We start from the raw sequence: 143,000 nt of genomic DNA, 5'->3' as shown, positions 1-143,000 counted from the left end.
AGAAGCAAACAGACGCACACAGATAGACACACTCACAGACGCACAATCGCTCACAGATACAGATACATAACCAGAGACCCAGAGGCAAACAGGGACAGGTGTGACAGCCAAGTGACTGCTGGCAGGCAGCTGCACAACAATTAGCAAATCAGGGCGCTTCTGTGTCCAGTGTTAACACAGGATTGCTGGTGTTTTTGCAGTGCACAGTACAATGTCTTTACAGAAAGTTTATGGGGGCTTACAGTTGTCATTACAAAATGTGCCAACATGTGTGGCAATAAGGGGCCCCTTTCCCCAATTTCCCCCAAACAGTTGCCTCATAATTCAAAACAATCATCTTTCCATTTCCATTTTCATTTTTTAGATTAGATTAAAGCAGTCAGGTCACACTCACTACTTTGGGTTAGAATTTTATTGTCTCTGCTCCTGTGTTAAATATCATGTTTCCTGTGAAGTGTCTGTGCAGCAGCAGCTGTGAAAGTACTGACCTGCTGTGTGTCTCAGAGGGGGAGCTGCTTGGAGACACTGCTGAGTCCAAACCGTTCTTCATTTCAGTTGGTTTCTCAGAGTCTGTGGGAGCGTTTGTGGGAGAGGGACGGATCGCATATCAGCAAATCAATCAGTTCATTGATATATTTATTGCACGAACAACTGCTCAGTAAATCATGTCTCAAAATCAAATACCTAGCAGTCTTTTCCAGTCTTTAATGAGAACTTTTGCCAAGGCAATGACTTCCTCGTCTGTGCAATGCTTCCTGATACCGTTTACAGACATGCCGATCCTCGTTTCCTAAGACAGAAACACATTAATGTGCATTGTGAGCTTTAATAATCAGGCAGTTATCTCATTTGTCATGTTTGTGAACAACTAAGAATTAGTTAATTGATTGTAAAGCAATGGTAAAACTGTTCTTTACGCTGGACAATACAGTGCAGCATACCTGGAGCAGTTTGAGTGTCATATTGAAACCTTTCAGTTCCCTCAGCAGGTCCATGGCACCCTCCTGCAAACAAAACAAGTCAACAGACAGCTTCACTTAGAGGTTTGATATTAAATGTGTTCACTTAGACGTATTTAATGAAATTAAGATGCAGAATTGATTAACTGCAAAAATAAGCATTAAAAAGGAAACCAGAAACTGATAAGTAAGCACTAACGGTTTCACTTCTGTATTTTTTTTCTTTTTTCAAGTTTTCATGTCGTGTGTTTCCACAATTCAAATAATACTACAACAGGCATTAGATACACATTTCTGTGACTGCTTTAGTCTAGACATTATAGTTTTCATACGGGGCTCTAACTGTGCAAGAGCGCCATTAAACAAGTCTGCAGTCTGTCACAAAACACACACACACACACACACGACCTTGCCCTTATGCCGCGCTGTTTACTTTCTGTTGCATGAGTCACTATTCAATACGACAGCAGGCAAAGAGTTTGCAAAAGCTAACAGACTAGTTGACAACACTGGCCCGTTTAGCGCCACACACTCAGCAACGCGTCCTGCGAAGGAAATGTCTGCAAAGCAGCGCCAAACACCTGTTGATCATTTCTTACAGTACAGTCAGGCTCACATTACAACTGTGCACACTTTCTAAAATACACCAATTCAGACGAAATCAAACTAGTCGTCAACGTAAATCTAGAAAAATCCATTTCCAGAGGAGATATTCACGGGCCTTCTGCACAGCACGAGGTGGCAGGACAACGCGCCACCTGTGGGTGTCAAAATACGGTCTCACCGTGTTATTTCGAGACACCATCTTGTCCAGTTTTTTTGCAATCCGAATGAGATCCTCCTCCCGCGTCATCGCTGCATTTACTCGACTAAAAACGACTCAATAATGTCGATTGGATACTTTAAAAAAAACGTGAAATTAGGTCAGAAAGAGTTTGACGTTTGCAGGTCGGACTTTACGCACGGCGCGTGCTCCATTCAGCCCAGAGGCGTGTCCTGCTGCGGCATCCCAGCTGACCTGCTGCACGACACATGACAACAACTAAATATAGGCGCTGAAGTAGACACAGGACACAACACAAATATCTCATTCTCAAGGTGATTCGTTTGAGTTTTTTTTCAAAGAGTCAAACTTTTACTGTTCAGGCTGCCAATCGGCGATCGTTAATCTTTCTGGCTCTATGTTGTGTCTCATGTACTTCACTGTGTTTTGGCTGCATCATGTATCACCAGTTCTTTGCGCGGCAGTGCCAGCTGCTGTTTAAGTGCCAAAGTTCAGCCTGACACTAGATCACAGTTTACTACATGTTTATTACCTCACCCATAAATTCAGCACAAGACAACAACGATTGTCAAATATTTTTAACCCACGGGAGCTTGTGCCTTGTGTGCAGATGTGTAATGAGCATCTGGCAAAAATTTCACTTTCGTTTATATCGTAAAAAAATGCTCATACTGGAACTGTTATTTGTTTATACGTCTTTGCCACCAGAGGGCACTGTAATGTAAGTGTATAACCTCACACAACTTCACAGGCCAAATCTTTTCATTAGAATTAACCTTTGAGATTTCCTGTTAACCCCTTAAAACCTGAGGAAATTTGTTTAATTTCTCTACAAAGCATGGAAAGAAGGAAATGAGCAACTTGACAAAAAATGACCCAAAAATGAGCAAGAAATGAGTTAAAAGTTGCGAGACAATTACCTTTAAAAAAAAGGAAAAATAGAACAAAAATATATATATATATATATATATATATATATATATATATATATATATATATAATCATTATTAATAAAAATTAACAATGAAATGTATATTCTTTCTGTAATGTCATAATACCTTTCCCGTTGTGTGCCATTGTTGTTAATTTTAATGATTTTCTCTCCCTCTTCCTCTTTTGTAGGACATTTCTTTCCAAATTGCTAAAAGCCTTTTCCCCCATGTTTTTAAAAAAAAAAAAAAAAATCAAACCAATTTGCTCAAGTTCCCAGTTTTCAAATGCTTGTAAAAGACATCTGAATGCAGCACAGCAAAACTATTGCCGATCCAGATTCCAGAGGGTTAATACAGGTGTAGATTTCAATGCACTGCAAGGCACAGGTCCTTCGCAATATTTAGAACGTGAGTTTGTTCCCACCAGTAAATGCATTAAGTAGCAGACTTCTATTTCAACCAAATTAAAGAAATTTACACCATAAATTGATACAGAAAAGCCACAAATCAATGCATAAAAATCACCAGAATGCAGGAAATATTGAAACAAAACCTACATCCTTTCTAGTTCAAATGAAAACACGGACCTTGCGTTCGCTACTATTTGCTTCCATTTACTTCAACATTTTGCAGCAAAGGTTTTCTGAACTCACACTGAGACTGTATAAAGACTGAGCTGCTTCAATCTTTTTGTGTGTGACTGTTAGACCGTAGTTGATGTTTGATGACACCTGGCGTTTGAAGAGGCACTAAATGATCCTTATATTGAGCTGGAATTTATTTAAAATGACTTGAGCCTGTAATTGCACAAGTCTGCACGGCTCACAATCTCCCTTTGAGTCCCGTGGTGTGCACAGTGAGTTAGCTGAGGTCAGTTAAATAAACATTCACAGAATGAAATTACTCAAGATTACTCGAGCAAGTGCTTTCTGCAAGCTCCTTTGTATCCTTGTAAAAAAAAAAAAAAAAAATGTGTTTATATATCGTCTCTGACAACTTCTTGGAAGCAATCACTTACAGACTGTTTTCATAGCAAATCTCCTCCAGGGGAAACACGCTCCCAGTACTGCGAGGCATGAAGGCTTACTCCCACAGTCTACTGGGAACGCAGCCCCGTTACAGTTCAGATCTTAGAGACGTCCCTGCTGCTGGATGTCTCTTCAATGGTGGGAAGCGAGGACATGAGAGCTGCAAGTCGCAACAGTTTGTTTTTGAAGTCGGATCAAATATCAGTGGGATGAATGTTTTGAGTTTTTAATTGGTTTCTCTGTCTAGAACATACCCAACAGTTTATATGGACAGCTTATGTAGACAGCAATGCTCCCCGACATAATTGTATATCATTACAGAGCAGTATTGGCTGGAAAACTTAAATGCCTGCCCTACAGGTAAAGTAGACATGTTTTATTTTTAAATAAAACAGCGTGTTTAAATTAAAAGCTCTAAAATATGAAGCGTTAATTAATCTATGAGCAAACTGTGATGCTGTTGTTTGTGTTGCAGGGATTTGCAGATAACTGTTAATGACTGCAGGTGAGAGTACAGTCTGAAAGCTCATCTTGAGCAAAGAGTATTATCTCTTTACAACGCTCTTACACAACAGGCTGAGCGTATAACTCCATCCTCTGCCTCCATCCGAAGAAAGCACGGTGTCTGGCAGGTAGAGGTAGCGCCAGGCCAAGCAGAGAAGTGGGACAGCTCCCCGTGAGGTAAGAGAGGAAGCAGGCCAAGAGGAAGAACCAGTGATCAAGATCAACATCCTCTCAACTCCATGTACTAAACCCTTCGGCTTGGGGCTGTGGAAAGAAGAGGCAGAGGATGAAGAAAAAGAGCTGCTCCCAGTTCTGCAACCTGTGACCTCTTTCCCAGACGCTCTGTCTAAATAAACTGTCTAATCTCTTTATTTTTAAGAAAAGTACTCTGTGTACCTTCAGCCGCAAACCCTTTTCTCGAACATCAAATTAGGCTTATGTACAAAGCATTAAAAATCATTAAAAAAATGTCCCCATCAATACAAGTCACAGATTAGAAGAGCGTGTACTCAAGCACTGCACTGAAGTACAATTTGAGCTATTTAACTTGAGAGTTCACATCTCAACACTGCAGTTTCACTACATTTCAGAGGCAAATATTGTATTTTTCAGATAACAAAGTTACAAACAAAAGATTTTATCATCTTTTCAAATATTTGGTATAGGTTTAATACCCAACAGTAAGTAAAATTAGCATCATCCCAAACAAGAGTAGAACACTACCTTCAATTGTATTCATCAGTAAGCCCTATTCTGCATCATGCATAGGGTCATTTTTTCTGCATAATAGGTGTGCTTATTTAGTACTTTAAAGAGGAACACCCCCTAAATTAAGAATTCCATGTTATGTTATGTTACTTCCATGGCCTATAGAGTTCGATCAGTATTTGTGAACAAGAGCTACTCTCTTTGCCTGGGTCCAGACCTCGGCTTAGACCATAGAGATGACAGATCCATCTGGCATTGTAAGATGAAACAGCGGTTTCTTACTTAAATTTAAAAATGAGCCCTAGGGGAGAAGAACATTTAGACAGTCAACACCATGGGCGGGACTAACACAGTTGTTAAGTGTTGTTAAGTGGTTCACCAAAACCAGTGAGGCGTCATAACAACAATGGCTACGGGGGGTGGGGGGTGGGGGGTTGATTAGTTCAGGGAAAAATGAATCCCCTCCCACCAGGGAAAGCCTTTAGAAGAGACACAATGTCAGACTGAAGATGGAAACAGAGTGTAAGTTGGTGAATATTCAGTGTTTCTCTAAGCCAGAAATCAGAGAGGTAACTGTCAAATCTGTGATGCCATCAAGTATTAAGTCTGCAGCTGCTCAACAGACTATGAATAGGAGACTGATTTTGTGGATTTGAGAGTTGTTGGTGTTCACTAATATTTTTGGACTGTCTTAGACCATAGGAATAACCATGTATGTTCCAGTTTAAACCAGCAAAACAGCAGTGGAAACAAGCTGCAATCACAATATTGACATACACTTAAGTATTTATTTACGTGATACTTTTCGAAGTGGATATTGAATTTGTTAGCAAACAGTTGCTTATTTACACACTCAGCAGTTGCAGAGCAACATTAGCTTTCATTTGGAGTGGTGTCTGAGTCGACCTGATGAATGCAAGTCCAATATTCACTATCTCCTAGCTCTGTTCAGCTGCTAAATGCTCCACTATGTCCATAAGCTGGTCACTCACGGTGGCTGCTGACTGCTGTTTGGTGCAGAGCAGGTGGTGTACGGTGTGTGGGTACATTGGAGCCAAAACAAGGAGCTGAGAGAAACTGAAACGCTCTGTAAAGCTGAGGGGAACAACAGTTGCAGATGTGAGTTTATCACATCACAGGTAGACATTTATTCATTGCTGTTATTAAAATAGGCTATGGATTATCTTAGCTGTAATTACATTGTCCTACTAGTTAGACTGGTCCTTTATATATTGAGATTGTGAGTGCAGGACTTTTGGCTGTAGCCTATTATTTTGGCATTGTCATACTGCAACTTCTACTGGAGTACAAAGATCTGAATACTTATATATTCAAGAGGGCAGCATAAGGCATTGTTGCATTAATAAATTAACACAAGAAGAAAAATATAACTGTCACACAACACAATGGAAATAATCAGGCATAGAATCCAGTCAAAATGAAACCATTTGAATACATAAACATGTGCAACTGCCTAACACAATTTCAGTGATTATCTGAATAGCCCATTGACCAAGAGTGCTATTTTCTCGATCCTTTAAAATTGATTCAAATTTCCCATTAGTTATCAGCTCAGACATTTCCAGGTCCTTCTGTAAATGATTCCAAGAGAAAGGGGCAGCCTATTTAAAGCTTTTTTGCCAAGTTCTGTTCGAACCTTTGGGATCAACATTTGTAGAATACTGTGAGAGCGCAGGCCATGTTGGTTTTGGTTTTTACATGTTCCACCATGTCAAGGCAGATGTACATATAGAAAACCCTACACATAAAAGAGATTTTTATTCCATTAGACAGCTGAAAGGATTGTTCCCTGATATTCTGTGCAGTCAGTGAATCTCCCCTCACTCTGTGGATTCTTGGTGGCTCGACATGGTTACATAACTGCATCTGTGTGCATTCCCATACACTGCACTGAAGTACCCTAAGCCTCTGCTGCTGGGTTTCAGAGTCTATCATTAGCCTCTGGGGTCTGACCACATCAAGTCATATCTAGTCTTTGCTTTGAGCGCTGAAGAAAGTTACTGCTGTGTTGGTCAAGCTTTCCAAGCAGAGAGAAGAAAGTGGTCTCGCACCCCCTTACTGCAATACATACCACATGCTTTTACAGACAAAGAGTTAACACAGATCCAACTGGGAAGATCCACCAGTCTACTTTCCTCTCCGTGCACCTCGCCCAATGCTGGTGTCTCTGCCAGTCACAGACCAGAGACGCCAGGCCTGGGCAATTATGGCAATTTTTGGATGACATCAGACCAGAAAATGAATGATTTCATTTAGCTGTCAATTTTTTTCTGGATCTGGTGCAGGATGCAGAACCTGTAATAGAGCATGTCAAAACAGAGTGGGAGAATTGTTTAGACATTCACATCTGCAGTTGGCTGGAAGGTAATCCCAGCCTGGTGGGGTTGGTTTGTCTGCTAATAATGACCACTGTTTGCCGCTGGTACTCGCAAAAAGTAGGCTGAATCTCCCGGAGAGGTTGGACCACCCAAAGACTTTAAGAACATCCTTGTGTCTTCAGCTGTCTCTTAAGTCTCTATTTACTGCCACACACGTGCACACACACACACACACACACACACACACACACACCAGATCTGCCATATCCAAAACTGTTTTGGTGGTGCCACTATTTTTGGCTACCTTTGACCAAAATAAATGGTGGTGCCACCGTTAGACACAATCCAACCAAAATAACTAAATGACTAACCAAACTAAATCTGAATTATGCCCTGAGCAAGAGATGTTTAACCCAATTCCTGACTCCAAAAAACTACCTTTACTGTACCTGAACTGCATACTATGAAGAAATGAGAAAACAATTTACCCTATAGCTGCACAGTTAAGAGCACAAAGATGCATTTAAAGGCAAAAAAAAAAAAAAAAGCTGGAGAGGGATATGTAAAATATGTACTATAACTTATCCACAACCGTCAATTACACATTGGCACACTGAACAGACACTGACTCATTTGTATAGTGTGTCTGCAAAAAGATCCTGTGGTTCTTCCCAAGGCTACGATTTGATCTCTGAGCTCTCTTGTGCCTGAGCTCCGGCTTTATGCTGACAAACAAGTGCATAACCCCTCTGGAAACAATCAGTCAAAATAAAGAATCAAATGAGTCTGCTGTGGAAGAGCAGCTCGAAAGAATACCATGATACCGTGGAGTCGAAAAACTGATCAAAAACTGTAAATAGGATTCAATAATTGCACTCGTTGTTATCTAATCTAGGTGTTTACAAACATCACTTCACATCAAGCTGTGCTAATTGATAAAGCTGAGTTCCTACTCCAACAACCCAGATTGTGTTAGTGTGTAAATCTCGTCTTACTCTCGTTTCCTTTTCAACTTCCCACTAATCCTATTAGAGCAACATAGTTCAAAACCTGCGGCATCTACCTTTCCTCTCTGTATTATCAGCTTTTGCACTGCTTTCTGCTGGCACTGGATCCTGCGCTGGTTACATGTTTATATACAGGAACTGCAGTGATTTAAGAGAAGCAGGGATTGGACTCAATGCTAAATGACCCAGTTAGTTGATGATGCTGTGCAAAAACATCACTCCATAACTCCACTCACATTTGCAAGCTTAGTTTTAAGTAAAATTAAGACTTTTTTTGGGCTCTGTTGGTCCCTGAATACTATAGAACTCTGAAATGTCACTAACCAGCATGGTTCTTGTTATATAAAGACAACAAGGTGGTCAAAATGGTAAAGTACATACAGCCAAACTGAGAAATTGACCTAACAAAAATGAAAATATGAATAGTGCCTTTTCCTTCTATAGGTTTCCAACATCCAGCTCTACAAACTGATCCACGTGAGAAGACAAAAGTATTTTAGCAATAACCTGGGTGGATTCGCTGCTGTCAGAACATTTATTCTAACCTTAAATGTTAGACTGATAATCTAAAACGGTTGGTTAACAGAACTGTGAGAAGACAATATGACATCCCATCTCAATCAGCTCCGTTAAAAGTTTGCTGTGAATTATAAAAATCCGTATAGATTTATGACTTATCGGGTACTGTTAATTAATGCATATATGTTCCATATAAAAGAACTTTTTTGTAAAAGGAAACCACTTTTGTTTTTAGGATCGTTTTATGAGGTCTATTGCTCACATACTCACTCCCAACTCATTAAATACAAATGCTTGGATAGCGGACTTCATGTCAAACGATTTATATGCTTTGGACGCTCAGGGACAAAGTGTTAATTTGGGCTTGTTACATGCATTATCCATACATTAATTATCCAAAACTGCTTATCCTGTAAAAAGCCGTGGGGGGGGGGGGTGGAGGCCAACCCCCCCGAAAATTTGGGGAAAGGCGGGGTACACCCTGGACAGATCGCCATCTGGGATGGAAATGAATTTTTTTGTCCACCTGCCACTGTGGCTGGTTCATAAAACTCTTCAATTTTAGGATTACTTCTTTGGGTTTAGGTAACAAAAGCACAAGGTGAGTTTTAGGAAAAACATCATAGTTTGGCTTAAAATAAGTATGTCTGTAACTATCTAAATATAACTTCATGTGATATACATCACATATGTCATGTGATATACATCACTAGCACAGTATGATACACACAGCTGCAGCAACAGTGGCTCAAAAGGTAGAGCGGATCGTTAGATTGGAAGTTTGATCCCGGGCTCCCTCAGTCAACATGTCTCAGTTTCTTTGGGCTAGATGCTGAACCCCAAATTGCACAGCCATCTGTAGGTGATTTTGTATGAATGTTTAAAAATTGAGTAGCAGGTGGCACCTTGTACGGTAGCTTTAGTCACCAGTGTAAGAATGGATGTGTGAATAGGTGAATGTGACTCGTAGTGTGAAAGCACTTTGAGTGGTAGAACGACTAGAAAAGGGCTATACATTTACATACATTACGATTTACATACTAGCACACTAAGCTGTTATTAAAATAACTCGATTGACTTTTGATCTAACACATGACACAAACAGCAGTCTTCCAGGTGAAAGTCCAGAGTTTCCCGCCAAACCCTATGTGGACTTTCTCAAGTTACTGAGACTGTCGAGGGCCAAGCGTCTGTATTTGAGGAGTTGGGAGTTAGACTGGTTTGTCAAAACAGCTGTGTGATCTCTTCTCTGGGGGAGCTTTGTCAAATTGGAGTAAATAAATAACCCTGGTAATGTCATCCAGGTCAGCTCTCATGGGCCTTAACAAGCCAAAGAATATCTGTCAAAATAACATGAGCCAAGCTGCATTATGGGAATTGTAGTATCCAAGACTATATTTAGTGTGTCTTGGCCTTTGCTGCATCAATTTTGACCGTTTGTAAATCTGTCTCTCACAACTCTCACCACTTTATGGAAGTACAATATTTATTTAATGGATTACTCTTTTTAGTTCCAGTGGCCAACATTTTACCCTTTTTTCTTGCAAAGACTCTGCTATTCAACATACCACCCAAACAGGACATCAATATGGACTGAAAACATATCTAAGAGATTTTAAAAATGTATTTTGACACAGGTGGTACATTTTGAAAATATATATATTGAGAGGAAAATAGCACACATAAAGTTTTTTTTTAATCTGCAGTCATGCCCCTAAGAATGACTGAAATATGTGTTTTCTCTGGCAGAATATAAAAAAGTTGACAAAGTATTGTGTTTGAGGATCAACTTTTCAATAGAAAATAAAAAGGCCTATTCTTGTAAAAGACGTTCTCTGAATCTGCCCCCAGATGTAGCTTTGAGTTATAGCTTTGTTATGTGCATTATGCTGAAGACTAGACAGCTTATGTGTAGCTCTGGGCATTGCATTTTTTCAGGGTTTGTCTGACAGACATATTGCTTTGTGTTTTGCTCCAGGTGTCACTTGTGATCCCATTTTATACTGAAAATACATGGTTTCCTCAAGCTTCTGCCAATGGCTTTTACTGTATGTCGGATCACAGTTACAGATGTCATCTTTTTGAGAAAAGTTTCTGTTTTGTTTTGTTTTCTGCCTGATGATACATTTGTTCTGTAGTCAAATAACTTTTTGCCTTTATTGCTTTGATCTTTGCCAAAAAAAAAGATCACAGTACATAATCTCAACTTTGTGCATTTGCTGTACATTTCTTGCCCTGACTGGATCCATGTGGGAGGAAGTGATAATACTGACATCAGGCACAAAACAAAAAAAAAGCTCCCAAAAGAAAGAAAATCAGTTTATGGGAAGAAAGAATCTAAAAAAGAAACTTGATTGGCTATCCAAACATCTTTCTGCAGTGTTCGTTTCAAGTTTGTGGAGGATTTATTACTACCACATGAGACTGCAACAGCGCAAAGGAAATGGGGAATTCTGTCCAAGAGCTGCAGTAAAAAAAAAAACCTCCTGATGGCCTTGGAGGTCACCCCAAGGTCGACACAAGCAGACTTGTTAATGCGTGGGTGATGTCATGACCAAGAGCACTCCACTGATGATGTCAAGATACATATTAATGCATGCATGTGAGTGTGTGTGAGTGTGTGTGTAGGGGAGCTTAAATGCATGCTGTGAGTTTGTTTTGTGTGTCTAGTGAGGGAGGTGGGGAAAAGGATGATGTGTGTATTTGTTTCTGGTTCAGCTCGCTGACAGCACACAGATACTCTCTGTCCTATGTGGGGTCCAGGAAGTTAAAAAAGTCTCAGAGCAGTGGAGGTGTTTCAGCTGCGGGATGCCTGATTTCATTTGCTCCAACTTCCTGCGAGCACATCACATGACAACAATGTATGCTTTACATTTTTAATTTCAGCTGTTTAACATTAAAGAAATACTTTATTTATTTCATTTTATATTTGCTGATTTTTAACTTGCTGTGTTCTGCATTGAAGAGAGGATATTCGACCTGAAAAAAACAGACATTCAGGATATCTCAGTAAGAAACAGGCAACCAGAAGTGAAACAAAAAGATTATGAAGGTGAGGAAAAGCAATGTTATCCAATCAAATCATTGATGTCTCTGTGCTCAAAGAGCTGTGGAAATGAGGTTATTGGGTTACATCATTTGGGTGAATCCCAAAGGTTACTGTTGGCTGCCACAGTACACTTCAGCAGGGCCATATTACTCCTTTGTAACTCTGTCAGTTTTAGGTGTAAATCTCAAGAACAAGTAAAGGTGCTTCCTCTTGTAACAGATTTCTGTTTTTAACTCACAGTGAGAGGATGTTTTTGAACCAGTCAAGTCAAGTTGGAAAGATGATCAGTAGATATTCAAAAAGCTTAATTTTGTTTTATTTACATTATCCACCTAATGTGGAAAAAACTCCTTAATGGAGAGCTGGAGAGAATTGTTGGCCTTCCAGCATTTTACATCCTCAACACTTACAACAGACTGAAGGATAAGTATAGCTACATAGCAATGGTAAGGGAAACTATATTTTCAAAACAAAACAAAAATAGAGAAAGACAGACAAAAAGAAAGAAGAGGCCACTGGAAGCATATATTTAAAAAAAAAAAATAGGTCCTAGGATGGAGCCTTGGGGAACACCATAGGAGACAGCAGGAGCTGTCAGACAGGTTGCTTCTCTTTGAGAGTGACTGGCAGACAAAAATCTACTTCATGCTTATTCGCTTTTTTTTCATTCATATCAGGTCAACTATTGATGAAAATATTGCAGGAAAAAAAATATAGTGCTCAGTGTAAAATAGGCTGGGGCACACTGAAGTGCACTGTGTTCTTACTGTAAGATGTCCAGATTTGATCATTATATCATCTGGGAAAGTAGAGGCTTGTATCGGATGTTGAGGTCGACACAAATGGACCAAGATGGCTGTTCCAAATCCGCACATTCTGGTGCTATGCTTCTAGTCAGTCAGGATAAAACCAATGACAAGGAAATATAGAGCCCAAAGTATACAACAGACTGACCAAAGTCAACAAACCATGCTAAGAAACTGAGATATATCATTGTTTTATTGATACGAAAATATTGCCTCAGCTGGGTATTTAAAATAACAGTTAATGATAAGTTACTGGGCCTATCACGAGAAGGAAAATAGTTTATTATTATTCCTGGGGTCGTCCTACCTATCCCACGTCCTTTAACAATAAATTTTAGACGGACAAAATGATTTCATGAGAAAAGGAAACTGCTCCATTTTATATCTCACTATTAAAGCTGACTGACAGTGCAAGATATAAAATTATCAACAAACTGGAACACACCAAGGAAACAACATACTCATAATTTACTCCCGCTGACTGTTTAACAAGCATGCTTGGAAAAGTATTCAAGTAATTAATAGGAAAATCCATAGTGTTCGTGCTAGGGACCAGGAATGGTTTTTATCCTGCGAGTTATTGTTTAATGCCATCAGAGATATATTTCTCAAAGTTAAACATTTGGTTTGGTTCAATTATCTTATTATTAAATTTGATTCAAGTGAATAATGTGATTCTTGAAATGCACCTGGAATCAATTCTTCTCATGAGTTCACTGCCAGTCATGATATTTATTGCCTGTAGTGAACATGGATTTTATTCTCTAATTAAAAATATGCTGCTAAATTCACACACAAAAGTCAGTCATGTGAACAATAAATTTCAAATTCTGATGACCATGTAACTTTGAAGTTAATAACAGATGTTTTGTTTACAGTTTAGATCTGAAATTGACCAGGGAAAAAAATCAAGTGAAAAGTTTTGTTGGGGCTGCCATGATCTTTTTTGACAGTTCCCTGATAGTTGATGTCCAGGACATGGTTTGGAGCAAAGATTATATGATTCAAAAGTGAAAAGTATATTGGCAAAACGAATCACTGATTTATGTGTTTTGATGAGGCCTCATTTTCCATCTGATCTCAGCTGCAGGCACAGAAGAAATGCCATTTGACAGAAGTTGTTGGTTTTGAGTGGGGAAATTGCCATCCTCAAAAGTTCTCCAATGACCTTGGAGCAACATCAAGACATGGAGCATTTAATGACTTAGCTCGGATTAATATCAACACGCCATGAAGTTATTATTACCAGATTGAGCTGATGTGCTCAGTGACTTGGTAGCCAATAACCCCAGTCATTCACAGCAGGAGGTAGACTGAGGGGGGTTGAACAGTCAGATGGTGGTTGAGGCAAAGAGCAGCTCTGAGACATGTGGAAAGCTCAGAATGTGGAACAGTGACTTTTAGTGAGCCCTGAGTAAACAAACCCACATAAGACTGGACCCAAGTCCTCCAGTATGAGTCACCACCATCATCCTTCTCTTGAAAACCCCACATGGAGATCTTAAACAATCCTCTCTCAACCAATGTTAATGAAGAGCACAACCATGCCCTTCTCTCAACATTACACTTCCTGTCCTGTTCCAGGAATGCAGGAAGGAAATGAAAAGGGCCTTGGTGATGGGATCCACATGACGTCGTACTGATGAGGAATGATCCAGTGGAGGATTTCACACGGCAACCATGATTTCAACCTACCTCTGAAAGGCAGATCATTTTTCAGCAGATATCGTGGAAGGTAAACACCGGGCTACGCTTGACAACAACGTCACCACAAGGTCCATTTAGTGGCATGGAGAAATATTTACTTGTCATATAAATCATTCTTGGTCTTAAAAACAGAAGATCAACAATAAGCTTTCAATCTTAGCTTTTAAGTTGCACGAGAAGTCCTTAAAAAGCTAAGAAAAATGTTATTTGGACTGTTAGCTAAACCTCAATCCCCCAAATTAGCCTGCTCTAGTTATGTCTGTCAAACTTTACCACAGCAAAATCTCAGAAATTCTTGAAACAACAAGTCTTAAATTTCACACATAAGTAAACAAATGCAGTGTTGTCATTTTTAGGAATCACTGACCATGGACTTTCCAGGCCCACATGAAGTGAGCAGAAACATATTTTTCGTAGTACCCAAAACTGTGGAATTACAACTTCCATATCTGTCACGTGATGCCTTTGGACCAAAGAAACTAAGCATCACAAGCTCCATGAACTGACCTTTTTACTATCATAATTTGATCAATGCGGTCCGATAACAAGTGAAAAGTCTAAAAGAGCAGGACGTTTCTAGTGCACCTGCTGTCAGTCCAATTATGCAGATGCAGTGCTGATCATCCAGGCAATTTTATGCATAAAAGTTGAACGTTTTTGGCGTCATGCTCCACTAATAAATTTAACAGGGATGAACAGGGTCCCGTCTCCAACAGTGTATGCAATCCTCTCTATACATCCATAGGATCAGCTATAGCTAGCTAGCATAAGGCAAAGCAACACAGTTTTTCGATTCATAAGGAATTAATGAAGAGTTGGGAAAATGCAGCACTACCTATAAGGCAAGTTTGGCTGGTACCTCTAATATCACCCATAACCCCACAAAATAATCAATTTAGCTAACAACATGGCTGTCGCCATTAGAAATAGGGCGTTTCTGCATCTGTGGGCTGTAAGCTAATTAGTCAAACACACTAACAGTTGCAGCTTTTGTTAAAGCAAACACTATTTAAACACTGTTCATACACTTATACTGGTGGTTTTGAAAAAGTGAAAATATGCCACCCTCTAAACTGTAAATGTTTGGTATCTATCAATTTGGATACTTCCATTAGTGCACTTCATTTAGTGCACTGTGTAGGCTACACAATGCACTGTAATTTGCATAGTGCATGAATTTTTTGTTGTCTCAAATCAAACATGGCTGTTGTGCACTTAATGAAAATAACAACCATTTGGCTGCTTCTCCTTCTTTTTTACTTTTTTTTTATGGCAAATTGTACCTAGACAGACCTTTACTTTACTATCACCTTTACTATCACTGCCACAGTTGTTGCCAACCAAAGTTGCTCGTTTTTCGCACAAGAGGGTAAAAAAGTTTGACTTCCTGCCTATAAAACTATCTGGATCTTCACTGTTGGGCCCATAGAGCAGGCTCACTAGAGGTTTTTCATAGCAAAGAAGATAACTTCTGGATTAGCCTCTGCTAAGATCAAATAATGTAATTGTGCTGCATTTCCAGACTTTCAAAATGTTTTCGGACAGAATGGATCAAATCCCAACAGTGAAACTAGTCATTTTGTGGGTATTGTGGTGCTAAAAAAAAAAAAAAAAAAAGTACCCTCTGATTAGGCCAACAGATGTCTCTTTCCCGCTGTAAATCTGTGGGGGGAAATCTTTTTAGGCCCAATGCAATCACATGACAGACCTGGAAGTTGTAGTTACACAGCTTGGCCACTGTTTCAAGTTGGCTTCAAAGTGCAGTGCGCTTTCTGGAGGCCTGGTGTCCTTCCTTTCCCTCTGCATAGCCAAGACAGTGACCACTGCTGGTCGAAGTGTCCGGCGTTCCACACTCAATTTTTGACCATTGTGCGTACACCATCCAAGTACATCCAAGAGCACTGTATTTTGCCATTAGGCTACCTGTCAGTGTGAACACACTTATGTTATGTTATGGTATGAAAGAGTGCAAATTGAAGTTAAAGGTTGCGAAGTGATGGTTGGACAGTCATTCAGGGCAGGGTGTAGCAAACTGTCAACTGCCTGACAACGGGCAACTTCAGGATCATGTGGAAAGCTCCAGGACAGTAACGGACCTTATGGTGCAATTGTTTTTGTCAGGAAAAACTTTTAATCTCCAGTACATTACTTGCGTCCTTACATTTTACAACAATATGAATCATAAGGCATGGCGGTAATGTAAAGTTTAGACATATGTGTCTGTGTGGGCATATGATAGTAAAATAGCAGGCAATAGTTTGATCTTTGCTACAGAGCGGAGGGTGTTGAGCTGTTTTGTTCTCATAAAATGTCTTTTATAGTCGAAAGAGGCGGATGTTATTTTTTGCTTTCGACTTTTTTCATTTATAGACGCAGACATGTGTGCAGAATTTATGAACATGTTTTGGTGCATAAACGTTCGGACCGAGAGGAGGCCATCTGGTACTTAAATAATGAGAAAAACAATCAAGTGAAAAATACAAAAAGAATTACTTGTGCACTTGCATACACTACAGATTATAAGACAGCCAACACTGAGTTGACAGTTGCACCTCAGACATTACAGCGTTTGGATGGGGACGGAGTGGAGGATCGGGCCGGGCACTGCCCCCCTCGGTGGGTAAACTCTACACACTGCAGCCATTCAGTTGGCCCAGCTCACTGGATAAAGTTAGGATTGTTTGTCAGCGGGCTGTAACGCCAGGAATGCTCAGTGCTGGCTCCCTGTGTGTGTGTGTGTGTGTGTGTGTGTGTGTGTGTGTGTGTGTGTGAGAGAGAGAGAGAGCGAGAGAGAGAGAGAGAGAGAGAGAGAGAGACACTTTATCCCGCTTCTCCAGCAGCAGTTTGGATCTGCGGTAACGCCCCCATGCTCCCTGAACTCTGAAGTATAATAACAGATTCTATTTCTCTCCTGCTGACTATTTTGGTACCAAGACCCACACACACACACATCCACCACCTCAAATTACACACACCCTCTGCCTCCCACCGACCCAGTAGAGACCGTCCTGTCTGTATTCTGCATTGGCATTTTCTAGCATGTTCCATCCAGCCATCATGACATCACTTTCTAAATGAGCAGACACATGGATGCAAGCACACACAAACACACAAACACACACACACACACACACACACACACACACACACACACACGATGGTCTGGTGATTCACAGCTTGACTCAAACCAGTGTCCAGCTGCATCTGAGTCTTGTTCAACTGTTCTACTTTCACATCCAAGTCTGCTGTTAAGAGTTTTAAGAGAGATTAATGACACTTGATCTTTCTTCAAAGAGTGAAAAAACATCTTTGTTATTTCATAATTTTTTTCTTTTACTCAGGCATACATTTTATAATTTGTTATTAATGGCTTTAATAGTGGTTAATTCATGGTTCCTTACCAGTAATTAGTAATTATTCTCAAGCATAAGTTTAAATGATACAAACTTGTGTGGGTTGCCAGGTGAACATAAATTTAAAGGAACAGTACAACTTTTTGGGAAAATTGCTTATTTAATTTTTGCTGTTATCGTTTGTTTTTTATTTTTGCCAAGAGTAGGATGGAACCATTGATATCCATTTCATGTCTGAGAGCTAAATATGAAGCTCTGGCCAGATGTCAATTATCTTAGCTTAGCGTAAAGGCTGGATGCAAGGGGAAAAAAGCTAGCCTAGTTCTTTCTAACATACTAAAATATTTCCACCAGCTTATCTAAAGCTCTAAAAGTTGTTTAAGTTGTTCTACGTTAGAAGAAGTATGATTTACTTAATTTAATGCAGCATTACCACAATACACCAAGTTAATCTCGTATAAGTAAAAGTCATACATTTCAATTTTAGGGCAGTACCTGACTCAGACATATGCCAGTCAAATGGGATTCTGCTGTTCAATACGCAATGATTCATTTTGATTTCTATACAACAATGAAAAGTCTGAACAGGCTTCACAGGACTTTCAGTGTGACAGCGGCATTCATGTGATATAGTAAACAAGCTTACAGTGCTAACCACGGATCACAAATGCGCATTTTTTGCCAACACTAGATATCAAACAAAAGCCAGAGACTGTATCCTATAACTTGCTATGAGCTGTACCACTTCTTCACCTTTTCTTCACCACTTCTTCACCTGCGGTCTCTCTCGCCCCCTGTGCCACTGCCTGCATATACACAGTTGCTAATAGCGTGAAAGTCAAAAACACTCACTCCACAGCAAAGTCTGGGGACCAAAACATTCCCAGAAGTACACTGCACAGAAAAAAATGACTGCTGGCACTTTCAGTCGACAGAAGGTCTCCAACTGATGATTCGAGTCTCCAAATGTCAAGGGGCAGCCCTATTAAATTTGTGAATTTATTCATTTATTTAGAAACGGCATGTATGTATTATTTGAAAAATGCAGACTACTTTAAGTCAAAAGTAAAAGTACTCCTATTGATGCAGACTGAACCCTATCTAATATTTTCAGCTATACTGCTGATTAAGACTAAAGGTGAATATGCTTTTTCCATTAGGGTGCTGAACACTGAGGAAGTTAGACAAGAGATATCGGCTTTATCTTTTAAATCTCTTCCAAAAACACACTTTTATAAACAGGCGTTTTTTGTGAATCACTCCCTATTGAATAACTGAGGGGTCTTTGTTTCTCTTACTCCTGCATTTATCTTGTATTACCCTTCACTTTTCACTCATCATTTTTGGCACACATTTGCATTTTAAGTTTTGCTCTGTTCTTAATCATATCCCTGTTTTGTTTTGTTTGTTTGTTTGTTTGTTTTTTGTTTGTTGCTGCTGCTGCTTTTGGGTTTTATTGTATGTAAAGCACCCTGTACATGCTGATTTTAGAAAAGTGCTATGCAATTAAGGTTATTCTCATTGCCTTGTCCAGCCAGAGTGATTAAAAACAACTGCGAACCTGTGCAGGACATTTGATTTGCAAAGTAATAGGTGTCTTACATATGAAGAACAGTAAAAAGTACAATCTATGACATGTACTGAAGTACAGGGATAAAGTTGCACAACAAGTACCTTAAAATAGCAGTTCTTGAGTAGATGTGCTTCATTCCAACACTGGTTGATGTGCATGTTTAAAGGGTATATTGTTTTTTTTAACCAACCAAAAACTCTTTGATGGACTGTATGACCCCTTACGCGATGGAAGAAAGCTTTAGTGTATAAAAGCCAAAAGGCATTTGTTACTCTGTTTCTGTCCAGATTTTCATGTTTTCATCACTGTCCAGGGAAAAGCTTTGGTCTCAAAGTTTTCAGACATGTTTCCATGTTTTCAGAAATGTTTTCATGTTCCATATTTTCAGGTAAGAATTTAATGCTTTTCTGTGGGATAAGAAATGTATCCAACCTCTTGTCTTGACAACCTTTTCAAACCTCACTGAATTCAGTCAAAAATGTCTAACAGATAAAATGTTGGAGGTACAAAGTGTTTAACATGACAATAGCAGCTTATGATTTACAGCACTGTTATTTATGACTGCATGCTTCATGGCTCATTGTAAAGTGTGGGTTTCCTCTTTATAACACAGCCATGCCACAGTTGTTTGGAGTCTCTCTCCTCATGAAGAACTTGTAATGAACTTGAAGACATTTCTCAGTGCCGTACCCCCGGCAACACAGCAACACACAGACGACGACACACACACATCTCCTCCAGCTGAAGCTGCAATGTCAGCTTGCTCCAATCATTCAGTTCAGCTAAGACATGTGTTTCCCCTTTGCACCCTCAGGATGATGTCACATCCACAGAGTCATGTGCTCCCCAAGTATAGCTTAATTTAAAACATCTCCTTTTACTGACTCAGGTCAGTGTGATCCAGTTTGAGTTTTAAAACGTTGTCTTGCATCGGCGGAGACAATATAGAAAGTATGCACCAAACAGAGCAACAAAGTGAGAAGCTCCTTGTGGATAATGGGTGAGTGGGACATTATAATCGCTCCCTTGGGTGAATAAACCCTTTTTCAGGAGAGGTAATAGCACAGATACCGGGGCCAGGGTGAGTTTGATTTGTGTTGTGGCAAGAAATTGTGAAATCTCTGTCATTACTGCGTCTCGGTCCTGTCATCACCCTCCTTTCACACAGACATGTGCACAGAACCTCAGCCCACACACATACTCTCCAAATTAAAGCCCAAATTAAATGTCTGAGAAATCTGTCGTCCCTGGGATAATATTCTCTCTGCCCTCTAGACATGCCAGTTGACAAAAATCATTTTGATCAACTGCATCAGTTAAATAGCTACTAGTTGAAGATAAACTATGCAGGATTTTCCTTGAAGACACGACATATTGACTCATACAAAAGTAATCCCTCTCAGTCATCACTTAGGACCTTCTATAAGTGTGTGGCAGAGTAGTTTTCTGCAGATACTTCCCCCTTTGCCGGTATTTTTCTTTTTTTTTCTATGTTCGGGACATTTATGGGCATGTAATTCCACAGTCCTCAGGTGAGGTCAGAGCTTTATAAAAAGGTGCGAGCAGGTGCCAGACCGTAAGCAGTAGGATTCCAAGGATGCAGCCCAAAAAATTGAAATACAGTGAGGTGAGATGCCAAACAAGGGTGAATCTGGGGTTGACTTTTAATTTCAGTTTGACTGATGAGACCACAAAGAGATCCAAAAAGACCACAGAAAGATGCAAAGGAACAGCTAAGAGACACAAAACAGCCAAAATAATTCAGGTGAGGCTTTTTAAGAAGGTAAGACCAAATGCCAGACCAAAAGCAGCAGGCATTCAAGAGACACAGCACTGAACAGAGGTTGGGTTTTGCTTTCAGTTTCACTGGTGAGTGCATGGGTTGATTTCTGAGCGGGCCTACCTGGCACAGGCACAGGGGCCCAAAATGTTAGGGCCCCCCTTGCATTCATTGAAATTAATATCTTCTAATAAAAAAAAGACTCAAAATGAAAACAAAAACATAAAAAGACCATAAAAAGATGCAAAGGAACTATACAGAGACAGACAAAAACCACAAGGAGACACAAAATGGCCTCAAAGACACACAAAGTGACGACTACCAAAAGAAACAACACAAATGCACACAAACAGATAAAGACAAAATGACACAAAATGACTTCAAAGAGACACAAAATTACACAAAATGACTTCCAAAGAGATACAAAACAATCAAAAAAGACTCAAACTGACCCCAAAGAGAGACAAAAAAATGCACAGAATGACCACAAGTAACAAAAGAACTACAAAGACACACAAAACAACCAAAATAAGACACCTAATAATTTCAAAGAGACACAAAATGATTTCAAAGATACACAAAACAACCCCAAAGAGACAGAAAACAACGAAAAATGACAAATAACTTCAAAATCACTACAAAGAGACACAAAATACCAACAAAAAAAAGACACTAGATTACTTTAAAGAGTCTTTCTGTCTTACTAGTTTTAAACAGAGGTGGCGGGACCTTTTGCATATGCTATCTATACCCAGGGTCACATTGTCTCATAATCCACCCATGGCCGAGCTTGTTTCAACACAGTAACCGACAGTCCTGCAAAAAAAAATATCCTACCACTGAATCAGCCAGCAACGAAGTGCAACATAGGCCTATCTTCATTCATACTGGTGTTTATGGGGTTGCAACTAGAAGTGACACGCACAAAATAGTCCGGTTTTAGTAGGACATCTTGTCCTACTATGATGTTTACATGGCTAATGAAAATGAATATTGCACTAACACTTCCGTTTACATACAACTCTGCACACTCTGATCAACGAGCCCTCACATGTCGTTTATCACATCAACGTAAGGAAATTTAAAACAGCTGGAGCAACATGTCATTTTGCTTCTTGCGTAAAAAAACAGGATTTTATCACATTTTCTTACCGGTGTTGGACCATGCGAGCTCAGTCTTCCTGTTTCATTTCTTCAACTTCTTCAAAAGTCGGCGCTGCGGTATTTGTGCATATCAGATAACCAGCTGATAACCATGTCTATACTCTTTCAAAATAGCTTTGTTTGTTCTTCCGGCCACACACGAGGGCTTTTCTGCATGCATCTCTACCTGAGCCTTGCAAAGGGTTGGCGGGTTAGTTTGTGTACAATTTATCCATGACAACGCACGGGGCCGTAAACAGACAACAGGCTGTGTGTCGCAAACTGCAGTAAAACAAACAAACACTTGATGCTCCTAATACCCAAATGCAAGTGTTGTGTTGAAGACTGTTTCCCCGTCGATATGTGTTTTCAACTACCTGAGCCTGACACAAACCCTGTGAGGGACTGTATTGTATTTATATAAATATCTTTTTCTTATACTTTTTTGGTATTCACTCAGAATGTAGTTTGTTGGTGTGATTTTATAGATTGGTGTGCATGTAACCTCAGCCACTGAAGTAACATCTCTCATATGCACCAAATATTGACTTTATGACCATAAAACATATGCTTCAGATCAACCTATTTGCAAAGAAAATAAGAAACCAACAAGAACACACCCTGAGATGCTAAACAGGAACAACATAACATTTGGACATTGTGCAAAACAAGTAGAGCCAGTGATCATGACAGACTACCAGGATGTTAGATTCAAAAGTTAGGCCTCAAACCAGCAAGAAATTATTCCCAGTGTGTTTACTGCTGTGTTGTGCCCTTCAGCAAATAACATTTCAGTGTTTATTCGTTGTTGAAGCAACATGCTGTCATTGGAGAGGATAATCATGTTTAGGGATAACTACAGATGAAGACAAATGAATAACAGGTAATAGATAACAGTCGCTGTAAGTTTCCATAAACTATCAGTGGAGGAGGGTAAAGTGGAAAGTCCATAACAGCACATATATTTGAACACTTATGGAGCATCATGTAGTTTATCTGCAATGCTTTCATGTGTTTAGACCTGGCATCAACGTACATCTCAGGTGATATGATCACAACTTCAGCACACGTGAATGGCAATGTGTCTCAGCTGTCCACTAGCATTCAGATCACCAAAACATATGTTAATACCAGGTCTAAACAGGCTCATACAAATATAGAGGACAGCATCATCTCCACTCGAGACTCCCCTGAGCCATGAGAGCACTTATAATGTTGTTTTTCTTAATAAGTCAAAATCTTGATGTACTGAGTACTGTACATTATAAAGTTGTTCCAATGTGTGACAGTTTACAGGGTGTGTAAACTGAGGTTGCTACAAAAGCCCTCTGTTCACTGTGCAACAGGTGAATGCGAAAATGTGGTGCAGAAATAAGGTCTGCAGGAGTAGCACCCAGTGGTCCAATTACCAAATTCTGCCAAATTATATGCCCATGTGTTTTTGATTGTTTAAAACAAGCATGCTATATGCATATTGGTAACATGACATCTTCATCACATCCCAGATAAGGCAAAAACCACACTGATAAGCCATTTATCATCGGCAGCAAGCTAGCTATGACCTAGAGGTATGTCATCAGTTAGGACAAAGGATTTCATTGGTCTTATATATCTGCTGCAGGTGGATATCCACTAAAATCAAGGGCTATCCAAACCCCCAAAAACAGCACTGGGCTTTGAAGCCAATTTTACATTGCGGTCAGAAGTGGAACTACACTGTCTGGGTCATTCCCATGATGCCTTGGGGCCCAAAAAGAATTTTCCGATTAACTTCTACTGGGGAACAACCTTTTGTAAATCAGTGGATGCATTTTTTTTTAGTGTCACAACCCCTGCAAAATTACTCTTTTCACTATTGGGAGATCAGGCGTTAATCCATTTGGTTGGATCATATTTCTTAAGTCTTGAAGAGTTGCACAGTTGATTCATTCTATCCTCAATTCAAATTTGTGAAGCACGAAACCTAAAGTTAGCCGCTCGGCCACAATAAGTCTCTTGTGTGCCTGCTCTACGGGCCCCACACAATGTAGAAGAGCAAGGTGATTTCATACAGCAGACAAAAAGAGCTTTTTTGGCCTCATGCACCACTCAGGCGTGTGCTGGGTTTTGAATCCAAATTTCATAGTGATCAAACAGTGGAATTACAAATCCTCCATTCAATCCAATAACATTTAGAAAGAGCCGCACAACTAAATGTTCAAGTTAGCATAGCGCTAAACCAGTAGAAGCAGCCTTGGCAGATGGAAGTCTAGTACGCGTTCTATGAGCCCAATGATGTGGAAGCAGTGTCAATCATCTGGCTAATTTTATACCACCAAAATCAAGCTTTTTTGACATATGAATGAACAGGATCCTGAACTCAACACTGTATCAAGTTTTCATAATACATTCATGGGGCCGTCGGAATATTTTCCGCTGCACAAACATTGGGATGTGCTAGCATTCATAGGAACCCACAAAGCCAGTTTTATTCGTTTTTGTGGATTTTTTTCCGAAGAAAATCCATGCTTGGTGTGAAACAGCTTTTATTACTGTACTTTCCTGAAGTTGGGGACAAATAATGATGAATCAAACTCCAGTCCTCAGTTTGTAACACAGGCTTTTTGTTATTAAGAATTTGTAATCTCCAAGGCTGAGCCAAGATAAAAATAAATACATTCTCTCAGACTTTAGTAAGCTCCCTCAGAGCCACAGAGGACATCACACAGCTGTTTTCATGAGCTGAGTAGCACTCCCTAAACTCCCTGAACTCATCTTTGTATGTACAGTAAGAGTGGCCCTTTAATTGCCAACTTTGCAACAGTACAACACAACATTGACTAATGCTGTAGAGAGACATAAAATATAGCTGTTTATTATAATTAATTTATGTTGTGTTTATGTCATGTATACTCCCAATCAAGCTGTGTTTAATTACATCACCACAAACTAACTCAACGTAAGTATTATTCCAGCATTGGAGCAGTGGTTGCACCAGACTTAATGCTAAGATAGAAGCTACAGAGTGCACACACGTTACATAGGGGGCAGATGTGGAGCTCCAACAGTAAATCTTTGTCCTGCAGGTTAATCTGTCCATGTGTGCAAGATAATAAAACATAAAGCGAAAGAATTTTCATATGAGAAACACTGACTGTCCCACATTACTTTATATTGGCTCGAGCACTGACTGTTCCCCGTAACCCTGTATTTAACAGATTTAAACAAAAGATATGCCAGTGTATATATAGGCTTCTATAACACCACATTTCTGATTCTGTCTTTCAACACCCAACTTAAAAATCTAATTAGAGTTCAATGTGAAGAGAGAATGAATGGGTGTGACTCAAGTATGGCAAAATAAACTATTCTGTGTTTTTACTTCACATAGTGGATGCAAACTTTGGTTCAAATGTGACTAGCAAGGGCTTGTGAGCAGGAGGAGAACCAGACACTGTGAACATTTAGGGCTCATGTTAAACGAGTCAGTCAAGGAGTCAGTGGGCATTCACCCCCGAGGAGATTTTGTCACCGTTAACACCAACTATATGCACGATTTTTCAAGCCGTTTGACATAACAGAATGCCTAAAAATCTGTCTGTCATTTGAGAAAATCAAGAAAAAAATCATGCTGTAAAGCCCACAATCTATTTTGTATCTATTTTTTCTCCAACTGTCATTCTGACACCATAACACAACAAATGTTAAAGATGACTTGGGCTTAGTCTACACGTGCACAGGTATTTTTGAAAACCCGTTTTTTTCTATTTCCTTCTCAAAAAAAAAATCCTATACAAATGAAAATGCTAAAACACAAGTGAAGTACTGTCAAGAGCGTGCAAAACTAATAGGCAGTTATATAATCCATGATCCTAAAGACACGCAAAGAAGAATAAAATGTCGGCCATTAGCATGCCTTAAAACAAGGAAATAGCAGAAGGCTGGAGTAGTGCCCTCCATGGTACAATCTGACACCTCTGCTCTTCAGTATAGTAGAAGAATAACTGCACTTTTATTTATGTGTTAACATGTAAAACCTGTTAGCAAGGGTAGAAACAGCATTATTTTGTTTACATCTGCCATTACACAAAATGATGCCTCTTTTATGACGCTGCACAAAAGAAATAATAGCGCACCCTCTTTACAAGCCAAAAACTCAGTATTCCCTGTCTGCACATCAACACTGAATTTCTGAAATCTTCACCCTGGATGAGGTTTTACAAAAGGTCATTTTTCAGAGACCTTAAAAGACAATTTCCATGTGGACAAAGACCAAAACACAAAGAAAGAGCTTCATTTTCTAATATATCCATGCCATGCGTGTGTGGACTACACCTAGTTTTCATTCCTAAAAAGAGGCAAATATGGTCTGATTCTACTTTTTCAGTTAAATTAACTCATAATAGTGTCTTGAAACCTACCTTTGTTACAGAGTTTACAGAATGAATGTTCATCTAACAAATCTGCTACATCTGAATCCACGCCACAGTAATCTGACTGAAAATCAAGGATCTACAGCGACGCCAAGTAAATGCGGTCTTCAATACTCAGTTGAAGTGAATATTAGGCCAACAGAAGAACATTTAATCAATTAGTTTCTAGCTCTGACTGTAAAGATTTTTGATTTTGACTCAGACAAAATGACATGGATATGGAATCGGCCAAGCAGGGCTTCCAGTGGTAACATGGGTGGGAGAACAGGCCAGTCTTTGTTAAAAAGCTTTAGTATCAGAGAGGAGAGAGAAGCCATTGTGCTTTTAGAAAAGCCTCCTTATGGTTCATGTCCTCAGATTGTAATGGATCCTCAGCCCCGGTTTAACAAATGCAACTCACTCCAGCCGACAGTATATGCATTTCAATGGGCCTGCTTACTGGAAATGAGCTGCCTTGTTGTCATCAGCTTATCAAGTATAGGATAAACTACCTCCAATTCATCCCATGAATCCAGAGCAAGACAGGACAAAAGTGTGAGTCAAAGTGACTCCCAATTTCAATGAAAAGCCTCTGTTTACGATGGCCATGTGAGGAATATACAACTGGACTGTGTGAATGGCGAAGCAGTTCACATAATGAGCAGTTTAAACTAACTGCCGCCCTTCGAACCGAGGATTAAAATGTCACCGATCATTACAGGCCAAGGTTAAATTAAAATAACCACGATACAAAAAAAACTGTAGTTTTTCCCTTTTTTTAATCTCACAAAAATGAATGCTTCTGTTCCTGAAAAGAGAGACAGAGTAATCTAGAAAACACTGAATGCACAGTTCTCACTTTACAGATGTTTTTTTAGTTTTCTTTTTTTTTTTTTTTTTTGAACAGTTCATTTTAGGCACTTGGAATCATAACAACATTCCCTTTCTGAACAGCAAATACATCTTTGGTCCAGTATGTAATTAAAAAAATTAAAGCCAGAGTATGAAAATAATACCAGCTTCAATGTTGGTTTCCTCAAAAATGTATTTTGACATATATAAAGCTTCATAAAGACTTTAATACATAACAATATTTCATCGCTACATCTCAGAAATGACCAGCAATCTTACAGATGTTTTGCAAGAAAGTACAAGTGAGAAAAATTAATATGTCGGCTCAATCAGATGTACAGCAGTACAGGATTGTTTTAGTCAAGTCACATTTGGCAAAAACAGGTTTCTTTTTTTGTTTATTTTCAGTCCACTTCCTTTGAAAGATAAAGAGCAACAGTCCCAGTTCAGCTACAGGGCAGCCACGTCTGATATGAATTACTGCACGGCGAAACCTGTGGCGGCTGCACATGTGCAATGTAGTAATTACTGAAGTTAATGTCCTGCACGTACGGAGCTGGCTGGTAGTAACACGTAACATTTGTTACCGTGGGGATGGCGTTCTGCTCAGCCAGCACCTTAAGCGCGAGCATGGAGATGAGGCTGAGCGTCTGGCGCCGCTCGTGGCCCATCAGACACACGGTGCTTTCGTTCACCACTTGGTGAAGAGTCATCAGGCACTCATACCGTTTGTGCTCCATGCCGGCAAAGTGGTTTTGCAGGTAGGCCTCCAGTTTCCTCTGCTGCTCTCCCAAGTCAGAGAAGTCAATGAAGAAGCGTGAGCACATGTAGCGCTGCATCTGCTTCATGTCCGCTTCCGAGGAGGGTGTGAACCCTCGCACCAGTAGGTGGCAGTACTTTAATAAGCCACCCCCTCTGATCTCTTCGGGGCTGCGTGTAGCTATGGTCCTCTGACACAGGTGCTCCATGGCCTCCTTGAAGTCCCCATACACACTCTCCCCGATCACAGTGGGGTGAAAGCTCTCAGACATGGGCGTCTCCGAGCAGCGGTCAAATAAGAGCAGAGAGTCGAGGCAAATCTGGAAGGAGTCCACGCTAAATTCAAACTGCCGCCGTAAAGAGTCCACAAATTTTAGCTCCACATTCTTGCCCGTGTTGTTGGACAGCGAGATGAGGCTCCAGCGATCTGTGTCATTACAGACTTTAACCAGTTTCTGTACGTAGGCCTCTTTGAGGGTCAGTGCCGTGATGCGCTCCTTAGAGACCCCAGCTGGCAAGAAGTCAAACAGGCAGTCCAGCACCACGTCCTTCACCAAGCGGAAGGCCTGATCATCTTTCAGCGACACACCAAAGATCAGGTCCAGGTCCTTATAGCCCAGTCCAGTGTCCTGATGGAGAACATGGCTGGCGGCTGAGCCGTTCAGCCTCACATCTTTAACACACACGCCTCTCTCCTCCAGCCTTGCCCGCACCACCTAAACAGGGACAAGACAGATATGCAGCATGTTATAAATTATATACATAAATTTATACTGGTTTTCTTTTTTTCTTTAAATAGACAAATATCAGAAAAAAATGCCGTTATAATTGCATAAATTATGGAAGCAATGAATCTATAAGACTCTTGAAATGTGTCCAATAAAGCTCCACACAAGCGTATTGGAAATCAGTACTCTGTGAGGCAAGATCAATACTGCTGCTCACAAAAGTCCATTTCATCACCATCAGCCTCTGTCTGAATAAAACCTGAAAAGCCTAAACAAAGAGCAGCAGAGCTGGTGAGTCTCCAGGTCCAACTCCCGCTGGGTCAGATTGTCTTATTTTATCACAAACACGGGGATACCATTTAATCCTGAACTAAGAGAGAGTGAACACAGTGTGCAGGACCAGTGGTGTCCGACAACAAAAAAAACCTTGCTTACAGCTAAACGTCTCAACCCCAGGTCATTAAGGGTCAGCGGCTTTTCCCTTCCTGTGTCCCAGTGACCTGTGAGATGTTTAAACTGTCTCGCCTCAGTGCGGCCACATTGGGAGAGGATGATGTACAGCTGGACAGGGTGTGCCAACATCAATACAAGCATGCACAAAGAGGCCTCATGTCTGAAATAAGACATTAAACACAGATTCAGCTTTGAGACAATCCACCATAAAAACCTATTGTTGTAAAAACATTTGGAGTCGATTAAAGTGTTCAGTGGAAACTTCGATCTGAATGATATGACGAATCAACAGCTAGTCGCAGTTTCCTTTTTTTGCATCTGGCGAGCTATTTGAGAAGTTTTTCATGTTTATTCAGTGTATGCACACATGTGCTGACACATAGCAGGCAGGGACGAAAACAAATACAAGCCTGACAGACTGTACATGTAAGCTGCACCTCTCCACAAACATTTCCCCGAGCAAATAATAACTGCCCACAATTCAAACAGTAAAAAACCTGCAGTTTCAAATGAGTTGCCACACACTCACACACAGTCCTAAATCTCCCTACTGGCAATGACCTGTCAGATTAGCGTCTGTTAACTCTCTCTCCCATGATGATCAGATAACAAGCTGGCTCTATTTATACATACTGGGTCAGGCTATGGACAGACAAACATTTGAAGGCAAGTCAAGCCTTGAAGCAGGAGCGTGTGAAGGAACAAAATCATAATCGCATAACTTGGCAGAGACATCACGGTCATCATTGTTCGGTCATAAAGTGGTGCCAATTGGGTTCAAATTCCAATCACAAGCAATAATATTGTGATGTGTTTGGACTGATATGTTGGCACAGGGTCGGGCCTACATTAACACCTTTCCTCCCTCTGTCCTCTGACCACAGGTTTGCATACATACTTGAATGCAATAAAGCATGGATGTAGATTTTGGGGTGGGATGCAGGAGACACGTCCACCTCAACTTTCATGAACATTTAAACCTCTGAAACCTGAGAAAATCGGTTTGATTTCTCTTGAGGTGATAGGAAAACGGATCATAAGTAACTTAGCAAGAAATGCCCTGCATATTGCAAAAGATTAATAAAGGGTGACAAGACAGTGTTTATAATTCTTATAATTATAATTTTAAAGATTTATTACAGAAAAAGCATTTTTCAAGGTTTTTTTGTTTTTTACTTTCTTTTTTTGGAACTTTATTTCAGGCCATTTCTTGTTAAGGTGGTTAAAGATTAAAGACATTTACACTATAAATTGGTGCAGAAAAAGGCACAACATATTGCATTACATTTAATCAGAATGCAAGAAATGAGGTGTTTTATGCTAAAATTTTTCTGGACAAAAATCCCCTAACCCCCTTGTTCTTTATATGTCCCCTCCAATGTTGTCAAAGCCCCCGCCCGCCTGTCACAGCACAGGTACGCCCCTGCTAACTTTACAAATCATGTCATATCTGTCTCAGTTCTTGAGGAAAAATACATTAATAAATATCTTTTTTAAGGTGCACGCAGTTGTGTGGGGCAGAGTGTCTCACTCATGAGCAGGTAAGCAGTAAAAAACAGATCTTAGATCTTATCTTAGATCTACAGTTACAGCCTGTAACTCCTTGGACTCTGGAGCTTCATGATGCCGCAGTGGATGTTAGTGGCCTGTTTGTTTCTCTAAACCTGCAGCAGGACAAAGGCCCACACTCTCAGTCACACCTCACTTGATTCATAACATCATCAAAACTCATAAAATATACATTTAGGCTAAACAGCTTCATTTTGGAGTTTTGACAACAGGGAATTCACTGTTGATCAGCGCTCAGTCAGCCACTCAATAAATCTATGTGGCAGATGGTAGATTCGAAATAAAATTATATGGGGTTTCCACAAATCCAGGGGAAACAGAGTCCCCATATTTAGGGCTAAAACCTGCATTTAAGCCTCCTGCACGCTCAATGGAGCATTCATCTTTCCACAACCACAAGCATGAAGTTCTGGGCTTCACAGACTTGATGACATCATCTTGAATATGTCAATGTGTAAATAAAATTGGGAGAAAATGATTCTGCAATGCATTACCTGACCTGATGTAGGAATCTGCTACATTATGTCCATTTTGAAATTCTATCATGGCATTTAAGTTGCACTTTAACAGACAGCCAACTATCTCGAGACACTGCAGGAGAAGTGAAATGTGATCCAGCCACAATGTATGAGTGGCTGGAAACGTGGAGGAACCTTGGCACGAGTCGGTTTCATACATTTTAAGTCAGACCAGGAGAGTTGTAACAGCAATATATTCCTCGCTGTGTTTTGATCATTCTTTTCATTATGCTGTCTGTTAAAAAAATGTGTAAGAAATACTTGAATGTCGTCAAGAGTCATAGTTTGCCTGCAGATATTTTCAGAGAATAAACACTGACGGAATACACAGCACTTCCTGGAAAGAATTTAGGAGTCAAAAAATCAAGCTTGCCCAAAAAAGAGGAACCTGAACCAACGAAATGATGATGTAATGTGTCAGGGAAATACAATTTTAGCAAGGAAGGATACAAATTACTGACATTTTACCCTGGGTTTGTCAGTGTTTCTCAAATTGGAGTTTGGAGACCACCAAGGGCCCAGACTGATAAAGTACAGTGTAATTTCAATATTCAACCATTTTAAACCTGAGCATTAAAAAAAAAACATGGAAAGAAGGCAATGAGCAACTAAAGAAGAAATTGCTGAAAAATTAGCAAGAAATTAGTAAAAGTACCAAAAAATGCCTGAAATTAAGTTTTTTCAAAAGGGGAAATAAAAGTAAATTTAAAAAACAACAAGGAAACGGTCTTTAAATTCATTTCTATTTATAAATTATTTCTTGCACTTTATGAAAAAAGTTACCAAGTTGTTCATATCCTTTATTCCCATGTTGAAAGAAATCTTACCAATTTGCTCAGGGTTCAAAGGTTCAATACTTGCATCTGACAGCTGCAAAAGAAGTGATGTTGCTCCAGGTTTCAAAGGGTCAATTGCCCTGGTGTTATCATAGTGAGATAATATCTAAAAGTAACTATTGGATCCACAGGTTTCACCCAGTTTAGGAATAATCAGCTGTAGTAGGCAGTTTCAGTTTTATGTATAGAAATAGCCTATGTGGTTCTAACTCGGCCTGTAAAAAATAAAGGGGATCCCCATGCTCTAGGTTAGTTCTGCAGCTAATAAATAAGTGAATATAGTGGAATACACAAGCACATGTGTGGGTTAATACCTGGACAATCTGGCGTGGCTGCACGGACAGAGTGGGGAAGTTTCCTCGGCCGTGGATGGGGACAGCCTCCCCCAGGATCGAGTCCAAGCGCTGCACCTGATCCCAAGACAAGACACAGAACCGCCGAGTCTGATCCGACGCATCACCGCAAGACATGGCGATGTTAACTTGCAAAAAGAAAAAAAAAGAAAAATAAAAAACGAGCAGAATGTGAATCAGCGTTTCCCTTCAGCCAAGCTCCTCAGTGAGATCGGTATTCCTGTGGATGTCAGCGGGGAGCGCGTCCGGTTAGTGTTGTTGAAGTGAGGAGTTAGAACAAGAAAAAGTTAGTCAGAGGTCTCGGAGGTGAGCGTGAGATGAGCCGTCTCACCCTGTGTGTGCTGCTAAAATCCGGTCAGTCTGCAAAGACCCGATTCATCAGAGGGTTTAAAGCCTCCTCATTAGCATGCGCGCTGTGATTGGCTGCTGCGTTTGGTCATTGATTATGGACGCCCTGTCTGCAGGGAACACCCTTCATGTGACGCACTTGACAGCCTCCTCCCCTCTGCCGTGCTCACCCTGCATGCTGACAGGGTTTTCCCTCAAACCAGCCATCTGATCTAGTGATATTTAATTCTAAAGCTGTAGCAATATTAAAAATGAGCACTAATTAATGTACTATTTGGTCATTTATGTCATAAATATTATCAAAAGTGACCAGAGATCAGATTACAGCTGTGCAAACACAACCTATACTTTTCCTCCTATGATGCATTTCTGTATTTGCGCAGGGAATGTTTGCAGAGTATGCAGGATGTTTTTCCAGCAACGCCCTGCTTGACGATCATACACTGCATGATCATACAGACCTATAGAAAGACAGAGAAGACTGAAAGCACTCCAAAGTAGAGGAAAGGCCTTGCTGGAGGGCACTGCAGCAGCTACAAGTTACTTTGTCCAATCGGGATAATCCAGAAAAGTCAACCTGGTAATTTAACGGTCACAAACCAAGTTTTCTAACCTGTAACTATGTTTTTTTCTTGGTTAGTTGTGATAACTTGAAACAAATCATTTTTGCTACCAGTTGGGCTACAGGCCTACATCTACCAGATGTGACCATGTTGAATAAAAAAGTGTTTGTGTATTTTCCTGTTATAGGCCTGTTTGAATCATTTATAGAGATCTGGACAAATAAAAATAAGCTCAAATAAAATAAGCCCAAGTCAGAAAGTAATTTTGTGTAGTAGATCTTATGTTTTTTTTGCATTTCCCATCTGATTTCTTCTCCAATTAGCATCAACCTAACTTACTTTTCTTTACATTTTTTCCTTTTTCCCTTAAGACTAAATAATATAGCCTACACCATCATAAACAGAGCAAAACTAGGCCATAGGCTATGGTCCTTTTATTTACAGTTCTTGTCAATACTTTCTTTGTCAGGCTGTAGGGAAAGAGTTTAAAGGCTCTCCACTTAACTGTTTTACCCACATGTTCTCAGTCCAAACTCATCACATGGTGCGGCTCTACCTACAACATTTTAGGTATCCTTCTGCATCACCTGTGTATGCTCTGGGATGCCGTTACAGTGATGTCAACATATGCACAAGGTGAGATGACATCATTTAATGCATATTTGTACATAATACTGTATAGCTGTAGCCATCTTGCTTTTGATAAATATAACAATATAGGCTATAATAAAAAATAAATATGCTAAAATATGTTCAAACCCAGACCCTCAGCAGATTTGGTCCCCCTGTTGATTCCATGGCTTGGCCTAGTATCTTACAAACATTATTTGAAAAAAACAAGGTAATACAAATGCATGTGATTTTCTGGCTCCGCTGTTATATTCATGATGTCAAAGAACTCATGGTCAGCCTCTTACAGTATCTGATAAGTAAAACAGACTCCATATAACTCTGGAAATCCAGTATCTATGTCACTGAAATCCAGAAGCTGTTTGTCAACTGCATGGCATTTAAACACTGATAGCAGGCTATTAAACCTTTAAAATGTTGCTTGCTGATCACACATTTTTATAGTTCCTTATCATTTTTAGTAGATGGCTTTGTTTAAAGTGGAGAGACCTTACCTTTGAGTTATTTGTTTATTCAGGCAATGGAAAATTAAAGGCTTCAACCACACGAACAAGCCTTCCTTTCGGTTCGCTCTTGATTGTGCAGGGGATTTATGAAAAGGCTCCGATAACCTGTGATGACCTTAAAGGTTTCCATTTACGTTTTCAGATACCTCTCTGCCACGTCTTTCCACTCTGCTTCCTTATCTGTGATGCAGAGTAGTTTTTTTTATTTGTTTTGGTGCAGATAGAGTAATTCCTCTGCTCTGAGCAGAACGTGTCAGCTTTTTATGCATAACACTGTCCGCAATGGTCCATCTGGGGCATAAAAAATAATTACAGTGACAGGAGACCTCAGCTAAATAATGCGCACATATTAGATTCCTTTATATAGCTGCTGTCAGATGCATTCAGTGTCCTCAGTTTCTCTTCTTCACTACAGGGGTGGACTGTGTTCACAACACTGTGTTTATACCTCATCCTGTCCTGCATGCAGTCTATTATGTGTTTAAATGCACTAAATATCCCCTAATGATGGACTTCACACAACGGCAGACATTACTCACAATAGCAGACATGACTCCGGCAGTGGTGAGAAGATTATGCCAGTATGTACTTTGCTAGTGGACAATACAGGTGAAAACTTTAGTAATTTCCTCTTTTAAAATGACCCAAATATACGTCATCATTGATAAAATCCCTGACAACTCGTACATGTCCAGGCAGCATATTTGTGCACCTGTAAAATGTTTACAAGAGAGTAAAGTTCATTTTATGATTGATCTGTGTGGGGTTTTTAGTGATGCAGCAATAAAACCAGCGGACACACACTCTTACGCATTCAGGCATCGTCTTCCCTAAACAGATGCGTGTGTATTTAGTTCACGCTGTTGTCCACAACACACAGCAGGCGGTTAACAATAATACTCACAAGCTTTCAAGAGGTGGGGTCGTGGGCGTACCATGGATTTGGTCTCCACGGAAGATCACTTTGAATCCTGTGATGTCAACATAATCCTGTCTCCCATGGCAACAGCATCTGTGGTTGTTGGGCAGCTGGGCAGAAGCGTCTCCAGCTGAGGGTCCTGCCAGGTGCCGATGTGAGACATCTGCGTCATCTGACTATAAATAACCCTCCATGTGGCAGCTGTGCATCCTGAGAGCAGAACCAGCATTTACCTGAATGTGAAACACTTGGGGAGGAGAGAACAATGACGGGCGGTAAATGTCAGGCCACTTGACATTCTCAGGTTCACTCACAGCTTCATGTCAGAGGGAGTCAGTCAGATTTGAAGTCAATTCATTAATACCATGGAACAAAAACAGTTAACACAGAGGAACTCCTGAAATGTGTTTCACTGTTTGTGAAAGGGACAATTTGCTTTCTTTTGTGTGGATGTCCAATCTGTGTTGATGGTGATTGCAGTCAGTTGAAATGATAATATCGTCTGTGCTGTACTGACAAAGTAAACTGAGTTCTGCTTCCCATGACACTGTGCTAGCAGTGCCTATGTGTACCAGGATGCAACAGGTGCAAGCTTCAAAACACTGCATTAGGTGACAAAAACACTCACTCAGTGGTCATCTGTCCTCTGCAACCTGGTCATGTTCTGGACTAACCTGGTCTTGACGATCACTAATCTCCATCTAGTCTAATCGCCAACATAAATGTTGGCAGTATACATGTTTGCAAAGCATGGGTATGTAACATTTGTACATTGTTATGTAGCAGATACCTTGAAACCATATATTCGACGGAAAGTGCGTTTCCACCTACTCCGAGTGTGTTAAAATGAAGCCAAAATATCCCAGATACAGCCATTGCCATCTTGTGCTGGGGACATCTTTAGGAGCCAGACTCTAGTAGAAATCTTTGCAACATCAGGTTCCTGCCCACAAATCTGTCAGACCAATCAAAAGCAATGCCACTGAATGCAAGCACACAGATTGGTACACACAGCTGCCAATCATGATGTCACACCCTTCAATGCCAAATTCAGCTCAAAAACGTATAATCAGAAGTATGTCACTTTAGAACCGTTGATATGATACGTGTGACGTACATAGATAACATATCCCTTTTTTTGCAGAATTGAAAAATGCTACCGTTTTCTTCTGGAGACCGGGCTGCAGCACAACTCTGTCTAAGTGAGGAGTAAAACTTGGCCAGTTTGTGTTTGCTCTCTACAGCTCAGGTTCTGAGGTACCTGCTGAACATGTCATTTTGCACAGCTAATGCAGCCTCACCATCAGCCTCTTTCTGCTGCATTTCTTTTGCCGTATCGTCTGCCTCGAATAAACACGTCTGAATATCTTTCAACCAAAACCCTGTAAAATTTTATAACATTCTCTGCCAATTTTGCTGTTAGGAACAAAGCTAGTTTGTTATATAAGCAAAGAGGACAAGAAAGTTGTAGAGCACAGTCATGGCCTCTCTGAGGCTAAATCCAGCACTGTCTCGTCAAACGCAGGCACTGGATGCATGAAGAACAGATTTTGAAGCTGCAATCTCAGTATAGCACACATTAATAATTTGTTGTTTCAATTAACTAAATTAACCTCAACACTGATTTGAAATAAAAGAGAGCTGATTTTCCCTTTCATTTTGTGTCAGTGACCCTCAATCCACTTATTATTCCTGAGTTGACATCCTGCTGGAGCAATGACAACTTCAACTGTGAGTCTAATAGGTGCGGTGAGATAGCCAGTATTTAAACACACCTTTAACAAATGATGCATTAGACAGGCGTGTGTTCCAGTCCGAGCCATTATCAAACATTTAACAATCTCGTAGTCTTGTGAACATAATATTGAAGACCATCAGTATAATCTGTTTCTGACTTCTTTTTTTTATGTGCAGATAAAATAAATCAGACTATTTTTTTGTTGTTGTCAAATATCTCTATCTGTCTTTGCCTGAGCAACATGAAGAGGAACTATGCAGGGGAACGGGCTTTTCTCTCAAGTGCGGGGACATGATTGGACGTCACAGCACATTGTAAAAGCTTGGCTGAAAATCGATGTTACCAAACAACAAGCAGCAAAGTGTCACAATGATCAATTGTGCGGAGACAGATAATGCGGCGTCTGTCGCACTGGATGAGTTGTGAAGCTCTTTTCTTACCAGTCTGTCAGGGCCCTTTACAATTTAAGTGAATTATTTCCAGCAGAAGACTTCCCTCATCTGTCACTGAGGACATGTTATACTAGAAGACCAAGTGTTTGCTATTATTAGAGCGTGCATCATGTGTAACTGTGCACAGTGTTGCCATAGCTAAAATAGCTATGCAGCTGCTAATATTACATTGCATGGCTGACATTACGCTGCATGTTTAATTTTGAAAATCGTCCTTATGAATGAAAAAAAAGTCTGACTGTCAGAGTTGGCTCAGTTTGCCAGAGCGGCAGATAACCTGCATACAACCAGGTTAAGCTGACCAGTCAGGCTGGACCCCAGGGGCCTGTATGGTGCAATAGAGAGAGAGTGTGATAAGAAAGGTTGAGTTTACTTTTCTCGAGATTGCTCCAGATGACAAATCTATGGGACAGTGGAGCAAGGTTACGCAAGCAGCCGCGCTTCTGACGTCAGGCTCCCTCCACTGCCTGCTTGATTGATTACAGTATAATGCTTGGCAGCGCACACCAGCATGCTGGAAAAAAAACACACCAAAATACACTAAAGATTCAAGTGGCATTATACATCAGCTCTCTCCTCTGTCCACACCTGCACACTGAAATGGAAAAATACTCAGCTGTGAAAAAGCAATCACGCTATTTGGTGTTGTAGCATTTATCTAATTGTTGGACTGAAATCAAATCATAACTTTTTTTGCATTGTAATTACCTAAACCTGGTTTTAGATGTGTGAGTATTCCAAAGATGTTAAAGGGATAGTTCACTCATATATCAAAACTTCATATTTTTTCCTCTTACCTGTAGTGCTGTTTATCAATCTAGATGGTTTTGGTGTGAGTTGCTGAGTGTTGGAGATATCAGCCATAGAGATTTCAACCATCTTCCCAGTATAATAGAACTACATGATACTCAGCTTATCCATCGGCACTGTCTCTTTGCAAAAACAAATAAATGATTTAATCAGTTACTTGAGATAATCCACAAACCTTGTCATGAGCAGTTTGATGTAGGAACAATTTTTTTCCTAACCTGCCAACTGTATTACCGCACAGAGAGAGGCTTGCATCTACTGTTACATATCCTCACACAACATATAATATTTAACAAATTAGTGCTCTATGAATGATGTGACATACTCAACATAAATGTACATATTCACATGAAGTACAAGGTTAGGTTTAGTAAAAAGAAACATGGCAACAACGTACCTTAAAATGACTCAAAGTTCAATTCGTCTTACATGGTCTTGTGTTGGAAGGTCCTGTGTTTTGTGACACAGTTCATGGGTGTAGTTTGGCAGAGAAAAATAGTTCCTAGACAAAACTGCTCACAACAAGGTCTATAAACTATCTTTTAACCTGGTCATGATTTCTGGAAAGAGACGTCACTGTTATGTCAAATGTATTTTTTGTTGCTTCAAGCACAATAAGCCAAGTGTCATCTAGATCCATTATATTGGAGAGAATGCAGACATTTCTACAGCTGATATCTCCAACACTCTGCTGCTTACACCAAAACTATCTAGATTGATAAATAGCGCTACAGGTAAGAGAACAAATATGTATTTTTGATTTTGGGGTGAACTGTCCCTTTAAAATGAAAACAGGCTCAAATTACTCATTTTGTAAATGGTTTAATGTTATAGGACAAGTTTTGTTTTCTCTTGTCTTAATTGACTCACTGACACTGACAGCTGTTGCATTATTTTCTACAGTTATGTCAGAACTTTGGCCGTATCTTTGCATGAGAGAAGTTATTGCATAGCTGAAATGCTCTGAAGCTCAACGGTCAAATATAGTGTTGGCTATATGGCCTGTTATGTAACGCCCGGCTCACTTTACTCTCTGCAGCGTTTAGGGTTTAGTTGTGTGGAATGTCAAGAGCATTATAGAAAAAGGAAAAATGTAAGTCATTAGTGTCAGAGTGTTTAGAAAAATGGATCTCACAGAGGAGCACATGCAGAAGAGAGAAAAGTATGGCCCTGGAAATAAAACACCCTCACCTCCCAAAAAGTCTGTAATGTCCTAACTTGGAGGAACTTCCTTAACTGGAGCTTAAATCATGTTGCGCAACTGCCCCACACCTATCCCTAAGGGACATTATTAAGGGTCCCTACTGCATATTATCATGTCAAATACTGCACAAAAAGAAAACAACCTCCCAGTTTGCTTCACTTTCCAGCTTTGGTGTTGGTAGATGAGTGGTTCCCTGTTGGGCTCTCACTCTAGTGTTATTCTCCCCTGATCAAATACTACCAACTACACTACAGAGATGTAGAGCAGCAAGCTGACAGCTGCGTACAATGTGTAGATACCGCTGAGTCAACAAAATGTGACCATAAAAGCTTATGAAATAAACGTGTTCTGTAATTTTCTCAACACATGTGCCTGGTGTGGACATTGCATATTAAAAGCTACCAAAGAAGAGAACTGGCTCTATCCTCCTCTCTAGAGCATTTACCAGAAGTGAGAGGGAACCCCTATTTAGCAGCGAGCTCTGATTTCATTCCCAGAAATCCTCCTCTGCACCCCCCCATCCAGTAGCTAAGAGAATAACTCCGCCTGAGGGGCGATAAAGAGTGGAAAATGTTGGTGAGCAATTGTATCAATTCACTGGACACCTTCAGGGCTGAGCGCAGCGGAGCTATGGAGCAGCTCCCTCAGAGACGACGTCTGTTAAGGTCATGATCATACCAGCACAGCTTGACTCACGTAACTGATACTGCTCTGAAAACAGCAGTCAGGTCAAAACCTCAGCCCAAAAAAGCCACTGATAAAAAACATGTCAGCAGCACGTTTCTCAGATCACCATCCAGATTTCTGAAATCATCCTCCTGCAAGGATTACGGGATCGGTCAAAAGTGTATCCCATCATGCAGTGGGTCAGCGAGAAGCCAGCTGCATGTTCCAAGAGCAGTAAAAAAAAAAACAACAACAAAAAAACAACTTAATGATACCAAAGGAACAAAGTTCCCTTATTAGATTAATACATTTATGATCAGATTAGCGGGCATTTCCTAATTCATGGCAGGTGTTTGTAAATGTTAAATACGAAACAAGCTGTTGAACAAAAACAAACGTGGCTTGATTTCCATAAGTTTGAAAGATTTACGCGAGGTTTTCTGGTGAAGGATTCAGATTTATGTCGTGCTGTAACTGAAAGCAGGCACGAGGCAGGGATGTTGCACACATGGCCCAAAGCTGCTCCGAGTTACACGCTGAAGGGCTGTTGGCAGCAACGGGGCTCAGCAGACAGAATAGACATGCACCCCACAGTCTAAAACATTTTACTGTACAGTTAAAACCTTGTTTTACAGATACATCTCTCTGTGCGCCTTTTTTTTTTTTTAACCTTTCTCCTCTTTACATAACATCCATTAGGTAAACGTGATAAGCAATATTAGCATTTAACCCTTCCTTGAAAAGCTGCACTGTGGCCTTCGCTATAGGTCCAACATGTTGGGAATATGTCTGGTCTTGCCCTCTAAGTGACTCAGCATCCACTCTCTTTCTGTCTGTCACCTTGCTCCACCTCTTTTTTCCTCTCACTTTACTGCCCTTGCTTCATAAAGCTGGGCTGTGACCAGAGGCATAAAGTTCACTGGCTCTTTATAGCTGATTGCACAACTGTCGTCTGTACATAACCACATTTCTACTACGAATGTATGCATTTCTACAGTATGGCAGATCAAAACACTAATATGATACCTAATACGATTGAAGCCAGGGGTGGAAGAAGTATTCTGATCTTTTACTAAAGTAAGAGTGGTTATACTACACTGTAAAAAAATACTCAATTTCAAGTAACAGCTTCAGCAAAAGTATATAGGTATTATCTGCAAAATATAGATGTACTAGCCACAATAAAATTACGTATTAACCATTTTTATATGCTTTGGGGTGGTTTAATTTTTTTTTATTTTATGACCTCATTGTAGGTTATCATCATCTGAAAAGTAAGCTGTCAGGTGAATGTGGTAGAGTAAAACATATCCCTCTGAAATGTAATAAAGTAAGAGCACCATAATAACATACTCCAAAAAAGTACAAGTAACCTATGTCCGAACTTTGCTTAAATACAGTACTAAAGTAATTGTATTTTGTTACTTTCCATTATTGATTAAAGGTCCAAGATTTAGGGGCATCTACTGACATATATGGTATATTGTTATGTTTTCATTTGTGTAAAATCACCTGAAAATAATAATCATTCTGTTTTTGTTACCTTAAAAGAAGCCATTTATATCTACATGCAGAGCGGGTCCTCTTCCACAGAGTCTGTCTTGTTGTTCTACAAAACTCCAGAACAGACTAATCAAACTCTGGCTTTTGATAGGGTCATTTGTGATTTTGCATTTTTCATGTCAGCCACCCTAGTTTTCCTACACACTTTGCACACAGGAGAAGTTCACTCAGGTGCGCACCAGGCTTTAAAGCCAATTTTCGTAGTGGCCAAACAGTGAAATTACAACTTCAGGTAAGTCACGTGATTCCATTAGGCCCCAAATACTTTTACATTGGAAACACATCAGGAAAGAGAAGTTTGTAAATCAGTGGGTACATTTTTATGAGTGTCACAAGCCACAAAAAATGTGTTATTTCAGTATCCGTATTTGATCGCTACAATAATATTTTAAAAGTATAGTGGAGTCCCAAAGTTAAATCATTTTATCCCCATTTAAGCTAGCAGACCAGAATTTAGCCACTTGACTGGCAAAAGTCTTGAGTGTGCTTGCTCTGTGGAGCCAATGATGTGAAGGATCTGAATAATTTTACACCCAGGATTTTGAACTTTTGATGGCAGGCATGACTGAGTACCTTTCATAGGAATAAACACTCCAACACTGTATCCAGGTCTTTTTGTACATTCAGTTCTATAATCCTATAACTACTACTGGACCTTCACGCAAAAATGAACACTGAATCTGAATGCAAAAACCTAAGTTGCTTAGCCAGTAAATATGCACATCTGAATAAATCATCAAACACATGAACATACTGTATTAATATGATTATATAATTTACAATATTTCTTTATTTCGAGTAAGTGAGTCGTACCCTCAAAAAGCAAAAAAGGAAATATATTAAGACATTTAAATAAAATGTTAATTACTGATTCTTACTTTCTACTGACTCTTGTGTTCTTTTCCTCCATCAGTCTATTATAGAGCACACTTTTTTCATTATTAACAATGTTAAAATCGTGATTCCTATACTATCAGAAACTGTCATGATGTGAGTGTGAGTGATAGATGCTCACTGGTTTTATGTTAACACAATTTGTCTTTTTGAGAAATGCGCGCATTGATGCATTTATGTCTGTTGCATAAGTCAACACATTTTTCTTTCATGTGCTACATTATAAAGACATGAAAACAGATGATTGGATTATTTATTTTCAAACTCAGTGTGGCATCAAAACACTGCTGCTTTAACACAAATAAACAGTGATGAGATATCTTTTTGCAGACAAGCCTTCATATTATAAAAAATGACACATCAGCAACCAAAGCATTTTTTTAGCAGATTGATTGAGGCCTTATCAAACAGTCTGCATGATAGTGGCTGCTGTGATAAAGTCTGACCCTGTGGTACCCTGGTACGCTAATCCAGCCCCATGGCACATATTCAGGTTTCCATGGGGAGCTCTTTTCCACTTCACAACACACAGCCGACATTTTTCCACTGCAAGAAGCGAGGATATCTCACGTCTTTTCACTTCTTCACTTATCTAATCTGCACAATGAAGAAAAACTCAAATACAAAATGTTGATGATATGGGATCTTGGAAAAGTGGAAATTGTTTTTGTGATTATTTGAGAGATATGAGGTCATAATTGAGACCTACGTATATATATATATATATATATATATATATAATGATTGAATGATTAATGATTTTTCTTTACTGCAAAATTCCATAAATCCACAACAAATTGTACAGAAGTTCACAACTTTAATTTCCACTTCATTTTTAACATCGTCTTAAAGTTTTTTTTGGTTCCAAATAATTTTAAGTGAGATTTTTTTGTCTAGATGAGTTGCATATGAACTGTTAAGGATAAATAAATAAAATAAAGCTACACTTGTGTAACAGGGATATTAAGGCAGGTTGTCTTAATTTTATTTCATACATTATCTGAATGCTGAATTATTTGAAGCTGCATCTACAGCAATTCCACAATTTGCCACAAGACACTGGCCAGAGGATGAGAAGACTTCTACTTCTGAGCGAGCAGTTTGTTTAAACAGAGAGACAATTAAGAACTGCAGTTCATTTTAAAAAATGAAGATGACGAAGGTAGTCCTTTTGTCAGTTTTGTGATTCTATAAGTCTATGGTTTAGCATTTAGCGACATTTTTGTGACAATATACATCAATTTCTTTGGATAAAAAGTACTCCAGTACTCTAACTCAAGTAATAATTTGACTTAGCAAATTTCACTTGTATTGGAGTAATATACTTTGAGTCAAGTAATAGAGTTGTGTAATCGTCCACCACTGCAGATCTGTAACCCTGCACTGACTCTTCTGTAATCGCTCAACAAACTGCATCAGTCAACAAACCTTGTACACAAACCAACCAATGAATAACTGAAATGACCTATCATGAGCTCTGTGTGCCAAAGGGCTTTTAGGTGTTCACACATATGCTGCCACAAGCCACTCGTGTTACACCCAGACACATCCCACGGAAAGCAGTACACAAACATATGTGGTTAAATACTGACCAAACTCCACACACAGGCGTGCTCATGTTACCATGGATATACTATGAAGAAATCTTTATTGCATGAAGTGTCATCTACCCAGTTGTGGAATGTAACTAAGTAAATTTACTAAAGTATTGTACTGAAATATGAATTTACATTCATTTGAGTTTGAGGTGTTTTTCTATTACTTTATAATTTGATCTTTTGGATATTTTTTGAGTTTTGAGTTTTTGCATGTCTTTTCTCTCTTTATTCTAATAAATTGGGTTTCTTAAAAGTTTATTTTGCATTGGGTACTTTTATTTTTAATACTTTAATTACATTTTCCTGATTATACTTACTTTTGCTTGGGTACTATTTACAATGCAGGACTTGGTGGTAGTTTTACTTAAGTAAAGAATGGGATTACTTCTTCCACTACTGCAGCTAGGATTTATGAGCTGCAAACAGTGGATCAAACAAGACTAGTTTTGATGCATGCATCCACTTTTAGGAAAACACAAGTTTGCAAGAATAACTGTGTTACAATTCAACGTCCAGGATTTAGAAATTTTAACCACCATGTGCGTGTTGCCCACAGGGTTCACTAGTTTTATGTTTCACTGGCAGTGGCAACAAACTGTGCCTGCTGGCAGCTGTAGCCTCCTGGCAGCCGGTTGGTTCTCTGCTCAGTACAGGGTTAATTATATCCAGCTTCACTGGCAAGAACAGACACACACTTTTAGCTCTTGAAATCACAGCAGCGAGTGATGTTGACAGCAGCCCCTGACTGTGAGTCACCTGTTTTGTTCACTGAGGTGCTTCGCTTCTGCTCTGGTCAGGCAGCGAGCGATGAGGAAAAGACTTGTGAGAGTGTGACACATGGACACACATGACAGCAGCGCCAAACGTGGCTCGCTGAAGAGGAACAAGCACGATGAATCACAGAGCGGATGGTGGTCAATTGGAAGTGGATTATTTCTTGGAAGAGATGGAATTTATTAGTTTTAAGTGAAAGAGGTTCAGTTACTGAGAGTTGCTCATGCGTTTCAAGAAAAGTAAAGGAATCAACTGAGTAAAAGTGTTATATTAGAGGGAAACATTTTGTCTGGGCAGTCAGTGAGGAGATTAGAGCTCAGCCCTTATCTATCCAGTCCACTGATGTTAAAGAGTCTGTCTGATATAAATATATATATATATATATATATATTTTAAGCTGCCAAGAGGGCAGCTTAAAACAAGGTTACAACAATAAATACAGGCAGACAAATACAACTATCACACAATACAGAGAGCGAGCACAATCTCACCTTAAAATCCGAAAAGTGCAATTAATGATCTAGCCCCTTTTGTAAAGTAAACTTAAGGTCAACCTTTTTGAACAAAACACATCCTCTTATTCTGAAATCCAGTAGTCAAGCACTCCAGCCAGCCTTGCTGACTGGGTGGCCTTCTCTGTCTCTGTGCCACACCAGTTGGGGTTTAGGAGCAAGTGAACAGGAACAAGTGAGGACTCAAATAATCCGCAAACTACACACTGATGAGCCGGTACCTTTACTGCTGTTGTTCATTTAGAGGAGCAGTAAAAGAAATATTTCCTTTATATAAAGAAGGTCCTCACAGAAAACTAGGCTGTCGCTGCAGTAGAAAGATGGAGGCACCTTTGAAATTGGTGCTACATGACCAGAGAAAACAGTAAAAAAGGGTCTGATATCTGTTTTATCAGCTTGGATTTCACTGTGCAGGAAGAAGTGTGACACCCACCCATTCACTAACTCTTGCCTTTACGACAAAAAGGGGCATTAAAATACATTTCTGAAAACATTTTAGGCGAGAAACAGGCAGCACTGTACCATAACCTAGATTTATATAAACCCATCCGCAGTAACACTTGATGCTGCAAGCAAGTGACGTAGTTTTAGAAAGGGTGGGTTGGGGAGCGGGTCAAAGAAAACCAGACTTTCAGCCAGGAGACCATAGCTGATGTCCAGTGTGAAAACAAAAGTAACTTTTGTTTTAATATAATGTTACAGGTAATTTGCACACGGTCATTATGCACTGACATCACTCACATGCCTTATTTACATCATGTTATGTACATTTAACCCAAAACATGATCATTTTTCTGAAATTAACCTAGTAGTTTCTTTGCCTAAATCTAACTGCGACGGTTTCACATTAACCACATAGTAGCAGTAGATGCAGGCTTCCTTCTGCACAGTGATACAGTTGGCTGGTATAGTTTGGTGGGAAGAAAACAGTTCCTAAAAGAAACTTGTCACAACATGGTCTGTGGATTGTCTTGAGTAACCAGGTCATGATTTCTGGAGACATTGCTGTTGACTTATTCAAATGTATTTTCTTTTTGGCTCTTGAAACACCACAAGCTATGTGCCATTTAATTCCATTACAATCCAGAGAAAGCAGACATCTCTACGGCCGATATCTCCAACACTTCGCAACTCACACCAAAACAATCTAGACTCATAATGGCACTGTAGGTAAAGGGAAAAATGTGTTACTGTGATTTTATTGTGAACTGTCCCTTAACACTCACCCTCAGATTTTTCTTTCCCTGCAAACAATTTTCAAGTCTTCCAGGCGATGGAGGGCTGTGGTCGAAATGCAACACAGCTGCTGAGGCAGTGATGCTTTGGCTTTTTCCTCCTGCGAGATGCTCAGCCAAAAGTCTGACCATCTGTTTTATGTTAGCTTAAGATATACAGGTTGCTATACTGACATGCCTCTGCAAGCAGTCTTTTGAAGCCAATGAGGTGACAGATACATAAAAATCTTAAGAAATCCATTAAGGATATCTATTTCACGAACGTTGTTGTTATGCAAAGTCTGTGCAGTCCAGCCGGAGCTTTAGCACGAGTTTCAAACATCTTTTTCTTCCTGTATTTCTCACATGTCTCCTCTGCTAACCCTTCTACAACCAGTCAGAATTGTATTAAGATTATTTTTAGTGTTGTAAAGTAAACAACACCATTCAAATGTGTCTAAAAAAATGTTTTTCAATGTAGTTTCTCCATAAGATGTTAGACAATGCATACAGTTGTACATTCAAAGCATCCTCAAACATCAGCATACAGGAGACACCAGCTGCCATATGCAGACAACCCTTTAAAAAAAGTGACTCTGGAAGACCTTAAAGCAACATTCTCACTTTTCTGAACACAGAAGTGACAGTCGAGTGTAGTCAAGAGTCCAACCTCAGCTGCAACGGTCCATCTATTGTGATCACTGGCCTTTAGGCTGTTTTTCTTCAGTTTTCAATTTCAATAATTACAGGCAAACTGGCTTTTTTTTAAAAAAAGTATAACCCTGGGCACAGAATAAACACAGTCAGTGCCAAGGAAACGATTCAACACACTGTGATGATACTCGATTTTGTGTGGCTATTTCACCTAAAAGGGGGGAAAAAATCACAAAGCCACAGTCTAAAAGACTTAATCTTATTAGGCAGGATCTCAGCGCATTATTTATTTTCCTTTTGGTGAACAATATATCCTCCATGACCTGAGTTTTTTTTAACCCCTGTTGTGACCCCATCAGAGTCAAATTTACAAATATTCCTCTCCTCTCCTACAGGTTTGTGTCAGCTGTTGTCCACACTGCCGACCATTTTCATTGCTGGATCTTTGCCTGTCTGAACACATGTGGTCAACATGCATCTCTTCACTGTTACCAGGAGGGAGTAGTCAGAATGAATGATCCCAAATATTGCAAATTTATTGTATGTTCTACATTATGATTTGATATTGGTCTACTTAAAGTCAGTTTAGTTCAAATAAAGCTAACATAAGGTTTTGTTTTCCAATTCCTAAGACTTTACGTGGTAAATAAATTTCGAATGAAAATTTGAAAAGAATAAACCCGCAAGAAACAAAAAAAGTTCAAACAAAACTGATCATTTTATTAACCAAATGTTACAGTTCCACTGTTACATCCTACAAAATACAAACAAGTTTGTTCATACAAGCACTGCTTGTAAATGTCTACACAACCTACGGGTCTCAATGCAGATTGCTAAATGAACGACCCCCTGACTATGGCAACATGGTTCCTCAAAAACTCACAACCTATGTACAGCTTCAACGCTCAATAACAAAAAAATAAATAAAACATCAAAAGGCCTTTCATCTAATGGTTTTTCATGCTGCTAAACCGTCTCTGACACGGCTGCAATCCTTAGTCACGTGCTGCCCCCTAGTGGCACAAACTAACTCCTGCTATTTACTGTTAATGTACTCCATCACAGGTTTAAGTCTTATGACAAAAGAGAAGGAAAAGTTCACAGCCATGAAAATCAGAATGTAAAGAGGCCTCATCAACATTCCTTAAACATTAAGTCTGCTTGAAAAAGTCCATACATTGAGCCTGGAACCACCAACACACTCAATAACAGGCAATATACGATTGATGTGCCCCGAGGCAAAGAAAAACAGATGCTCGCACATACTGAAAGCATCCCATTAGATCACGTTAACAGGAAACAGTGTGTCAGAGATAAATACTGCATCCAAGCAGCACATTTGATTCAAATTAAATACGTGCTTTTGACAGCCAACAAATTAGATAAAATCAACGACGTGGACATAAATTATGTGTAGGAACTATTTGATCCAATAGTAATGTGAAAAGTATTTGAACAAAATGACTCAATTTATCTGTTTTAAAGTTTCCTCCTCTCCAAAAGTGATACACCTCACAAAAATAAAATATTTACCAATTAGCCTTAGCGCATGTGATATACAAGACATGCAGAATTGATTACAAAATACAGCAAAAAGACTTTGATATGCAAACATTAGCGATGAAATTAAAACTTGTGCTCCTTCTTTAAACTGATTGCTCATTCATTTAAATACTGTCAAGCTGGATCCACCTGATGACACTGCGATGATCTAGATCAAGATGACTGGAAATGGCAGGACATCGAGTAAGGCCAACTCTTTAGTTGATAATCCTGAAGTAACTCGCTATCCAGTTCAGTAAATCCAAACATTTGTGTCTGTACTTTTTGCATCCACACTCACACTGTATATATTCCCAGACTTATATACCTGTTTGCATAATATATTAGCAAGAACATAAACACTGCCGAGGTGACGTATAAGCTTGAGGTTCTGTGGAAGGTGTGGAGGCATGTTCTGGGTGTCTCAATAAAAAGGTGTTAAAAATATATCTCTATATTGTGCTTCAGAGTATTACTAAGATTTACCTTCATCTTGAAGGACACATGTAGTAGGACATTGGGTGATAAAACTCACATAACATAAAAACCCTCCATGTAATCAGCTCATCAGAACATCTTGAGATACCAAACACACAACATGACCACCACCACTGTGAAAAAGTTCGTTGTAGCCACAGATAGAAAGCGGCACTGAGTATGCTACTTCTGTTCTCTTACTTGGCGCCCTCAGGGTAGCGGGATGAAGCCAATGTCAGGTGCATCGCCCAGAATCAAGGTGGTGCGGCTCAGCGACGGGGAGGGCGAAGCCAGGCGGAAGGCTGGGTTGATTGAGTGCAGCGAGTCCCTCCTCTTGCTGCTTCTGCTGAAAGGCGGGCAAGGAGCGGACATGGGCTGGCGGGAGTGCTGTCGTGAGCAGCCAGCAGAGAGTGAAGGCTCTGTGGAAGGTTCCACCGTGCTGGAAATCTCCAGGTCCAGAGGGGTGGTCTTTGGGGTGCCAGGGGGGCACAGGCCGTGAGAGTCGTAGGAGTGGACCATCCTCTCCAGCATGTCCTTGGTGCTCTGAGTGCACTGTGTGGAGATAAGGGAGAAACGGAGATGTCAAGAAAAATCAAACATCACTGGTTTGTGTTATGAAAGGCGAAGCTGCAATGACGGTAAAAACCAGCACAGACATGTATAGAAGTATCTGCAGTGTGATGAAAACGATTAGTTGAGAACTCATAAATCACAGTGGAAGCAACGATAGCACTAATGGCAGTGAGATTTAAATGGAGAAGCACGGAAGAAGTGTGTTAGACAGTGCAACATTGACTGAAACATGTGCGGGGAAGCTGCTTCTTACTGTCTTTCACTAGGCTCTGATAAAAGTAGAAAGGAAAATAGACTTTTACAGACTTGCATTCCCTTGTACCACCTTACATGCACAATAACGGCCCAGATACATGAGAAAAAAACATCTCATGTAACTACAGAGTAAAAGAGTAAGTTTAGGCCTCAAACACGAGCTCCATCCCACACTGAGTGAGCGATTGTTATTGAGTCGGGACTGAATGGTAGTGAAGCATGCACATTCACAGGTGAAGCAGCGCACCCATCCATCAACACCATCACCAATCACAAGATCTGCCCCCAACTGCGATTATGCAGAAAATATCTTAGAAAAGAAATAGCTGGTTAGTGATTACAAACCTGAACACAAACTATGTTATGAAAAAAAAAAGACACAGCAAATGGCAAGTGAAGAGATGTTGTGATTGGTTTAATGTTCAACCCTACTCTTACCATCAACCGTCTACATGCAGCAGTGCCCTTCAGGCTGTGCAGGACAAAGCAAAATCCTGACAGTTCTCCTCCTAGCGGGGTGGAATGGATACAGTACAACACTGAGAGTCAGATCTTGCATTTTGAAAGTATGTTACAGGCATACAAAAGCAAATGTTTGTAATAAATAAACCCGTATGGTCACTAACTTATACCTACTGAAAAAAAAGGGAGACATCAGAAAAAACAACTTTTCCAAAACATGTTAAAATTTGCAGTCAGGCATGTGAAGACTTGAAAAAATAAAGAGCCAAAGTAGATTCAAAACACAGACCAAGATCTCAAAATACAAAAATAATGTTTATTTAGGACAAAAAAGAACACTTTTTTAGGCAAATAAAATTATGTAAAATAGAAGTAAAAGTAGATTAAAAAAATTAAGAAAAATAGCGAATAATATATGTAAGACATTTGATATGACGACTATATTGAATGACAAATGTATTCAAGGCATGTGACACATGATCTGTGATAAAGTGCTGATAAATCGAATACAAAATACGATCTGAAACCATTCACATGACCGTCGAAAAAGGAGTAATTAAGTCCCTTCACCACAACATACAAGCAAACCCAGTAATACAGTGACGAGGTAGATACAACAACACGTTGAATTGTAAGTGTAAGCAAACACAAATACCAGTGAAATATCAAAAAGGTGCAACAATGAATGAGTTTACTGTCCCACAGCACAAACGGACCAGAGTATATCTGCATCAGTCTTGACAGTGTGACTCAGCAACGCAACAGTAACCTGAACAAATGGTTAAATTTCTGGCTGTTGAGACTTAAAACTCTCTGCCCGCTTTTCTGCATTTTTAACTACTCAATGATGCCCAACAGTGTCACATCTGGTTTCCAAGACATTTTGTTCTAAAGCTGAAACGAATGGCACGGCAGTGTTATTTCAGCACGCTGCGTGCTGATGAATTACCTCTTCAGTAGTCATAATTAGCTAACTCCATCATGTCTGCTGTGGATACTTGCTTTAATATTACATGTCAGTTCCAAGTCGTTGTTGGCTGAGCCTGAAAAATGTTGTTCCAGTGCAGTCAGAGACTATCTGACAGGCCATTAACAACTGAAAACCGATGCTCTCCTTTCTTTTCCATGAACAATATGTATAATATGCACAGCTTTCATAACATTTGGCAGAGATTTAAAGCACCGCGTGTCTACTTGAGGGACTGAAGCTGGAAGTCTGGAGGATGAAGGAGTGGACACACAGAGTGGAGAAGGCACACAGGGGTCAGCCTAACAACAACACAGGAGCTATGGGACAGTTAACACTTGGGAGGGGACCACAAGCTGGTTCATCCTACCATGTGTGCGTCATTCTTGGCCCCGAAGGGAGGCAGCTCTATCTCCGAGGCTGAAGCAGTGGGGGTCGCCTCATCAAAAGGCAGGAAACCTCTTCTGTCAATCAAACTAGAGAACAAAACAGAAGATTACGGACTGTTCATCTGGCTTTTTTAACCAATATTGAAAAATGTGTCGGGGGTACAAATGTCACTTTACTCACCTCGGGGGCATGGGGCCACATAAGGTCGCACAGCAATTTGTTATAATACTGTTGTAACTGTACGGGTTCCCAGAATCCTCTGCACACCTTTTACTTGACCAGGAGCCCTTTATCTGCACAGTGAATAAATGAAGTCAGTTAATGGATAAAGTGAATTTTAGCATGATGAGCTAAGCTGTATTGTTGTATTGAGGGGCAGGAGGACTTACGTCTTCATTTGTTGTGAGGTTGGAGGCTACTAAGTATGTATGGAAGCCTGAGAGGCCCAGAATAGACCAGATGGAGAAGAAACAAATCACCAACTCCACCACAGTGCACGAGGAAGAGTCAAGGCATAATATCAACATTATCAAGGGTTATTTAAGACAGATGGATATTTAGGCTAATGATTAAAATCTCAGACAAGACTGACTGTGTGTGTGTGTGTGTGTGTGTGTGTGTGTGTGTGTGTGTATCTCAATGTCATGACATACTGAAATAAAACTATTTATGTAATGATGTCATTAATTTAGGTGGGTAATTTTAAAATAAACAGACCATTTTCCAATACTAGATGTATTGAAACCTCAATTACTAAGTAAAATACAAGTACCTCCTAACTGTACTAAGGGCAGAACTTCAGTAAATATGCATTACACTCGACTACAGCAAATATGCAACGACATGTAAACAACAGAATCACTCCCAGCATCATATTATTGCTACACAGACTAATCAGTCTTTCTTTCTGACCTTACAGGCAGCTTCTTGCTGGTTTACCTTGTTTTGAGATACTGTGCAAATCATAAGGGCTTTGGAAATTGGCTAAATTTAGCTTTACTGAATAGTGAATTGTTTGAAACTCCAATCAAGATGTCCCATTATTAAAAACAAATGTTTCAGAGTGAAAGTTATGCCAAGGTCTACAAAATGACTGAGCCATCAGATGGAAGCCCTGGAAACGTGGCATTAACATGACAGGCCCGTTCAGTTTAAGGGGATGTACAAAGTGTGTATTCTGCGGCGTTATACATCCTAAAAGCTAAAAATAGTAAGTCAACTAAGTCTAAAAACAATCACCTAATTTTAACTCACACAGGATAAAAGTCACACGGTAAAAGTCTTGTGTTTGACCCATTCGTCCACCAGGCCTTCCTACCTACGTGGACTTTTTCATCTGACTTTCTGACAGAAAGAACCTTAACATTAACCTTAAACTAACCTGCATGTCTTTGGACTGTGGGAGAAAGCCAGAGAAAAATAGGAACAACATGCAATCACCTCACAGTTGGGCCTAAGGGCGAGCCTGGAAGCCTCTTGCTGTGAGGCGACATGAACAGCTAAGCATTACACCACCGTGCCACCATATCTCATGAGAACATGAGGCAGCAAACCTTCTACTGAACAGCCATCTGCCTAAAAGCACTGCTTTGCTGGTTGCTAACTCTCTGATCCTATTAAACATGGGTTTAGGCTGACAAATGCCTTGTCAACAGTGTGACATGTGTTATTATTTGGCACAAAAGAGCAGCAAATTTTTAAAGATCTCATCTATCTCATAAACAGACTGGTTATGTGAAAATTTGACATTTTTTAAGGATATCTGGCAGGGCTCTCCTGAATGGCTTGAACAAGGCTTTTACCCGCCTGAGAACCTGGAGAGAAAATAACGAATTAGAAAGAAAACAATCCTTAAGTGGCTCTCGATGACATGACAGAACATCATACAATTACTGAGTGCATTTTTGTCTTTATACTTTGTGAGAATACTTACGCAGGGTAATGTGTGTGACGACACAGCCGAAAATGAAAGATGTCAGAAAAGACAGAGAGATGATAAAGCTGTAGAAAAAGCGGTAATTGCGTTTGCCCACGCAGTTTCCCACCCACGGGCAGTGGTGATCAAATCGTTCTGAGGATAAGAAAAAGTAGAAATGGAGATCAGAGGCACACATAAAGTATATATGAAGTATTTTAGTAGTAAGCCTTTACACGTTCCATATTGTGCATTAAATTATTATAACTCGCATTTATTCCTTTCCTGGAATTACACTGGCATTTTCATCAAAAAATCCAGCTAAAGCACAGACACTAAACTTGCTTTGACTGGGGGCTGCTTTTGTAAACTGGCATGAGGCCAGGGGCCAGTATATTAACAAACATTAATTTTTCATATATAATTAACTAGACCAGACCTCTGATGGGGTCCTCCCCCGGCACATTTTTTTGATATACAATCTCTATTTCAATGCATTTTCCTGCACTCTTGCACCTTATTTACATTTCATTTATTCCATATTTTTATTGTGAATTAGAAAATGGTTGGCAGTTCATCTGCACTCTTTCATGGGCCAGATTTGGTCAGCAGGCCGTAAGCTGAGGATCACTGAGTTAACCCTTTGACACCTGAGCAAATTTGCTTGATTTCTTCAAAAACATGGGATGCCGGCAACAAGTAACATAATAAGGTATGGCCCAAAAATAGCAAGAAATTAGTAAATATTTTCATGCAATAGTTCTTTACTTATGTTAACATACAATTTTGTGAACTCTATGTGCAATATTTAATTTTCATTTTTAAACATTATTATTGGACACTTTGTATTTCATTTTCACTTATTTGATGTTCTGTTGTTGTTTTCTTTTTGCTACTGTATTTTTGGAGCAATGTGGCACAAGAATTTCCTTCTGGATTAATAAAGTTCCATCTTATCTTATCTTATCTTAAAGTTACAAGAAAACTACCTGAAAAAAAAACAAAAAATAGAGAAAAGTTTATAAAATGACCTCAAGAATGTGATAAAGAAATCTTTTTCTGTAACATAATTTTGTTCATATAAATAGGAGTATCGTAGACACTGTTTTTTGGAAAACATTCCCTTGTTTTTGACAATATCTAATAATTCTGCGTGTGTGTGTGTGTGTGGGTACATCAGCTATTCTGTATCTCAATGTTATGACTTGCTGAAATAAGGGAGGGAATAATGTAGTTTTATAGCTGTACCTTTTGAATTTGCTACAGTTCAATAAATAGTAAAGACACAGATCAGTGGAGGAAGGTGTGCTGCATAAGGCAAACTCATGGAAACCTGCCAGCAAAACTGCACGGTAAGTTCCTCTTGGTAATTACATCAAGTTGTTAAGTGTAATCAGTGCAGTTAGTATAAGTGGTAATTTCCCACCACATCCTTACCCACACAGTTGTCACACAGGCTGCAGTGGGAGGTCCGAGGAGGGCGGAACATTTTACAAGTGAAGCAGTATTTGAGCTTTACCACCTGCTGGTTGATGAGGATCTCCTTAGTTCGCGGAGGGGGGCGATATGTAGAGGATCCTGAGGTATCTTAAAATAGAGAAGTACAAGGGGAGAGACTCACTGAGACTTGCACATTTAATCAAAACAGCTCCACTGATACAATAAGTAATGAATAAACACAAATAAAGCTATGTCTGTTTTTTGTGATCTTCAGCCATGATACAGAGTAAGCTTCTTAAGTCTTGGTAGGCAGTTCAACATCAAACCAGCCCCCATATGGCAAAGCTCTTTTACCCCATCTGTCCTATAGTAAGCGTGCAATTCCTGGTAGTGTCTTACCTATCTGCTTCTCTATGTCTGCTGCTTCATCTGGTGTGGCCCTAGGCAAGATGCCTGGGTCTGTAAAGCTGGTTCTCAGCAGGGAGATGACCACAAACACAAAGAGCACCCCACCAATCACAGGTATGAAGATGGTGAGGTGCTTCACCAGGAATGGGCAACTGGAAAAGGAAAAAGATGAATTTGTTTCACTCTGCCTCAGGCAAAAATAACTTTAATTCCTGAATATATTATCATGAAAGATCCTACAACACAAGAAATGAAGGATACAGATTTGACAACACACATGCACATTGGAAAGGCCATACACCTTCTGTAACAATATGGTAGCAACATTAGAACTTTTCTTTATTCAATGTGTACATGTGACTATGTTCTGGACTGATTTTCGTTTGGATCTCCAAAGACATGTTAGCAAGAACATTCCACTCAAAGAACCTGATTGATTAACAATATTTTTTTAAATCCCATTTTTTTCCCCCAATTTATAATACATTTTAATAAATAAAATATTTTTTAAAGAAACTTCCCTCATGCACCACTTTCATAAAACCAGATCAAATGTGTATTTTATACTACATTTAACTAAAGAGTATGTAATAAAAAATAACTAAAACGATTCATTTGTACAAATCTTGTAGCATTGTACTATAATTAATTAGGAAAACCCCCGTGTATATTCATATTTGTGTCTACTTTTATTTCATTTTATTTTTGTCGGTCTGGTTTGTACCTATTTGTGTCATCATTTTCAAGTGTAAATTTTAGTATTGACCACTGAAAAATACCTCTTATGATGCATTCAAGGCTCACTGGAAAGAAACGTACAAATGGACATTTCTGGTTACTCACTCAAATGCAAAGAAAAGGCCACACGTGACAACAATAAGGCCCAGTGTCAGAGGAAGGACACCGCTCTGTCTAGCCAGGATGATCCGTCCATCGCAGAAAAACCTGTTCTTCCCCGGGAACACCTCCCATTTCCTCAGCGACCGCTGCACCTTCTTCTCGGTATGATTCAGTGCGGACGCGGGGGACACCGACAGCGCCCGTGGGTCGATCTGTTGATACTCGCAGTTCTTCATCTTGTAAACTGTATCGACACGGTTCGGAGGTAGCTAAAGGCACACACAAAACTATTGTTTCTCCGTCGCGTTTTCAAGAGACTGTACTCTCAAGGTTCAGTCATTGTACGGTGATATGTCGCCTGCTCGGTTAGCGTTCAGTTGCCCATCCTGAAAGCTAACGCTAACTTAGCTAGCTAGAGAAACAGCAACGGCATTCTTCTCCGTGGCAGTTTCACAAGCTGAATCTGTCCCCGAGTTGATTCAAGGTTAACTACCATTGTTGGCAGTCAAGTTAAAGCGTTTCATAAATATCAGTGCTCATTTTGGTTATGGTAAGTCGCCTTTTACAAAAAAAAAATTCAACACAAACAGACGGGCTTCGGCTCAGGCTTCTTGCGGCAGTTAACGTTTCCTTTTTTACCGTCAGCCGATGTACGTCACGAGGAGGATGTTGACGTACTCACTGCTGATATGTAAACGCACACACATGTCAGGTGTGCACAGCGATGATTTGTAGATCAGTGGCAAACATGAGCGCCCGCAGAATGATTAGCGTTATCTGTGTGGATTGGCAGAGGCGGCTCAAGGTGCTGTTTTCCCCACATGGATGAATTAAATCCCACATAGAAAATATTTTTTAAAAATGGCAGTTAAGCAAAACAATTTATAACCTTGTTGCTGTTTTTGTTTTTTTTTTTTGTTTTTGCACTACTCAAGGCCACAGTAGTTTATAGTTTAGTAGTTTAGTTTATAATTTAGGAGTGACACTGGTACTTCTCAGGGGCATAGCATATGTGTGTGTGTGTGTGTGTGTGTGTGTGTGTGTGTGTGTGTGTGTGTGTGTGTGTCAGATTATAATGATTATAAATTACATTTATAATCATTATAATTATATATTTAAATTAGGTTACACAAACATACACATACATATATATGTATAAAATATATATATATATATACATATATACACACATACACATATATATATATTTGAAAAAATCAAGCCACTTTGCCTAGGTTTCAAAGTGTTAAGCTTTAGACAGCTTTCTGCTATTTTTTTAAAATTTTTTTTGGTAATTTCAAAGTTCAGCCTTTCAACTGATTTATTCAGCCTTTTTTTAGTTATGGCGCTAGATAGTTGGAAATAAAAATTTGCAAACAAAACCAAACTTTTCTTAACAGCCTTCTAGAGGGATTGTTTTAACAGCAGCCTCTAGTGGTTTTAATGATGTCTGCAAGCATCAGGGATAACTAGGGGATTGACATTATTTGCAGCACAAATAAACCATAAAGACAGACAAAAACAGTTTTAACATACATAAATTCATTTTGTTCACCATTTAGTTTAATATTAAATTCAAGGCTAAACTTCAAAGGCAGCCATTGTTCTTTACAACAAAATACAATAAAGCAGTTTTCCATTAATGCATCGAGAAAAAGAAAAAATTGAGGATCCCTTTACAGCAACAAAAACTTTATTATTATTTTTTATTCATATCCCAAACCATAACTTGGAATAATTCTTCTTCCAAACATGCAGTGCAATATTAAACTACAAAGTAAATAAAATGCTTTGTTTCAGCAAGAAATTTAGAGAAAAAAATTTTTTTTTTTTTCAATTAGAACCATAGTCTTTCCAATATTTACAACTGAACAGTGTTCACTAATTTTTCAGGAATATTTTACATTTGACTTTCTTCTCAAACTGTCACAAACATATTTAATTGAGATGTTCAAAACCAGATTTGTTGACTATTGCGTGAATAAATCAGCATCAAAGATGTAATCACTTCAGTTCTATGTTGGACTGAGCCACATATTAATACATATTTAACTTTTATTTACATCATATATATTTACTCAAAAACAAATGAATGATTACATATTTTTAATTAATGTGGCATGGACAAAATGTTGCATTCATGTATATGTTTATTTTCTTTTAATTGAACAATTACTGGAATAACAAAAATGAACTTCTGATAATATACACCTGTGTGTTCATATGGTTAAAATATGGTATACAGCTCAGTCCTACATAGAAATATTGCATTTAAAGCTCAGAGTTATGTCTCAAGTCATGTCCATGGCAAGAAGTTACAGTGCAGTGCAAGGCCCAGCACCCAGTAAGAGAGGAAGTATCCCAGGACACTCTGTGTGGTCTGAGAGCAGGCTTTAAAGTGTGGCAGCAGTGCAGTGATGGGGTTTTGAGGTGTGTGCTTGCATCCATTTCTGGAATATGTATGTAGCTGCACGTTGGGATTTGACGTCTTCCTCCGATGGAGAAGTGGCTCATTGAGAAGGAGCAGGTGAGCGCTTATCCAGAAGGGCACGGGAGACGAGGAGGCCATGAATCTGGTTAGGACCTGGAAATGTAGATTTAAAAATGGGAATGAGTGGAAATCAGTAGTTGTTCCTCACACCCAGACAGATTATAACCTTGCACAAGAAGGTAATTATATCATTTCCTTACCTGCACATGCATGCACAGTGTCCCAAACACCAGAAGTACTGTTGAATGCACAATGTATACAAACACTCTGGGGTTGAACATTCCAGGTATGGGTTTTGTCTAGTCCTTTATTTGCACCTGTCTCCCAAAGTCCCAGTCTCAGACACAGTTCTGGATTGGCTTGAAAAATATGCATATGCTGCAATTATGCCGAGAGTAGCCATAGGTAAAGCCAGAATGAAGTTTGGTATCTGCTTTAACTCAAAGTAGCGGAGGAAGCCCACATCCCAGTAAACATCCTGGATATGAGAATAAAGCACAGGGAGAGGTCTCATGCACCAGAGCGGCGGTGGACCATTTTCATCTGGAACCCGGTAGCCCTTCAGCTCACCCAGCGTCAGAAGAGCAGGGGGGATACGTTCCAAGGAAACAGATGGTGTGCAAAATGTCCTATACCCATAGTACTGGAACGCACAGAAGGGAAGGGCGATGATTGCAGTTCCCAAGAGAGAGGTGAGCAGGAGACGGATGATGGCCCAAATATAGTGGAGGACTTTACTGTGGCCTTTTGTCGTTGTTCGATATACGCGAATCTGGGAAATAGCATGCAGCGAAGGAAGATATAGCAGAAATCCTATGTTAACCAGTCCATTAGATCGTGCTGCAGTGGCTATACTGAGAGCCAGGCAGGCTCGGAAGGTGAACCCCTTTCTCCAGGAGGAAGAGACCGCCGAATGTGAGCGCAGCAAACAGGCTCTCTGAGTACGCAGCGGTCATGAAAACATTGGCAGGTGTGATGCAGTAGAGCAGGCTGGAGAGCAGAGCAAGACGTCTGTCCTGAAGAACTATCCTACTGAGCGCATACAGGGCGACCACACTCAACAGGAAGAGGGCGCTGTTCCCCAGAGCCACAGCCACCAGCAAACGCCCACGCACGCTCAGCCAGCTGCTCAGGGGCCACAGCAGCGTCTCTGCCAGGCCCCGGGAGGACGACGGGGAAGAGGGGGAAGAAAGCAAAGTTATGCTCATAGAGGTATCCTCTCTCAGCGATGAAGAGGAAGTGCTCGGCATCCCAGTGAGAGAGGCCACCCAGCAACCACTCCACTGCAGAGTCCAGGTACAGAGGCTCCTCTGTCCGTGGCGGCCTGAATGCATCAGCATCGTGGTCAGGGATTACAGCATTGAAAACAGCCTGAGGAGAAATATTTAACAGTATTAAAAATCGTTAAACAAATTTTGTCGTACAGAGAGAAACACATGCATATAGTCACTTTGTCTGTGACCTACTCACCACACAGAGCATGTACTCCTCTCAGCACGATTCATTAGCTACCACCAGTAATGGAATGTAACTAAGTACATTTACTCAAGTACTGTACTTAAGAATTAATTTGAAGTACTAGAACTTTACTTAAGTCTGTTCTTTTCATGTTTTTTTTATACTTTTACTCAACTAAATTTCAGGTGGAAATATTGTACTTTTTACTTTCTCACTACATTTATCTGACAGCTATAGTTACTTTACAAATTAAGATTTTTGACGTTATAAATTTATATTACCGAATAGTTTATATAAGTACAGCTGCAACACAATCAGTCGATTCACAGAAAATAATTGCTAACTGCTGCAACAATTACTTCTGACTTTTTTTTTATTTTTTTTAATACTTTTGAGTTTTGGAATGTTTTTTTAAAAAAAAAAAAAAAAAAATAAATATATATATATATATATATATATATATATATAAATATATATATATACACTTTAACTTGCTGATCTTATGGCACAGAATATCTAAATTCTGAGGGTCAGTTACTTTATTTCTTTAGTTTAAAATCAGTATTAAATTATATATATATATATATATATATATATATATATATATATATATATATATATTCAGTTTTGTGTGGTTTCTTTTTTATTTGAAGTTTGAGGTGTTTTTTGTACACACACATACATACACACACACACACAAACACACACATATATATATATATATTCCCCTGATTATATTTACTTTTATAAAATTAGTACATTCAATGCATGACTTTTAATTGCAACAGAGTATTTTCCCAAGGTGATATTGGCACTTTTACTTTTGTGAAAAATCTGAATACTTCTTTCACCACTGGCTACCACACGGAAAGTGTGGTAGCCAGTGCCGAAGAGACTTACACATCGAGGTAAATTAGGGTTAATAACAGGGCTTATAGCGATAAAAATTATCATATATCAGCACATCCAAAAAAGCCAAAACTTACCTGCAAAAACAGTGACAGACCCCTGGTGACTGTGGCAAACTCCAGAACTGCTCTGACATCCATGGTCATTGATGTGACGGAGAGGATCTTAGAGAGCCGCTGGTGACAGGCCTGAGCATTGTCGCTGCTGCGAGACACTCACTGCTGAGTTCGTCATATTTTCTGTGAATCATAGCTGGCTGGGAAAAACCACTCGGTGAATGCGATTCTGGAGGTTTTGCGTTTTCATTGGTTTGACAAATTTAGAAGAGGGTAAACACTAAAAATGATCAGAGAGCTAACTGTCGCAGAGCAGTGTTTGTTTTCAGGTGCAATCTCTGTCCTCACATCCTGCAGCAGCTCGGCTCTGTTTCGAATGGCACTTTTCACTTCCGGTGTTACAAAACGCTCTTCAAAATAAAAGCCCGCATGAAAAGAACCCTTATGAGGTCATTTATAATTCATTATTTCTTTAATCGCGTAAGTGTTGCAAACGTTTATCAATAAGAGTTTAGCTTTATTTGACTTACATTTTATAACCTTACATCGATTTGACACATTGGGACACCGTGTATGAAATATTTTGAGTGACATGTTTTTCTCTCCAGCAGGCGGAGCTCCAAACTGTCTAATGGACTGGTTTATCAAGTGGTGCAGGTATGTTTTTCTTCATTCAAAACGCGAGAACATTGTGTTTGCTTATGTTATTGATCTCTTAGGTTTGATTGGTTTGGATTTTTTCATATATATGCCTTTTCAATTACTCCCATGTCCCATTTAAAACCACAATTTCCTTTGATTTCTCTTATAGCTGATGTATATTAACCCATTGAAACCTGGAAAAAAAAACTGGCTGGATTTCTCCCCAAAACACGCGAAGAAGGCAATGTACAATTTAAATGACCCAGAAATGATCAAAGAATTAGTAATACGTACAAAAACATTACCTGGAAATTAGCACAACAAAGTCAAAATATAATAATAATAATAATAGTGAAGAAAAAAAGGAAATTACCCGATAAAAGTACTTGAAATAATGATTCTGTAAGATAATTCAAAATCTATAATTCTGATTTTTTCCAAATTTATAGTTATCTGGACATTTTCCCCTAGCTTTTTTTCCCCTCATCTACTAATTTCTTGCAATTTGGGGGACATTTCTTGCCAAGTTGCTCTTTGCCCTTTTCCCACTTATTCAAAAAGGAAGTCAAATCAGTTTGTCAGGGTCTAAATACTTATGAAAAAAATGTCTGACCAGCACAAGAAAAGTGATGTAGATCCAGGTTTTAAAGGGTTAAGACTAACACAAAGTGATTTCTTATGCATTGTTTCTGTTTTGCCCCCGATGAAGCATAATACTGTTTGGATAAATATGAAGTTTATCTAGAGAGAAAGCCTACAGGAGGTCCTCCTCCATCAGGTTTTCTGTTATGTGCATGGACAATATGAAGACAGTGGCCCTCTGGGTATTTACATGTTAAAGGGCTCAGCACCTTTCCTACACAGGAGCAAGATATAGAGGTGGTTTGGCTGCTGTTTTGTCATTTTGTGTTTCTCTGTAGTTGGTATGCATCATTTTAGGGCAAACTTTTGTGGGGTCATTTTGGTTTTCCTTGTTTTATCACAATGAGGTCATTTCAGTATTTTTTAGAACAAATTTGAAGGTTCTTTGACTTGTTTTTAAAGCTCTTAATGGTTTGGGACAAGCCTTGCAGACTCTGTGTTATTCAATAATCCTTCATGAGGTCTCAGATCTTCTGCTGTTGGTTTTTTAAATGCACACTGTTATATGCAAAAGAAAAGAGGCTGCTCCGCTTTTGTTAACTATCTCCCAAAATTATGGAATACCTTTTTAAAATCTTTAAGAGAAGCCTGCTCTGCAAATAATTTTAAACAGCTGAAAACCTATTTATTTAGTCTGGCTTTTAATTAATGTAATTCTTGTGATTATTATATCAATTCTCTAATATTTACTATTCTTACCTGTCTGTACTTTTTACCTTACCTTTATATTTTAACACCAACTGTCTTTTGATTGTCTAAACTTGTCATGTTTATGCCTTTGTTTTACATTTTCATTGTGAAGCACTTTGAGCTGCATCCCTTGTGTGGAAAGTGCTCTGTAAATAATTCATTAATTACAATTATTTTGCCTTTTTCGGTTGTTTTGTCTCTTTGTAGTCATTTTGTGTCTCTTTTGGGTTTTTCTGTGTGTCAATATGTACCTTTTAATGGTTGTTTTGCCCTTTTTGGTAGTTATTCTGTGTCTTGTTGCGAGTTCCTCTGCATCTCTTTGAGGTCATTTTGAGTCTCTAGCTGGTTGCTGCATGTTATTTTGAGTGACAATTTGCAGATGAAGGTCAGGTAGGCTGCTGACAGTTTGGGCCCCATCCATGGTTATGTGGTACGTTAACAATAGTAAAACTACTTACTGATGGCTGCAGTGCTTTTTTAACGTGTGCAATTATTTTACTCAAAGCATATAAACTGTCATTTCTGTTGCATCCAGCGAGTAGAACCATGTTTTCTACACGTTTCCTGAGCACTGAGGTGAACATGCAGGTATTTCAATTTTTTTTTTAACCCAGTTGTGTGTGAATTCTCACATAGGTTTGAGTTGTTTATCCAGAAGAGGTCATGATTCCAGAAGAACAAAACCATCAAACAGCTTACGAAGATTTAATGTACATTTATTCTTACCACGTGGAACATATAGTATAAAGATTTCATACTGAATAAATGATATTCATTGAGCCAAAAAAGGGAAAGGGAGGAATTTACATGTTGTCTTAGCTACATAGTCTGAAATACAAATATGCAGAATCCATGACTGAAGAAAAATTGTCAAATGTGTACTTCATCTAGTTTATTTTTGTTGTACCAGGAGATAACAGGTTTGAGCCGTGTCTGCCGCACTACGGAGCTGTGGAGAGACCAGAGGTGTGGGTCTAATCAGCGGGGACTGGAGGTCACAGACCGTCTCACATGTCAGCCTCACCAATAACAAGTGTGAGAATAGTGACACAGACAGAGACAGACACAGAGAAAGGAAGTGTAATGTACAACATTATATATACACCACAGCAAAGCTGTATTTGAAGTTGAAAACCAGTCCTAAGAGGTGATTTCTTTTCATAAGGGTATTCATACAATCAAGGGATAAGAGGAGGTAAGGGTGTTGTAGGTTCTTGATACTTTGGGGAAGAAAGCCATTTTCTGTTTAACACCAAACTAAAATGACCTCAAAACTCTAAAAGAGCTGCATCTTCTGCTTCTGTGTGAAACGTGTGTTACAGAATGCTTACACTCAAGAGCAGTACGGTACAGAAAATGTCCTACAATCTACTGCACACTGCACAGGCCTCCCCGGTGAAGGTGTCTATTGACAGCACTTAAGTCTACTGTCGGGCTGACTGGTGAGAATCCAACTACAGCAACTATAACCAGTAGGCCACTTGTCAGTCTGCTTCACCTCTGAACATCAACCAGTTACAGACTCATTGTGCCCTCGAGGGGAGAGCTAGGGCACACTGTGTCTCCCAAACTCACTGTAAACGAGACAGCAACTTTGGTTACAGTTTTTGTTTTTCAGCTATTTATTTATTTAATTCATTTATTTATCTTTATTAAAAAGTACTTTTCCCCCAAGTGCAGAACAGTCTCCCAACCGTGGTGCTCTGCTCTGTGTCATCCAGTTGGCATTCTTGTTACAAGTAGTGTCACTTTGTGGGCATCTCTCTGGTTTGTAATCCACCACAGCTCTGTGATTACCCTCCTCGAGCGAGGACGGCCTGGGGAGGGCTCAGAGAATGGAGTCTGAAGGATTTTCATAAATTAAAGACAGTCACTTGAACTTTCCGTGCCCTGTTACACACACAAGCCAGGTTTCCAGGGAAGAGGGGATTGGGGATAAAACCCCCAAAAAGTGGAGCCACGGCTCCCTACAGCTGTCATGACTGGCCAATCAAAAAGAGTACATCACAGATAACATGAGAAACCAGCGAGTTCATTAGGGGGGACACTGAAAGGTCGAGGAGTCGGGACTCGTGTAGTGTGAACTCTGAGTGGTTCTCCTCCACCTTGGCTAAGGCGTGCAGAGCCCGGGCAGCTCGCCGCATCATGTCCGGGCTTGTGGGCTCGAAGTGCATCCCCTGTAGGTGTAGCAGAGAGCTCTGGCTCTGCTGAAGCTGTGTGGCAGCCAGACTATCCTCCAGGAAGCCCAGCAAGTTGCCCACGCTGCCTTTCTGGACAGCGATTGCTCGCGCTGCCACAGTGTCACCCTGTGCCAGGTTGGCCAGAAGGACCACGGCCATCTCCCTGCACACCGCAACCTTCCTGTCTCCGATTAGCCGCACCAGGTTCCCGTATAGCTTCTCCAACCGACTGAATGGCGGAGTGGCCAAGATGAGGTCCACATTGTTGTCTTGGATGCTTAGTTTGCTTAGTGTCTCCAGGACCAGTCTCTGAGGGGACAAAGCACTGTGGGGGCCTAAAGTGGGGAAGGGGTCCTGAGCCTCTGCTGATGGGCAGACAGCCCAGTGGAGAAGACCGTCCAACAGAGGCAAGCAGATGCTCTCAGGGTAGATGGAGAGGTCCAGTTGGCCTGAGATGTTCGCCAAAGTGACCAGTGTGTTCTCCCGCAGGAGCTCCAAGCAGTCCCACCACCATTCATCCCTTTGGCCTATTCCCTCGTCTGAATCCTCATCTTTCTCGTAGGTGAGCGGGGCCTGTTTGCGCTCAGGGTGCCTGTGGTGGAGCAGGATCAGGCGTCCCAGTAGCAGTAGCAGCCCTGGATGTTTGGACATCTCGTGGTCATTGCCTGGCACAAAGGAGAGACTGCGGACAATATTGGAGATACAAACGCAGCGCCGGGCTAAAGAATCCTGCCAGTTAGCCAGCGCAACGAGCGGCCCCTCGTCTTTACTGTGAGGCTCGTCCTCCAGGATGGTGCCAGTCTGCTGTTGCTGCTGGGTTAAAACACTGTTGGAGGAGGGAATGGGTCTGTTATTCTCCTGGTGACTTTTAGCAACTTTCTCAACTGTCTTTGTCTCAGAATCTGGTTTCTTCTCCTCCTCACTGCTGAGCGAGGGGCTGGCCTTCTCTGACACTGCTGCTGTCTCTTTTGGCCGTTCTTCTTCATCCTGATTCTTCTTTTTGTCTTCCTCAATTGGCAAACAGTTTTCCAGTATCACGTCTTCTGGGACTCGTCGCTTGAGTAAACTTGAGGGCACTGATATCCGTTCTCGTGGTTCCAAGAACTCCCTGCGTGGTTCAAAGTGAGTCTGGATGTGTTCTGTTGAGTCTCCCCCTCCAGCGCTCCAATGAAGTAACCCACTGTCAAACTCTTGTAGTTTGCCGTGATTATTGGACTGCCCAGTAAACGGGTCTTTCTTTCGTACCAACTTTAGGGGAAACTTGTCAAACTTGCTGGCCTGTTTGGGTCTCTCGTGGGCTGCTAAGGGTTGCGATGAGCCCGTCTGTTCTGATGAAGGACCCTTGCTTTTCCTCTCCTCATCTTCCGTCTTCTCATCTCGACCCCGAGACTCTGAGCACTGCTGCTGCTCCTCCTCCTCTTTAACACGAGCTGGCCCCTCCGTTTCTTGTTCTTCCTCCTCTTCATCATCATCATCATCTCCTTCCTCTTCCATGTCCTCAGCTCGTGGATCCTCTTCTTCTGTGCTGTCCCTGTCTCCTTTCAAGGCATCGGGATCAAGCAGTGTCCTCTGGCCAGGGTCTCCCACCTCATACTCCCGCAGAATGCCAAAGATTTCAATGAGGCAGCGCCGGAAATACTCAACCACTAACTCCAGTAGGCCAGGCAACTGCAGGCAGAACATACATGCAGAAATATTTAGACACCAACATTTAAAACGCATGCTGTACCATTAAAAACCATCATGCGGGGCTCAATATTAAGTCTCACCGTGTTGAGATCAAAGGTGGAAATACTGTTATCATCATACAGGAGGATGTTGATGGTATCCAAAGCCCACGTACTCTCAGCCAATAAACCAGACTTTAATGACATCATGACTCTCCAGGCCTCCGGGGTTCCTAAAAAGTCACGATGAAAAACTCGATTGGTCCAATATAAGCATCAAATTGGAACAATATAGCCAGACTCAGCAGCATTGGGCATAATAAAGAAATTAAATATTTATAATCAATAGTCATACCGATATCTTTGACGGTGAGTCTCCGACGTGGTTTCAGGACAGGATGAGTAGCTTCTACAGAGCCAGGAGCAAAAGGCATGTCTCGTCTTATTAGAGGCGACTGCACCGGAGGGGGCACTATGTGAGACGCAGGCACTGGAGGGCCAGCCTTCTGCATCTTCATGACTCCGTGCATATAGGGAGATTTATTAGGTGATGTCCTGCTGTCCATGGGGCGGGGCATGGCGGCCGGGCTAGACACCTGTGGAATGTGGTTCTGCACACCCTGAGGGGGCTGGTAGTTGGACTGTACTGAACGAGGCATAGGTTGGCCAGGTCCTGCTGGACCATACGGAGGCTGCCGTGGGCCCATCTGACCCGCCCATTGGCCATCATGATTCATGCGCTGTTCGGATGACATCATCTCCTCCGAGCGGTTCATGCCAGGGTAACCAGGTCCCTGGGGAGGGCCCCCGGGGCCACCTTGTCGGCTGGGGTAGTTCTGATAGTTCATGTCTCGCGGTCCCTGCCACATACCTCCCTGAGGACCCTCAGGGCCCGACTGCATCATCTGAGGGGGCATGTTGGGCTGAGCATTGGGCCCCGTCGCTCCCTGCATACGTTCACGACCAAAGGGGAAGGGGAACTGATTGCCTGGGCCAGGTGGACGGCGATCCGAGCCGGGGTAGGGCCCACTGCCGCTGTACTGATTGTACGACTCCTGCTGTCCTGAAGAGGGTGCAGAGGCACCTCCTTGCTGTTGCTGCTGCGGTGGTTGTTGTCCACCGTGAAAGGGCCCACTATACTCCGCCTCATGTCGTTTTGATGGAGGATAACCCCCTTCCACAGGACGCTTGTAACTCTAAATATCAAAAAAGGTTCAGAGAGACACAAATATTTCATATAATTTTAACAGATATGTAAATACGTGGGTTCATAACAGATTCCAGCTCAAAACACAATAAATCTAATATATGATTGCAACTCAGTCAAACAGAAAAAGAAACACTAAACCAATGCAGTGCATTTAGCATAGCGAGAGTGAAGTGCAGATGGATCATTGACCTGTTGTTGTTGTGGGTACATTCCAGGCTGCTGATTTGGGTAGGAGCCTGTAGGGGGCGTTCCCTGTCCAGGATACTGATTACCATAGGAATCATGCCTGCAAACATTATGCCTCATTAGTTTGATCATGAAAATATTATGCATCTCTAACTCACTGGATTAACTCATGGCCCACTGTTACACATGTACAGTCATACAGTCAGCAAACATTATGATTTATAGTGATGAATTTGTAACCAAAAGACATCCAGGGTTTCTTCTCATTAACAGCCTCACACTCAGTTACATGATAATAAATCTCCATCATACCCGTCTCAGTTCTATGTGTATGATTTATTAAATTTCCTCAAATATATTAAATATAAAGGCAAAAAGTAAATACTGAATATAAACACCCAACCCTTTTCCAACTGTGCTGCTCATTGCTTGATAAATAATACCTGTCCCCAGAGAATATCAATGGGATTCATACATTTCAAATTTAAAGTACATGTCACATCAGAGTAATGGTGCTTATATCACCACACCCACATACAATCAGCCCAAACCACAGAAATGTGAAGATTAAGCGCATTTGGAGTGAATATTTTTCACATGAAGGATGTCAACAAAATTCTAATGTTAATTTGTCAAGATAATTAATATTAAAATAATGTGAAATTACGTTGTGTCTAACCATATAGTACAACAGGATTAAATGAGGTGTCTTGTAATGACACGAAAGATCCTTCATACATTTCAAGCATTTCTAAAACACATTATTACATTAAGACTCACAAAAGAAATGTGTTTGTTTTATATGAAAAATGACAGCTTCCACTGATAGCAGCTTTAAACCCAATGAGCTTGTCGAATAAGTGCTGTGTGAACTGACCGTGGCTGCTGTGGTGGGAAGCGATTTGGCGAATACATCCCTGTGTCGGCATTGGCAGGCATCATAGGGTTTGGCTGAGGAGCACTGGATCCCATGTTGCCCTCTGGGCCCATTCCTTGCTCCGATCTGGGAAAACCATAACAATACACATTGGTTTGTTTTTCCATACTTTGCTACTCACAAACATACAAATTATACTTGAGCCCATCGAGGTACAATCATGTCGACATGAATACTTTGGTAGCAATTCAATATCAGAACTCTTTTCTTTAATCTGGCTTCTACAAGTCAAGTAGGTACAACAGGGCTCGGCAATATGGAGAAAATCAAATGTCACATATTTGACAAAATACCTAAATATTGATATCCCAAAGATGTTGTTGTTGTTGTTGTTTACTATTGGTGCTGTTACAAAGTATTTACACAAAGAGATTTGCAATAAATAATCATTAGTAATGTAGATATTATGACCAAGCGTTTAAAGGCAGTTAATAGAACTGCTAAATCAGTCTGCTGCTGTCAGAGAATTACATCACTTCTACAACTATTCATCAAGATTTAATATTGCTATATCTACTCCTGTATCATAATATGGATTCAGCACTGATATGAGCCCAAACCTCAGGTAAGAGTGGGCAATCAGACATTTTGCAACTTATTTCTACTGATTTATTTTTCAGAGCAGCACAAATCCAGCGTATAACCCTCCTATCACAAAGACGATATATCAGTGCTCTAAGTCAGTGAGCGACATTGTTGATTGAAATGAATGATAAATGACTGAATGGTTATTTCATGAACCAATGGTTCTCAACCAGGGGGCCAAAGTCCCCTGACAAATGGGGAACAGTTGATTTTCACTATAGAAGTGAGCCCAGTGTAAGTAAAAGTCATAGGAGTGATTATTCTGATCATAGGTTTCACTTCCTTCAAAGCTTTTCTCCTGTAGTTGACAACTAAAAAAATCTCAATCATATCTAACAACCAAAGTCTTTTCAGAAGGAGGTTCCTGAAGCAGATTATTGTTAAATACAGGTCCGTGACGTAATGTATTTTAATTTATTTGTCCTCGGCATAAAAAAGGCAGAGAACCACTGTCATAAACACCATGGAGTAAAGTGGAGTCACAAGATGGGCAGAGACATGACAGCAACATGACACATGTACCACAGTTCAACATCATCTTTTAAAAAAAAAAAACCTGATGTGTTTGACTGGATTTGAAGACTATAATTAGTTCTGGTTTCCATAAAAGAACCACATTGATCCCCAGCAGTACATCATCAACTCCAAGCGCAATTAAATGTGTAAGAAGTCATTTTATTCTGTCCCCAAATCCCTAACATTTCTTAACATTCAATAAAATATAAAACAAATTCAGCCTTACAGACACTGTTGAGGTGTGAAAAAAATGCAATCTCTTATTGAATGATTCTCACCTCCTGTCGTAACCTGGTCCATAGGGATACTGCTGTCTGGGCCCCATTGGCATCGTGCCCATGGCCCCAGGCGGTCCTCTGTTGAACGGGGGCTGCTGCTGTTGCTGCTGCTGTTGTGGCGGTTGCTGCTGCTGTTGGTCACTCACCCCGCTGTTAGGGCCCTGGCTAGCAGGTAGAAACTGCTCCCCAACTGGAAATGCATTCAAAATTAAAGCCCATTAACATCTAATTGACTGATAATGACTGATAATTAAGTAAGTAGTTTAGTTTCTAGGATAACACGATCCATTCAGATCGCCTGCACACCTTTCCGCATGTTACCAAACGGATCCTTGTTGGGTTCGTAGGTGCCCATGCGCCCTTGCATATCTGGTGTGTTCATGCCGGACTGATAAGCGGAGTTGGGCGTCATGTTCTTTCTGGGGAAAGCGGGGTCACTTCCTTCAGCGAAGGGGTCCTGCAGGTTAACACTGCTCCTAGAGAGAAGCAGGGGTGAGGGGGAATTCGGAGATAAGTGGGGAAGACGGAAGAAAAGGCAGAAAGAAATTAGTCTCTCTTATCAGAATGTCTTTTGGAAGCTAGAATCCAATAACAAAAAAGTCTTTTATGAAAGTCACCTGGACCCAGGGGGCATGGGGGGCATCTGGGTATGAGGAGTGGAGGCTGGGGTGGGAGGTTTTAGATCCCCACCTTCAGCCATGGAGCTGCTGGTGGACTGGGGTGTCTGAGGACCCTGCAGAGAGCCGGACCCAGCTGTGGAGCAGAGGGACGCTTCAGTTGGAAATAAGAGAGAAGCAGACAGACATGGTACTTTAATGACACTCAAACAGCAAGTTATGTATTTTTGTTGCTTTCAAAGCGCATGAATGTGGGTTACTGAATTTGAACTGCAGTGAAACACGTGTTCAGTTGAAAAGAAGGCAGGAAGACGACTAACCTGGAGAGGGTGGCTGGACCTTAGCGGTTTGGTTCTTCTTGTTGTCTGAAAAAATCTCTGGTGGAGGGTCCTCGCCACGCTCAATTTTGCACTCGAAGGCGTACAGACACTGGATGTACTGTTTCTTCAAAGAGCTGGCAGCGCTGCTGGATGTACCCACATTCAGGGAGGTGGCCAGATCTCGCCATTTCTTATTCTTGCTCACCTGAGAGATACAGAATAGAGATTACAGTCGGGGGCAAGGAATAAACATACCATGGATTTTTTTTGTTTATAAGTGACTCACTAACCTGCGTCATGCCTCCGATCTCCTTGACTGACATATACAGCCGGAAGAGGTCGAGGGGTTTGCGTCCCACAGCTGGCAAGTTGGTCATGCCCATGGCTTTCTCTTCCATGAAGGCCAAAAAACGGTCCACCCACATCTTCCTGTCCGGCTCTGGTCCCAGCTCATACAGACGTGTTATCTTCTCATTGGTTGTGGTTGAAGAGTTGGACTTCTGTTTTGTGCAAGAGAAATAAGGAAAAAATAAAAATCCGGGACATACGAGGTGTTTAAACATTCAAAGATAAAAAAAAAAAATACTGTTATTACACCATAATGTAGACATGTTACCTTAGATTTGGGTTCTGGCTTGGGCGTTCCACTTCCATCTACTTTGTTATTCATCTTATTGTTCACCTCCGGACTGGGGGCCATACCTAAAAATAATGACAGGGATTAGAATTAGCTGTGAAATGGCCACAAAAGGAAACTATTAAGTTTATTATCTATTAAAAAGTGGAAGTATTTCTGTACAACTCACCACTTGAATTATTGGACATGTTTGGCCCCATGGGATACGGTGATCCACCTTGAGTGTTCATCATTCCAGGCATGTTGTTCATGGGAGGGCCATAGGGTGGGCCGGAGCCTATCATGCCTGGAGACATGTTGGGATAACCAGGCATCCTGGATGGAGGAAGACATGAATGAGCATCTAGTATTTACAAAAGTGACAAAGTAAGGTATCCAGGATGTCTAAAGGTATAATACACATAACTTTAATGTTTTTAAGACTTTTCACGATCATTTTAAACCAAATTTAAGACTGATTTCAAGAAAAAAAACTTTTTTTTACTATATTCAAACATTGTCGGTTAAGTGCATCAATAAGTAGTGTGTATGTAGTCCCATGCATTATTAGATTGTGAGATTTCTCTACATTTTGTCAGTGCAAGTATAAAGACAATGGTAAAGTAAGAAGACTTGGTGGGTTGAGTAAATTAAAAGTTTGACTTATTTTAACAAACATAAATAAAACTGCATAAATAAAAATTAGATGTAATGTTTGTGACAGTTAAGACTTTTCAAAGGACCTGCAGACACCCTGGGTATCTGGTATTAAAGCGTAAGTGAGAAGTACGTCAGAGATCTTGTGTGTGGTTTATAAAAGTAGCCACTTGAGGATCCATCTTGAACTAACCTGTTGTGCATGGAGTTGGTGGCAGGGTGCTGCATGGCTGCAGGGTCCTGGGGCTTTCTGTTCATGCCAGGAGGAGGACACATCCCTGAGCCTACCTGGGGCGGCATGTTGCCCATGTTAGGAGGCATGTTTGGACCCATGTTGGGGCCCATATTTGGACCCATGTTGGGGCCATAGGGACGTGCCCCCATTTGATTAGGGGGCATCCTTCCCGGGGGCATGCCAGCATACGGCGGCCCCCCACCCTGACCTGCCATGGAGTTCAGTGGGCCCATGCCCGGCCCACTGTAGTTTGCGTTGGGCATGTTGCCATAGCCAGGTTGTCGAGGATAACCTAAAAATGACATTATAACAAAAATTTATAGGGTTAAGTAGTCACTTGGCTGGAACTGTATACTGGTTTGGGAAGAAAAAAAATCACTGCAACATCCAGAAGTCCGTTTGTATTAAACACTGAAGTTGGACTGGTGTAACTATGACTGAGTCTTTTCCCTAAGAGCTGTGTGAGGCAGACTTTTTCCCCACAGTGTGTTAGCAGAGAGCTATGCACCCTGAGCAACAAGCCTTCGTCACAGTCTCAGCTCTACTGACAGGAGGCTCTGCTACGTCAGCTGACTCTCTGCTTCACAGCTATAAATAGCTGCAACAGAGTCAGAGGGAGGGACCAACGGTAGCATGGTATTCCTATGAGGCAGGGGAGATATATGCCATAGGTTTGTCTAATGGGAAATGCACATGAAAAAAACTCACTTATAGATAGTAAATTAGGTGGAAAACTTTCACAAATCAAAACTTAAGCCTTAACCCCACCCCCCTCTAGAAGCTATTTCACAGCTTATCTTTTCACAACATCTGAACAGAGTTTCCAAACTAAATGAAGCTCTCTCTATTCAACTAAAACCATGACAGAGACGATTTGTCAGAACATACCTTGGGGGCCATATTGTGTTCCCTGTTGTCCATAGCCACCCATGGAGTTGTTCTGCTGATATGGGCCCATCCCAGGATGCATCTGTCCCCCTGAGGACTGGCGCGGTGACAGTGCAGAGGCCGACTGGGGGGAGCCATAAGGGGGCATCTGAGGGTTTCTTTGCATAAACCCTGACAGAGGACATGACAGAGAGATAGTACTTAGACTCAGATGCTACAACAAACACTCCTGACATGTTGACCTCTGCGGACACGACAGCATACCTCTGTCCTGGGCCATAGGAGACTGGCTCATTGCAGGGTGGAGACTCCCATCTGACTGCACGCTTGATGGCCTGGGAGGCATCTGGGTCCCTAAACAATAATATTTATGTGAGGTTAGTGTCAGCTAGAAAAAAATACAACAGAGTTTCTAGCCATTGTGGTAAGAATGTAGCTACTGTGATTATTTCGATTAGGAAATAGATCAATTTCCATTTTTAAGCAATTAACAATGCTAAAACCAGCATGTATCCACTTAGCTCCTTTCAAGGTACAACATTTTAAGTAGGAAATTAAAGAATATTTCTCTTTTTAAAGATATATTAATCTCAATTTTGTGGGTGTTAAAATGTCAACCCTTTGCAGGATACCATTTGAGAAAAACATTTTAAGAATATGGTCAAAACAGATTCAAATCAATGATCAACAAGTTTACTTATTGTAGAAGTTCAAGGTAAAAGTCCCTTTTTAATGAGTGGATGATCAGTGCATTTCAACTTAAATATTCCTCATCACGATACCCTGATCAGAGTCATCCATGTACTAATAATGATTTTTACTTATAATCAGAGTGCCTCTGATGCGTTTCAGACAGCCAACTTATATCATGGACTTCAACATTTAGTAAGCTGGTCAGTTATTGTTTCTAATTCTGGCCCTATCCTCAAAAATCACCTGTTTTTTTTCTTTCAACAACAGCTGGTTCCTCGACCCAGTGCAGCACTCCCTTTTTTAAACACAAGTGTGGTATTCCTAAGTATCTGGCTCAGTTTTTTGGTCAGACTTTTGTAAAACAAGTCCAACTTAACAACCTCCCGCAATTCTCAAAGCCACATTTAACCACACTGTACCCACAGACTGTCCATCCATACAAATGCAGGTTTTGTGAACAACCACTTTCCAACCAACAGAACTCAAATATTGTTAAGTGTATCGAGATGATTGAGGAAACCAACTATAGCAGGCCAAGTTTCGAGTAAAAGTGTGATTAGGACGTCTTTAACGATTCCATTTGCTGTAGTTTGATGCATCCGAAAAAGCAGGGCTTTACGTAGAGAGCGTGACAGCTTTTTCTTACAGCTTCAAGAAAGTTGTAAAAAACTAGATTATCAAGTCATCAGGGTGTGAAATATAGGGGTATGAATCACAGCTTTCATCACTATACAAGATTTTATCGATTCTTTAGACAATGATATGATGTTCACGAATATCACCAGGTGCTAGGCCTCTGGTGCTGTTTGAATATGTAGAGAGGAGTTGTGCTTATATAGAAATGGTGACATGCGGGTGTCATGGGAATTTCAAAAAAGAGGCTTTCCTTGAAGATAGAGATATATATTGATGTTTTTAATTTGCATCAATGATATTTGGTTCTTAATCATTGAATCGATATATCGATCCACATTACCATTTTTACACTCCCAGTGAGAAGGAGGACATTTAAATAAGGAAATTCAAATTGATTATAATTTTTTTTTTTTTTTTTTGTTAGTGTTCTCCTTTAAATATTTAAACCAAATTAAAAATTTGGGTTGGTATGAAGTACATTCTTCCCTTTTAATGCAGAATCAACACAAACAAGTTGTCACGACCTGCGGCTCAAGTCATTTGGTGTCTCCATCACAAATGTCAGAATTACGCTACTGATCATATGCCTCATTTTAATGTGCGACTGATCAGCCCACCTGGCATGTTGGCGGGTGACAGCGGTCCTGTACGGGGTGTGCTGGCGCTTGCAGGGGAGCCAGCTGGCGAAGGTGAAGGCCCTCGGATGCCTGGCAGGTGGGGAGATGTGTGAGGAGAGAAGGGCGACTGAGCCTGGTTACTCTGCTCACCCTGACTGCTCGACACACCTGACGTGCTCACACCGGGACTCAGAGCACCCTCTGTGCCTGTGGGCAGGTCATCGATGGACCCTGACAGGTCCTGAAAACATGCACAGGAAGAAAAGAAGTGGAGTCAACAAACATGGCATCTTCAAGAAAAAGGACAATTTGCAACTGCAGAGGATTGAGCTTTTTTTTTTTGCACGGCAATGTTTATTTTAAACACCGTCTGTAGTATTATGTTGCAACTCCTTCTCTGTTGTTTAGATACGAGTGGCACACATACAAATACTACACACACACACATACACAGACCCAGAGGCCTTTGTCCTTATTTATCTTTTTCAAAGAAAAAAAAAAATGAGTGCGCATTAGTGCCAGGGGTTGTCATGGTTACTGAGGTTTGTAGGATGCGAGCCGAGTCAGCATATAGCAGCAGCCCTGCCATGTGATTTCAATACACAAACAAACTCGCTTGTATTCATCTTAGATTTACCCATTTACACAGCTCCTTTTCCACACAGCTGCCGCTCAACTACCACCAACAGCACAAAGTCTAAAATCACCAAGGGATGGAAAGCACAGCGGCCACCGCACGAACATGCAGCAAAATGAAAGCTGTTGAAACATTAACACCTGACATTTAAAAGGAGATTTTCAAAGCCTTGTATTGACATATATTTGAGAAATGGTCAACTAAATACATCCTGTGTAATAAAAACTACAAGACGCAAACAGAAACTAGCGCTCTTACATGTGGGTGAACAGCTAAAACACAGAGAAAAGGATTTTTATGTTCCAACAGTGATATAACAGGCAACTGACCGGAAGGCTGGAGGGGCGGCCTTGACTGTCCTCTGGGCCAGATTTAGGCTGAGTGGATGGAGGGGCGTTGGACTGAAATGAGTCCTGGGTTACCTCCTAAAAAGCATCAGAACACATGCTTAGCAACACTGCCAGACTGACAGGAAAGCATGCATGTGAGCACACACAGAGAAAAATAGTTAAGTATGATGAACAGGATCCCGGGCTGAGGGCAGTACCTGCTGTTGTGGAGGAGGAAAGCGCTGATAAGGTGACTGTTGTGCTTGCTGCTGCTGCTGAGGGGTCTGCGGGTACGCTGCAGGCTGGCCCTGTGGGTGTTGGCTGTGTCCTGGTGGCTGCTGTGGTGGCTGAGACTGTGTCTGCTGTTGCTGCGAGGGGGGCTGCTGAGGCCCCGGTGTGGATCCTGGGTAGTTGGACTGGCCCTGTGATCCGGGGGGTTCCTGGGAACTTGGCTGCTGCGGGGCCTGGCTGGGAGGACCCTGCTGCTGGGCGTAGAGAGACTGGCCAGATTGTGGGGCTGAGGTTTGGGAATAAGGGGGCTGAGACTGTGGGGGCCCTTGGGATGGGCCTGGCAGTGGCCCCTGGGACTGCGGGGGCATGTGGGGCTGCTGATAGGGTTGTCCTCCCTGGGTGTGTGGAGCAGAAGACGGTGGAGGGTGGGTTTGCCCCGGGTACGGTGTCTGGCCACCCGGTTGTCCTGGTGGGGGCTGGGGGTAGGGCGTTTGCTGCTGGCTGGGGTGAGGAGCCTGGCCAGGCTGGCCATAATATGGTGCCTGGCCCTGAGAGCCATAGCCTCCTGGTCCCTGCTGTCCGTAAGATCCAATCTACACAAAATACACAAACACACAAGACCTTAAACACAAATGAAAAAAAAAAAACTAATAAAATCAAGAAACTGACGACTTACAGCACTGTGCAAGAGTCCTAGGCCAACATAGATTTGTTGTTTTAGCAAAGCTGTAATGAGGATGTGTTTTTTTTCCTCAGTGTCTTTACTAAGATACCAACAAAGAATACAGACAACAGTAGAAATTTTAAAACCCACAAAAAGTCAGATCAAAATGGCTTCTTCAGGCTGAAGTCAATATTCAGTGTGAAACATTGAATCGTACAACCAGGACAAATAGCTCAATCAATTAATATTGAGCTTTGGACATGTCTTGAATGCAATCTGATATAAATAAATCTGAAGTTTAGTACTATAATTCTCATATTGTCAGGTCAAGACATGCTAAGTGGAAAGGGAGGTCACACTAAATACTTTAATCTTTTGCATGTTGAATTTTTTCCCCGAAATATTTGCATTTTTTAATAATGTATACACATTTCCTGTATGTTCTAGTTTTACTTTAGTATAAAAACACTACTGAGAATTAAATATGTATGACCATTATGAGCTTGCTGAAATAACAAAATGTCAGGTGGCCTAAGACTTTTGCACAGTGCTATTTCTAAATGATATAAATTATGTGAAATACCTGTGGACCATACGGCATGCTACCCATGCTTCCAGGGGTTCGTCCTTGCATTCCCACTGGGAATCGCTGAGGACCTGGAGGACCATAACCCTGGCCAGGGTAACCGGGCCCCTGTTGCGGACCTGTGGGAGGCCCCTGCTGTGTCTGCTGACTGTATGGACTGCCTGCTCCGTATGGTTGACCTCTCATTTTCCCCATTGGGTCCATAGGACCAGGTGGCTGGACATGGTGAGAAAATACATCAAGTCAACAACCAAAAAGCAACGAAGAAATCTAAATAGCAAGTGTTTCATCTTACATGCAGCTCTCCAAAATCTTAACTATGATGTTACAGTCTGTCCCTAAAACACTTGGCTGCAGTCTGTTTCTTTTACAGGACTAAAAGCGTAAAGACAAACTTCAATGAATGAGAAAATTGTGGGGGTTTTCACCTTATTTCCCACGGTCATTACCCTGATTTTTTTTCACCTCACTTCATAGTTTCGGAAGTCAAGAGAGCTATATATATCTACTTTCAAATGGAGGGCAGTCTGCCCAATCTTAAACATATCCCAGCTGTGCTCCTGTTTTGAGCCTGGTCCAAGTAGCTTTTTTCCTCCCCAGAGGAGGCAGTTTGGCTCTGGATGAATGACACCAGAAATGAAGGAAGCACTTTCACAACAGCAGGAGAGAGTGAAAAATGCACAACAGTACATTCTGTCTATAACCCCAAATGTTAGTGTAGACACTCTCTCTCAAGTAAAAACTTGGTGTTACTAAATCATCAATGTCTTCAAAATAGTGCAGGGCTATGCCAGCACGATGCATTTAAGATCAAATCATTCCCTCACCTGCACCAGTATTATCTGGCACTGAAAAGGTTGGGTATTTTAAGATGATTTCTACTAAAGAACATCTACTTGAAAGTGAAAGTATCCCCTTACATTACATCAAGTGAATTCCCACATGTGCACTTTGCTGAGAAGAGCGTCCTCAGCCTAACAACAGCCCTTTACAAATAGTATGCAAAAGGCCTTACTTGACATTTTGCAGATCCAAGATAATGAAGTGAAATAAATAAGAGCAGCACATGGCTAATCTGCATAAGACAGAGAGGAAACTCCCTTGGCCAGTGAGAGATGGTGGACTGCCTTCTGATTGGCTTGGGGGGAGGATTGGGGGGAATTCTTTGCAGTCAAACTTGTGTGGCATGCCAGACACAGCAGAAACACACACACAAACACACACACACACACACACGCACACAGACACACACACACACATCCTCACAGGCAGAGGTCAAATTTGCCTTTTGCTACTCTGTAACATACGATATGAAACAAAGACAGCTGTCAGTCTAGAATTTGTTTATCAAGGGACCATCAAAGATAAGAAATAAGGTTGTTTGTACATCAACAAGAAAAATGTAATGATAGAAGATAACAGAACAGCAGATGTTGTCTGAAGCCAGACATGCCCAAAGTTTGAGCCAATTGTGGCCATCAGACTGATTTTAAATGGCCCTCAGTTTGTCTCCCAAAATATATGATTAACACAATATTGGTTAATCAAGCAAGATCACTTTGCATTTATTTTCATTCACCTCATGAAGGCAGGACAATCGCAATTTGTTCAAGCACCAAGCGGGAACTACATATGCAAAAGTAACGTGCTTTCATAAACAGGCGGTAAACATGCAAACAGACGGCTGCCTAACACCAAGTATTTTATGCAAGCTAGCATGCATGGCCACGGCAAACAAGCAAAAAGTTGTCAGCCAGGGATGCTGCTTTTAGGAGTTTTGGGAAGTTAAATTCTTTTTCATTTAAAACGAAAACAGATGCATTTGTGTCATCTGTATGTGATTTTTTACAATTACACATATGATGCAAGGAGGAGCTGGGCCTGAGGTATTCTTACATTATCTAATGTGGACACCCCTGTCTTAAGACACTGTTGTTTATTTTTGATGACTGAAGTAATACTGCGATATATTTTTGTATGATTTGAAACAAACTGACACTCACATTATACACAATGGTGCAGAGTGCAGCTGATGTATGAGGCAGGGATGCACAATACTGGATTTTAATGATAACATATATGACGATATTTAACAACGAATAGCTGATACTGATGTCAATATATTCACTTATTTCCCCAACAAGTTTTTTCTGTGGTGGAACGAACATCTTATTATGAATACTCTTTTTGTGATGACCATCCAACAGATGGAGAAATACAGTACAATCCCTTCTGTAAAATATGCAAAACACTTTAATTTAAGGTTGATGTCTTGCACATGTTCTCTTTCTCAAAAAGGGGAAAATATCGTTCATATCAGCAGAAATCAACAAGTTGGCCGATTCCAATGCTTTATTTTAAAGCCAATATCAGACTATACAGACGATGAGCCAATATTATCATGCATCCATAGCATGGGCCATCAAGCTGCAAGTATGTGATGGGAATGCTCCTAATGGTATTATTGAAACCAGGCTGCATGCATGTTAAAACAAACAGCTTGGGGTTTCAATTTATGGGGAAAATATCTGTCAAAAGATAAAATGAAAATGACAAAACTATACATTATTCATGTCCCAGTTTCTCCAACACTGGGCTACATGAAGTGTTGAAAGTGGTGCAGAGAAAAGGAGTGAAGCAGCAGTACCTCTGGTGACCCTGTGATGAATTAGTGCTGTGTGCTCTTATCAGCAACTGTTGCCTTGCATCACATGTAATTAGAAATGGCCATGAGCAGCGGATGAGGAGCCAATCAGATTTCAGCTAGCATGTCAACCAAAGACCAACTATCTCCTGGCTTTGACAGCAGGATTTTACCTCCACAATTCAAATCCCAGTGCAAACTGCAATCTGCAGGCTGCAGTCACTCACTCATGAGACTGAGCTGACTGTTTACAGGCAACATGCATGGGAAGCCCAGCAGCTTTTCAGCACGGGCAAAACCCTTTTAATTTATTTATGATTAAAATGTAATAAACAACATCGTTTACAGACATGTCACAGGGCATTTGATGGATTTAAACTGAACCTACATGTGCCATTTAACTAACCGTGAGCAACACATTCCTTCCGACGTAGCCACAAAATTACAGCTTATCGGGCTGGAAAACAATATAAACGTGTCTGTATGAGCAACTATCACAAACTATTGCGTGTGTGAACACGGTGTCGTTTACACATATTCGTGTGGTACGAACACATTTGAAACAGAATAAATACAAAGTATAATACGCGTAGAGCAGCTATGGGAGAAAAAACGAGCCGTTGCTCTTCGGCGTGTATTTTCGCCCCTTTTCAAAGTCGGGCCTTCTTTGCTCCCTGAACGTCCTTACATCGTTTCAACAACTTATATCTCCTACAAGCGGCACTCTAGTGTTGCTACAAACCTTTGTCGACATATTAAAAACAACAATTATTTAACGGTCTGGTGTAAAGGAAAAAAACACACACGAGAGGCAGCCATTTTAGAGTCTTTGCGAACTCAGACAATGGCTGGCCTGCTACGTTGTGAACTAGCTAGGAGGAGGGAAGCTAAAGCCCACATCGTGTCCCTGCAATAATGTGACTTTACCTGGTTTCTAACTAGCGGCTGCCCGGCACTTCCAGGGCTCATGGGCGACGGGTGATGGCTTCTTTGTTGCCAACCCGGATTGCTCCCTCCATACAGCCCGCTACTGCCCATGTCTGCTGGTCCCTTACTAGCTCCTTCTTGGCTACTGTAGTCATTAGACGGGTAGTTTGGGTATCCCCGCGTTGAGCTGGGGGACGTTAGGAGCTTGTTGAGTGTCGGTGTGGATGTAGGTTGCGGGTTTCCAATGTTATATCTCTGGTTACTGTAAGATCCAGCCATCGCCGAGGGTCCTCCCGCTGGTGGCTGCTGCTGCTTAACGTTAGCTGGCTGCCCCCCAGCTGTCGGCGCCTGGGTGCTGCGAGGGGAGTTCATGGCGTACGCTTGGCCGGGGTAGGGAGTCCTGTTCGGGAATGGGTTGTAATTGTTAAACTGGTGGTTTGAAAAGTCGTGTGAATTGGGTTGATACGCGTCCATCATGTTGCTCGACTGAACGACCGGACCCGCAGCAGCTGCCATGCCAGGGCTTTGTTGTCCGCCATGTTGATGAAAAGGGGCCCGACCGTAGTGCTGACTGTATCCGTACGAAGGTGGAGGGAACGCGGCACCGTGGTGATGCACCATGCCGGGGTGGTTGTTCCCCTCCGGTCCGACAGAGTCATTCTGGTTATTATTGTTAGCCCTGGGCGGGTTCCCATTCCCGTTCTTCATCTCAGGTTCCCCTCCTCCCCCTGCATTTCCACCGTCGGCCCCGTCCTGCAGATCCCCCCGGCCCGGCGATCCGCTCTCCAAGCCCGGCTGCTTTTTGTCTGACTGCTTCTCCCCCGGTGCCGACTCCTCCTTGGGGTCTCGATCCGGCTTTTTGAGTTCGGAAGGCGGGCTTGTGTTCAGAGTGGCGGCGCTGGCGACCTGAGCGGCCATGATATACCCCCCCACCCCACCTCTCTCTCCCTCTCTCGGCGAGTCAGTCACAATCAAAAGCTAGCATTGAATATAAATAATTGTTTATAACCATTTATCCTTGTGCCGATTCATTCCCACCCCTCACACCGGACCGAATCCGGCCGCCATCCCGGTTCCGGTTCCGTAAGTGGGTTAGAAATAGGATGGAGGCTCCATACAATGCGTAAAAAAGCGACAGAAATTGTTGTGGGAGTTGTGTTACTGAGCCCGGGTAGAGGCAGGGAGCAAACCCAACCAACACGAGGCTCCGCTACATACAGCCATTTTACTGAGCCGCATGGAGGGCTGCAAAATATGCACCGGATCCGCTCCAATCCGGACTGAACTTTTTTTTTTTTTTTCTTACAACCACATTGTCTTTTTCCCCCATAGGTGGAATATTTTCTCCACATGAAGAGACTCAAATGTTCATACAACTCACTAATGATGTGTTGCCACATATAAGCAGTATGTACTTCACTGCAACCGTTAAAGAGGCTGTATATGACAAAAACACTAATATGCATGGTGAATTTCATGAGTAATCAGTGCAGGAGGGAGCTGATTAATTCATGAAATATATGATTTTTCAAGTGCATGATGTGGATGCCACAGCTGCAAGAGTACTGCAGTTCAGTTCATGGCTTGCACACACATTCTTGCTTGAAAACAGGTAGAAATGCATCTTTAAATATGTTCATTTTTGAAATATTCCTGTGCACAAAGCACTAAATCCTGGCCTTATTGGACTTTTGTTCCTCTCTTACAACCAAATTGTCTTTTGTACCCATAGGTGGAATATTTTCTTTACATGAAAAAAATGTTCATACAATATAAATGCATTGTCACAGCTCATTACATAATCCCATTTTGGAAGCATATAATCAAGAATGTGCCTGAGAGAAAAGTGTGGTCTTTTTCTCTCAAGTATTTTCATCCTAATAAAGTGAGTTGAGTTACATTTAAATTAATTCACAGATTCTACCTAGCAAAATGTTTCCTTAAGAGATTAAAAAATAATAATAATAATAATTATCAAATGAAACTGCTTCATGATTATTTTGGAATTATCCTCATACAAAGACAATTTGGTCAGACACTCTAATGTTTATCCAAACATATTTCATTGCCAATTTTTCTTTTTGTGTCACAGATTTTGTCTTCGGTGTGTTTGATTTTGAGATGGAGAAATTTAGGAAAATGTTTTATAATAAATCTTTATTTGCTAAATATCACATCCACAAATGAAAATTCAGTGGTTATAAACCATTCTCTCCTTTATTCACAAATGAACTCAATGAATATATGGACGCTATTAAATCTTATTAAAATTTAATCTATTGAAGCCTTGAAGCCTTGTTAACCTTGGTTATTTTCCTTGTACCCCTTGGCTTGGTGTAATTGTAGTTGTATTGTAACCTATATTTTTTTATATGTTTATGTGTTTTGTATTTGATTCTGTCTCATATATATATATAAATATATGACAAAAGTATTGGGCCACCTACACATTACACCTACAGGAGCTTTTATGCCATCCCATTCTAAATCCATAGGAGTTGGTCCCTCCTTTGTAGCTATAACAGCTCCCACTCTTCTGGGAAGGCTTTATACAAGATTTTGGAGTGTGTCTATGGGAATTTTTGCCCATTCATCCAGATTTTATACACATGTGGCAATGGGACTGAATGAAACATCTGAATTCAATGATTAGGAGATATAGCCCATAATTGTAATTTGGTTTTTTAAACTTTGTTTTAAAAATTACTAATAAATCTACCTTCTATCTCTCTTTCTCCCCCTCATATATATATATATATATGTGTGTGTGTGTGTGTGTGTGTGTGTGTGTGTGTGTATGTATATATATATGTATGTATGTATATATGTCTTTAAAATATATATTTACTTTTGTTACACATCTAAACAAGAGCACTGAGTGTATTTAATCTTATAAATACCTGCGCACTGTATTGGATAATTGTCTTTCTTTTAAGCCACACACTTGTAAAAAAGCTTAAGTTCAAACTGTGCTTTTATTTTTGATTTTCTTTCAAAAAAAGGGCTGGTCTGTGCAATATTTTTGAATGTGCTTGATTATGGGTGTGTATTATATATGAATACACCCTCCCAGTGTTTGTACAGTCTGGACTCTGTGTTTGACGGTGCATTAGGATTCATTAGTATTTGTATGGCCCTTACTCATCACTGTATCATGTACATTTGGGTCATTAAAACTGTGCTGACTTTTTCATTGGCATTCTCTTATTTACAAAGCTGTTCTTGGCCTACTTCCAGCATATTTATGAGTCAACATTAGGCACAGAACTGAAAATGGCTATGCTCTGTTTATAAAGCTTGTTGTTATTGTCTACACTTAGGGTGCATAGGGAGTTTGGCAAAAGAGCCTTTATGTATGCAGCTCCATATATGTGGAATCTTCTGCAGAAAGACTTAAAACTGCACTTGTTGGTTCATTTATTTCATTTCAAAGCACTGTTGCCACTGTCAGGGTGCTGGTCTTCCACTTTTTCTTGTTTTTATGGTTCATTTATAAAATATATTAAGATACATTTTAGTTCTTGCTTGTAGTACCTTTATTTTGTACTCTTTTGTGTTTTCTGATAATTCCTTTGGAGTTAAATATTATAATTTTGTACTGTGTTGTCTGTTTGTAACTTATGTTGCTGACTGTCTTGGCCAGGACACTTTTTAATCTGAAGAGGGTTTTTCTGTTGGTTAGATAAAGGTTAAATAAAAATGAATAAAATAAGACCTATGTACTTTAAAGCAACCTTTAAAGAGGCTGTGCATGACAAAAAAAATTAATATGCATGGTGAATTTCGTGAGTGATCAGCGCAGTGGGGAGCTAATTAATTTATGAAATATATGATTTTTCAAGTGCATGATGTGGATGCTATTCTGCAAATTTACTGCACACACTGCAAGGTATTAAATGAAAGGAGTTAATTTAACCTGGCTTACACACACACACACACACACACACACACACAAACACAAATTCTTCCTTGAAAAAAGGAAATAAAATATCTTCAAATATGTATATGTACATGTATATTTTTGAAATCCCACTATGTTAGGAACCCCCGTTTGATGGAGAAACCAAAATGCAAACCACTACCACATTTTTGGGACTGTTCTGTTATTTAAGACTATTGGAGAGATACTTAAAGCCCTACTTAATGTTTTCAAATGTGCTATACTACTTGGGAGTTATTTTTTGGATATATACTTCGAGAATGACCACAAAAAAAAGCCTAATTTTATTCTCACAAATCACCAATTACATTGTAAAGACAAGATCACTCCCTAACTGTCTTCTCTTTTTATTGTCTTTTTTCTCCTTTGTGGGTGTACCTCTAAAAAGACTGCTATGGGATTTGTGACAGGCATGGATGTCTGATGTAGGACTATGCATGGTGTGTGTTTAATGCTAAATGCTATTAAAAAGTAAATTTAAAAAAAAAAAAAAAGAAATCTGCCTTTGTACACTGTAGTTTAGTGTTTCTGAGTGGTATTTAGGCAAGCAAAGGCAACACACACAGGTTTTTCCAGAGTAGAAGGAGGAAGCCTTGCAGCAAACGAGACTACCAATGCACATTCCCTCTTCTTCCCTCCCCTGCCTGCTCTGCTCTCCTCTACCACCCCCTCTCCTCTCCTCTCTGTCTGTCTCTCACTCCAGCAGAAACACTCCTCTGCTGAGTGTGGGGGGATGGGTGCACAGGCTCCAGCTCTCTCTCTCACCCTACTAACATTGAACTGCGCCGTACAGAAAAAAAAACAGGCCTTATCTACCAGACAGAGGATGCATGAACAGTTTCAAAGTCTCCCAACAATTAGAAAAATGGAGCATTTGTCCCCCTCCTCTCCTCAGTCAAATGAAGCAGACATTTTTGGCTTCCACAAAGGGTGTGTGCACAGCATTTGTGGTAATGAGAAATGTGTGTGTGTGTGTGTGTGTGTGTGCGCGCGCGCGCGCGCGCGTGGCTGAGAGAGTTTTTTTTAAATAATCATTTAATAGAATGAAATGCAAATGTATCTTAAGGTTTATGGGGCGTTTAATGTTTCGATTGGGTGTTGAGTAAAATTCAGATTTTGGGGTGTAAGTGGGTTTCTTTTCTCACTCTCGACACACAGAAACTGTCTACCTCTCTCTCTCTCTCTCACACACACACACACACACACACACACACACACACACACACACACACACACACACACACACACATCTACCTCTAGGGGGCTTATAGGGGAGGAAAAAAAGGCAGGAAGTACCAGTGAGAAGGCATACTTGATCACATGTACAAACATCGGAACACAATTTAACATTCTGCCTGACACACCCCCCTAATGCACGGAGAGCACAGAGCTTTGCAGGCACATATAATTTCACAGCCACATCATACCACACAGGGTTAATGTGATTTCCCACATCAGTGCGAGCTCGCAAAGTGGATCACGCTTTATTTTAGACTGACTACAGCGCTGCATGAGAGGCAGCAGCGCTCACACGAAGCCTCGTGTTTAATATGCGTATGTGAGGGGTGTCTAGACTTTGTGTTTTAATGCTGGAGGAGCATTTTTTATTGCGGGTGTTGGGTTTTTAAATTCACAGTAGAGAAAGAGCACAGCAGTGGAAGAAAAGTAATCCACTCCAAGTTAAAAAGAGAGTTTTTAGTTGCTTTTTAAAAAGACAAGAGGGTCTTCCATCCCAGAGACCAGACACAGGGCCAGTTGTGCAGAAACAGATTTAATGTAGCTTCCTCTCCCCGCCTGACTTAATTTTTCTGCTCTAGCTGCTGGGAAAAGACGGAGCAGACTTTTGTGGATTTTGGAGAAGGATTTGCAAGCTCATGTGCCATCTGCTGGACAGAAGAGAGGCCCAAAATGCAAGGACTCGCTCTTGGCCAAAGTCATTTCTACTTCTGATGATGTTTTCGATTCACTTTGTCTTTGTTAAACATTGCTTTATGGACATTATGCAAACATATTATTATTATAAAGTACCCTGGGATTTCTTTAGATACACTGGATTTTACCAAACATGTTGCACATTATCCATTTGTACTGAACAGGGAGCTCTGCATATGTATAATTCTGCTATAAAAAATATAGCAGTATAGCCGGTACCGGTGATAACAACAACTTTCTTTGCCCAGGAGCCACTTTTTCTAAGTGATGGCAGGCCAGGAGCCAGTTAATAAACAAACTTTTTAATCAATATATACAATAAATGAATTGCCTGTTTTCAAGCTTTTGATGTCTGCTATACGCAGAGGTGTTTCTAGGATCTGAGGACATTCAGGGATTAGCTTGGACCAGGCTAAGCTCTATTTATATGATTTTTTAAATGTAATCCGACACCTTACTTACATTCAAAGTACAAAAGAAAACAAATCTAAATGTGAATCAATTTATTTTCATTCTGAATTAGAAAATGGTTGGTGGGCCACCTGGCAACCTATACTAAGATAAGATAAAGATGATACTTTATTGTCCATTTTCACAGAAATTTGACTTGTATCTTCAAACTCTAAACAATCATGAAAAACATCTGTAAGGTCATCCTCCAGCAGTCATCAAAAAGACTTTACAATAAGCAACCATATGCCCCTTCAACAGACACTATTATGTGACACACATTCACATTATATACTTTCTACATCCAAAAAACACCTATGCAGTCACAGTATATGTGTGTTTTTTAAAAAGGTGAAATATTGTGGTATTTTGTATAACATTTGTTCTAATATTTCTTAAAGCTTAGAAATCTAATTGGCTGGTTCTTAACCTGCTTAGTTTCTTTAACCTACAGATATTTTAATTTGTTCTTTAAACATGAAATACGTAGCGTTCATGTTAATATTTACCCATCCACTGCACACAAACGCTCAAATTTCACTCTCATCTCTGAGGCACTGCCGACTGTCAAGTTCCATTATATTCCACTGCATATCAAGGCAAATACACTGTCTGTTCTCTGTATCTTACTGTCAGACGCACTCAACACTAATATATGCATATGGCAGGAGGAAAGTCCTCTGTATAATCTTTGCCATACTTATCCAATTCTAAAACAAAACAGAGCACTCTTTTGTAATTTAATTTATGCAGCAATAATCTAAAATGAGCAGCAAAGAGTATCAACATGAATCTTTTATTTTTTAGTTCATTCATTCCCGTAGAGAAGATTTACAACTATGTTTGATTAATTGCAGTCACTTAACTGTTTTAGGATAAATATGACTTTCCCACAATGCCTTCCCATGGAAATTTTCTATAAAAATATGGGGACCACAAACATCTAACAAAACAGAAAATTGGGGCCTAAACATTTATATATATTTTGAATGTAAATGTATTGGCATTTAGTGAAGGTTTCCTTTTGACGAACACATTAAGTCACTCTGCTCTCATTAGTAACTGAAGAGAAGCTGTGCATTTACTCTCTTCAGTCGTCCTCATTGTGATTTTTACGAGGTGTGGTGCAACCTTGAAGCATCTACAGCACCCAAATTTAGTTCCTATCTCTCCACCGCTTTTGTAGAGAGCCTCAGAATTCAGGCCAAGTGAGATGGATGTTGCCAAGACTCCCCTGCTATACTGATGCTAAAAAGGCAACCGGTTTTGTCCTTTTATTTGGGCTTCTCAATTTACAGATCCATCATTTCCTCCTCCACAGTCTTTCCACTGGTTTCAACATACCGCTCTTGCACTCCAAGAGTACTGGAGTACAGTTAAGGAAAAGATAAAATAACACATTATCAACCTGCATATGGTGAGATTCAGGTGACTTTTCAGCACAATTTATCCCAAGTCATTCTGAACACTTTGGTATTCAGCGTTTGAGCCACCTCTCATATATCCTAAGGTTTCATTTTTAACCAGATGAGTCACAGTGAGTCACCATAGTGATTAGGAAAGGATACGAGTCGAACTGGAAGTCTGCCCCCACAGCAGCTGACATCATGGCCTGCAGATTCCTCTCCTCTAGGTCTCCAAAGCAGTAGCCATTGGCTTTGTCCACTGCTCGTAAGACCTGAATCATGCTCTCTCTGTCCTGGAAACAGAAAAGAGAAAATTTGAGATCAGGGTTTTTTCCGTTAAAATTCTCTGACACTTCCTTATGGTTAAAGGGTAACTTCAGTATTTCTCAACCTGGACTCTATTTTACCACGTTTTTCTGTCGAAGTGACTAATGGAGACAACAGTTTTTGATATTGCTCCAGGATTGAGCAAGAGGGCTGCAGCTGGCGGTGAGAAACTGAATGCATTGTAACCACTGAGGGCATTTGTGTACCATGAATGTATGAATACTTTTGCCACTGACAGGCTCAGATTGTTATTGTAAGTGACTGACAGCTTAATGGAAAGGATCCCTACGGATATAAACCTTTTTGTTAAAGAGTAAGATCCTTTGTGTTTAACAAGAAACAGCCCTGAAATCACCATCGCCATCACCACATCCAGCAGACACCATTTAAATAAACATTAAATGAATCATCGTAAAACACACTTCCTTCAAGTCGACAGAAACAAAATGGAACTCGCAAAAGTTCGTCTCTCCCATGTTCCAACAACCACAACTTATGGTTTGGTAAAAATAAACCCTTAATTCACCCAGTTAGATGTGAAAATATCCTGGATCTATACACACCAAAGTTACTATTAGATTAAACAGAGTCTGGTGGTTCGGGCATCTGATCAGGATGCCTCCGGGGGTCCAACTGGTCCAACGCTTCTGTTTAAACAATCAGAAACGTATTCTTGACCAAAAAAGGTCCACCTCTGTAGGGATCCTTTCCATAATGTGGTCATACACTTAGAATAACAATCTGAGCCTGTCAGTGCAAAAACAAGCACTTTAAGTGGAAGTTAACTGACGGTGCACAAATGCCCTGAGTGGTTACATTGGAGCATGCTTTGCAGCTGCCAGCTATAGCGTTCAGTACAGAACCAATTTCAAAAATTGTTCTCTATTAGTCATCTGGACACAAAAACATTGGAAAACAGAGTCCAGGTTGAAAATGATCGAAGTTATCCTTTAAAGATTTGCTGAAAAAACTCACTGAAACCTTTATAATGTGCTGCTGTTTAAAGGTAACTGAATTTCTGGTTTATATCATTTCAAAATTATATGACAAGTCAGTGTTAGATATGACTTGTTCCATATTTCCTCACTATCTTTTCCTTTATTTTCCTACCAGGCAGATCTACCACATGAGCAATATGTGGTCTGCCTAATAACATAAGGCAGTGCAGCCTGTTCGGACTTTGAGCATGTTTATCATGGTTTAGTATTTTTGGATAAGCCATAATATGCCAATTTACACTGATGCTCAGAGTTTAGTATCGTGTCCTTCTCAAGGTCAAAAGTGTTGTTGCTCTTTTAAATATTCTGTGTTTAAGTGCCATTGGTAACCACGGTAACGACCGGCTGTTTAACTTCAAGGTGGTAGAAAACACAGAAATTCATTAAGGCGGAGTTTTCGCCGTGATGGAAACAATAGTGCCAACCTGCCATTTGTATAAATTACTAGTCCTGTGCGCAGCAATGGCAGAGTGGTCTAGACTCTCGTCTCTGGGTGCAAACACAGGATCGTATCAGTCTCCATAAAGAAATAATGCCCGGCAACATATACAGTGTGCAGACAGCCCACTCCGTTTTAACAGTCCAATCCATCTGCGGAAAATTGATCCAGTGCTCAATTTCAAATGCTAAAAATGATTCATGAGTTACCTGCTGAAAAGATTAAATGTGTTGCGAGTGTTTTTAAGAAATTTCTTGGACGGTAGCCAGTTTGGCATAGGTGAATTAATGAAAGAGTCCAACTTGTTCAGACCAGTTCTACTTGGATATTAAACCCTCTTTGGACCCATCCACAAAAATATAATGAAGGAATTATTGTTATACTGTCCACACGTCTCTCAGTGGCCTTGCTTCATCAAATAGAAATAAATATCACATAAGAGGAACATGAATTACTATTAGGTGTCAATCTGCTTTCAGTCACAACATAAAGTGAGTCAAATGTTTACTCTGAAGTTCGGGAGTCACTCTGTGCCACACAGAAACTGAGCCTTCAGGGCTTCATTTGTGTACACGTACATGCCATGTTTGATATTGTTGGTCAGGCTTCATTAGCCTCTCTTCTCATTTCTCAGTTCTTCTACTCTTCTTTTTGCATCTTAGTCCCTCCCACCTTAGATGCCGGCAGAGGACGCAAAGAAGACACAGGAGGACTTGACGAAACAGCCGTTTAAAAAAATAAATAAATAAAAAAAAAAAAAAAGGAGACATTTATGGTTCGGCGCCGTCATTTTAAAGCAACGTCAATTAATAATGATGTTAAGCACAGCTACATCAGCTGTGTGTAACACCTCTTTCAAACGTCCCTCATGCCAAAAAACTTCCACAAGGGATGCACTTAAGTATCCTCATTCATTGCTCCTCCAACAACCCTCCTCTTTCCTAAAATGCATTTTAGGAACATCCTTCAAGATGTTTCGCTTGGATCGATTTCCAGGTCAAAAGCAGGAGGATGGAGGAGACAAGGAGGCACAAAACAGAGAAATGAGAAGAGCCGTAGATCTGTTGGTTTTGGATTTAGCTCAAAGCAGACTTGACATTTTGTAGTCACAAAGGAATAGTATTTTGTTTTTGTGAGCTTTGTGTGTTGCCAAGTGCATTATACTCTAGTTCTGTATTAACTTTCCTGCAGCAAGTAACCAACAACACCCAATGCCTGGTCAGATGCATCGACAGTCAGATCAAGAGAAACGTTTTTCTTTTTCGGTTTTACAGCATGGCTGCAGAGCTTAAAACCAGAGTTGTTAGAGAAAATGTTACATACATGAAATAACTACAGGCTGGTACAACATTTGACCTATTAACATTTCATAACTCTCATAATTTAAACGCAGAAGGTTGATGACAGCCACGTGCATTAGGCCTCTATATTAGCTTGAGCCACCTAAGTTATTTCTGAATCAGGAAACTCCAGTGATCTACTTTTAATTTATTAAAACACATTTCAGTGGGATTATAGGAATGTTAAGTCCTACAGGCCAGCATGTACCACCTGCAGTATAAAATCCATCGAGCCTGAGTTTCAGTCTTTGAAATATAAAACAAGAAATAGCGATACCTGTACATTGAGGGGCACAAAGGAGACGAGGCTGTAATCTTGTATGACCTCTGCCAACTTTTCATTTAGATGGTGGAATTTTTTAAAAAAGGGGTCTGCAGCCAGGTGATCAAGAAGGTAGGTCAGGTCCATGACCTCTGTGTAGAAATCAAGGTTGAAGGCTGTATACAAGAATACAACACAGGAAAAATGTTACAATAGTACATGAAATTATTACTAAAGTACACAACAGTTTCTAAATAATTTTCACTGGTGTATTTTTTGAGAAGGTTAGGATCATCTGTCCTCGTTTGTAATGTTTTTGAGTGTGTTAATGTTTGTTTTGTTAGAAACGACAGCCCTCAACTTACCCAGTTTGCCATACTGCTCAATCAAGTCCATCTTGGAGAGGATGTTGACGTGTGGAAGCTCTACATGCAGCATGGTGGACAGTGAGGTACACAGAACACTGATGAACTTGGCTGGGTCAGCACAGTAGTGAGAGTCCACGAGGTGCACTGCTGTGAGCTTAAAGAAGCAAGAACGTGTGGGAGAGAGACAGTCATAAAACCTTCAGTCTTTACTATGTTAATGCTGGACTTCCTAGAGGTCGAACGATGTCGGTTTTTCAGGGCCAGTACCGATTATTAGTAGTTTATGAGACCAAGAGCCGATATTGAGAACCGATATATACATTTACATTAAAAATGAAAATCTTTCTGTCAAAGAATTTGAAATATAACAAATTCCAACACAGAACTTTGTTTAAATGCATTTTGCAAATGTTCAACCAAAACTGAAACTTTCAACATTATATACTGTAAGTTCCCAGCAACTTTGAAAAAAAAGTGACTATTTAAATGAAAAAAAATGAGCAAATAAAAATAGCTGAGCTCCTACAAAGTAAAAGTTCCTCCCATGTTGACACTGTCATTAATTTTATCAGCGATCATTAAAATAAAATACCAATACGGATAATGGGCAAAATGCCAAATATCGGTCCCAATCATCGGCCAATAATCTGTCGACCCCTCATACAATCATAATGACTTTATAAATAAATTATCCGTTTAGGGCTCAGGGAACATTATTTCCAACCATGAATATTTATGAAGCTTACCCTAAAATTCCACTTGGCGAGCTGTGAGAATATGTTTTTGACTGAACTCTGGTGGGTATAGAGCTCCACTTGTCCAGGACAGTCAAACAAAAAGTAACAGTCACCGTGCAGTTTCAGCTTGCTCTCTAACCAGTCCAGATTTGCCTCAACATAGTCCATACAGTAGAGGAGCCCACCGTTGGGCCCAAGCTTCAGACCCTCCATGACATCATCCAGGGTGACCAGCTCTGAGATATCCACCGCACAGCTGTACGGTAGTCCTTCATTGGCAGGGTCCATGTTCACCACAACCACCTTGCGTCCCAGATTAGTCAGGAACTCCTGCATCCCCTGACAGTAAGTGGTTTTTCCTGAACCCGGGGGTCCAATGACTACCTGGCCGAAGCGCAGGGAGGGTGTTACTCCAGTCTGGCTGGACATGGTTTCAGAGTCACTGGACTTCAGAGCTGGAGAGGATCACATTAGATGGGAGCAGGAGGCCACATGTGATCTCCTCTGCAAGATATCAGCATCCAGGTTTCTGTCACCTGAAAGGGGGACATCAGTCAGCGTCACATTTAAGCGGTTTTCCAACGTTTACTCAACTAAAGCAAAACCTTGATATGGTATTCACTTTCCTCTTCCTTCAAAAGCTTTTTTGCCTATTGCCAGGTCGCCTTTGTATTCAAGAATAAGTTTAAATAACTTTTTTGATTGAATAAAGGTTAAATTAAAAATAAAGTAAAAACTTAGGCAGGAGTATATACACATTTGAACGAGGAATATCGATACACTCAAGTACATTATAAACCAAAACTTCCTGTCTGTAGCTGATTAAAAGTTGATGTGGCCACAGGAAAGTCTAACTAAGGTTTGCTGCATTTTCTGGTACATTGTGGACATTTATTTGTAAATGTAATAAGTATTTATAGACAAATACCGTCTGCCGCCGTTTTGTTTGCATGCGTACAACGCTTGGTAGCTAACTGGCTAAGCTACTCTAAAGTACATCCGGGTTACGCAACAGACATGTCAAAATAAAAGCAGTATTTTTCATTTGATACAGGGCACCACACTAACCTCTGTGATTACAATGTGTGAATTTTTTAAGCCTAGCTCTTTATGTTGCATCATTAATATATTTTAATATCATTTCATAAAAATGTGACATAGGAATACAAGTTTCTGTGCAATTTCAGCTACTTTATACCAATATACAAAGACAAAAGTCAGCACAAGTGAAATTAAAGGTTTGAGAAATGTTTTAATCACAAAATCAGACAAATATGTGTGTAAAAAAACCCCAATACTATAGAAAAATAATTTAATCAAAGTCATCTTCTCGGTCCAATGCTGCCACCTGGCTGCCAGCCTCTGTACTTCATACTGGTGTTTGGTTGACGTCTCAGCAAGGTGTCGCCTCCATCTATGTTTTTGGGTTTGTCATACATTGTAGTTATATGAAAATCAGTTCTGGCCTTTTTTACAGGATGTATGACTAATTTCTCTCCGTGATACCTGCAGAAAAGAAATACAATAGCACCAGGAAAGCATTAAAAACAATGTCCACTCGTGGCAAACCAAAAAATGCCACAAGTTAAATTTGATTGATTTGCTTTTTTTGGATTCATACACACCCAAAGCCTCTTTTACAATTAGGATGTTGGCCCTCATTCTCAAGGGCATCAGGAATCCCACGCTGACTGTGTCCTAACCCTTCACCGTCCTTCCAGCCCTGCTTTTCCATCAAACGACGGCCAAAGCCCTAAAAAGAGAAAAAGTATTAGAAAATTGCTCATAAAGGCTATGGTAGAAAGGCTGGAGTCAAATTATAGGCCGCCACCTTACCTTAGTGAACCTTTCAAAGCTGCCAATAGACTGACTGTGTCCACATCTATCTTCAAGACCCTCCCTGAGCCTTTTTTCATACCGCATTCGGACATAGTCACGGGCATCCATGTCACCGCCATCTGTGAGAGGAAGAACTGGGTTAAAGAAAAACTGATCCTGCAGACATAATTCACTGTTTGGTCTCCTTCTAACGAGGTAATCGTACAGCCGTAAAACAAACGAGATACCTTTATCGTAGTAAACACTCATGTCAACGTCCCAGTCATCTGCTGTTTGTTCATCGAAATCTGAAAAAAAGGACAAAAGAAAATGTAATCAATACTTCATTAAGCAAATGCACTGAATTTAAAGTGGTAGTAATTAAAAATTATGCATATATACACATTTGGCTTTAAATGTCTATTACTGTAATCGCAGAATCGAAATTTAGCTGCCTAATTTAACAATACAAAACACTTGTGGTAGATTATATCGCCACTTTTTTTCCTTTACATTTTTTTTTGCCTTATTGATTATATTTTATTTGTTCTTTTTTTTAAGTATTTATTTTTTATTCATTTATTTATTTTGTTATTATTATTATTCTTAATGTTGTTATCATTGTTATTGGGTTTGTTGTTGTTATTATTATTATTGTATTTATTGACTTACTGATCTATTTTTTAAATGTATTTTTATTGTTTATTTCTTTATGATTTAAGAGTGGAAACTGTATGATTCATGATTTTTTTTTTTTTGCATACCTCCCTCTTCCTCCTGCCAGTACTGGGCATCAGTGTAGAACACCAGGCCCGAGCCGCCCTTCTCCCACTTCAGCTCAATCTCCTCTTCAAACAGCCTCTCTTTACTTCGCTCCTGGCTCGTTACATCATCATGCAAAGCCTCATGGCGCTCCCACTCCTCACAGCGATCATCATCCTACAACCAACGAGACGAATAATTGTAAAACAACAGTGAGCGGATGATGACAATTCAGCCAGCTGTGTTTTAAAGCCTACAGATGCTATGAATAACAGTGCCTTCATATTACACAATATATTAATGGCTTTAAACCCACGTCATCTGCATTTGACTGTGCATCCTCCTCCTCTTCTTCTTCTTTTTTCTCTGGCTCGTTTGTCTCTGTAGTTTCTGTGTGATCAGCCAGCAGCCTCTTTTCTGAGGCTAGAGGAGCATAAGTGCCTGGTCCTGATATTTCATGTCCAGCAGCTGTTAGTACAGTCTCCTCTGTGGCTGGAAGTGTCAAAGTGTCCTGATACTGCAAAGGTACGTTGCCGTAACGGCGGTTGGAGCTGGTCTGGGGAAAGTGAGTCCCAATTTCCGGATGAGGCGCGGAGGTAATCGGCAGGACTGGATGAGCTGTAGAAACACTTTCACTGGTGTGCCCACATTCCCATTCTGCATAAGAGCAGGTGGATTCAGCTCGGACAAACCTCTGAGGTCAGCCTCTGTGAAATGCTCCGTTAAGGAGACCCGATGCCTCTGCTCGTGTCTTGATTTATAGGGGAATGACCCATCATCTGAAGAGTAGAAAAAGAAAATTAGATGTACCAACGGCAAAAACATTTAAAAATCACAATAAAACATCAAACAAAGACAACTAATTTCCAGTATTAAACAGTAACACCTACACAAAGGATATACTTCCTACACTCTGAATTACATTGAGAGATTTTCATTTTGAGGTTTAGTCTATGAATTAGAGGTGGAGGAAAAATCGATACAGCACAGTATCGTGATGTTTTGTGTGGCAATACTGTACCGATACACGGACACCAAGTATCGACTTTTAATGTGATATAAATTGTAAATACTGCAAATATAATTTGCACTTTTGGTTGACCACTAGAAAAACTAGATAATACAGATACATAGATACATTTTGTTGCTATAAAAATGACCGAAGTGAGATGAACAGACAAAAAACTTTGTGTTATCAGATAGAACAGATGCTGACAAAGTTAAACAAAACATAAATTGCAATTGAAAAAAAGGTGCTTAATCTCAGTGTATCACAATGTATGATATTGCAAGATTCAGCATATGGAAAAATGTTTAAAATCGCAATATATTTGTATTGTGACTTAAGTATCGTGATAATATTGTATCGAGGGGCCTCTGATGATTCCCACCGCTGCTATGATTTGTTTGCTCCCTGGTTGTTTCTTTTCAAGGAAAATATCAAGCAAATGGTAATTATAACTTCAGAAAGACCAATAGAAATTTGCACCTCCTTTGTTCATGTTATTACAACCTATTCATCATAACAGGGAAACGACTAGCCTACGTGGGCAGTTTTTAAGATGTCAGATCATTTAGATAATTAGATATAATTTATTTTACAGACCGCCAAACAAGGTAAATATTTCTTTTTTTATTTTATTTTTTGTGTAAGTGATGTACTCCCTCTTTCGTCTTTCACTATATTCATGAGTAACTCGACCAACTACTAAAAGTCACTAAAACATATGGAAAAAATTGTGAAGCCCCAAAAAACTGTTTGCATCTCTGTCTAGATCCCTGCTCTTCCAATGTCTCCTACCTTGCACCTTTGTGCTCCTTATTCGTTTACCTGATTATTTCTCCTTTTGTGTTTTTGGTTGCTTTTTTGTTTAAAAAAAATGTTCTCTTGATTTTCCATCATAATGCTATCTCTATTGTTTTTTTTTTGTATTTGATCGTATTGTAGCGTCATTTCCGACATTGTTTTTTGCTGCTATTCTCTAACTTTTGTCTTTGATTGTCTATTCCCTGTCTTGCTTTTTACATTTTTTTTTCTTGTGTTAAATAATTAGTTATAAGATATCAATTTGAGCACTGCTTACTTGCTCTAGCATTAGGGGTCGACCAGTATTGGTTTTCCGAGGCCGATACAGATACTGATTATTTGTAGTTAATGAGACCAATAACCAACATTTGGAACCGATATGCATTCACAATAAATATGACTATCTTTCTGTCAATATTTAGAATCTGGAATAAAACAAACTCGGCCATAAAATTCTGTTTAAAAGACTTTGGCAGGTGTTTAATCAATACTTTCAACATCATATATAGAAAGTTCCCAGCAATTACATTTTTTTATTAAAGTCAAAGGAAATTTAAATTGAAAAATGAATAAATAAAAATAGCTCCCTGAGGGTTTTACAAAGCAGAAGTTCCTCCCATGCTGACACTTTCTTTGCACTTTTTAAATAATTAATTTCATCGGTGATCATTAAAATAAAACAGATACAAATAAACTGCAAAATGCTAAATACTGTCCCCCTTTAATCAGCCAGGCGACCCCTACTTAGCATGATTCATTATTTTAAGAATAAATAGATATTAAAGAAAAAGATATTAAACAAGCAATAGATGTTAAAAAGGAATACTGGTTAAAATCAAAGAGTACATGGGCCCATAATAAGCATGGCTATTGTTTTTTATTGGGTCTAGCTCCCAAAACATGTTGTATATATTTGAAGTTTCAAGCGCTCCCTGCAAAACCACAGAAGAAAGGCTATCATAAAGCTGTTATTTAACTGTACTAAGAGAGAAACACTCCCCATAACAAAGCGAAACAAAAACGACAACATCGTCATCGTGGTCTAACAGCTCAATCACACAGTGACTTCATACCACTAACCTCTGTCCTGTGAAACTTTTATTCTTTTAATAACACACCGTCGGGCCAGCCAGTCCCCCTTCGAGTCAATCCAGTGATTCCCAGCATACATCCTGACAAACCTGTCAGCATCTTTAGCGTGAAGAGACACGATACAACAGCATGATTTCGCCGTCTGCTTCTCCCCGGAGCTGTCTTCTTGTCGGTCAGCCTCCGGAGCGTTTACGTTAGAGCTGCCCTCCTCACCGTCACCGCACTCGGTGTTTTCGGAGCCCTCGGGCTCCCTGAGGACCTCCGGTCGATGTCGGTAGTGAAAACACTGAAAACCGCCGCTCTCTATGAACTGACTGAAATAATTTCTCAGGTCTGCGGAGCGAAAGGTGACAGGGATGTTACAAATCGCGAAATACACAGGGGTGCTACTTCAGAGTCCGCCATGATTGTTTTTCTCCTGAACAAGAAACGTCATCGGAACGGCTTTCAGAACTGACGTCAGATCCGCTTCACGAGACGTTAGATAAAGCTAGTACTTTGCAGAACTTTACATTATTATTATTATATTATTGGCTGATTCATCAACTGTTTTTGTGTCTCCATCAGAATTAAGTGCAAGGAAATATGTTAGAATGTAATAAAATTAAATAATTTATCAGTCATTACTTTTTTATTATGTAAAAAGTATCCATCTGTGTGCTGTTTTTGCCAGATCTCATTTCTCCCTGAGCCAGATTATGGACATTAAATCCATCTTAATTTTGCATTTTTCATTGATCTAATGACATTATTGACACAAATACCAGTTTTGATTAATTGTATGGTGTTGTAAGATGTGTTAATATTTCGCCTTATTTAATGTATTTTTAAAAAAGAGATTCCTCCCATTTTCACCATGCTTTACAAAATGTAAAGTGCTTTTAAGCTGTCATTTTTTAATGATTTTAAATATGCTTTTATTTTGGTGGTTTGAATCTCTTTTTTAGTGCTCATGTTTTTATTATGTAGCACTTGAGCTCCAAATGTAATTATTATTATTATTATTATTATTATGACTATTATTATTATTATTATTATTATTATTATTATTATTATTATTGGTGACCACAATAATAGTCATGTGACAGGAGAGCATATGGCTCCATGGAGGGAGGTGAAATAAGAAGAAATCAAGTTAAAGTTTTTATTCAGTTTAGAATATTATATTTATTGGCTGTCATTTCCAAACAGCTCATATATATCCTTTAAATATAGAAATGACAGAAAGCACGTTTTAAAAATTGTGACAAAATGTCATTCAATACAATCTTTTCCATAGCTTTGTTTACTGTGATGGATTAGACAAATGGTAATGGAAATACTGTATCAATAGCCTACATCTCTGTAAATATGTTTTTATATGTTAGCTTGCTGAATTGAACAAATAACAAAATGTTATGTCTTTCACATTACTACGTTTTCTCTTCTAGAGAGAAAACTAGTCAGAGTTCATTATCCCAGCGGCTAACTCTAACTCTGGCCTTCACCTCAGCTTTTATCACTGTGTTTTGATAGTAATAGGCAGTAAAACTAAAACCGGGTGTCTGGACTCTGACATCATTTTACACATATTTCACACTTTGTGTGCATTAGTCATGATAACCATCCTGTCTTGTGGAAGCACATGCTTATCCTCAAGAGTGTCATGTATGTTTAAAAATTACAAAAATCATAAAGGGGAGTCTGTAATTCAATCTTGTAAGTATAATTTTACAAGGTCAGACAGTAAAATAATGAAAGAATAAAACTTTCTAGCACATATACAAGTGAGAGCCTCACTACAGGTAGGCACTTAGAGTCTCAAAAATAGATGCATCAAATATCCTTCTGGTATGTCTTCTCTTACATATAATGGTAGAGAGGACATACCAGAAACTCTTTGACACCAAGGACACAAATCACGGGTCGTGCACTGCAGTGGCCTTTGGAACTTTCATAAAATAAAGATAAAACTTTACAATTTACTTTACATTTTTCATACCGGAGCCAGTAACGACACTTTTATTGATACTTAACATCGGAGAAAATTTAAAAGTAGTTTTTAAAAGCTTTTTTTTTTCTTATTGAACAAAAGAAGTAAACATTTTCAAATGTATCAGTGTGTCCTAATATGATTAATCCATAGATGAATAATATATAAATACAATACAGTGCATATACATATAACCTAAATCAGGAAATAAGGAATCTTTGACACTCTCAGCTACCCCTTTCAGTGCCCAGAAAGCACTGAAGTTTAGCATTATGTCAGTTTAGTATGTATGCTTCTCAAGGTAAACATCACGGTATGGTCTGGCACTTATTATTGCAAAACAAAACAAAAAGGAAAGAAAACCTGTATCACTTGAAGAGAAGTGCTGCCCCTGACATATCCTGATGTACAGATAATAAAAAAAGGGAACAGCAGTTTTATTTTGATGAGTTTAAGTTAGCTAATTTTGTCTCGAAAGTCTGGAATAGGAATCTATGACATTTTGATTAAAAAAAATATATGTGTGGCATTCTGGATCTGGCTTGTATGAATTTAGTTGTCTTGTAGGTTGTTAACATATATTACTTTTATAGTAAACCTAAAAGAGCTATACATAGAAATCCAAAAATTAAATTTTCCATTTTTTTTCAAGGATTAAAATGACCGCGCAGTGTAAGAATAACGGTCACCTTTGGGTTGACGACCTTGTGAAAACGGAGCCAGGCAAATGAACCCCGGCTATATTAGCAGGAGGTCAAGGTCAAGTGTCATGTACCAGACACGGTGTCCGTCACACAGTTCAATGACCTGAGAGACTAAAACCAGAGGAAACAGAAAAGTCAATATTTGGAGGAAAAACTAAACAGAAAAGCAAACTGTGTTTCACTGGCAATGTTGGCACAATTCTATTTAAAAGTATTCAACAATTGTTCTATTATTTGTTAATAACCTAATAAAGCTATTACAATCAGGTGCCTTCATACATTTTTGTATGGTATTTTAATGATACACATTGATATGAAGATCACCTGAACATTTTGTTTTTTTGGTGCCATCCATTACGTCATGCTTCATCATACTGTTTTGCTTGATCTCAGAATACAGCAGTTGTTCCTTTTATAGAATGAAGGACATTTTATTTTTACTGTCTAGGTGGAGATAAGCCTCCGTCCTCCGTGTCCGTCTCTGCCTGCTCCTAACCTCTATAAACACAAGCCTTATCACAGGCATTTACAACTGTCAGCCTGCCTCATGAAGCCCGAGTTCTCCCTGAGTGCATCACAGGTCACTTTGCTGAAAGGATCACATTCTCCAAGATAACGTAATGTGTGTTATCAGGCATCCAAAGCCGAGGCCTGTTATGATTAATACATTGCACGCCTTAAATTAACAGTCACTTAAGTGTATCTTAATGAGATCACTCCAGGAAGGAAAATGAGGCTATGAAACCTTTTCTGGAGTATTCTTTGGTGGGGATGAGTAAGAGACTGATGGAGTAAAACAAACACACGGTGACTGGTGCTGCCAGTTGTGTCTGGCTTGTAATCTCTTTATTGCAGTCATTCCCTTTATGAACTGACCTTGACTCCACTGCTCTGCGGTTAAGACCTTCTCCAGGAACTTCCATAATGATGCTTTCAGGCTTTTTGGCTTGTGCATCAGGTGTCCCCACAAAGGTAAAGAGCATAATCAGTTATATATTGTGTCACCTGTCACTATTCAATGTGGTGAACCCTTTCGTTGGGTCATGGTGCCAAAGGTCTATAGCAAAGGTGCTAGTCATTGAAAATTAGAAGTTTGTTTATTTGTGTCAACAATAAAGTAATTAGCTTATCAGTCTCTAGCCTCTGTGCCAGGCACGGCCAAGATAACAAATTAGGGTAAACTCTTTTAAACGACAAGAGGAACAGTGTACCGCCTGTTACAGACACCAGCGTAATTCCTTTAATTTTCTCAGACAACTTTGATTGTTTCAGAATGGAAACAGACCTGTCCATCTCAAATCACAGTAAGAAACAAGAAAAAAGAAAAAAGAAATGAATGAGTGTAATAACCTTGGTGGTAAATTTTTTAGTGTCATCATCAGGTCAAATCTTCATTTATGACCTTCCATTTTAAAGTGACAGTTCACATCAAAATCAAAAGTCCATATTTTTCCTCTTACCTGTAATGCTATCTATCAATATAGATAATTTTAGTGTAGTTGCAGAGTGTTGGGGATGTCGGCTGTAGAGATGTCTGCCTTGTGTCTAATATAATGGAACTAGATGGCACTCAGCTTGCAGTGCTAAAAGCGCCAAAAAAATACATCTGAAGAACAAATATGCAATATCACTTCCCAAAAATCATGACTCTGTAATTTAAGATGATCCACAGAACTTGTTGTGCGCAGTTTCATGTAGCACAACTGAGCGGGCTAATGTTACAGCTCAGCAGATGCCATTAATGTTTATATCTTGGACTGTCACAAGCATGAGCCTCCTGTCCATGAGTATTTTGTGGATGTATTAGAGACCAGGATACAGCGTTGGAGGCATCCCCATTCATTTTTATGAAAGTTGTTCATTGGTGAATTTAGCCAAAAAAAGCTCAACTACTGCATATAAAAGTAACCAGATGGGCTCATAGAGCAAGCACACAAAAGACTTCCAACCAAGACAGATACTTCTGGTTTAGTGCTCCACTAAACTGAATGGGGATAAAATGATTTAACAGCGTGGCTCCTCTAAACTCTCCAGAAGTAAATAAATGAATTTGTGAATTCATCATATCCTGTTATGGAAAGGAAACATTTCACAGGGGTTGTAACACTCAAAAAATGTATCCACTGATTTACAGACATCTTTTACCAAATGTAAGTCTACGTGAAAAAAAAATCCTTTTGGGCCAATGACATCAGCTGACGGACTCTAGTGTTGTAATTCCACTGTTTGGCCACTATGAAAATTGGCCTCAAAGCCCTGCATGTTTCCTGGGGGTTTACAAGGAGGTACGAAAGATAATTCATAGTCTCAAATTATGTCACACAGTTGGGGTACAACATGTGCCTAGTGAAATTTGGTCTGCAGCTGCCAAAAGGCTCAATATTTGGCACACTATCATTGAACAAAAAAGTCCATAATAAAGACAATAAACAAACACTTTCGATATGCAAACATTCTACTGAATATTGTACGTCATCAATTTGAGTGCACCCAAAAGTTTTGAAAAAAAATCTATTACACCTCATGAGGACTTAACTCGCAGGTCAATGCTCCCGCTCTACTCTGGCCTCTTTCCAGCTCTCCGGGTGTGAGCTGGCAGTGTGCAGGGACACAGTGTGGGGCTGATTACCTCTGCAGTCCTTGGTAGCTTGGTACTGCCTGGGTTAATGACACCCGCTTTAAGATAAGGCCCAACCCTCTTGATATCCAGGCTTTACTCCACCAGCTCCTTTTCATTGAGAAAAGCTTATCGCTTTCCCAGGGTTATTCCATCAGTCATCTGGCAGAGCACATGGTTGTTTTTCACAGAGCGTATTGACAAGTCAAGGTCCACGAAGCAGGGTGGGTTGGCCTTATAAATACAGGGCCACTAGAGGAAGCTACACTTACAAGCTCAGGCAGAGCCCATCCTGTGAGAGGCCACTTCTGTTTAACTATAGACCTCTACAACCTATAAAGATGGATAACGGGTGTCATTGTACAGCCAACAGCGACAGACTCTCGAATCCTATCCTCTACAACATCCTGAGCCAAATGGATAACAGCGAACCAAATCAAAACTGCTTCAGCTCAATACCTCATAGATGCAACTGTGAGTTGCGACGGACAGTGTGCTTGAAAAGGCCCTCAAAGATCTGCAAAGAAGCGTCAGCAGTTCTGGTTAAAACTGTCCACTTCATGAAGAACTTGCCTGCTTTTAACCAGATGCCACCAAACGACCAGTTTTCGCTGCTCAAAAGCTGCTGGGCGCCACTCTTCATCCTTGGTCTGGCCCAGGAGCATGTGGACTTTGAGGTGACGGACACACCGGCTGACAGCATGCTGAAAAAGATTCTCCTGAACCGTCAGGAAAGCTCTGGCGTGGAGAGGGAGCAGCCCACCATGGCCGGCGTCAGCAAACTCAAATCCTGCCTCAAAAAGTTTTGGAGTTTGGATTTGAGTCCTAAGGAGTATGCATACCTCAAAGGCACCACAATATTTAACCCAGGTGTGTATTCAACTCATTTCGTCATTTATAAAAGAAATGAAAACTTCTTTCATTTCATCTTTAAATCACTGCTGAAAGAATGCTGCAACAACTGCATTATACATGTATTGAATTTCTTGTCTTTTCATTCGCAGATGTCCCAGATTTAAAGGCAGCTCTGTTTGTCGAAGGATTGCAACAGGAAGCTCAGCACGCCCTCAGCGAGGTGGTCCACCTCCTTCACCCAGGGCATCAGGAGCGCTTTGCTCGAATCCTCCTCACAGCCTCCATGTTGCAGAGCATTACACCCAGTCTCATCACTGAACTCTTCTTCCGGCCCGTGATCGGTCAGGCGGATCTGCTGGAGCTGCTGGTTGACATGCTCTTCTGTAGATAGAAGAGGACAGGGGGACCTGATGTAAACTGTCCTGGAGAAAGTTGAATCCAATGTTATTAACGGTGGTGATGCAAAACTTTATCGCTGACCAACCCAAGAAACGTTCCTCATGAAATGAAAGAAAGCCTGACAGTGGACAGCTCAAAAAAGCACTTACAATTGTCAACGAAAACTATGTGAATTGGTGAAACTATAAATTACTAAATTTACATTGACGCTGAGGTCACTTTAACTCTCGTTAAATCTTTCATCAGCTGAAGTGTGAAGATTGGATTTTCCACATAAAGACAGACTGTACCCACTGTTTTTTTACTGAATCTTACGTTGAAGATCATTTGCGTCAATGTTGTAAATAAGTCTGCATTTACAGAACATGTCAAATAAATATATTTTTATACATGAGCATAAAAGTGAAGTTTTGTCTCAATCTTTAAAAAGACTCACAGCAAGCAACATTATGTTTTTATGTAAAAGCAGTACTGGGGAGCAGTGAACTATATTAGTGATTCAAGTAGTTAATTTTTTTCTTTTCTTTTTTTTGACATTTTTGTGTAGTTAACTGCTGAAACTACCACAACCAGTCTGGGGGCATAAAAGGAAAGGGTGATTTTTTACATTTCTTTTGTACCATTGCGTCTCTAGTTTCTGGGTGGACGTTGTATTCAAAACCAAAGCTGACATCCCTGCACACTGCCATGAACGGTGGGCTATTTTTTATTTATCATTATTTGGTTTATGTACAGCCCATGAACGAGCAGGCACTTAAATGACATTTGTCGCTGGTTTGTGACTTTTTTGTATTCTTTTGGTTATAATTTTCTATCACATGAACACTTTCAATTTTATTTTATTTTATTTTATTTTTTACACAGTAGCTTGAACCACTTTTTCTAAATAGCTTTAGTTAACCAAACTAGACTTCTCCACATAGGGTAGCTTTGCTGTTCAATATCTTCCAGTGTGACGTAATTGGCAGCTTACAAAGCTATGTTTTCAAAGTAGCTTCCCCAACATTATACAAGGTGAACCTGCTGTAAACACGCTGTGCTGAACACGTTCATCCCTACAGTTCATTTGGCAGGTCCATCCTCACGAACATGTTGTGCGGCCAAGTATTGCTCAAACATATTTATTTTCAATTCTTGTCAGGACGCTGGGGCTTCCAAAGATAGCAAACGTGACTGAACTCCCTGGAAATGATAAAAATGATCCAAGAGACACCTTAAAAAAAATACTGAAAAATATGGGTTTTAAAAGTTCTGTCAATAATATAGAGTGTAGCCTCAATGAAGCAGACACACAAAAAATATTGTGATACAGTATTTTTTTTTCTATATCTTTGAGGCAGCTTAAAAAAAATCAAGGACTGTGTTAAAACTCAGAGAGCATGCAGCGCATCATATTTAATATTGCATAAAAACTCATATTAAGAAACCAAATCTGATTCATGCAAGCTGTGTTCTTGTTTTACCAGGTTGTGTTGAAACTAAACTGTCAGTCTTGCATATAGGTGGAGTATTTTTCCATCTAGACTTCAAAATCATGTGAAAGTCAACCACTTCATAACAAAAAAGAGAGACAGATGGGTATGTTTAGAAAAATAACCCTCAGTTTGTGTTTCTATATGACCACAAATGTTAAATCTTTAGTTTGTACTTTGTCTCCCTCTCATGGAAAACAGTGGAAGACACATGTTTCCTCTGAGAAAATATCATCAGAAAGATACATTATGAAGTGATCTTAAACAGAGTCCTGCCTTTATTTTTATTTATTTTTTCGCCACAAGAGCAAACATTTAACGAAATTAAAGCCCTGCAAAAAACAATTGTCACATTTTTCATGCACAAAAGTAAGTAGAAGCAATATGCAAATGCTAAAATCATTCATCCTGAAAAAAATCTGAGCTCACTGTAAACAATCTGCAGGCTAGATTTGATATAGGACAAGCCCTCTTGATTTGTCCTAGCCTGTGGTATGCTAGTTGTGAAACAGTGAGCTTTTGCATGACATCTCATACAGGTAAAACAGGAATGTGCTGGCGGGGGCAGAGAGCCAGAGGAAACAGGGTTACACAGGGCAACTGCAACACACCACAAACACTGAGAGCGCAGCGTTTGGTACACAAGAATTCAGAAAAACTGCCTGTTTGTGGTTCACTTGGACTTTAAGAGTAGATTTTTTTTTCTTTTTAAGTACAAATTACAAATTACATTGTTTTAAAATGTCTTGGGATCATTCTCTTGTGCAATTATCCGCTCTGTTTTGTGCTGTTTAAATGTATTTCTGAAATTGTCACATCTGTTTTATCTTTAGTGCCTTTATATTTATGTTATCACATACTTTAGTTGACAGTTTCAACAACAGAACTGTCATCTAATGGGAAACTACTTGTTAGACTGATGCATATCTTACAAATAAAAAATTATGTTTTTTATAGTTCAGTTCATTTTACCCAAAGTTCAGGATACATTTCTCATTTTGTGCACTGCGTTTTCCCTTTGCAATAAATGACAAAGACCAACCCCAGGATTTTATTTCCTTTTTTTGTCAGAACCAGCCAAACAAGTTCTTTCTTTTGCTGAGGGCGGAAAAAGCCTGCCTGCTACAACACAGTGACCTCGGGGAGATGAGCTTGACAACAATAATCCAGAGAGATAAAGAGGAAAAGTAGGCTGAAGAGACAGCGTTAGAAAACCTTGCAAAAAGAAGACATGTTGATATATGAGCAAATATAATTTGTTTTAAAATAAACAGAACCGCTTATATTCAAACTGCATTAATATGCCATTGTGGCTTGTGTGGAGAAAAGAAAAAAAAGTTAAATTTTCTGTAAGCTACAAAAAAGCTCCTGCAGCATAAGAAAGTTATATTTAAGACTTTTGAAAGCAACTCGTACTGAAATCTAAGACCAATATTACATTACATTACCTTTTTCAACTTATTGCAGAAGCAAAGGCAAAACAGGAACTAGTAAATACCTGGCATTTTTTTGCAAGTTTTCTTGGCAATGTTATGTTTTTTTTTACTCTGCATGTGGTATTTCACTCTTTATTCCCATTGAGCAACTTTTGAAAAAAGTTTTGCAAAAAATACAGTCTTGTATGCAATGATAAAATCCTACATTCCATATGTTAGCACTTAAGATTTTTAAGAGATTAGTTTATGACATTTTAATACCAATTAAGGCCTTATTTATTTATTTCATTTTTTAGATTTTGAGCCGTTAAAGACTGTCTAAGGGACAGCTAGAACCCTGTAAAATGAAAAATTAATGATCACTTATTTCTATATTGAATACACATTAGAGAAAGGCATAAACAAGCATGGAACTTTTTATTTTGTTAAAAACAGGGCATATCTGTGAATTTAAAAAAAACCTGTGGCCAAAAACCACCAATGGCTTAAAACCCCTGACAGTAACATCAACATAACAATATGCACATCAAAATATGGCTTAACAACGCAGTTTTCAGGTCAACACTTGCTTTCAAGGCGTCTAAACGGCAGGAGTCAAAAAGCCCAAACATACAAACAGCACATGCACGATGGCTTGCATAAACAATCACAGACAAGAATGAGGACGGTTACGTCTTAACATCAGTCTCTGTCCTCTGGCCTGACTGCTAAGATTGCATGGAGTGTTTCTTTTCCTGAAAACAACCTCAAACACTGCATACACTAATACATTTAGAGGACCTGCATTGTCTTTCCCTGTGTAAAAAAAAAAAATGTTTCCACAGTGGGTCATTTACTGCAGAGATAAAAGGTCCATCAATTTAAATGACACTCCAATAGCAAACATTAGCCAGAAGTACCACCGCCCAGGGTAAAAGGTGCTCCACTCAGTAACAGCAACAACAAAAAATTACAGCAGGAGGTTAACATTGTCCATCTAGTTGGCTACATCAGTTGTTAGCGCGGATACTTTTGTGTCACCCTTCAGAGAAGAAGAAGAGGAGCTCCTGAAGAGTCTGTTTCAGTGTCATGATGGTAGGGCGAGTAGGCTGTGGCGGTGCTGGAGGAGTATGCTGTGAGAGAAATTTGAAATAAAATTTGTTTAATGTGCTGAAAACAAAAAAAAAAATGTAGCATGTAAGACAAAAGGCAAAACAGTAGATTTCATGTACAAAAGTTTAACCCGGGACGCTGACGCATTCCCAGGCCGCGATGTGAAAGTTGTGGAAACACAATGTGGTGTACCCTCATTCAAAGACATGTAACAGGACACCAGCTTTTAACCACCTCTCCGCAGAACAACAACAAAAAAAGAGGCTGCTGCACAGTAATCCATCTGTAAACCAAGCTGTTCGCTAAAATTACATAATAAACCATGGGACATTATGGGGCATATATTTAATGTGACTCGATCTGCTGCTGTGGCAGGTGGTGTAGCATGTCCGCTGAGCTGGAGGGGAGAATGAGGCAGATTGATGGATGGGTGTAAGGTGGCAGAGGAGGGGGAGGAGGCAGCTAATGAGCGAGGGATTGTAATATGCAGAGAAAAGGGCAGGAATGTGGGGCTTTCACTGACTGATAAAGTGGTATGTTACTGGAAAGTAGAGAGGAGGTGAGAGAATGCCTGCAGCTGCTGCAGGTACAATGGGCTGCAGAGACCTGAGGGGCAGTAATTACACCTCAATGACCAGGACAAATACAGACTGGATCTCCACCAGCACAAAGTACACAACTTATTATAAAACGGGAAACATTACTAACCACAAATCACACACTTGTACACTCTGGCGATGACTAATTCTGGATCTTATTCAACTTTTAAAGGTTCAGTGTATAGAATTTTGGCTGACATATGACTTATATAATAGTTACGTCTTCCTTTGGTGGAGTGCACCTGGGATGACATTTTTCTCTGTGCCGACGCGGCATTTAGCGTGGCCCTGGTTCCCCCATCAAAAAAACTGTTGCAGAAAATAAGCTCTGAATTAAACAAACATTTATGATACTCACATGTTTTGTTCACAAAGATAATCTTCACAAATGAACACCACCTTCAGCATTTTTGAAGCCTAAATGCAATTGCCACAAGTAAAAAGCTTTATAAATAAACAGCGCTATGGTCTCATGAATCAATGTTCCCACCCCAGTGAGGCTGTAAAGCTGTGTCCGGCGGGGTTATGACATTCTGTAGTCTCATTTAGCCACTTGTTAGCAACTGCCTTTTTTAAGACACATAAAAGCATCAGAGTTCATGAGTCCATCCACTTCGAGACGAGGGAACCAGAGGTGATGTTATGCCAACTAATTCCTGAGGTTTCAGATTCATTTCTGGGGCACACTATAACCACTTAAAATTAGGAATCTTTGCCTTTTCATCACCTTCAAATGAGCTGTTTATATCTTGAACTGTCATGTTTCTAAAGTCACCCAAAAAGGACAAACCCGATAGGGCCGTTTGCATTTTCACGTCTGCAACCATACTTAGCAGCCCCTCCATGATGAGCCAAACAGCACAGGAAAAAAACACAGACATTTAACCTGAAACTGGTTTAATTAGGGTTTTTTCTGGTTTAAATCACTGGGTCAGCTCGGTTTTGGAGAGGAAGAGACCTCTGTGGATAATTCAGCTCAAGGTAAAAACCTCCCGAAAATCTAGATCTTGAATTATCAGAGAAAAAAGATGAGCAAACATTAGCGGGTGCTGGGCTTGTGGCCCGTCTGCAACGAGCCGCAGGGCATAGGAAAAACACCGATCTGTAACATGAAGCTTCTTTATTCGGTGTATTAATCACAGTTTTAATCACCTGGTCAGTTTGTTTTGGAGAGGAGGAGAACTCTGCTGATAACTCGGCTCCTGGTAAGAAACTCCTGAACAGTGAATACTGAAAGGAACCTTAACCGTGAGTTCATGCTTGGCACATCGGAGAAGTTTGAGCTGGTTGCAATCCTCACCACTAAAGCTGCCACGTAATCTCACACACTGCTCCTTTAAATCTCTCACATTGACCTGAATGAAGACATAACGCATCTGCGCATCCGTTATGGAAAATCTCCACATGTACTCACTTCTTCCGCTGTAATGTCTCATCTTCCTCGCCAGTTCATCTGATGGTGTCTGCTCTGACACTTTCACCTCTGGAACTGCAGCAGGGGACAAAAAGACAAGATGAGCGCGAGCAGACAAAGAGCTTCAACAGACATTTACGCACCCTCGTTTTTCAATTAAGCCAGTCATTTTGGCTATTGTGCAATATGTTTTACAAAAGACTGTGAACTTGTATCAACTTGCCCCAGATTAGCTAATTATTGTTAGGTTATTGCCTGTAAGGTGCCTGGCGTATTAGGGCTTAAAAACTATGAGCCAAACAAAAGCAGCGTTCCAACAGACACTATGAGTCATTCAGGGAAGACAGCTGAGGTGATTGGTATATTTGGTATGCTGCAGACAGATGGTGCTTAAAGAAGTTGTCATGTGGTATCTTAAAAATATTTCTTCAGCAGTAATTATTACTGTTAATTGTAGGGATGTCCCGATCGGATCAGAAGGATCAGTATCGGGCCCAATCAAATCCTTTTTTAATTGATCGGGATTGTTTTATTTTTGAGCACACGCCCCACCGGATCCTTTGTTTACTTCCGCCATCACACAGGTGTCTTAAACGGAGAGCAGGATTTGCAGCAGATATTCAGGTTTATTATAATGCTGCTATTCCAACAAGTAGAAAGTGATTTTTTTTCATGTTCAGCTTAAGGTTCTACAACATTTTTAGTGAAACTGACATTTTTGGTTTTCATTTTAGCAAAGCAGTTTTACTATAGTCAAGTACTAAGCAAAACTGTGACTGTGACTGACAATGTTTAAGTTCAGCTATAACACTATTTACTTTTTCTTTTAAACCGTGCTACAATAAGTAGATTTGGGAGCTATTTCTAAAGACATTTTAGTTTGTTTCCTTAACATACTTTGTTGATAAAAGAAATACTGGCTAAGTTTGTTTACTTTGTTATTTTTGCAAAAACAAAATTAAAAATACTTAAGGAACTTTTTGGATTCATACATTTTGTCTTGTATTGCATTGCAGAGATATTTAACTGTCAAGCATACACATTAGATGGATATTAATAACTTTGAAGTACTTGAAGTGTGCACTGTGCAGCTGTATTATCCAGGTAAATAAAAATATTGGATTGGGACTCTGAATAAGCAGATAATATCAAATGACTCGGATCAGGCGCAAACATTGGCTTAAACTGTGTTGCATGACAATCTTACCGTCACTGCTCATGAAAGTGTTGGTCATGGTCTCGTTGCCGCTGTCAGGAAGAGTCCCGTCGTTCCTCCAGTTGGCTCGCTGTCCTGTCGACTGATGGCCTGATTTTCTCTTCGGCTTCCTTGTGCTGATGCGGATGACTCCGTGCACCAGCTTGCACTCAGCCTCCTGCTCCTCCAGGTTGTAGTCCTGAGCGATGCTGTAGATGAGCTCGCTGATCTCGTTGGTCTTGCGGGAGAAGGAGGAGTCGGAGGTGCACTTGGCCAGCTGGTCGATCTGATGCAGGGCATAAAGCTCCAGCAGCTTCTTGGTGATAAGAGAGTCAATGTCAGTCCCCGTGTCACTCAGGTCGTCTAAGTCATAGTCCTCGCGGGATAACAGGCTGGTGTTGCTGACAGGCCGCTCGCTTTCCCCCTTGCCAGTCGGGCGGGTTCGTCTGGGGGCAGCAACCGGATACCTTACTGTCTTACCTGCGATGCGCACATCCGGGTAGCGGAAGCTGTCACTCGTGGGCAATCTAGAGCCTTTAGTCGACTTGCTGGACTCCAAAGGGATGCCACAAGTGGGGTTGGTCACAGCCACACCATTAGGAGGGTGAGGCTCGCTGCCTGTTTTAGGGGGATGGTCTGTGGAGCTCTCATTAACAGGCAGGCAGGGCTCTCTGCTGCCATAAAATCCACAAGTCAGTACACAGCAGATAAGAGCCTTGCAGCTACTCCAGCCCATGGAGGCGCAGGAGCCACAAGCATGTCTGCTGGTAGGCGTGCTGTCTGCTGACCCGGGAATAAATCCTATAGTCTCCGAGCCCCGACCAGTGCCATTTCGTGGGTGGCCTCTGCTGCGACCATATTTGTTCTCTGAATAGCGGGGGTGGTCAGTGTGGTGCTCATGCAGTTGCTCCCCATGAGGATCCTTGCAGGAGTCTTGGCTGGCTGTGCTCTCCCTGGATATAGTCCGAGTCGCTCTGTGCTTCTCTGGTCTGGAGCTGGAGCTGTGGTGTTTGTGGTGGCGGGACGTGTGGGGGGCCCCAGAGCTGTGGCCAGGCATGGCTCAGAGGACCTGGGACCTGCAGTGGGAGAGGCACGTTTAAAATAATAACCAGGTGTAAACGTCCCCTGTTGTTGCCACACAGGCTTGCAGCTTCGACACATTACAGCAGCCTGCATTTGAGTTGGGAGGTAAACACTTAGCTGCCAGTAAAGCAAACTCCCCGGAAAGTGTGCGAATGTAAATAAAACTGAGTGCATTGATTGTTGGCCTGATAAAAAAAATAAGGCTCACTTTGTCGCTCTCTTAAAGCTGATGTTTGGCCTACAGCTCAGCAATACAGCTCAAACCTAATCCCATTTAACTTTTCACCGTTTTTAATTTAAATTACAAAACGCTCACTTACCGCATAAGAGGAAACACTCGTGGTTGTCTTTTATCCCAGATAACTTGTTCGGCGAGCAAACCGCGGAAGTCTCACAGAGACAGGACTTCTGCTGGCGCCTCAAACAGAGAAAGAAAGACGGATTTCGACCGCCCACAGATTCCCAGGTGACTTCCACGAAAAGACAAATCTTGCAAACCTAAAGTCGGCTGCCTCGACCGAGCAACACAACACGGCTCATTCGCGTCGTCTCCCCTTTTATTCCTCCGAAAAAGTCAGTCTTGTGTTGCTGTGAGCCTCCCAATGTTTGGCTATCACCTGCGGCTACAGCTAATCCCAGATCCTACACCCACCCACAGGTGAGCGGTGACGTCACGCGAGGCGGATATAAAGCAGAGAAGAAGAGAAGAGAAAGAAGCAGAAGGAAAGGGCTGGAAAAGACAATGCAAGACAATACAAGGAAGATAAGGGTATAATAAGATAGAGAAGGGCGTGCTGCAGCGATAAAGGATTCAACCATTAACACTAATCTAATAGACGTTTATTCATCCGAGAAATTGATGTTACCAAGAATAAATGTACAAATAAACACACCAGGAATAACACACAAGCTGTTACTCTGCACCCAGTAAGGTTTTCTTGGTCTTTGCTTTATGATTAAATCAGCTGGCAGAAAGTTTGGTTTGCTGGGGACAAGTTAAAGAGGTTTTCTTTAAAATCTCGCATCAAATATATCCAGCAAAAAAGACATTGGAGAGATTTATGCTTGATATTGAATATTCCTACACTTTCTACAAATTAATAGAATCTATCATTTGTTTTATAACTGTTTCTATTACCGTAATATTTGGAGTGGATGCAAATAAATTATTATTATTATTATTAATATTATGTTCATATTTATATCAGAAGTAAAACTGGACAAACAGTTCAGTTGCGAGATTAAGACTTTTTTTATGCATTTCAAAAGACAGGAGGTGAAGAAAGACTTTTTTTAAAAAAACAAAACAAAACAAAACAACCTTAAATTTTTATTTTTTTTTTAAATAACAAACAAAATACACAATATGGTACCATAATAAGGGGCCATACAAACACAAAGGTGGTTAAGACGAACAGTATTTTTGAGAAATGTCATGTGAACTGAAAAGGCAATATTTTGATTTTGTATTACCTTGTATTAATTACGTTAATATTTTTCTTTTCTTGAATTTTTCTTCCTGTATACAAGTACCCCTGACATTCTCAGTTTGTTGTATGTGAGTTTGTATATTTGTCAATACATAATTTGAAATTGTATGAATAACAATAATAATAAAGAAAAAGCGAAATAGAAGAAGAAGAAAAGGGAAAGTGGCTGCAATTCTGATTAAAAAGTAAAAGCTTTGATATGTCGTCAGATTATAATTTGGTACCATGTACCGCAACATAACAACTTTCCCCAAGTTGTGCTGCAACCCCTCGTCTTTTTTTGAAATATAATGTGTCCGCCATTTATGATATTAACATTCTCCAAATTCACTCCAAAAGGGCTATATATGGAAACAGACTCACCAAAAAACAGAACTGTTTTTTCCTACAATTCTCAGGTTATTTTTGCCCTACTAGACAAACAAAAAACCTTTACCTACCAATGTATCAAATATCTAGAAAACAGTACTGTTTGAAATACCATGGAGCCTAATTGTGGAAGATAATTTTGAACGTTTTTAACAGATTCTATGTCTTTGTCTCAATACAAAAAGAAACTTAAAAGTGGTTTGATGTCAGAAAGAGTTGGTACTTTTTAGGTCATACTGTGTGTTTTTGCATAGTATTGGTTTATTTGATGGTATGTTTTAATTATTTTCAGTAGTGATGATTGGGTGGAGGAAATGTATTTATATTGAAATTTTACACTGCATCATATTGCATTTTTCAATCTTTGTATATTTTGCTCTTCTGTTTGGGTGACGTCCACAGCAAAGCCAACTGTGGGTTTCTACCTCACCTGCACATTCAAACTGTTCTATATCCTTTCTCTGTTTTTTTTCTTTGTTTGTATTTAAATGCGCAAATACCTAAATAAACTAATGTTGAAATTCTGCACTTTACATTGTGACTTGTGTTGTGTTCACACACGAACACAAAACATACCCTCACACACACACACACACACACACACACACACACACACACACACACACATTTAGTATGTCTTACATGCACACAGAGGTGCATTGCAGCTGCAGAGCCAGCAGGTGTTTTCTAAGCAATATCTTTCATTCTGCCCTATTTTTCCCTCTATGGAAACACTAAATCACCCACTCTTTGAGATGAAATAGTAGGGCCACCTCACCTGGAGACAAAATATGAGTCTGTGTAGCGTGGTGTCTTGTGGTTTCACTGACGTCACAATAAAACTGGCACAAGAAAATGAAATACACCAAAACTTTATTTCATTCATAATAAATGTAAATACAAGTATCATATCACACAGTAGTTCTAATATCTGTTTCTATGAATATAATAATACATGTCACATTATCAATTCTAGCACAATAAAGACACATGGTTAATTCAATTGAGGATTAATTTTAGTACCTATCATAAAAATGATGTGTTTTACAGTTTCAGTACAGTTTCTTAGGTCAACATGCACACTTCATGCCATTGAGCTTTATGTCTTGAATTTTTCTGGCAGTTTTCTAAAGTATGTTAAGATATTTAAAGTCATTATAGGCCTAGCAATACAAAAAAGAAAAACCCCAAAGAACAGAAACCTCACAGTTGACGAGAACAGAGATATGGGCTGTCTAGTATGTCTTTAATGTAGTCTATGTATTCAATTTTTTTTAAATAAAAATGTATAATAAACACACAAGATTAAATTACATGCTAGATTGCATTGAATTTGAAAAGGAAACTCTTTCTTGTATGCATCCAAGGTGATAAAATGATTCCTGATTAATCAGAGTAATAGGGGAACACGTTTAAAATCAGCCAAACTACAACAAAACATCAGTTTGTGCAGTATGGTCAAAGTCTCATTTCTCCTGTCTTGTGCCCAAACACATGCACTTTCACTAAAACCTCACTGTTTTAAACGCTTCCGCAAACAGTGTCATGCATGGATGAAGAGCGCACGTGCCGTATTTATTCATAACTGTTTTAAATATTAAAGTTTTAGGGGACCCGAGTAGCTCACCTGATAGAGCAGGCCCCCCATGTAGGCTACAAAGGCTATGTTCTCTCTGCAGCGACCGCAGGTTTAATTTCAACCTATGGCCCTTTGCTGCATATCATCCCCCAAACCCCAGTCGTGCTATACCTGTCCTATCACAATAAAGGCAAAAAAGCCCCCAAAAATAATCTAAAAAATAAAATGTATTAAGGTTTAGCAAAGATGCACTTGTGTTTGGGAAGTACTGAACATGAGACTAGATAAATGAGACTTGCCTTATACTGCACACGTTTCGAGATTTTGTACACATTTTGATCCTGTCATGAAATGCAAACCTGTATTACTTCAGTTTATTAGAAATGTTGTTGAATTCTTTGTTCACCATGGACGCACGCGAAAAAAACAAATATTTCGTTACCATTTTAACTTATACTGAGCGGGTAACTGATGTAGAAATGATCATTTTTGGGACAAAGGTATTCCTTTGAGGGAAATTTACAGACACAAGTGCCTAAACAATACAAAGGCACTTCGAGCTTCATAAGTTTTAAATGCAGTATGTCCAGGAAGCTGAAAAACATGAATTTTCAATCTACCGACAGAAACTATTCACATATAAATCTTTCTAAAATAATTCTGCTTCATTAAAAGATCATCGGTTCACAGGTGGAGAGGCCGCCAGATGTTTGACTCGTGTGTCTGTAGGAACAATGCAGGTGTCACTCGGCTGCTGCTGTGACAGAGGTAATCCTAAATGCCCTCGTGCCCTGCTGTCACGGTTTTCTGCGGCAATGTGCCCAAGCCGAGGGTCCGAGTCGATCTCATATCTGTAGTGATACCCCTCCAGAACGTCCTGACATGCATCTCTCATATCCATGATCCACTTCTTCATACCTTTGCGGTTCAGGTAGAGCACAAAGAGAAAGACCATGCCCACAAACCCCAGCACCAGCCCAAGGAAGACATAGGACGTCTGCAGGGTGAGGTCAACCACCTCTGCTTGAACTGGAGCAACACATCCAATGGCCTGGACGCCGAGCCCTCGTAGCTGGGTGTCACGTAAACCTCTCGGTGAAGCACACCTTACAGCATCCACATCCACCTGAGCTCTTGATTCATTCAGCCAGGCCACAAAATGACTGATCTCACAGGAGCAGGTGTAGGGGTTGTCACCGAGAAGGATGCGGATGTTCCCGAGCTTCTCCAGCTCTTGTAGAGCATCGACCCTGAAAGTCGTGAAGGCGTTGCGTGTGAGGTCCAGCACTTCCAGGTGGCTCATACCGGAGAAGGTCCCGCTGTAGACAGCCATCAGAGAGTTTTTGGTGAGGAAGAGCTGCTGCAGGTTGGGGAGGTGGGAGAACATCCCGGGGGGCAGCAGGGCGAGGTGGTTCCCAGAGAGGTCGAGGCGGAGGAGCCCTCTGAGGCCGCCCCAGCGCAGAGCCGTGGTGAGGTCTGTCAGGGCGGTGAAGTTGTGCAGCGAGCGGCTCAGGTTGAGCTCCTGAAGGGGACTGCCGGGTATGCTGAGAGCCTCTGGGTGGATGAGGGCCAGCTGGTTCTCACTGAGGTCCAGGAAGCGCAGGTTGATGAGGGCAGAGAAGCTGTGGGACGCCATCTCTGCAATCCTGTGAAGATGACTAACACTGTAACATCTGCAAACATTTAGTGTTATTTTCATGCTTGTGTTCAACTCACTGTACTGTCAAAGTAAATAAAAAACAAATTCAGTGAAATAAATATGCATTTATTAGATACACATCAATCAAATATGGCTCAAAATACATGAATGACACAAAGAAACACTGACATTCTCACCTATTATTGCTTAAAATGATGTTGCTGACATTCTCCAGCTCTGTAAACGAATCAGGTCCGATGTGATGTATATTATTCCCTGTGATGATGAAAGTCTTTGCGTATCCTGGAATACTTTGTGGCACCGAGAGCAGATCCTTGGAAACACATTTCACTGTGCGGGTGATGGCAAAACACTCGCAGCCAAAAGGACACTCCAAGCACTGGTACGGTGCACAGAGAAGGATTCCCAAAAACACCCGGACAACAAAAACACACATTGCTAAATAATAGTGAAAAATAAAGATTTCAAAATGAATTGAACAGCAGCAGAAAAATGTAAATGTAAAATAAGAAGTCAAATTCTAAACGCAGCTTTTGTCCTCACAAACTAATCAAATGTTGCAGAGCGCGCTCCAGGATCAGCCCCTCAACATCTGCTCTAGTCTGGGAATACAGGTTCCTGTAAACTGACGGTAGTTCATATCACAGGCAGAATCTGCTGGATGAAAAAGGTATGTGGTTCCCTTAAAGGTACAGAGGACGATTAGGGCATCCACAGCCTGTGACCTACACCACAGTCTATAACAGGAGGGACTTGAAAGGCTTTGTACACAGCACATCATAAATAAAGCTACACAAATCAAACTGATAAAGATATACATTAATAAATAATACTCTTTTAGGTACATAGCATCAAAAAACAAATCAATGACACATAAAGTAATGCCGTATTGCTCATAATTAGAGTGACGTTCCAGAATGAGGATGCAAAGGTTAGTAAGCATTCAAAGTGTGTCTGGAGAAAAATAATATGATCGTGTTAAAGAAAATACTTCACACGTTTGTTTTTAAACATCAGAAGAGAGTGGACTGAATGGAGGACAGCGTTTCTATAGCACAATACCTCTAATTTTCACTTGTGAGCTCTTCATCATTTCTATCTTTGGGAGCTGCTCATATCTCTTAGGCTAATAATTGATGAATACTTTCAGCATTAATATTTTGTGATCCATTTTGTAGTGATTCATCACTGAAATGAACATTAGCCAGTCTGGAAACACATTCATCACTGCCATTCTTGGAGAAGGTACATCGCTGGATTCAACACTGTGGCTCCACTGTAGTGCAATACTTTTAAAATACTCTTGATATGAAAAACATAAACAAAGAACCCACTGTGTTAAAAACAGTATGGTAAATTTTGAAGAGACTGTAGCTTCCTAAATCATAAATACTTAGTAAACAAAACAAAGTCTTGACTGCTAAAACATAATATGGATTTCAAAACTACACACAAACAGCTCGGCTTTGTCTTAAGGGAATACTGCACCCACAAAATGATTATTCATTCAATTGCATTGGTAAAGAAAACACTGTTTGTCTCACACGGTGAATGAAGAATCCAAAACAGCAAATATTCTTAATACGCTTAAGTCACACAACAGCAAAACTGTGTCAAAACATCAGTTTACAAACTCTCACACAACTCGTACAGTATGATCCATGTCTCATTTATCCAGTCATATGCTCAGTACTTCCCAAACGCGTGCATTTTCCCCAAAACATTACAATTTTAAGTCCCCATGAAATGAAAAAAACTTCCAAAGTTTAAATCTTTTGTGTGTGTTAACTGAACATTTATCTTGCTATGTGTAAAATACTGGGCAAAAAGATCTGTATTCGAGTACTTTTACATCCAAATATTGTCATTTCTTTTTCCATAAAACCAGATTAAACGGTTGAAAAGAGATATGAAGACGTGTGTTTGGACCTTAGTGGGCCAAAACTTTGCATTAATTTCCAGAACAATGTGACAGAGGTCTATGTCATTCATAATGTCCTCCCTCTGACGGCACAGTGAGGGAGGTGTGTGTGGAGCCAACAGTCCGCTCAGGAGCAGACTGCTCTGTAGCTCCGTATCACGCTAAACTCAAAGGCTGCCCACTTTTTAGCAGTCCAATTAAATGCCAACAATTTTATTTCAGTCTCTCTTGTATCTGGTCACTGCTAAATAACCTGTGTAACTGGCAGATATGTCACAGCAAAGAAGCTTAAGATTCTCAAACTGCTGTTTTTTAGGGACTTTAAAGCACTTCCAGATACAAACAGCATGCATGGGCAAGTGTGTATGTGTAACCTCTGCTCCTACATTCCTGTGAGGTGCAGATGCTACATGTCTGTGCTTAAGACTATTTATGCTTAAGTAGTTTACAATATCACGCTTTCAGTGAAAATGCACGGGTTTGTGAAGTACTGAACATATGACAGGATAAATGAGACTTGGATTATACTGCACGATTTGTGCGGCATGTTTTGATATAGTTTGGCTATACACAGCAGGGGTCGACAGATTATCGTCCTGGCCGAATACTGGGGCCAATGTCTGGCATTTTGCCGATTATCTGTATCAGCATTTTAATGACTGACGAAGCAATTTGTTAATTAAAAAGGGCAAAAAAAGTGTCAGCATAGGAGGAACTTTTACTTTGTGAATCTTCAGGGAGCTATCTTTAATGATTTTTTTAATTTCAATTTTCATAATTGCTGTATTTGATGTTGAACGTTTCAGTTTTGATTAAACATTCACTAAAGGCCTTAAAACAGAGTTTTGTGTTGAAGTTAATTATATTCCAATTTCTAAATACTGACAGAAAGATTTTCATTTTTATTGTAAATGCATTATCAGTTCCAAATATTGGTTATCAGCCTCATTAACTACTAATAATTGGTATCGCTATCAACCCTGAAAAACAATTATCGGTCGACCCCTAATACGCAGTCCCCTATAACTTCCGTTCATCAAGAATTTCCTATATTTTTGTATTCTTCTTTGAGGCATGCGAGTAAAATCAAGTTTTCTTCATGATTTTAACATAACACTGGGTGAGTAACTGATACAGAAATGGTCTTTTTGTGGGTGAACTATTCCTTTAAATGGCCTCCTAAAGACTAGATCACTAACACACAATGAAGTCCTTCATTTGGAATTTTTTGTACAAACAAACGTCCCGTCAAAACACATCACCATCATTCAAGTCAACACCAGTGACAGTGTATTAAGCATAACCAAAGTCTATGAGTCATCCTGTTGGACTGCTCGCTCCACTAATGCAGGTTTAATGTTAGGATGAATGTGGCGAGGACTCCGCTGAGCATGATGAAGGGTAGCCAGGTCTTGAGGAACGCTGCCCAGCTGAAGGATAAAGAGGGTAATGTGTGTTAGAGGTATCATCAACACCTGGATATTCTCAGTGTTTGTGTATGTGTGTAGCAGAGATACCCTTTCTCGTATATTTTGGATGGACAAGGACATGTGAGGTGTGCTCAAGTATCACATGATCCAATCTCTTTACTCCCAGAGGCCCACAGCTACCCTCTCTCCCCCTGAAGGCAGCCCAGCCTGCGTCCTACTGTCCTTTCCACCCAGCCGGCGCAGGGAGCCCCACCGGAGAGGTGACCTTCTGTGGTGACACAGAGGGGAGCGCCGCTGTCAGTGATGAATTACACGACTACCCTCCTGTTTAAAAGACTCCTGTGCCGTGGGAGTGTATGTGCAGAGGCAGCACAAACTGTGACGTCTCTATGTGGGTCAGTGGAAAATAATGAGGGGAGTTCTTAGAGCCGTATGTCTCTTAAAGGGATAGTTTGGAGTTTTTTAGGTGGGGTTGCATGAGGTTCTTATCCTCAGCAGACAGGAGTGCCAGCAAAAAAGCTCAGTAATGTCATACTGTGGATGTATATTATATTTTAGTCAGCGAATAAAGGGCCCACCTTGGTTTTCTTTTGTTATAATGTAACTTGTGGTGAATCCACACTAATGTTTTAAAACAATAAAGTCACATAACACAAACAAAACGAATGAGGCAGCGTTGTTTTACACACATTCATTTCATGATTAAAACGTGTGTTTTAATCGTGATGCCGCCACATGTTGATTTTCTATTTTTGGAGCTGTGCCATCATTCGGATCACTATTTGAATTTAGTCATATAGATGTTGGTAATTCATTGCACCGCTTTCTGAGCGCAGAGCAAACCTCCAGTTGCACGAAAAAAGTTTAAAAGTTGCTCTGGGTCTAAAAGTTGCATTCCCTCAGCTCTGCAGCAGCTGCTCCTCTCATCCCAGGGTTGGAAATTAGCATCAGCCACAAACCATATGTGGGTAAAATATGCAAGAGGCTGCTACATTTGCTTGACTCACCAACTAAGTAAACAGTGGGAAACTACAGAGCAGCTTGTACATTTTGAAACCACCAGCCACATTCAAAAAATTATTTTTCTGGATTAAAAAGTTCCAACCCTGGCTGTGATCAAATCAACTGATCAATTATCCACCCCGCGACCAAAACTCCACAATCTGCTACCAAGAAATAAAAATCTAATAAAGAGCTTTCCCTGTGCTGAGTTCATGTACCCACAAAACATCCAAATTTTGAGAGGGGACACAGAAAGATACACACAGAAAGGGACGCAAAAAAAAAACAAAAACAAAAAAACAAAACAGAAAGTTTGCTGATGCCGCACTTAGATTCTAATTCTGTGTGAATATCTGGATATTTCAAATAAAGCCTAGTCTTACATAGTTATTGATCTTTTTTAAGGTGGCTTTGCTGCTGTCCCCTCCACAGCAGCTCACTGCTTAGCTTCCATGGTGGCACTCCTGCCTGCGTCTCTGACCGCCATCTACTGTAGCTAATACACTGACTATGGATAAGTACCTCATACAACCCCACTTCAAAAATCTAAACTATCCCTAAAATGCTCACAAGCATCCAGCAGCAGAGCCATTTAAAAAGACTGTGTACAGCTTAGTGATGAAGATACTTCAGGTGCGCTTGGCCTTGTAATGGTAGCAACCATATTTATTCTCTGCTTCTCTTTTCTGTACAACCAACATCTACTGCCCGTCTGTCTGTCCGGGAAGAGGAATCGCACCTGCATCGCTATCTTTTTTCTCCATTTCCCATTAAACTTTTTTCACATACTTTTTCCTTATCCAAATTTGGATCTGAGGATAGAAACTGTTCTGAATCTGTTCTGTTCTGAATCTGTGGATGTATATGGTGCTGTACTGTAGACAGTTATGGTATGTTATACAGATTGTAAAGCAGTTTACCGCAATTTTGTGTTTTATAATTTGGGTCTGGAAAAAAAGACAGCACAAACAAAACCAGACAGTTTTATATAGACACGTTTCAGCTGTAAGTCAGACATTAGAGAGAATAAACCATCAGAGTTTGTGGTTCAATCCCAGGCTGCTTCTGTCTGCATGTGCTGTCCATGACCGAGACATTTCACACCTTAAGCATCCACAAAATGATTTTCATGTATCATAACGTAATGTGAGCTAAATCACACAAATATTAACAAGGTAATTGTTGTTTTACCTCAGACAACATGGTGAGTTGTTAAAATATTAGTATACAATGTAATGGTACATACCCATTTAATTTATGATAGGAAAAGAAAACCATATGATCATGCCTGAGCAGAGAGACAGATTACAGAGGCTCTCTATGGCAAAATGTATTGAAAACCTGTGAATAACTGTTCTTCAGGGTAATTCAAATGAAAAAATGAAGCTGTAAAACTTACCTCACATGTTTTCCAATGTTTTCGAATTAGCGACAGCGCACACAAGTTCACCATGTTCCAAGACGTGCTGTTGTCATAGCGCATAAGGTTGAGGGCCATGGCGACGTGGGAATGGCAGTTATCTAAGCACAGATTGTGCTTCAATAAAACAGAAAAAGTAGCTATTACTATGTGAATAATAATTATGTGGAAATGTGTGTATCAAAACCTTGATATCCCTGTCTATATTTATTAAATGATATGCCAAATTTTCCAACTTGATAAAACATTTTGCATAATTTTACCCTTAGAGATTAATTCTAGAAAAACATGACTATTTTCTAGCTTGGAAAACTCGGGAGACCATCATTTATGAATATATTATGATATTATTACTTAAATTTCGTTGCTGCTTTTGCGTGTAGATGTGTGTGGTATATATGTGTATATGTACCCACATATATTTAAAAGAAATGTTGTTGTAGTTTTGTTTTTTGGATGTTTTATTTTTGTGTTTGTCAGTTTACTTGAGAGAAGAATAGGGAGATATGAAGATACTCAGTGTACCATTATGTTTGTTTGTTCACCCATTATGAATTGCTGATTATTGTGCATTCTTCTTAAATAAAAAGATGAGGGAAAAAAATCCTAAATATTGTCTTACCGGCCTACATTTGTATTCCTCTGATGCATCATGCACTGCTTTGTCCCATGTAGCAGGACCATTGCCACAAACTTTGTCCACATCAAGCTTCCAATACCTGCAATGTTAGTTTTTACAAAGCATCAACATTTCATTTTAATAATTGCTGATAAAATTAATTAATGAAAATTGTGCGCATTACACTCAACCAACACCAGGGAAGGCAGGGAGGGACTTTTACTTCGTAAAAAACCCCAGGGAGCTATTTTTATTAAATTATTTTTTATTTAAATTTTTACTGAATTTTACTTTAAAAAAAATAAATAATAAAAAAGTTGCTCTGAACTTGCTGTTTATGATGTTGAAAGTTTCAGTTTTACATTGGAGTTTATTATATTCCAAATTCTAAATTTCAACAGAAATATTTTCATTTTTATTGTAAATGCATATCAGTACAATATTTTGATTAATAAACTTACTTTGTTGGTCTACCAAAGCCCATGTTGTCCTCCTGGGGGGGGGGGGGGAAAAGCATATTTTACAACATTATATAGATCATATAAGTGTATTTATGCTTTAGTTAATGTGGATGCAGCTCTGCTTGCAGCTCCCATTCATCAACAATTCAGCAGCTGTACTCTGCACGTCAGCATGACAGCTCAGATTCATTTCTGTCTCATTATGTCATCTCGCATTATACTAAAGTGAACGCTTAATCAGGCAAAACCATCTATTGTAGCTGATAAATACACTTAATTTGAATTTGTAAAATAAGGTAATATACTCACTGAAACAAAGTATGATCCTGCAAAATCTCGTATGACTCCAGAAGAGGGTGCATATACCCATGTGACCAATGAAGGGGAGCACCCACCTGCAGGATGCACCCAGCACACAACAACACATCGATACAGTGATTTTGCAACAGACAGCACACATTTAGAACATTTAATGCAGTTATTTACCAAAATTAAACAGATAACATAAGATTTAACCGGCGGCTAACGTGAGTCCTGCTACGTTTCATCTGACGTTAGCAAAAATAACAACCTGCTGTAGCATGACACGCGCAGCTAGCAACAAAAAAACAACATGTGTTAGCTTCTTACGATAAAATAGGAATAGGTGTCCAGACGATGCAGTACGGGTAACGGGTAATTTTTCTGTCGCTTTTGATAAAATCACCGTGGTAGTTCATCATTACGTCGGTTTCGTCCACCTCCGCCATCACTGCCTGGAGTGACATGAGCTGACGCACAGCCGACGCCAGGCGGCGGAGAGCGGAAGCAGTCGAAAGGCTGAACCGACCGTCGGTCCGTGAACGCACCACCGTTCATTTCAGTGCGTCAGTTTACTGTGTTTTAATCATGTTTAATGAGCTAGAAGGGGTTAAATTCGTCAAAGCTTCTACCTAAACAATATTTGTTAATTTTCATTCGTGCATTTTATTTATTTATGAGTATTCTTTACACTAAGCACCGCTGCAATTCGTGTAAAATGTTGTAGGCTATCTGAGTGTTCATTATTTTGTGGGGGTTGCAGATTAGGGAGGCATGTTAAATTATTTTTAAGCACTGAGGATGGAGTTTTGGTTGAGGGGAGAGATATACTAATTTTTATCGAAAGGCATGCCATTAATTCTCTTGAAAGGAATGTCTTATTAATATATTTTACCTTACTCCTGAGATTGGTCTTGCACTGCTCTGTTTTGATTTTAAAATCAACCTCTGTTTTTAAATGTTTTCTTTTGTTGTATTTTTTGCCATTCAAATTTTTTCTTGTGTGTTGCTCTTATATTTTTCTTCAATGTTTTGTTTTGAAATTTTTTTCGTGTTTTTTGTGTGTGTATTTTGTGATTTTAAGTGTGAGGCACTTTGTAATGCTGTTTTAATAAGTCAGTGTTGGTGGTAAAAATTGAAAGATCTATCCATGCACTATTATTATTATTATCATTATTATTATTACCATACAACTTCAAATGTATTTATATTGTACTGTAAAACTTTAATTAATAGCCCAGGTTATTATTTGCTTAAATCATTGAACTCAACAGGCTTATATTAGGGACAGGTGTCCAAATGAGACTGGCTTTTAATTTCTTTCACACAAAACTGTTGCTCAGCAAAGATGAAAAATACAAATTATTTATTTAACACGTGAAACATGCGCAAAATGTTTTGTTTGTTTGTTTTTTCAAAAACAAGGGATGAAGCTAATGAGCAACAAAAGAGGAGATGACACAGAAATTAGCAAGAAATCTGTGAAAAGTAAAAAAAAAAGAAAGAAAAAAAAGCCAACCAACAAACAAAAAAAACCAAGAAAGTAGAAAAAAACAAAGTGAGAAATGAACTTTAAAAAAAGGAGTAACATTTGAAATAATTCTGTAAAATGTGTATTATTATTATCAGTAGTAATAGTAGTAGTAGCAGCAGCAGTAGTATTAGTAGTATTTTATTTTATGAAAACACACTAAATTGTTCCAAGTACACGTGGCAATCTGTTTTTATTCAGAAGAACAGATGTAGCATGTCTTATTTTACAGAATAAATGGCCGCTTTATGTTTAATGTCTTAATTAAACCAAACATTTGGCCAGACATTTGTCAAACATTTACAAATAGCTATTTTTTTTTACCATTAGAGCCTCTGTGTCATTTTAGCCCTATTTGGCAGCCAAACTCACACTCATTAAGCTGCAAGCTTTATCACTGCTTTATCACCTCCACTACTCCCAAAGCTGGGCAACCTCATTACTGTACAGTATATGGGGCATGAAATATTGCCCTAACTACTCATGCCTGTGATGTACTGTCTTCATAAGTGTTGTCCAATAGTCAGCAAAAGCAGGGAGTAGAGCAGACGCTGATAAATGAGCCGAGTTCTCACCTGCAGTACATCTTCCCAGCCTAGTTTGTAATGTGTCAGTGCTGCCGTGTATGTTGTGTAACTGTTACACTTTAAGGACAAACAATTCATCATTTATGTTTCCATGCAAAGAACAAAATCAAGAGAATGCAGACAAAGAAGGTGTTCAATAATTTTATTTTTTTTTCTTTGTTTGCAACAAAGGTTATTACAGGATTCCTCAAAGAAAAACAGAGTATCTCAAATTAATGAACAAAGTGAAACACATGGAAGCCTAGTGTTGCATGTTGTTGAGGACCCATTATTTAATATTTACCCTATTTGGGGGCAAAGACCCAATGAGCTGTTCTCTGGGCAACAGATGGGATGGCTTTTTGCCCACAAATATGGTCAGAGAAGCCTCATGCAAGCAGGACTGAACACCTGACTGCAGCAGAGGGCGAGCGCTAGAGCCACGCAGCTTAGTAGGCAGGAAGCCTATCGCCAAATATTTAGTGCCCAGTTGCCACATAACAAAAATTAGCATCTGTGTCCCACTTATACCCGACAGAAGTTTCACACTGACATTTCATGCCAAACATTTGCAATCAATGGGACTTGATTTACAACAAAAACTGTATTAGAAAGTTTTTTAACAAATGTCTCTCTGGCGATATCATATAACGTTGTCGACAATCTATAGTAGTAAAACCTCTTTAACCCTTTGAAACCTGGGCAAATTAACACGATTTCTTTAATGGGAGAAGGCAGCGAGAAAACAAATATGAAGAAATAACCCAGAAATTTGCAATAAATTGGTAAAAAGTACAAGAAGATAACCTGAAAATTGGCTGATAAAAAGAAAAGAGAGAAAACTTCATTTTCTTTTTAATTAAAAAGGAAATGATCTGGAAAAAGTGCTTAAAAACAAACAATGCTGGAAGAAATTGCACCAATTTGTTCAGGGTTCAAAAGTTTCAATACTGTCACACACCAGGTTTCAAAGGGTTAACTAAAAGGAGTACTGTGTGCCAAAATGTATGTCTCAATGAAACAAAGAAAACAGACATTAATTCCTTGGCTATTGAAATGATAGATGACAACCTTTGGCAGAAGAAACCCCTTTCTTTGTTTTCTCTGACAGTTATAAACTAAACAAAGCTTATGAATACATTTCATTGGAGCAACAATACAACTTTCACAACTTGGAGAGTGACGATTAATCCTAGGCTTCCTGTGATCAAAAACTCCAACTGAAAATGTGACCAAGTCTAACTCAGATTTGACGACTTGGGTGTGCAGCCTTTCTGAGATGAGCGGCACAAAGACTCTTAGCTCCGACTGTAGAGCAGACAGGAGATGCAACAAAGCACCGTCCTCTGGTCTGTGATCTGATCCTCCATGGAGGACGCTGTGTGGCCACGCTGACCTGAAAATAGGTCGCCCGAGTGCTGGTTTCTCCCTCTACGTGTTGTGTGTCTCTCCAACATAAACCTGAGGAGGGATAAGTGCTGAACTCCTCCTTCTTCATGAGAAACTGGGGGAGTGACGTGGAAGGTGCTCTGCTCAAAGGTGTCCCCCCTGCCACCGCTGGGCGGAGGGAGAGGCTGAGGTGTTGTTGGTGCTTTGAAGAGGGGCGAGATGGTTGTCTTCTCCACCCTCCATGAATTCCTCTCCCCCAAAGTGGTCTCCGCCGGTCCTCTCTTTGGACAGGGGAGGGCGATGCATAGTGCAGAGATGTGACATGACATTCACTCAATGTTTCTGTCAGATTGGGGGGGGAAATTAAGATTCAAACAGGAGCTGGGAGAGTGCTTTGCTTCCTACGTCCATTCTCCATTATGAACAGTTTCTTTAGCTTGGCCGACACTGGACTTGTCCCTCTGAGCTGTCTTCGTCATCTGAGCCCTCTGGGCCGACGCCACGCAGGCCTGTGATGCGGTAGCCCATGTTGAGCAGCATTACTTCCAGTGGGTCGGCATTCATACGCCGCTGGTTCGCCTGAGCAGCACTTTCCATGTCCTCTACCACTCGCCCGTTCTCCGTCTCTGTCTGTTTCATGAGAGAGTAGAGGGACGAGAAAGTGTCACAATAAGAAAAGGAGACAGATCAGCTGTAATGGTTCAAGTCTCCTTCCACTCATAGATGTTTTTCTTATGTTTTTGTGCCTTATATTCTCTGACCTTGACTATACTAACTTGTATCTGTGCAAAGTTTGTCACTAGCGAGGTGTTTTCACATTCCTCTTCTGAGCGAGGTATCTGTGCAATTCCCTAAAATCTGAGATGCAAACGTACGCTGAGCAAGCTAGATTAGATACGTCACTAATATGAAAGCCAATTGCTGTCGACAGGTGACATATATCGACGGAGGAAACCTAAAACCTCAAGCGCAGAGCGGACTGTCAGTGCAGAGAGCAGACTTTGCATTAAAAAAGTTTCCACTATCTCCTCAAAACCCCCATCGTAGCAGACATTACTGAACGTTTGACACACACTAACACTGTGTCAGCCACTGCCAGTTAGCCTCCAAGATAACATATAACATGAATGACAGTTGCTATCTAAACTGACTACTATTCTGATATATCTGCCAGTCACCATTTTTGGCGCAAAACAGACTCCTCATCTTGAGTCTGGCTCTGACTGAGACTCAAACATGTATAGATGAATATTTCCAATGTCTCTCCAAATGCTAATGTTAACCCTCTTTGATGTACACTGCTTTCACCGGTCAACCTGACGCAAGCTGCAGTAGCAGACGAGGCGAAGACCAGATCCAGCAATTCTCAGAGTGGGAGAAAGAATCAATCTGCTTCCAGACCCCCTTTTTTAACTACTATTTGAGAAAATCATGTTACACAACATACAAGTAATTATTTTAAAACTTGCCTGGATGAGGATTTTGAGGATGCAAAATTATTATTTTTCTTTTTTGTAAATCAAATGAACTGAGCCAGACATTTGGAGCGGACAGTGGCTCAGTTAATAGAAAAGCACTAACACATTGTACCGTTCCTATATGACGAATCAATACAGCTGTCAAAGTCTAGAATCAGTACGCTTATGGAATTTTGAATGAAACCATGACAAACACTGTGCCCAAACTTTTGTCAAAATATGACAAAATGCATATATAAACACAGAAGTTTCATTGGTTTACCTCTGGTCGAGGGTTCCATAATCGAACCACGGGGTCGATGCCACTTGTGGCAAGGAAGCAGTAGCTGGGGTGGGGCTGCAGGCAGTTGACTATGGACTCGTCCCCCTGCAGGATCCTCACCAGATTAGTCGTCTCCTTTTCCCAGATAAAGAAGGAGCCATCATCTGAGCCGCTAACAATGTACTGGCCTTTGCTGGAATGAGGAGAAAAGCAAAACCACTCAGACCTGCCTGACGAGCCATGCTCTTGGGATGCATCATATTTCTGGTAATCACAAAATTGTGCAACTGTTTTACATTGAACTTGGTTGACAGAACACTTACTTACTTCACTGTGCAGGCGTGTAACCAGAGCTTTCCTACATCAGGTGTGAAAAGTAACTCAGTACTGTACTGCATTATTTAATGTGACACAGATGTAAGATCTCATGATTTTGCAGATATTTAGTGGGTATTTTAACAGGGTTACTACAGCTTAAGGCGAGTTGGATTGAAGACTTTTGAATACTTTTTAAATGCCAATCATAATGAAATTTAAGACTAACTTAAAGGGATAGTTAAAAGGATTTTTGAAGTGGGGCTGTATGAGATACTTATGTATCATCAATGTATTACATACAGTAGCTGGTGGTCAGCACGCTGCTGATTCGTGCACCCACAGGGACTGATATCAGAAAATATTTTAGTTGCTTTTTAAAAAAAAAGGCCTACCTAAAAAAAATCAATATCAGTCTAAGTGGACGCTATTTTTAGGCTGTTTTCACCTCATGGTCACACAACCTTTTTCCTTTGGCACTACATTTCTCCTCTGTCACCTGTCAGCTGTTTGGGTCAGAAAGTGCTGTCGGACTGAAACGAAACTTCACATTGAAAACACTCTCAATACAGCACTTAGACTGATAGTGTATTTTTTAGGTAGGCCTTTTTTTTGTATTGAAGTGGCTAAAACAGATTTTGATATCAACCATCAACCTCTCTAAACAGCAAAGTGATGCTGAGCTGTTGGCTGTGCGCCCCGTCTGTTTCTGCAGCGGGAGCACTCCAGCTGCCAGCTTCTGTATGTAATACACTGACTATACAGAAGTATCTCATACAGCCCCACTCCAAAAATCCCCAACTATCACTTAAACAATTACCGAAACTACTATTATTCTACTACTACTACTATTCTACTTCCCATGCCGGGGTATTTTGAAGACTTTTGAAAGGTTGATTTAAGACATTTTAATACCAATTTAGGCTTAACTTTTAGATAAATGCATTCAATGCATTTTAAGGACTTTTTAAGGATTCACAGGAACCCTGTTTAAAACTTAACAGAATTTTTTTAACTTTGCCGAATCACTAAACCTAGCAGATACAGCACCGAGGGCCTATATTTATGAATGAAAGCTACTTTTCACTGCAGACTTTGGCTCTACTGATTCTCCACTGTAGATTTATTGTCCCTGATCTTGAGCTACAGAGCTTGTGGCTGCCCCCCTAGTTAGGTCTCAGCGGACTGAGCATGAGATCTGCTGACCTCCCAAAGAAGTTGGCCTCTTTGATATCGGTGGTGGTGTTGCAGTGACCACAGTATCTGTGCTTGTAGTCAAAGCTGCGCTCTCTCAGCACCAACTCGTCTTCAGGGATGGACTCCTTCCGACTGAATGAGTGGAATCGAATGGAGCTGTTGGACTTCTTATCCTCTGCTTGTAAAGAAATAATATATATTCCTATCATCACAGAATCATCCGGATACATTAACAAATAAACAACTGCTGTCTGTTACTCTTGAGGTGCAAATCTATCATATAATTGCATAAAAATACAGCAACAAACAATACTTTTACAGCATCAGTGTCTCAGCCTGAAAAATATGTGTTTTAGCATTATCCATTACACTCTCCCAACTGCATATACATCATAAAGGAAAGATCCAGTGGCAGTGTTATTTATATATTCATTTAAATAAATAACTATGTACATAGTTTTTTAAAACAAATTAGAGCCTCTGCAAATCAGCCAAGTACCAGTTCACTCTGTTTTCTTACCTGTTTCTGTCTTTGTGAAGAGAGCAGCCTTTATATCTTTATCCAGGGAATCACAAGCACTACTGTGCGCCTGTTCTGGAAACTTTCCTTTAAAATCATCCAGACACTCCAGAGCTTCAGACACATATTTCAGCTCAAACAGACACCGTGCCAGCCTGAAATGAGCCTTCAGATGACCCGGGTTCAGAGTCAGTGCCTTCAAACAGTCCCTGAGGGCATCATAATGATCTCCATCCCTGTGAATCACACATGTGAACAAACACTTGATAGCTGCTTTTAAAGCCCTCAGGAGCAGATGATCATCTCTCTGCAGTGATACAATAACACCCACCACTTGCGTTTCATGTATGCAGCTGCCCGGTTTCCATACAGCATGGCGTTGCAGCTGGCCTGATGAATGCCTAAACTGTACAGCTGGATGGCTTGTGTCCACTGCTGCCTTGCAAATGCATCATTAGCTTGCTGCTTTATCTTCTCCAGGTGAGCAGGGATTTCAGTAGCGCTAAAACAAAGAAACACATTATCCACGTGTGTGCACACTCTAACCTTGAAAAGCTAATCTGTGTGTAAAAACCAACCACTGATACCCCTTTACAAAAAAAATGGGAACAGATTGTCATTATGAAGCGTTCATAGCATCTGACCAAAAATAAACAGTTTTGAACATGAGAAGTTGGTTCCAAGCTGGAACCATAAATAACAGATTTTCCTTGACCAGTGAACGATGATGACTCCACCCACTGGACCGAGCTGACTGATTCATCTGACATTGTGACATGAATTTCCCAGTTCAATTAAAACAAAGACCAATGAACATCGTTGGAGGACAACCCCGTTGTCAAACATTGTCGGGCAGTGCGCCGCAATCAATGAAGAGTGATAATAACAATGTCAAGTACCATAGACAAGATAGAGGCTGCTTTCAATCACCATATCTTCTCAGTATTGCCTGACATGTTTGTTTTTTACTTTGCATGGTTCTGCATCAATGGGACTTAAAATGCTGCTAGATTCATGCAGATACATTGGTCTCTAGTGGTTATTTTGGGAAGATCAAATCCCCCTCCCTGACAGAAATTAGTTAGAGTTGGACACAATGTCAGACTGAAGATGGAAAAGGAGTGTCACGAGTTGACAATTATGTCTGATCTTAGGCAACAACATCTGTAATAACAGAACAAAAGCAGTCAACTGCTTGCAGTGATTCGCCATCTTGCTACAACTGTTTACTTCTACTGTACATTGTGCAATGCCCGCCATCAGTAACACATCTTGATTACGATAGTTTGTTCAAAACTGGTGGAAACATAAAGCTAGCACCAAGGTTTTAATGATCCTGCGCCGTTTCAGATCCAGATCTAAGTTGTTGGAAAAAGGGAGAGAAGACAAACCTAGAGTGCATTTTGCTTCCGGCAAATCGAATATGGCTGGTTGGCAAGTGAATTCCATTGGAGACGCCATTGGTCGTCTTTCCGTTCTGTACATCTCCTATAAAGCCAAAGTTTCAAAAAACACCAATAAATACTTCAAGAGATATGGTACTTTATGTACCTCTATTAGGCTCCATTCAAGATCTTTTGTTAAGATATGGCACAGACCTACCTGTTGATGACTGGCACTTTTTAGGAAGCAAGAAAGTGTATGGCCTCTGTTTGAATGTCAAGTCAAACAGATACACCTAGAACCCCCCCAAAAAAACAACAAATTAATCAAACATTCAAACCCTGAAAAACAGAAAACTCATCTCAGCATTCCCCGTTTGTTCAAAGAAGCATTACCTGTTCTCCACCCATGTTAACTAGCAGCTCAGTGCCATCGGGACTGAAGGTGACGTAGGTGGCCACCAGGACCCTCAGGCGATTATTGTAGTCTGGGAGTTTCACTGGCAGGTGCCCTGGTGCATTCAAACAGAACGTAATGTTGTTTAACCTCGTTCTTTACGGTCACTCTCAACCTGCACATTTCCCCCTGTCGTTACTATATAATTAGAACACAAATGTACCAATTAAATACATTTGACACCAAACAACTCAACCATATATGCACCTGCAACATAATACTGCCCCGCTCCATCTGGGATGGGCTTCTGCCTTTCACAGAATGTGTGCACAGATGCCGATGTGCTCTGACTCATAGATTTCCTGTCAAATGGGAGAAAAGATCTTGGTTAAAACCAAGCTATGCATGCGCATGTTAAATCCTGAAATGGGGATTATGCCACGATTGAGTGGCTGTTGAATAGTTATTACCTGAGAATGACTTCAGAAACCTCACCAACCTGTAGTTGTTAATCATCCTGATGTCATAAAGGCGAACAAAAGGCCCGTTGGCTCCCACTGCCAGGTAGTTGTTGTCTCGTGGGTTGACAGCTAGACACTTGGCCTCGACCAGCTGACCGCAGAACTCTGTCAGGTCGATCAGCACCTCCGAGCGCTTACTGCTCTCCCTCAAGTCGTATTGTCTGTAGCGAAGAAGGAGAAAGTAAACATGTTTACAACGATGTTCAAACGCTGCTTCGCCGGAGACGGTTGCATATAGCATCACACCAGAAAAGGGGCAAAAAAATTAGCATGTACACCCCGGTGCATCATGTTTTTTTTACCAGCTGAACAGAGCCAGTCAGAGCTGGAGCCAATAAATACCCGTGACTACTCAGAGTCATTTGTCCCTGAAATGAATGCCAACTGTGACATTTCCCACTAAAGACAAAAGCCAGATGTTAGTACGTATTTGTAGAGCTGCCACGATTAATCAATTAACCGATTAGTCGTTTCAAAGACAAGAATCACCAACTTTTTTGAGATTTGATTAACTGTGTCTGTCATTTTTCAAGCAAAAAATGTCAAACATTTGCGAGTTTTGACTTCCTAAATGTAAGAATTTTCTGCTTGTCTTTTTGATAGTAAATGATGCGGTCTTTGGGTACTGGAATGTTGGTTGGACAAAAGAAGCAATTTGAAGATGTAACTATGGGAACTTGTCACTGCATATTGCGAATTTTTCGGGATATTTTACAAACTAAACAATTTATCGAATAACTGTGACAATGATCAGCAGACTAATTGATAATGAAATGATCTTTAGTTTCAGCCCTAGGTGTCAGTGTTTTTTTTTGTCCAGTGGGAAAGGGGCTTTAGAGAGAACCAATCTAAAAGCTGATGATGTTATTATCATAAAGCCATTACGTTGTGCATTAAAAATTTGCCTTACAATTACAAACTAAAGCAAAAAACGTGTCTATTTCCACTTAATACCGAACGAGGTGACTGAATCCTAACCTGATGATGCCATCCTCCGCAGCACTCCAGAAAGTGTTTGGCCACATGGGTGCTGTGGCGATGCGTTTGACTCTGTTGGTATGATCAGAAAACATGTGGATGATTTCCTTCACTGTCACGTCGTGCACGTGGACTTTTGTGTCGGCTGCACCCGTTACCAAAATCCTGTCCCCCGAGTGAGGGAGGAACTGCGTGGAGACAAAAACACCAGAAATGAATTGATGAATAGAGATACAATGTTTCACAATGACTTCTCTTCAAGCACATAGTGATCTGATTATTGCTAGTAAACAGTGATTAAGACAGATTACTATGTACTTAAACAACCAATCCATTGATTTTCCCATTTCTATGCTATAGATCTTGGTGTGAGTCTTGGCTATGAACACCCCCTCCACTCAAACTTACACTATAACATTTGACCTCATTCCCAAGCTTTCTCACATGACACTACAGTGGTATGCCGTTGTAGCGATTTCTGTGTGAAAACTGCAATGAAACGGTGCCTTAAACAGCTTCAACAAAGGTGAATGTGAACAAAGATGGTTTTCAATCACACAAGCCAGTCATTAAACAGCCAACAGTGCCATCTAATGTCCAGGAAGTGAATGACTGTCTCATGGAGAGTGTGTTGCTGACTGATGTGTGAAGTGAGGCAGAGCAGAGTGTCTTAACAGCAGAGCACATTAGCATATGACATCCAAAATTTTACACATTAATTTCATTATGATCAGATTTGATTTCAGCCCACTTTCACTGCCGCCATTCAAAGCATCCATCTAACAGCCGGTCGTCCTTACCTTTACAGAGAATATATTTGCTGCATGACCAGTGTGCATAGTTGTTAGCTTCTTGTGTCTGAATGGATCCCAGATGATGGCATGCTGATCATCTGAGCCCGAGGCCAGTAAACTGAAAACAAAGAGAATCACCAGGACAAGTCAAGCAACATTTGTATCGGCTCTTCATAACTAAGGCCATTTAAAATCGTGTAATGTGAAACAAGTTAAGCTGTCTGAAGGTGTCAAGTAATAATTAACTACCTAAAGAGCAATTTTCAGAGGTGTATTAATCCCACAATCAAGTAATGAGACATGGTGAGCTTGTTGTATCATTTTTGCAGTAACGGTAACAAATAAGTAGAACAGCATCCATTTTTAGACATGTAACCCGACTATAATAGGCCTTCACGGTGCATAAAGTGTGTATAATGTACCTAAGAATAGGACTATAGTTATGTGGTGATGTAAAGCAGCCGGGGATTTTAGGTCGGAGACTAAAATTATACATAATGTCAACCTTACACTGACAAACTTTTCAAGAGATTTCACTGTTGCAGACAAATACGCTGCAAATATGCTGCGTGCTCCCATGATCTCAATGGTTTGGTGTAAGCTGGTCATAAAACTCTGTCTCTACCACCTTACAACAGTATTTTTTTCGTCTTAATGTCGTGAGAAAATCTAACATGTGCTCACTGAGGTTTCACAAAGTAAAGGTTCCTTCCACTTTCTTTGCACTTTTTAATTAATTAATTTTATCAGCAATCATTAAAAAAAACCAAAAAACCCCAAAACAGATAATTGGCAAAATGCCAAATATTGGCCCCGATAATCAGTCGATCTGTACTACAAGTTGTATGATTGTCCTGTCATCATGAAGTGAATGAAAATAAATGCAAAGCGATCTCGCTTAATTAACCAATATCGTGTTAATCATATAGTATATTTTGAAAGACAAGCCGAGGCCCATTTATACCTATGACCTTGGGGGTCTAATTTAAGTCTCTAAAAAGTATTTTCAAAATCTTCTGGTGTACGGTAAGTATAAGGTGAAATAAATCAGACTTACTCTCCTCGTTCGTTCCATTCCAAACAGTTCACACAGCCAGTGTGACCCTGTGGAGACAGACAGTGAACTGTAAGAAGATGTGATAAAACAAAGAAATGTCTCTTTTCAAAGCTCTCTTCCTCTACATGCAGACACAGACACACTTGCTGTCACTGACCTGAAGCTCAGCCTCAAGTCCAAGTCTCTTGATGAACGGGTCAGTCACATGATAAAACCTTTGGAAGCCTGATGCTCTCTTGTCCTGAAGACATACAAGAAAGTACGGGTTGACAGATTATCGGCCTGGCCGATTATTGGGGCCCATATCTGGCATTTTGTTGATCTGTATTGACATTTTTTTTAATTATCCCCGGTAAAAGTAATTAATTAAAATTATTTTATTTAATCATCTTTATTTACATTTTCACTTGACATTATTTAAAAAAAAAAAGGTTGCTGGGAACCTTCTGTATGTGAGGTTGAAAGTTTCAGTTTTGATTTAACATTTTATAAAGGCATTTAAACAAAGTTTGTTATATTCCAAATACTGACAGAAAGATTTCATTTTTATTGTAAATGAATATCGGTTAGAAATATCAGTTATCAGTTTCATTAACTACAAAGAATCGGTATCAGCCCTAAAAAAACAATATCAGTCGACCCCTACAAGAAAGCACAAGTATAAAATGTAAACAGTCCTTTCAGTCGAGGGCAGTGTTTTCAGGGTATATCCATCAAGATCATGTCTGTATATGAGAAACAAATTGTCCTCTGTCTCATCTAAATGATGCTTAGGCATTTGTTTACTCACTCTAATCTGCCGGTGCAGGATATCTCTGGTGATGTTGACAGTAGTCATGGCCTCACCACAAAACATAAATTAGGGTTTTGGCTGGAGGATCCAGGGGTCAAGGCTCAGATGACATTTACTCTGTATTTCTTGAGAAAAGGCTGCAAAGAGGACACAAACATTATGGTATATTTGACAGGACTGACTTAGCACAAGGCAGTGATTTTACGCTGCTTTAACTGTCAGCTACAGAGCAAAAGCAAAGACAGCAGTTTGATGTAATGTAATTATTCACTCATTATGGGTTCTTTAAAAACACCTGAAACACAATCACGTCATGTAACGTTAGCTGGTCTGCAGACTTTGCTCAGCACAGAGCCAAACACAGCGGGGTCTGCTCCCCTCAACGAACCAACAACCACCAATTAGCTTACTAGCAAATGTTAGCTCTGCAGTCCTGTCAGCATTATAATCGGCTCACTGTTTAACACATTGACTGTCCGTTACTTCACCGCTCAGACACTGTTTGCCGTCAGGAACCGTTAGCCACCTATGCATCGGGCCTTTAAGAGACCTGTCGTTTACCAAGTAGCTGCCGTTGGCGTATTTGCGTTACCTTGCTAGCTAAACAAAACGTCTACTTCACGCAACGTTAATATTCGCAACGCTTTAAAAGCAATTCACGACTGCTGGAGAAATCTCACCGCTTTCCTTGAACTAAAATGGCTTCTGTCACGAAATGTCCATTTAGTAAACGTAATAAATCACACTCTATGCGAGTTTGTTGACAGGATTCTCGCTAATACCTTCTCTGACTTGAACACAACCCTCCTCCCACTGAGTAGCAGCCCATCACGCAACTTTGTCCTGTAAAACACATCAATCACTTCCGGTCCACGTTTATTTCAGAATAAAAGCATTCTCCGCACAAAGTCCGATAATAAAAGCTGCAAATAACAACAACAACAACAACAACAGCAATAATAATAATATTTAAAACTTTTACTTGTAATACTTAAAGACTTTTTTTCTTTTTTTAACATTTTTAATGCAGGACTTTTCCTAGTGACTATATATACAACATTTCTCATCATGAATGTTTACAGATCAAACAGTCGATCTGTTAATCCAGAAAATAATCAGCAGAATAATCCGCAGAGAAATAATAGTTCAACCCCCCCCCCCCCCCCCCCCAAAAAAAAAAAAAATCCTGCTCTTACATTAAAGCATGGATAATAGTTTATCTTAAATTATACTAAATGATAGTTTCCTAACGCTGTTATTATTATTATTATTATTTAAATTTTTTGTGGTATATAATTATTATTTTTTTTTTAACCAGGAATAGTCCCACTGGGATTCAGAATCTCTTTTTCAAGGGAGTCTTGGCTAAGACAGCTGCATGAAGAACTTCTCAGAAAAAAAGACCAAACAGACTAAAAACACAGCAGCAAAAGTTGGAAAAAAAAGCATAAAAACTCACACAATAAGCAACAAATTAAAAAAAAAAAAAAAAAACAAACCTAACAGCATAATTAGCAGTGTTCAGAAACCAGTCATTGCATTTAGTGTTCAAAATGTCCTTAATTTGTTTTAAAATGTATATGTATAATGTAATTATGTATTGTATAATTATATTTTTTTTTTTTTACTTAATTGCAATTTTACAGCATTTCCAAGCATTATGAGGAGAAAATTGAGTATTCAGTAAGGAATAAAGTGAGGCAGTTAGCTTGTACTGGGCACAAAGAATAAGAGAAGTACAAATACAGAACACAGCCACACAACAAGGGATCATGTGAAACATATGATCTGACCATACAATGGCATTTTAAAGATGAAATGAATAGCCTATGCCAGAATAAACACTACAAAATCATTATGTCTGAGTGTAGTTGTTACATTGATGGAGACTTGTCAATGGATGATAATGAATCAGGAAGAAGATGAAGAATTCATCTAATTAGACTGACAGGTGCATAAAGTAAAAACAAAAGTAAAGAGTATCGAGCAGATGTTGTTAGTGTTTTACTGCAGAGGTATAAAAAATGATAAGCAGAAGAAACTGCCACCTCAAAACAAAGAGGTCATTGAAGGCAAAGTTGGAGGATTAAGCATATCGATGTTTTCCTTTGTGTCCGCAATGCTGTTTTTATATAATTTTCTATTTTTGTACAAGAGAAAAAATGAAAACAACAGCTGCTGTGTCAGAAAAGATGTACCGCTTGAAGCAACAGGAGACTGTGGTGATAAAAACATAAAACATTGCAGGTCAATAGGCGAGTACTAAACACAAAAGAGAAACCTCTTCCATGGTGTCATTACAGCCTGCTTGGACTCTTTTCAGCTGGGCCTACGTTATTTTCACT

At 40.0% G+C, this 143,000-nt stretch overlaps 11 protein-coding genes and 1 pseudogene across 18 annotated transcripts in view; 1 reads left to right on the top strand and 11 right to left on the bottom strand.

Annotated features, from left to right (window-relative positions):
- The window catches only part of tcea3 (transcription elongation factor A (SII), 3), a 12,054-nt gene extending 10,093 nt beyond the window's left edge, over positions 1-1,961 (bottom strand). For both annotated transcript variants that reach the window (XM_042490486.1, XM_042490487.1), the window contains exons 1-4: positions 1,744-1,961; positions 942-1,004; positions 685-790; positions 489-570 (exon numbers count right to left, since the gene is read on the bottom strand). In XM_042490486.1, coding sequence (XP_042346420.1) covers positions 489-570; positions 685-790; positions 942-1,004; positions 1,744-1,812 — 320 coding nt within the window. In that variant the 5' untranslated portion in view covers positions 1,813-1,961. The remainder of the gene's footprint in view (positions 1-488; positions 571-684; positions 791-941; positions 1,005-1,743) is intronic.
- Positions 1,962-27,344: 25,383 nt separating this feature from the next.
- Positions 27,345-32,998, bottom strand: tent5ba (terminal nucleotidyltransferase 5ba). The gene is made up of 2 exons (XM_042490106.1): positions 32,612-32,998; positions 27,345-28,909 (listed from the first exon to the last, which is right to left on the bottom strand). Exons 1-2 carry the CDS (start codon positions 32,765-32,767, stop codon positions 27,881-27,883), a joined length of 1,185 nt encoding a protein of 394 aa, XP_042346040.1. The 5' UTR covers positions 32,768-32,998; the 3' UTR covers positions 27,345-27,880.
- A 15,406-nt stretch (positions 32,999-48,404) lies between these two features.
- Positions 48,405-57,603, bottom strand: zdhhc18a (zinc finger DHHC-type palmitoyltransferase 18a). Its single transcript, XM_042489940.1, has 9 exons — positions 56,968-57,603; positions 56,116-56,276; positions 55,714-55,863; positions 54,295-54,432; positions 54,124-54,175; positions 52,751-52,853; positions 52,542-52,654; positions 52,342-52,447; positions 48,405-50,266 (listed from the first exon to the last, which is right to left on the bottom strand). The coding sequence occupies exons 1-9, from the start codon at positions 57,198-57,200 to the stop codon at positions 49,925-49,927; spliced, it is 1,398 nt and encodes a 465-aa protein (XP_042345874.1). The 5' UTR covers positions 57,201-57,603; the 3' UTR covers positions 48,405-49,924.
- Positions 57,604-58,818: 1,215 nt separating this feature from the next.
- On the bottom strand, positions 58,819-62,238 carry pigv (phosphatidylinositol glycan anchor biosynthesis, class V). The gene is given in 7 exon segments (XM_042490373.1): positions 58,819-59,548; positions 59,656-59,751; positions 59,753-59,821; positions 59,823-60,344; positions 60,346-60,618; positions 60,620-60,826; positions 61,900-62,238. Coding segments are annotated over 7 exon segments (1,524 nt in total). The 5' UTR covers positions 61,969-62,238; the 3' UTR covers positions 58,819-59,260.
- Positions 62,239-64,547: 2,309 nt separating this feature from the next.
- arid1aa (AT rich interactive domain 1Aa (SWI-like)) lies at positions 64,548-83,914 on the bottom strand. Of its 5 annotated transcripts, none has more exons than XM_042489113.1 (20): positions 82,709-83,914; positions 79,135-79,353; positions 77,875-78,480; positions 77,657-77,752; positions 76,691-76,931; positions 75,009-75,098; positions 74,745-74,915; positions 73,815-74,148; positions 73,155-73,300; positions 72,965-73,050; positions 72,639-72,848; positions 72,349-72,553; positions 72,029-72,182; positions 71,718-71,887; positions 71,412-71,601; positions 69,973-70,098; positions 69,099-69,195; positions 68,055-68,895; positions 67,802-67,932; positions 64,548-67,700 (listed from the first exon to the last, which is right to left on the bottom strand). In XM_042489113.1, the coding sequence occupies exons 1-20, from the start codon at positions 83,624-83,626 to the stop codon at positions 65,829-65,831; spliced, it is 6,903 nt and encodes a 2,300-aa protein (XP_042345047.1). In that variant the 5' UTR covers positions 83,627-83,914; the 3' UTR covers positions 64,548-65,828. The 5 variants fall into 5 exon arrangements, with proteins under 5 accessions (XP_042345047.1, XP_042345048.1, XP_042345049.1 ...); XM_042489114.1 differs by having other exon boundaries at positions 71,718-71,884; XM_042489115.1 differs by having other exon boundaries at positions 71,718-71,881.
- A 5,893-nt stretch (positions 83,915-89,807) lies between these two features.
- Positions 89,808-95,886, bottom strand: gpn2 (GPN-loop GTPase 2). Its single transcript, XM_042490163.1, has 6 exons — positions 95,836-95,886; positions 94,917-95,443; positions 94,168-94,324; positions 93,818-93,978; positions 90,599-90,729; positions 89,808-90,395 (listed from the first exon to the last, which is right to left on the bottom strand). Exons 2-6 carry the CDS (start codon positions 95,334-95,336, stop codon positions 90,323-90,325), a joined length of 942 nt encoding a protein of 313 aa, XP_042346097.1. The 5' UTR covers positions 95,337-95,443; positions 95,836-95,886; the 3' UTR covers positions 89,808-90,322.
- Positions 95,887-96,195: 309 nt separating this feature from the next.
- Positions 96,196-100,777, bottom strand: LOC121945921 (G patch domain-containing protein 3-like; the record flags this gene model as incomplete). The annotated part of the gene is given in 8 exon segments (XM_042490291.1): positions 96,196-96,413; positions 96,533-96,660; positions 96,744-96,865; positions 96,974-97,033; positions 97,490-97,664; positions 97,804-98,045; positions 98,048-98,266; positions 100,375-100,777. Coding segments are annotated over 8 exon segments (1,533 nt in total), but the record flags the coding sequence as incomplete, so codon positions are not given.
- Positions 100,778-105,965: 5,188 nt separating this feature from the next.
- nr0b2a (nuclear receptor subfamily 0, group B, member 2a) lies at positions 105,966-107,287 on the top strand. Its single transcript, XM_042490753.1, has 2 exons — positions 105,966-106,549; positions 106,684-107,287. The coding sequence occupies exons 1-2, from the start codon at positions 106,021-106,023 to the stop codon at positions 106,923-106,925; spliced, it is 771 nt and encodes a 256-aa protein (XP_042346687.1). The 5' UTR covers positions 105,966-106,020; the 3' UTR covers positions 106,926-107,287.
- Positions 107,288-110,239: 2,952 nt separating this feature from the next.
- On the bottom strand, positions 110,240-115,855 carry kdf1a (keratinocyte differentiation factor 1a). The gene is made up of 4 exons (XM_042490154.1): positions 115,545-115,855; positions 114,154-115,217; positions 112,947-113,021; positions 110,240-110,953 (listed from the first exon to the last, which is right to left on the bottom strand). Exons 2-4 carry the CDS (start codon positions 115,196-115,198, stop codon positions 110,865-110,867), a joined length of 1,209 nt encoding a protein of 402 aa, XP_042346088.1. The 5' UTR covers positions 115,199-115,217; positions 115,545-115,855; the 3' UTR covers positions 110,240-110,864.
- A 3,277-nt stretch (positions 115,856-119,132) lies between these two features.
- Positions 119,133-121,905, bottom strand: LOC121945768 (trophoblast glycoprotein-like). Its single transcript, XM_042490102.1, has 2 exons — positions 120,499-121,905; positions 119,133-120,308 (listed from the first exon to the last, which is right to left on the bottom strand). The coding sequence occupies exons 1-2, from the start codon at positions 120,756-120,758 to the stop codon at positions 119,339-119,341; spliced, it is 1,230 nt and encodes a 409-aa protein (XP_042346036.1). The 5' UTR covers positions 120,759-121,905; the 3' UTR covers positions 119,133-119,338.
- A 1,086-nt stretch (positions 121,906-122,991) lies between these two features.
- On the bottom strand, positions 122,992-127,950 carry LOC121946246 (annotated as a pseudogene).
- A 2,531-nt stretch (positions 127,951-130,481) lies between these two features.
- Positions 130,482-141,498, bottom strand: wdtc1 (WD and tetratricopeptide repeats 1). 3 transcript variants are annotated; one of them, XM_042490634.1, is made up of 16 exons: positions 141,438-141,498; positions 140,653-140,792; positions 140,020-140,103; positions 139,863-139,909; positions 138,812-138,923; positions 138,012-138,199; positions 137,012-137,194; positions 136,780-136,874; positions 136,512-136,627; positions 136,336-136,411; positions 136,125-136,221; positions 135,065-135,235; positions 134,734-134,969; positions 134,223-134,391; positions 132,702-132,894; positions 130,482-131,591 (listed from the first exon to the last, which is right to left on the bottom strand). In XM_042490634.1, the coding sequence occupies exons 2-16, from the start codon at positions 140,716-140,718 to the stop codon at positions 131,394-131,396; spliced, it is 2,031 nt and encodes a 676-aa protein (XP_042346568.1). In that variant the 5' UTR covers positions 140,719-140,792; positions 141,438-141,498; the 3' UTR covers positions 130,482-131,393. The 3 variants fall into 3 exon arrangements, with proteins under 3 accessions (XP_042346568.1, XP_042346567.1, XP_042346569.1); XM_042490633.1 differs by having other exon boundaries at positions 141,336-141,467; XM_042490635.1 differs by having other exon boundaries at positions 134,223-134,388; positions 141,336-141,467.
- Positions 141,499-143,000: the final 1,502 nt, after the last annotated feature.

Source organism: Plectropomus leopardus, chromosome 7, assembly GCF_008729295.1.
Source record: "Plectropomus leopardus isolate mb chromosome 7, YSFRI_Pleo_2.0, whole genome shotgun sequence".
NCBI classification, from domain to species: Eukaryota; Metazoa; Chordata; class Actinopteri; order Perciformes; family Serranidae; genus Plectropomus; species Plectropomus leopardus.
The sequence above is the reverse complement of the archived record's forward strand: the minus strand, read 5'-3'. Positions and strand labels throughout refer to the sequence as shown.

What these genes read in the sequence shown, in the direction of transcription:
- tent5ba (XM_042490106.1), bottom strand. Translation starts at nt 32,767, where the DNA reads ATGTCTTGCGGTGATGCGTCGGATCAGACTCGGCGGTTCTGTGTCTTG. An exon ending in AGCCACGCCAGATTGTCCAG is followed by an intron (nt 28,910 to 32,611) that starts GTATTAACCCAC and finishes GTCCCTGTTTAG; the next exon opens with GTGGTGCGGGCAAGGCTGGA.
- zdhhc18a (XM_042489940.1), bottom strand. Translation starts at nt 57,200, where the DNA reads ATGAAGAACTGCGAGTATCAACAGATCGACCCACGGGCGCTGTCGGTG. An exon ending in ACCTCACAACAAATGAAGAC is followed by an intron (nt 52,655 to 52,750) that starts GTAAGTCCTCCT and finishes TTCACTGTGCAG; the next exon opens with ATAAAGGGCTCCTGGTCAAG. An exon ending in CCAAGAATGACGCACACATG is followed by an intron (nt 50,267 to 52,341) that starts GTAGGATGAACC and finishes ATCTCCACACAG; the next exon opens with TGCACTCAGAGCACCAAGGA.
- arid1aa (XM_042489113.1), bottom strand. Translation starts at nt 83,626, where the DNA reads ATGGCCGCTCAGGTCGCCAGCGCCGCCACTCTGAACACAAGCCCGCCT. An exon ending in GCATGCCGTATGGTCCACAG is followed by an intron (nt 78,481 to 79,134) that starts GTATTTCACATA and finishes TATTTTGTGTAG; the next exon opens with ATTGGATCTTACGGACAGCA. An exon ending in TGTACCCACAACAACAACAG is followed by an intron (nt 68,896 to 69,098) that starts GTCAATGATCCA and finishes TTTGATATTTAG; the next exon opens with AGTTACAAGCGTCCTGTGGA.
- gpn2 (XM_042490163.1), bottom strand. Translation starts at nt 95,336, where the DNA reads ATGTCCAGCCAGACTGGAGTAACACCCTCCCTGCGCTTCGGCCAGGTA. An exon ending in TGAGCAGTATGGCAAACTGG is followed by an intron (nt 93,979 to 94,167) that starts GTAAGTTGAGGG and finishes TCTTGTATACAG; the next exon opens with CCTTCAACCTTGATTTCTAC. An exon ending in TTGTGCCCCTCAATGTACAG is followed by an intron (nt 90,730 to 93,817) that starts GTATCGCTATTT and finishes TTCTGTTTCCAG; the next exon opens with GACAGAGAGAGCATGATTCA.
- nr0b2a (XM_042490753.1), top strand. Translation starts at nt 106,021, where the DNA reads ATGGATAACGGGTGTCATTGTACAGCCAACAGCGACAGACTCTCGAAT. An exon ending in CACCACAATATTTAACCCAG is followed by an intron (nt 106,550 to 106,683) that starts GTGTGTATTCAA and finishes TTTCATTCGCAG; the next exon opens with ATGTCCCAGATTTAAAGGCA.
- kdf1a (XM_042490154.1), bottom strand. Translation starts at nt 115,198, where the DNA reads ATGCCTGGCCACAGCTCTGGGGCCCCCCACACGTCCCGCCACCACAAA. An exon ending in CACTTTCATGAGCAGTGACG is followed by an intron (nt 113,022 to 114,153) that starts GTAAGATTGTCA and finishes CCCCTGCTGCAG; the next exon opens with TTCCAGAGGTGAAAGTGTCA. An exon ending in GAGACATTACAGCGGAAGAA is followed by an intron (nt 110,954 to 112,946) that starts GTGAGTACATGT and finishes TTTCTCTCACAG; the next exon opens with CATACTCCTCCAGCACCGCC.
- LOC121945768 (XM_042490102.1), bottom strand. Translation starts at nt 120,758, where the DNA reads ATGTGTGTTTTTGTTGTCCGGGTGTTTTTGGGAATCCTTCTCTGTGCA. An exon ending in ATCATTTTAAGCAATAATAG is followed by an intron (nt 120,309 to 120,498) that starts GTGAGAATGTCA and finishes TCATCTTCACAG; the next exon opens with GATTGCAGAGATGGCGTCCC.
- wdtc1 (XM_042490634.1), bottom strand. Translation starts at nt 140,718, where the DNA reads ATGTTTTGTGGTGAGGCCATGACTACTGTCAACATCACCAGAGATATC. An exon ending in GCGGAGGATGGCATCATCAG is followed by an intron (nt 137,195 to 138,011) that starts GTTAGGATTCAG and finishes TCTTCGCTACAG; the next exon opens with ACAATACGACTTGAGGGAGA. An exon ending in TATGGAACCCTCGACCAGAG is followed by an intron (nt 131,592 to 132,701) that starts GTAAACCAATGA and finishes CTCATGAAACAG; the next exon opens with ACAGAGACGGAGAACGGGCG.